Source organism: Podarcis gaigeae, assembly GCF_964106915.1.
Source record: "Podarcis gaigeae genome assembly, chromosome: 4".
NCBI classification, from domain to species: domain Eukaryota; kingdom Metazoa; phylum Chordata; class Lepidosauria; order Squamata; family Lacertidae; genus Podarcis; species Podarcis gaigeae.
The window spans coordinates 57,343,493-57,487,671 of record NC_139677.1 but is presented as its reverse complement, the minus strand read 5'-3'; the positions used below and the strand labels follow the sequence as shown (position 1 = coordinate 57,487,671).

The window sequence follows — 144,179 nt, the reverse complement described above, 5'->3', positions numbered from 1 at the left end:
CCACAAAATATGTATTTTCTGCGCAGTGTTTTGTGATGAAAGCTGCATTGCAAAATCTAGAGGAGCGATCTGTTTGGGAGCTGTGTTCCATCCCACAAACAAACTTAGGACTGTTGAATTGGGTTTAGTATGTTGCAAAGTGGACCAAATAAATCCTTCATCCTTAGGAGAGAGACAATGTGTGTGCAAGGGAGAGTAATAAACAAGAGAAAAAGTGCCTCCTCCTAGAAGCAAGAAGGGTCCATGAAAGAGCAAAAGAGGAAGAGGAATAAGAATGATGCAGGAATAAAATGATAAGAATAGGAATAATGCAGGGATCACAGTGATATCTGTTTTTTTTATTCACAATGTTATGCACATAGAAAGGAAGGCATAGGGATAATACTTAGAAGCTTAGAGAAGAGCAGAAAATGACAGATTCTCGAATCTAGCAATGTATCTTGATGGAAGGAACATGTAACCCAAAAGTAGTTCAGGTCAAATAGGCAACTCAAATAGGTCGCGTAAGCCAAATCTTTGCAGCTTCTCAGTAAAGTGTCAGCAGCTGCTGACTCCTGTGCCCAACAGTGCCTGTAGCTTCTCAGTGAAGAACCGTTAGGACTGAAGCCACATTCACTTCATACATTTAAAGCCCTATGACACCGTTACATGAATGGTGATGATCTGCCTCAAGTAGTGCATTTAGTGGCATATATACAGTGATAGTCTCAGAAGGAAAACTGTGATCAGCTGCCAATGTACATGTACTTCATCTTCACACTTTCCAAATGCCTCCAACAGGGAAACACCCAAGTGAGGGAAATGAATCATAGTTTGAAGGGATCCTCGAGGGTCATCTACTCCACCCCCCTGCAATGCAGAAATCTCATCAAGCGGTCTCCCATCCAATTTGAAACCTTACTGGACCCTGTTTAGCTTTGCAAAATGTGTTGGCAGTTTTATTGCTGCACTACATGGTGTTACATAGTTCTGTGTTCCTATGTTGTAACCCAGGGGTCAGCAAACTTTTTCAGCAGGGGGACAGTCCACTGTCCCTCAGACCTTGTGGGGGGGGGCCGGACTATATTTTGGGAGGAAAAATATATATGAATGAATTCTTGTGCCCCACAAATAACCCAGAGATGCATTTTAAATAAAAGCACACATTCTACTCATGTAGAAACACACTGATTCCTGGACTGTCTGCGGGCCGGATTTAGAAGGCAATTGGGCCGGATCCAGCCCCTGGGCATTAGTTTGCCTACCCATGTTGTAACCCTTCCTGTGATCCTTGGATGATGGACAGTATAGAAATTTAATAAATAAAATAAATGAATGAAATAGCTTCAGCCCGTTTAGAAGTAATTGTCTTGCCCTTTGGAATGCTTGAGCAGTACAAGTAGAAGTGACTGACTGCAGTATTGTATCCATGATCTTTTGACTTTTTTTGTGTTTTTAACTCATTTGGTTCTCAGGATGGTAAGCTTGGACAACCTTGCTGATTTAAATTCTAATATACCTAAGAACCAGTGCATAACTACTGTAGATTCAGACCTCAGCAGAAAAAGTGCTGTTGGTAATTTACTTTGGTACTCTGCAGACCAGAGTGCCCTTGAGTTTAGCTTGTGAAGCTAAAGCGCGCAGTGCAGTCAGCTATTCCACAATAATGTCTGTGTCATCAGGTTTTTACCATTCAGTTGCCACCATCTGTCGCCACACACCATCAAGACGCCCAGCCTGTCTCACATGAGTAATCAGAGGCTGATGGCACATCATTCCCATAAATCAGAGTGAGTCAGGAGGAAGAAACTGTTCTGCTCACCAATAGCTAAGCTACTGTTGGGGTTTATGGTGCTGGGAGACAAGCTGAAGAGTGAAAATGTATTACAAGTTGCCATGGCCTAACAAACATACACACACACACACACACACACACACACAAACACACACCTCTTTCAAAGTTTTTGGTCTGTCAACTTTTTAAAGATTCTGTAGTAAATTTCTGTCTGATTTCTAACTACTCAGCTTTCCTCTAAACAAATACTGCAGAAATCCAGGAAAAATCTCCACACATCCCTTTTGGCCAGCAGATGGAGAGAACTCTAGAAGTATAATACAGGGAAACAGAAATCTACCACATGAAATTGCTCTTTAGCCAGCCACACTAGATCAGGGTTGATGTCAGTCTCCATTTATGCATCAAATGTTTTCAAACTTATTTATGAAAATTTGAAGCCACACTTGGCCATGTGAAGCCACACACCTTGCTGACAAAGGTCTCTATAGTTAAAGCTATGGTTTTCTCAGTAGTGATGTATGGAAGTGAGAGCTGGACCATAAAGAAGGCTGATTGCTGAAGAATTGATGCTTTTGAATTATGGTGCTGGAGGAGACTCTTGAGAGTCCCATGGACTGCAAGAAGATCAAACCTATCCATTCTGAAGGAAATCAGCCCTGAGTGCTCACTGGAAGGACAGATCGTAAAGCTGAGGCTCCAATACTTTGGCCGCCTCATGAGAAGACTCCCTGGAAAAGACCCTGATGTTGGGAAAGATTGAGGGCATAAGGAGAAGGGGATGACAGAGGACGAGATGGTTGGACAGTTACCAACATGAGTTTGACCAAACTGCAGGAGGCAGTGGAAGACAGGAGTGCTTGGCATGCTCTGGTCCATGGGGTCACAACTAAACGACTAAACAACAACAACAAATGTTTGGGATTTTATGGTGTGTGTGTTTCTGTCAAAAACTGCATTTCCTCAGGATTAATCTGTCCAGGGTGAAACTGGGAATGGGTGAAGCCAAAGTAGCTGGAGGACGCCTTTTCTCTGGCTTTGTACACATTACTGGCTTAAAGCGCAGCTAGGCCATTCTGGTTTGGGGAAACCTGAACCAAAACACAGTGTTTCCTTAAAAACAACAGGAATAGATACAGGAAAGATTGTTGTGTTCACGCCGCTTCCCAAACTACCTGGGTGAGTGAACTGGATGCACAGTAAATGAGAGTGTGTGTATAGCCTCCATTTGGAACTCAAAATATATAACGTGACCTATATATATATAAGGGGCAGGGAACCCACAAACTAAATGCAACTCTCAGCCTGCCAGACCCTGGGAAATGCCTCTCCTTTGCCCCACTGCCCAGCTGATCAGCCATCAGCTGGGTGGCAGGGGAAAGATTGCTGCTTTTGGGGAAGCAGTTTTGTGTGGATCAGGGATGCTGTGGAAGAGCCTTCAATCTCTCTCCTGTCTCCTAGTGTAAACAACAATTGCTGCCTCCATGCTCCATTAAAATTGTGCCCCCACCTTCCATCTGCCCTCCATCCAAATAACAGCAGACATTTCACTGCAGCAGCATTTATAAATGCTTCCAGTGCAAATAAATGCCAGCACATGTTAGATGCATGCTAATAATGGATGCTAGCATACAGTAAGGCAAAATGCAAATCCAACGGGGAAGTTCAGATTGCAGAAGGTATTGGCCCAGTGTGGTCCTTACACTGCCTTTGACACCATGTTTGTCAGGATTTGTTGTCAGTCTGGCTAGAGACTCCTTTAAAAACAAGCAAAACACGCAAACTAGAAACTATTTTCTTTTCATTCCTTATTCTTGCTTTCAGGGAAAATAAAATTGTGAAATGTTCTCCATCTTGATACTTGAAACGAACCCACCCTACATTCTTTTTCCAGCCCCTAGCTATAAAGTGATTTTTCCTTTTAAGTTTTTATTTGTGTAAAAGCCATTTTTAAAAAATGGGGATTGGATCCACATGAGAAGTTAGCTGAACTAGGCCCCTGCTGAAAATCAAACTTAGTCATGACTAACTTTTCCTGTTGATATTGATGGGGTCTAAGTTCAACTAAATTCCCATCTGGATCCAGCCCTAGGTGTTTTGCTTTAGCATTTTACAAAGACCCCTCTTAAAATTTACTGTTGGTTTTGGGCAGGCAGACTTTTGATGTCCTCTGTTGGCTTTCAAACCTTGCAGAAAAGACCATAAACATTGGAACGGGAGGAGGAGAGCTTTATGGTTCTTTCTAAGAATTTCTAACATAAACTGACCATTGTGATAAAAGCAAAATTCCTTCTGTTTGATTTCTAGAGAGGTCACTGTGTGCAAAAACCAAGACTGCTGAGCCGGACTATTCACTGGACAATAAATTGTTCTACAAACCTGTCACCTTTTGTGCTGAAAGATGAGATTTACTATCTTTGCTTTTTAAATGCATTTGCAGAATCAGTACAAAAAGAAAGTAGGTGATGCAAAACTCTGCGAGATGGGAAATTTAAGAGTTTGTGCAAAGTGTAACAAAGTTGGGTTTTTGTTTCACAAGGCACATCAAAAGGTATGAATGGCTTTCTGTTCTGTGATTCTGCTCGGGATAAGCAGGGATGATTTGTTATTGCTGTGCTAAAGAGTGAGAGCTGTGAATCAGGCAAACCCTGATCAAAATTTTAAAAAATTGTGGATTAGCTCAGCATCAAGCTTTTCAGAAAATCTATCTATCCCTACTGAGAGGAAAGGCCCTTTACAAATATAACTTACAACCAACACATATGCTGAGCATCCAAAGCATGCTAACTTGTAAGTTAATGCCAAAATAAATAGGATTTACTTCAGAGGCAGTGTGGAGAAGGAGAGAATGTTCAGGATAGGAGAACAAATGTGAAATATACCTTTATTTCCTCTTTAGAAATCTTAACATGAGGGACAACGCTTTCCCTTTGAAATGTCATCTGACCCTCTTCTTCCCCCTTCCATTTCCTAATGGTGACATTGAATTTTCTCCTGAGTAAATGTGCATAGGATTTTTCCTTGTGTGGGAAAGAGATCTGCTTTTGGATTAGGGCACTGGACTTTTATAAGCAGGTGCCGTCAATGAAGTGGCAAGAGTGAGCATGTGGGGTGGGCTCGTTCATTTTTGAGTGGATGGTTTTGAGTGGTTTTTATATCCTGTTCATTAAAATAATGAACATAAGAAAATCCTACTAAATCAGGCCAATAGCCCATCTTGCCGTTCTCACATGCCCTCCATAATTTCTCCAATGAAAATAGGGACGTCCCATTCCATAATGATAATTTCACTATTTATACTCCACACATCTTGCTGGGTTGCCCCAGCCACTCTAGGTAGCTTCCAACATATATAAAAACATAATTAAACATTTAAAAACTTCCCTATACAGGATTGCCTTCAGACAGCTTTGGGGTCGGAAAACTCCATACCCTCCAACATTTCTCCAATGAAAATAGGGATGTCCTGAGGTAAAGTGGGACATTCCAGGATCAAATCAGAAACTGGGACAGATTCTCTAAATCAGGGGCATCCCTGGAAAATAAGGACACTTGGAGGGTCTGTTCTCACAGAGGCCAACTAGAGGCCTTGCAATAGCAAGACCCAAGTGCAAGGGAACTCTCCCCTCCTGCAGTTTCCATAAGAAGAATATTAACTCTGGAGGCAGAGCAAAGCCATCGTGGTTTGTAGCTATTGAGAGATGGATCCTCCATGAATTTAAAGTAAACAGCTTGACACAGGGTTTGAGGCAAGGGTACAAGCTCCGTGGTAGAGTATTTGTTGTGTATGCAGAAGACCTGAGGTTCAATCTGCCTTCCTTTTTTTGAGGTTCAGGTGATGTGAAAGGCATTGGCCTGGAGCAACGTGCTCTAAGGAGCACTATGAAAGCAATAGATGGGGATAGGTATTGGTGTCTGAATGGTGCCAAAAAAACACTTGTCCTAGCCATGAAGGGGTCTTTCACTTTAGGCAACATATTGTCTTGGCCTAGCATTGGCTGCTGCTTGTTTGGTAGCTCAGTTGTGGGTCCCAGGTTCTCTAGTCCTGCACTAGACACTAGTAGGCTAGATGAACCAAGGTCACATCCATACTATTTGCATTTAAAGCACTGGTCTACCACTTTAACAGCATGGCTTCCCCCAGAGAATCCTAGGAGCTGTCATTGGTCAAGGAAGCTGGGAATTGTAGCTCTGGGACAGGTTTCCTAACATCTCTCGGCACCAAAGAGGTCTAAGAGTGCTTTACATGCTTGGTGTGGATGGAACCCAAGAGTCTGACTTGGTATAAGGCTCCTTCCTAGGCATCAAAGATTACTTTACAGCTCCCAGTGTCTAGTTACTGTTCTGTATTTGAAATTTGGTTTGGATGCTTTAAAAAGCACAGTGGCCGATTTGCACACCTTGAAATGAGCTTTTTAAAAAGGGCTTCCTTCAAAAATGTGATGCTTCAAGGCAAATCCCATGATGCATAAAGAGGTATTCTGAGTAGAAAAGCCACATTCTGTTCAAAGACGGAAACACAAATTCCCATTTTGTGATGTGGTTCAAGAGTTATTAACCACTTTCTCTGATTAATCTGGCAAGGCTGCTATCAAAATTAATGATGGGCATATAAGTGCCATTTATTCTTCTGAAACATTCATGTAAATCTGGAAGTGCTGAAGTGAGGGTTATGTTTTTTTGTGGCAGGTGGAAGTTTAAATGCAGTCTAAAAAGCAGTAGACATGATTTAATTCCAAGGATCTTGTTTCACACCATGTGTAGTTGTGGCACTGTCGTGTCTGCTGCACAGCTGTGAAGACAGCATTTCTGCTGTTCCTCAGCCTAAGTGAACACTGGTGAAAGGCTGTAGGTCACTGGTAGAGAATCTACCTTACATTCAGAACGTCCCAGTTTTAATTTCTGGCATTTACAGGTAGGGCTAGGAGATGCTCCCATCTGAAATTCTGGAAAGCCAGTCAGTGTAACCAATACTTAGTAGACAAACCAATGGTCTGACAGTAGAAGATAGCTTCCAATGTTCTTAGCTGCAATTCCATCATCTCTCCCGCCCCCCAGTAAATATACCCACTTCATTTTCACTTCCCCTCTGTGGTCAGTGAGAATAACTTTACCCTTCATTGATCTTTAAAGTGTATTCCCATTTGCACAATCAGCTGCTGTTAATAATGGTGCCAGGACTTTGGTACTTATTTTAGTTAAAGCCTCTGTTCCTAGGTGCAATGTAGTTCAGATTTTCTATTGATAGGCAAGCAATATTGAACGTAATATACATATATTCCCCTACATAAATGCACTTATAGCCATCTTACCTGCCACCACATAATCAGCAAAAAGAACTATTGTTATTTATTCCTTTTGTTACTTGCCTTATACAGGACAGTTTCCAGGCAATTTAACCAACTGAAGAACATAAAAACATAGCAACCATTAGTAATTCAAGACTGCATGAAGCCAACCTCTTCTCTACCCTTTACATGCCTCTTCTGGTTCTGGGAGACAAGTGTGGAGGGGGTTAAACTTGTCACAGCAGGAGGGGGAGACGCTTCAGCAGCCTGACTCATCTACCTCCTGGTCTTCCTCCTTCCACTTCAGCTTCTGCCTCTGATTCTGGGCTTCTCTCTGCCACAGACTCTCCTAGCTCACTAAGCCCTGTCACCTCTCCAGCTTCCAGCACCTCCTCTTCCCAGTCTTCTTCCTCCTCTCCCTCATTCCACCACTACTCCCTGGGCTCTGAACCTTTCTTCCTCAGCTGGTTCCTCCCGTCATTCCTTTGTGTCTTACCAGTCCCTGACAACAAGTGTCCAGATTTCAGAATTGTTGCTTTGGGCACACACAATAGTCACATTTGTAAAGATTTCCTCTGTGGCTACATGAGCTAGAGATATGTTTTTCTAACAAAGCTGAGCTGTTCCAATCCAAATACATTTTTTCTTTTCAGTCCCCAATGTAAAACCTCCATGCAGCTGGGGTTTTTGTATGCCTGTATAAATGAGCACTGCTAACATTATTATTAATGTACTTTCTTCGATTTTTTTTTCAACTTGCAGGAAATAGTAACACAGTCGTTGTTTTACAGAGCTTTGTGTACATCAGGGCACAGTAAACTAGTAAGGCTTTCACAGTCTTGAAAGAGTACTAAGAATCATTCTGAGTTGGGGACGTATTATGGACCTTCTGTGTGTTCCTAGTGCTCTTCATCCCCTCAATATTTAACAACCATCAATCTTCACTAAAGTTAATCCAAATACCAGTCAGACCACTGCTGTTGATTTAATTCCCCGCTCTTTCTACTTACAAATGTGTTATACAGCTCTGATGACACAAACAGAGAAATGATTCTGCTCTCCTCCACAAAGAATCAGATCAGCCTTTCAGAAAGGCTGCATGAGGCAGCCCTGGAAAGACTGCACCATCTAAGCATTCACATGTGGCAGATTTCCTGCCTGAATTCACATTAATCTTGTTCCCATGAGGGGTGGTTGCATGTTCTATTGAGAAGTGAACAATCTGTATACCTGGCTACGTAAAGAGTTGAGCTGTACATAAGTAAAATAATTCATGTGTAAATATTCAGTGAGTGTGCCATCGACGTACAGAACAGTACAAATCAGCAAATGTACACTCCTTCACACAAAACTTGTATATGTGTAGAGACAGCTTGTACCTGTGCTCAGTGTAATATACGAACAAGCCTTCTCCCTCCATGCATTCACCGAAAGAGTGGAGAGAGTAGCAGGGTTGTATCCAACGTCTCTGCAACCACCCAATCCCAATGTGATTAGCAAAAATCCTGAACAAAGGTCAAATTCACACAAAAAACACTACACAGAATCAAACCACTTCATGCATTCTGGGAGCTGCAGTTTGTTAACAGGGCTGAGTGCTGTTAGGAGACCCCTATTCTCCTCTCATTCGTTTAACAAGCAATCCCTTTACACAAGGAACTGTGGGAATTGTAGCTCAGGGAGGCGAATAATTTTGGATTGGGATGCATTCAAAGAGTAGTGGACAGCATGATGGGATGGCTGTGCTCACCTGACCTGATAGCTGAGTAATTGCTGCTTACTGAGAGGCATAGGGCCAGGGCCAAGGTGCTGGGGAAGTCAGTGCAGTGCAAACATACCGGCAAAGTCAATCTGGTGCCCCTGCTGGTGTGTTTGCACTGTGCCAACTCTGCCTCCTCCTCTTCTTCCTTGTAAGCAGCAGTGACTCAGCTGTCAGGGGGGTTGATGCTGCCCCATCATACCTTCTGCTACTGCATTTGAAAATATCCACCCTCATATTCTTTTTCTTGATGAAAGTTCCACCTCCTCCTCTTCTTCAGGAGGCAAAGCTTTAAAAACCTGGAGGATTTAGTCTTGCAAAACCCCTTCCCATCTGAAATGAAAATTTCAAAATATTTGCAAAATCTACAAAACAGTCCATGTCAGTCTTCTAGTTGGTTGTATGTTTCAGCTTTGAAATGAAGGGTCATGAAGTCACATTCACACTCCTTAGATGCTAAGTTATTTCTACACTGTGAAGCCTCTTTTTTTTGTAATATACAGTACTGTATGTTTTATGCCTTGCTCTATTCAGAGGTTAATTAGCCAGCATATCCATAACTAATTACAGCAGCTGTGGTAAGATGCTAGGGCAGTATTTATTCCTGTGCAATCTTTTTGTTCCATCTCCCAGAAATGGATTAATAATTACTTTGATATTGTTCTCACATCTCCTTGTCGGCCTACATTTTCACCGTAAGCCTTTAAAAACAAGGCCTATCAGGACAATCAAATGAATCTTAGCTTGCCAACTGTAGTGTTAGTGACAAACTTTTTTAAAAAAGTACGTTCAGTAAAACCTTGAACAAGCTTTGCGTCTCCATTGCATTCCCTAATTTCCTGTCAAACCCCAGAACTCATGTTTCACTTATGAATAGGAGAGGAGGGGTGTATTCTTGTTTCCCAGCTGAAGTTCCACATTTATTCTTGTTTTCTAATTTCCTAATGACATTCAAGTCAATATGAGACAGGGACTCTGGAAATGGGCAATCCAATCTATTAATCCAGATTCCTCTCTGCTCTGCCAATGTGGAGAATATTTTGAAAGTATCTATTTCCTCATAATGAATAACATATGTTTAGATTAGATGACTGACATAGTTCACTCCTTTTGTCCCACAAAATGAGTGAACTATGCTCACTCCTATACAAGCTCACTCCTTTTGTCCCACAGAATGACTGCAACTGCAGTAATTGTCTCTTATCTTAGCCATCAGCAGGGCTGCTGGACCTCAAGCTTTGACCTGAAATCTCCAAGCTTTCCTGGCTCCCGGGTGGCAGGTGGTGAGCTTGAATCTCCAGGTGGGCAAGAGTGCCTTAAAAAAAAATTAGTAGGAAGACTGTGTATGCAGTTTGCAAACTCCAGCCCAGTAAGAGCTGGTTGCAACTTATAGCACAGATATTTTGTAGGGGTCTGCCCTTCTCGTCTCTCTCAATTTACTTCCGTCTCGAGGTTCTGGTTGCATGGCATCACCAGGGCTGCCACCAGGTCTTAAGTTTGGCCCTTGAAATCACAAGTCTGGCATGTTCCTGACCTGGCAACCCTAACCAGAAGTAGAATTAACCTGAATGCTACTATAGGGTGAGCTCCAGATCCATGAAATACTCTATGTTCTCTTCTTATCCAGCATTGCTTAGGATTTCTAAGAAACTAAAAAATCGGTGCCATTTTGAAAAGTTCAGTCCACCACGATGATTCAAAAGAGTCTATCATTGAAACCAAACATAGATGAAAAACTGCTCCTTAATCGCAGGAACTATCATACAAAATTTGATAATGCAGTTTTAAGAGATTTACAAAAGACTTTCCAAAATATGTAGCGATGGGCATGATTTAGCTAAAGGTAACCATATTTAAGTTTCATTGATTTGATGGGAAAAGTTGAATGAGTGGTTAGGTCCATTGCACTGAGATCAGATACAGGAGGTGTCTAATACTGGAGCCCCCAATGTCAGAGGTGGATTTAGGGCAGCACAACCAGTTCTGCCACACTGGGCGCTGAGCCTAGGGGTGCCACAGGGCATCACAACTATGATGTACTGAATTGAGCAGAATGGATGGTGAGAGGTAGGGGGTGCCAAATTTTGGGCTCACACGGGGTGCAGTTGAATGTTGAAAGACCAAAGTGTGCCTTTGCTTTGAGGTTGCCTGTTTTATTTTTAGCCTGTGGTTACAGTATTTGCAAAAGTATTTTATCTGCTTTTTATTTTAGGGGGGCCCTGAGCTTAACTACTTAAATGGGTATTTTGTGGTTTCCATGACAGTTTCTTAGATTTCCAAATGTGCCTCTGGGCCCAGAAAAGTTAGAGTCCCCTTTACTAACTTGACTATTGGTTATACAAAGCACTGTTTTTCTTTATTAATTTTTTTTTTTATACTCTGCTTTCACACAGCTGTAGTCTTTGCGCTACATGCAGAACCAAACACTCTGTATGTTGTGCCAGCTAATAAATGCTTGGACTGGGGAGAAGTGGCCTCTGAATCAATTCATGTCACAAGGCAAGTTCTTTCAAGTGCTGAGGCAGATATAATCAAGGTGCAAATGTACTGCATTAGTTGCTTTTGCTAGTAATGGCTGAAGACTCCCCCTGTTCGCTGCTTCCATCACAAATACAGGGTCTTCTGTCCAGGGTGATCCTTTCCCACATACAACATTCCTGTTTTTTGACTGCAAGCCTCTCCCTGCTTAAATCTTGTATTATTTTTTTAATGGCAAATATATCATTAGACATTATTTACTAGTCAGGCTGTGTACCAGTAAGCATTATAAGCTCAGTAGTTATTTGACATTTACTGGTGATATTTAATGCTCTATCGATTACTAATAGAGTAACAAATCTCATTTTAAGTTTGTACATCCAGGGATTCATTCAAGTTTGAATATTCTGACCTTCATATGGAAACCGATTCCTCATTTTCCACATGAATTAGGTATGAGCACTGCTCAATAGTACAGCAGGATGAATAAACCTAGGAAAGGGTATGCCACTCTGAAGGGACCTTCTGGACAATAAGAAATCTTGGGTTTCACCCTTTATAGATATGATACAGTGGTACCTCAGGTTAAGTATTTAATTCATTCCAGAGGTCTGTACTTAACCTGAAACTGTTCTTAACCTGAAGCACCACTTTAGCTAATAGGGTTTCCTGCTGCTGCCGTGCTGCAGGAGCATGATTTATGTTCTCATCCTGAAGCAAAGTTCTTAAACCGAGGTACTATTTCTGGGTTAGTGGAGTCTGTAACCTGAAGCGTATGTAACCTGAAGCGTATGTAACCCGAGGTACCACTGTATATGCATTGTATTGTATTGTGTTCTCCTTTTTTGGTGCTCACCAAAACTTAAAGAGAAAACTTGGCTTGAACGTCAAAGATTGAGATGTTTTCCTGAAGCTACCCCAGCCTAGTCCCTGATTTTCAGGAGTTGTTTTTTTAAAGGGCATATGATGTTTTGGTATGAAAGAGGCGGATTGGTCCTCAGAAACTCTGATGGGTGTGCAGAAGTGTGCATCGCTTTTAATCACACATTCAGTGTTTCGAAACTAGCTTCAAAATACTGCAGCAAAATGAGTTTGAAAACATGCTCTACCACACACACAATTATTACAGTCAAGGGTCAGCCTTCCTCTGAGACGTTTCCTAATGAGCGCTTCTTTCCCAGGAAAATTGTATGTGACAATAAGCACTCCAGACAGATTGGAGAGCCTGGTGACTCTGAGCTGGGGGTGGGCAGCTCCTCGGTAGCAGCTGGGTGCAGGCTGTAGTGTGATTGCAATCATCTCATCTGCTCACCAATCAGAATGTGGCCTTCCTTTGCCACACTAAATTTCCTCCTGATCACTCCTCACACTTCTTGCCATGTCACAGCGACAGCAATGGGATACTTGTCCAGAAACTGCTCTAGTGTCAGCTACTGAAATCATGTTTGTAACACAAAACTAATATTATTTAGTCATCTGCCTCTTGAGAATCCCATGGACTGCAAGAAGATCAAACCTATCCATTCTGAAGGAAATCAGCCCAGAGTGCTCACTGGAAGGACAGATCCTGAAGCTGAAGCTCCAATACTTTGGCCACCTCATGAGAAGAGAAGACTCCCTGGAAAAGACCCTGATGTTGGGAAAGATTGAGGGCACAAGGAGAAGGAGACAACAGAGGATGTGATGGTTGGACAGTGTTCTCGAAGCTACTAACATGAGTTTGACCAAACTGCAGGAGGCAGTGGAAGACAGGAGTGCCTGGTGTGCTCTGGTCCATGGGGTCATGAAGAGTCAGACACAACTAAATGACTGAACAACAACAAAGGCCAACCAGAAAAAGAAACTTACACCCACAGAAGGCACTGAGGGCCACCGACTCGGATGGCTGTAAAATAGGATTGGGCAAATTCATGGAGGACAAGTCTATGTTCTGATTGTATGGTCAGAGGCAGTAATGTGTCTGAATACCAGTTGCTGGAAACCACAGAAGAGTGCTCTTGTCCTGCTTACAGGTTTCCCATAGGCATCTGGTTGGCCAACAGGATAATGGTCTAGTTGGGCATTGGCCTGATCCAGCATGCTCTTCTCGTGTAAACAACACAATATTGGAAGCCTTGTTTTCAATGCTATCAATGGATGTTTATATAAGAGCCTCATGTACTGGAAAATACAGTCCTTTTAATATTGCACAAGCCTGAAAGGGCCAGGTTGAGCATCACATGCAAATACATATTACAAAATTCCAATTTCTCTCTCACCTAAAGATAAAAAATAAAATAAAATCACTCAGGGAGATTATTTTTGCAGAAAAGGGAAAGATACAAAGGACCACAGTTCAACTGAAACTCTGCATGTGCCCTAAGACTGTGTTTATTTTTACTTTGCTTTGAGCAGCTAGTGCGAGGAATCACAGAAAATTACGGTAGCCCAAACAACATATCCTCCCACCATGGGGAGTCCTAATGGCTCCTGCCAAATATCCTCTCCTTGGTAGCTGCTGCCTAGGGAGATTTCGCCACAATAACCAAGATGCATAATGGAGCATGTAACCCTAATGAATTGGACACGGCTTCGTAAGCCTGCTCCTTTGGGTAAGCCTTGTCAGAGGAAAGCGGAAGGCTGGTTGGATTGCCCTGGAGGAAGCAGACACAGATTAATTAGCTCTGCTTTAACTGCCAAGGGTGCCCCCATCAAAATAAACAATATGGCCTCTATGAGGAACCTTGAGCCTAGCTATGACTGTGCACCTACAGATCACAATGAAATTCAAGAGACCTGCTTCTCTTTACACCACTTCCGTGAGGACAGATAATTATTAACATCTCACCTCTCATTCCTTGCTCTACCTTTCTCATTTCCCTAATCTCACTGTTTCAGAACTCTTGTGATGGTGCAACCCTGCCTCATTTGTATTCCAGCTTTTCTGCTGTGCATTTAGGCCTCTGCTGCTGTTCTGAATGGTTTCCTAGTACCTGCCTTCATTCTATGTAAGAGTATCTTTTTGCCTGTCTGTATTTCTGTACAAACTGTTTAAATTTATGGTCAGGAAATGTAGGTTTGACTAGCAATTTCTCTGAATATAATGGACTTTGTATGTTACTTTCATTAACACATTCATTTTTATCCACATTTTCTCCTGGCAGATAAATTGTTGTAAACATCATTTGGTTCGAGAACTGCATTGCAAAAATCCGAATATGTGCGAATTTCAAATGGTATCCATGCTTTGGTTCCCAGAGTGTTTCAGGAAGTGTGAATATGATAGATTTGCCTTTAAAGGTAAACTGAATCAAGTTTCTCCCCCATCCACACTTGTAACGATTAACCATATATTTTTACTCACAGTCTGCCTTGAGTAACTAAACTACTGTGTGTAAATAAACGTTTATATCACATTGGTGGGCTGATGAAAAAGTTGCCATCCGATATAAGCAGTCCTTCTGTCAATCTGCAGAATTCTCTGGTTACTAACCATTAGCTTGCATTCTGGATTTTAGAAGCATGTGGAATGCAACTCCTATTTGACAAATGAAATGTGATTTAAAATTAAGTTTTTAGAGTGTAACACTAGTCTTCAAATTCACACTAATATATAACACATATTATACTCCATAAAGGTGCCACTGCTAAGAGTAATCATTTCCAGTAACTGATTTAGGGACATGAATCTGAGTATAGAATGCCACCTAACGGAGATGAGTGGCAGTGCAGATTTTAATAATTTAGTTATAGTTAAGACCATTTCACAAAGCCTGCATACTGTAAAAGTTGCTTCCCATTGTCACACAATATATAATCTCTATGCTACCAGTATTTTGGCTGTCAGATATCCTACTCTGCCTTCAAAACACACACACACACATTTTTCTTACTGCTCTTCATAGTTGTTGAAACTATATCAAGTATCTTCAACCTTTTCAGACCCAGTACCCACTTTTAACCTAAACATGTATTTGGGGACCCATTTCTTAGTCATTTAGCATATATTTTCATGGTGGTACCATTCCATTTGCAACTCAGCTTGCATCAGCCTGCAACTCACTAGAGGGTCCTCACCCAGCAGTTGAAGGCTCGTGAACTATACATCTTAGCCTTGCCATGGTTTCTTCATAGAGTGAAACAGCATATAAGTAAATATATACAAATGCAAAACTTGGTACCCCATATCAGCACATACATAGATATAATAGTCAAACAACAGGGACATTGGTGGCACTGTCGTGTAAACCACTGAGCCTCTGGGGCTTGCCGATCAGAAGGTTGGCGGTTCGAATCCCTGCGATGTAGTGAGCTCCCATTTCTCTGTCCCAGCTCCTGCCAACCTAGCAGTTCGAAAGCACACCAGTGCAAGTAGATAAATAGCTACCTCTGTGGTGGGAAGGTAAACGGCGTTTCTGTGTGCTCTGGCTTCCATCATGGTGTTCTGTTGCACCAGAAGCGGTTTAGTCATGCTGGCCTCATGACTCGGAATGATGTCTGTGGACAAACACTGGCTCCCTTGGCCTGAAAGCGAGACGAGTGCAGCAACCCATAGTCATCTTTGACTGGACTTAACTGTCCAGGGGTCCTTTACCTTTACCTAATCAAAAAAAATGTCAGATAAGTTTATTCTGGATCCTGGAAGGATGTGGCTAATCACTAAAATCTATCTTTATTTAGCAGATCTGGCCACATGACCCAGAAAAACTGTCTGCAGACAAATGTCGGCTCCCTTGGCCAGTAAAGCAAGATTAGCGCCGCAACCCCAGAGTTGTTCGCAACTGGACTTAACTGTCAAAGGTCCTTTACCTTTACCTTTTTACCCTGTTATGGTATTCTACCATCCTCAAAATCTACACAGATTACTAGTGAGAGCTGTACTTAAACCAGCAATCTACAATTCAGGATCACATCCTTGTGAATCCAAATGTTCTATCACCTGTATTTATCTCTGGGGGACAGTTACTTCAAAATCACTGCAACCATGAGAACGGATCATTTACAGCTAAGTAACTTACATCAACAAGCGCAAACACCCAGGTTGTCATGCTTTATACATGGGTAAAACCACAACATGGTCTACAAACACATTTCAGAAACCATACATCCTCAATCTGCTTGAAAAATTGGAACAAGCAGGTGAGAAGAACTGTAATTCAGACAATCACAGCCTTTCTATTTATTGCAGCAGGGGTGCCATTTGACCAAGATAATTGGAAACAATAGGAAACTTGGGTAAATATATACTTGGGAGGAAATCAGATATGTAGACTTCTATCCTTAACAAAACATGGCGTCAATTCAGAACACACCTACCATATTTACAGCAAATGTGACATTCTGAATAGTCCATCCTCTGTATTCTGTAACTGTCACCTTGGGTACCTTACACTTCGATTCACATCAGAGCAGCTGAAAAAGTTTGAAGTTAATATCTGTTGATTTAGTGACTAAAAATACAGCTATTTTCATGAATCAGACAGCCATTGAAAGAACATAACTCCTTATTTGGGTCTGGCAACTCCATTTGGGATCTTGGAGAATGCTTACACATCCTAAATGATTATCTAAACTAGATAGTGAACCAGTCTAACTATTACAGTACAATAGGACCCGAACATCTGCCTTACTTATCATGTGCTTTATATTCATAAAGAGTCTTTGTCATGATCAACTGTTCAGATGCATAATGAGAGGAATTTCAATAAAGAACAATGTGCTTTTTCAAGTATTCCTCCAGCTCATCCATCCAACAGCTTCTTCATTGTGTTGTATTGTACCCTTCATGTATCAGTCACCATTATCTAAAGGCCTCCCATGAGCCCCATTTTTTGGAGACATAAGGTGACAATTGTGATAAGAATAGATCTTGTTTTAAACCAATGTGACAAGAGGCAGTTTAAATACCTCCACTGCAGCCTACAAATAAGGAATTGAATCAAAAATGTTTGAGTACTGAGGCTGGGATCTAGGACTGACTTTGGGAATATTGATATTCCAGATTAAATTTTAAAATGATCCCACCATCCATTAGAGCTTGAATCCTTGGATTTATTGTCCAGCTCCTCTAATGCCTGGAGCTTCTTTATAACACCTTGGTCCTTGCTTTGCCTCTGGGATTTCAGACTTGAGGATCATGCATGGTGCTTCCATTTGCTGAAGCAGCAAAAGTGCTTCCTGTGATTAAATAATTTTAAAAAATGTATGCGAGATCATTGCAGAAGATTGCCCCCTGGAAGTGCATGGAATTTCAGTGATGTGTTTTCAGAAACTGAGCCATCTCTTAATTTTACAGGCTATTATTTAACCATCTTATACAGTGGTACCTCAGGTTACATATGCTTCAGGTTACATACGCTTCAGGTTACAGACTCCGCTAACCCAGAAATAGTGCTTCAGGTTAAGAACTTTGCTTCAGGGTGAGAACAGAAATCGTGCTCCTGTGGCGCGGCGGCAGCAGAAGGCCCCATTAGCTAAAGTGGTGCTTCAGGTTAAGAACAGTTTCAGGTTAAGAACAGACCTCCGGAACGAATTAAGTACTTAACCTGAGGTACCACTGTACATATGTGGCATTTTCTTAAGATGCCAAAGAAAAGAATGAAAGACTGTGCCCTACCCCTTACTTCCTATGCCTGAAAAAGCAAACCCAAGAAAATATACGTATAACCTAGGTTGTCCTGCAGTCAAAACAATGACCAGAGAGGGCATTTCTCAGAGTGGCATCTTGTTTGTGGAGCTGCCTTTCCAGGGAAGTCCAAGCTGGAGCCTTCTTTACTACCATGTAGGCATCAGGTTAAGACTTTTCTTAACAAAGTCTTTTAGGTATGGCAGCTAAGTGAAGTTATCTGTCTTGGTCCAGTTTATTGGAATTAGATGGAGTGTTCCTATGGAGGTTTGAAGAGGGTGGTGGGAAGAGTTGCAGGCCAAGAAGCTGCCACAACTTAAGCCTTGCTGAGATCATTCTGGTCAGGGCAGAAGGTGAGAGGGAATGGCTTTCCCCCTCTTTGGAGGTGGAGAAAGTTTTATTCATTTTCATTCCATTGATCTCAGTGAGTGGAAATTAACTATGCCAGCTCCAGGGCTGGCATATTTATGTGGCCCTTTTTTGGGGGGGGGCATGACTCAGAACCATCCTTTCTCTGTCACAACACTCCTCTGAACTGAGCTCTTCTGAAATGTCACTTGTCAGAGGGAAATGGGGTGAAACAGACACCTGCCAGACTATGCCCACTAGCCCCCAACTCCTCAACACAGAAAAGGGGATGGTGCTTGTATGCATGCCACACAAATTCTGGATCTTTCACAAAAGTTTGATTTGTTTTTCCTGGTAGGAGGAAAAGTGGAGATTTGAGTATGTTATTCTGGAATCCAAGCTGAATAATGACCATCTCATGTGGTTGCAATGCAAAGAGAGAGTGAGAGAGTAGGGGGGATCCATCAACTCTATCACTATATAAATGCAGGAAATACAGGAAGGCTCTTAGCTGGATGCAACCCAATGCTTTTTTTTCCAGGGGGTACTCAAGGGAATGTGGTACGGGCACCTTTTTGCTGTTAAAAAGTGTGGCACTTACTGTAACAATTTTATGGTGAGTATCGGCACCTATTTTTATAGTGAAAAAGCACTGAAGCAACCCATAGTGTGTCTACATCTGTCAGTCTACATCTCTCTAAAGTTATGTATTTGCATCCACAAAATTTTGCATGACAGAACCTCCTTTGCTGTCTCATCCTGCTCCCCCTGTGAGACATAATAATCTGCTCAGCTACAAAACCTTGGCTTGACCTTTCCCTTGTGGTAGAAATGTGCGCTATGCTTGCATCTCTCTTGCAGTAGGCAGTGAGCCACTTGTTCTCTGGCGGTCTTAGGGCTTCTTTGGTCATTTGAGGTTAGGAATTTCAGAAGAAACAGTGTGAAGGCCTTTGGGGCAAAGGACAAGACTAAGATCACAGAAGGGAAAAGTAATGAGTCATAGCTTTATGAATGCCAGGTGCTTATTCTGCTGCCATGCCAGGCTCTTAATAAATCAGGGTATATTGAAATGGTGGTCATAGCCAAAGCTGAACCAGCTGGAAGAGTGCAATCAGAGAGTATATCTGCTCCAAAAAAGAAAATTCCAAAGATGCTTCCTGTTGAAAAAAAGATGTTTTGCAGCATCAGTAGTTGGCCTTGAGAAAAGGCAGACACCTGTTGAGAAAAGACAGGTAATGATAGGATCCTGCAGCATGGGAGAGTGGGGAGCAGGGAGCTGGTGGTTTGTATGCAGCTTTGATGGATTTAAAAAGAAAAGAAAATAGACAAGGTCTCGCTCATCTCCTTCATTGACCTCCTTAGGTAAATGTTTGGCAAGCATATCTGCAAAACTGCAGTGATAAAATGAAGGCCAGCAGCTTGCACTCAGAGAATGCCTGCTTTACTTCTGAAATCACATCTTCTTTCTGTAAAACAACAGAAACACCTCATCTTTCACTGCCTAGGAAGTGAGACCTGGTCCACTTGTATTATATAAGCAGTGACTCAGCAGCCAGACAGCTCTTTAGCCAGCTCTCCTCCCCGGTATGTAAGAAGTCTGGGTTTGTGGACACAGAGAGCTATGTTAGTTACTGGTGTAAGGTAATTGGCATCCAGTGGTGAGCAAACAAGGCAAGAAAGAAGGCAAAAAAGGTTTCAGTGGTGGTATCTGCCAGGAGCTTGTCTACACTCGAGTAGGACCCTGGCAAAGACACATGCCCAACTGGCATGTTCTCTCCCTCCTGGTTGATTGTTTGGGAGCTTCAAAAGCTTTCTTCTGCCCGAACATCATAGCGACTGATGCCAACAGACATTGGCACACTTAAGGATCCACAGAGTTTGCGCAGCTTGTGTAACAGACCTCAGCAACTCAGCATTTTGGCTAATCTACTTTATTTACATATCAACACACATGGAGCACTGCAACATGGCTCCCTCTCTATCTAGCATCAGACAACAAAGAGAGAAAGAACAAAGGACAATAGTCCCACTTCACAGAACACAGTAACACAAACATCCGGTTTCCGTCACTTCCCACTTTGTGGAGTTAAAATACACACCGTCATGTGATAGACAAAAATCCCATGACTGCAATCACAGAGCAGGCATTCTAACAGTATCAACCACACCAGCATCCCTGTGTGGTAAACCAACAGCTGACAATATCTACAGCATTTTGTCAGGAAAGGTGCCAACTACATTGACCCTTCTGCATCATTGGCAATAAGTGCCTCTTTTTCAGTACATCATAGGAATCAACATTAACACTCTCATGATGTCACTGAGAGCAGCAGTAGTGGCCAGTGTGGTGGAGACAAAACTGTGGAGCTGTTTTCCCAGCACTTCTTCAACTTAGCTGGATGTAAAGGGAACAGGGTGGCAGCAAGATTGTGGCTACATGGATGCCCCAAACGAGTGCCAGATTGGCTCTGCTAGCATGTCTGTGCAGTACCAATCTCACTGCCACCCTGTTCCAGCCAGGTGTGTAGCAGTGACACAGGTGTCAGGAAGGTGGCTCTGCCCCACCACACTGGCCACTACTGGTCACCAGTACATTACATGACCAATGTCGTTGCTGGCAACTATGGGTGGTAGCCAACTAACTCTTGTTCAGAGCAGACCCATTGAAATCAATGGACCTTAGTCATGCTCATTGATTTCTATTGGTCTGAGTAACACTTAGCTTACTCTCTCCAAAAGTGGAAGAAACCTTCGCTCAGTGATCGAACATATGTTTTATATGCAGAAAGGTCCCAGGTTCAGTTCTTGACACCTCTGATTAAAAGAATAGGGGGGGGGGGGTTCAGCTAAGACCTTGGACAGCTGCTGCTATGGAAACAATGCATAGCACTGAGCTGGGCTGATTCATTGCAGGGATGGAAGAATCTGCCACTTTTGGATTCCCTCCATTTTTCCGCTTGTAACTTCAGTTCTTCACATTTCCAGTTTCCAAATTGTCAGCACACATTTTGCACAATCACTACCCCACCCCAGCAATCTTCAATAATATAGTGCATTTCTATATGTCATTGTCACAGATATATGTCTTTTATGCAAAGTTCCCCCCTTTAATATATGCATTTTTGTATGCATTGTTGGTTGGAGAACTGTAATGCGACATTTGGAGAAGTGTAATTTCCATTTGAGGAAATGACATTTGGTGCACAGATGACTGTAGGTCAACGAAACCTGCACATGTCATGCAGTAACATTGTTCATGTGACTTTCAGTATGCAGGGAGCATGCACAGCAGGTGTTGGGAGTCAGACTGTAGTGCCAGTTCCCAGGCCTGACCTACACATGTTCAGTTGGACATGTGAACATGCTTTTCATGTGTGCAAACAGTGCACTCTGTATTGTAGCCAGGAAGCCTGCAAAAAAGCAGGGCGTGGATCATCGGAACAATCCTACATGCATGCACACATGCATGCTGTTCACATGACCAACCTGCTCTGCATGTAGGTCAGGGATGCTCTTGCCCTTGAAATCCCACTTCCCTCCCTGTTCACATTCATACACCAGAGTATGCACTGATTGTCTCTTGGACAGGTCTAAGAACACATAGGTTCCACAATGTACTCTCCTATTTTTTCGCTGAGTATATCTTATGTGTATATAAAGTAAGCTGAAACTAAAAGCAGAGAGTTCAGGGGTGCCAACTTGAATGAAATACTGGGGGGGGGGTAGGCCTCACTCTACACAATTTATCACAATACACAACAGACACACACCCCATCAGAATGGCAATGCCCCTCGAATATTTTATTGGAGGCATCAAAGGAACCTCGGCCCCTTGGATTTGACTCCGATGGTTGTGTAGCATAATATTTTATAGATAGGGAAATGAGGCAGAGGTAGCAACTTGCTCAAGGACACATGGGAAGTCCTGGAAATGCCTGGTCTCCTAGTCCTACCTATTAGATTACATCCAGACTCTGAAATGAACTGTACACAATTGGAAAAATGTTATTTCTGTAATACTATTTCAGCTGAGGTTGATCGTTTGGAGTCGTCTTCCCCCTGCTTGCCTTATGTTCTTACTTAAGGTTATTATGGGAGCATTTGAAAAAACAAAGAATGTTTTAGTGCTATCTTCTTGGCCATCTTAACCACTTCCTAAAACTTCAGATGATAATACTTTCCAGGAATAGCTGGCAAAGCTATTAATAGCCATGTGGCCATTTATGAAAATGAAGCAACCAGCCTTTTAGGGTCTCCCCAGGTCATTCTCTTAGCCCCCTTGTGCTCTTGCAATTCAAGGAGTTCAGATGCAGAATCAAAGGTCGTGGGATCAAAGGTCATCCTTAAATCTTGACCTCTCTCACAATGGTGTTCGAGCAGCTTGGCCAATTTCCTCTGGGTTTTATTTGGCAGGCATGAGGCCAGCTTGGGAAGCAGCCTTTCCCACAGATGTTGAATATAAAAGAAGCTATGTATGAGTGGAAGTTATGCATGCAGATTGCAATCAGAATAGGGCAGGTTTGTTTTTTCAGCATATAACACAGGAATTGTTGTTCTGCTAAAGCACCAAATTCCGATCGCTGAACTCAAAGATATGTTTATATCCAGAGATTACATTCTTTGGTTTCACCTGGCAGTGTTATGTGTGCTCAGAAGCTCAGGCCTCATCTGTGATTCATAGTGTTTGGACAGACTCCAGCTGAGAGACTCCTAGCGTCTCTGTTCTCCAAACGACTAGCCGTCTGGTTAATAGGCAAATGCTAGTTACGATTTATGGCTTTTCTGTTTAACATGTTCACATTTATGAAAATGGTTGCTATCGTTGCCTCTTGCAATCTTCTTACCTAACAGCTGTTTTCCCTTTGATCCTATTTTCTAACATTGCAATTTCATGATTAGATCATGTCCTTCCTCCCATCAAGGCCAATTCACATCTTACATTGTCTGATTCAGGAAATCAATCCTGCGTATCATCCAAGAGTTTGGTTGCCCTCTTGAGCAGGGATGGGCAAACTGTGGCCCTTCATATTATTGGCCCTCCTGGCTAGGACTGATGAGAGTTAGGAATCCAAGAACATCTGGAGGGCCACAGGATAAAATACTTTTATGATAGTGTATAGGAGAGAACCATGCTGTGTTTTGGGGTGATCCAATGGTTATTTGTTGAGGGGCAGTATCCCGATCTCTTATTTGCTTTGTAATTTTAATGTGAAGGACAGGGTCTGCCCATATGGCAATAAATTGTGCACAAATGGACTTTGGGGTTGGACAGCAGCATACATCAGCTTGTAGATCATTTTTGTTTTGCTTACTACAGCAGGCTTTTAAACTGAACTCTGATTTTATAGTTTTAACTCATTCCTATTCCTATTGCATTGGGTCTCTTGTACACTACTTCAGTGGTATACGAATTGTAGAAATAATAAAACAAATACCAGAGGCTAATCTCAGTCATGTGCAGACATTATCTGCAGTAGTCCAAAGCCTATTTCAATGTTCAGCCATAAAATCCATGTCCTCTTTTGGGAAACAGGAGCTGCAAAACAGTGAACTGGAAGCCATTTCTAGCCTCAAAGGATCCCAGTTGACTCTCCTTGGTCAGTATAGGACTTGACCGAAATGTTTTGAATCTCTATGTTTGAATCTCTGCTTTCTCCTTTGCTGCTTTCATCAGGCTCTCCACATAATAGGAGTGATCTACTCTAAATTGAGAGTCATCAAATGGAGGCTGTTTCAGCCAGCCTCCACACAGTAGTGATAAGAGGTGAACTAAAATTGGAGATAAGAAACTTGTGGCTCTCCTTATGTTTTTGGACTTCAACGGACATCAGCCCCAAGCAGCATGGTCACAGATGGTCCAGCAACATCTGGAGAGACAAAGATCCCCCATCTTTAACTTAACTGGAAGATCGCCACCTCCATGCTCACAGCATCAATCAGCTGTTTTCATGAGTTAACTAAGTCATATAAAATGTTTCTTTCCTCTCTAATTTAATGTTCCTGTGAGTCCTCACTTCCTGATTTTACTAAGATCAGAAACAGATGTATCAAACTACAGGAAGCAGGGTAGAGAGAAGGAATATTTTTGTGATATTTCTAACTTGGCCGTATCCATGAAGTACTGTGCAAGAGACCAGCTCTGCCGTCGTACCCCAGCTCCTAATCTGGAAAATTACATGGGCTTCCAAACTTTTAAAAACCTGACCTCAAACAAACCTTGGAAGGGTTTACATTTACACATCACAGTTCAATAGATCCTTCTTTAGCAGGGAGTATCTCCTGCATCCAGAAACACCAGCTCCCCGTTAATAATTGCATTGCATTTCCATTACCTGCATTGATCCACAGGGATTTCTACCCTTTTTAATAGTCTTGTTTATAACACCATGTGCTGAGCTCATGTTTGACACACACCATATTTAAAGAAGCAACAAATGAAATAGGTGGAGCTCAAAGTACTAACTTCATTCCAGACTTTCAGCATACTGAATGTAAAGGTGATTTAGCCTAAAGCTGGGCTGAGTATCCCCCCCCCTCACTTTCACAGGGCTAATTGTGCCCTGCAAAAGTGGTTGTGGCTGCCATTCAACTGGTCCCTTTCTGAAAGAGTAGGTAAATTCTATGACTCTTCAGTGGTGGCTGCACTTCTAAAGGGGGGGGGGGCGATCTTTTTCAGCCTGAAGGGCACATTCCCTTCTGGGCAACTTTACTAGAGACAAAAGTGGGCAGAAAACGAATGTGGATTTTACCTTTGTACCATAGACTAGTTTCTACACCTGCTTGTACATCCCTCTATTTCACTGAAATGCAAGAAAAACAAGGATGCATTCCAGGCAGGCAAAAATAATCAAGGAGGGGATAAAGCAGGACTGTTAAAAGGTGTGGCCTGCAGAGGGTGCCTATGGCTGGGATTAGACTGAGGTTCCTAAATAGAAGCTTTTCTGTTTGTCTTTTTAGACCACTGCTCTAAGTGACAGCTGCATTGTAGGGCTACCATCCACATGGAGTTTCCTGGACATCACTGGAATATGGCAGTCACCAACAGTGTCCAGGTTCAACAACTTTGCCATAAAAAGCTCAACAACTTTTGTGTCTGAATTTTCACTTTTTGAAATATGGCAACCCTATTCTTGGGAGCTTTCCCAAAAGCATTCTTGAGGTATAAAGATGTCTGTTCCTTCTGGCCATTTATGCATTAACTAAATCCAAGCACTCACTTTTAAACTAACAGGTTTTCAACTTCATTCAGTGCTATTGCAAGTTGTAGGCACTTTGCACCTTCTTGACTTCATCATTAGAATAGGGCACCATGCTCAGATTGTCTTGTGTGTAAAGTGACTCAGGGCAGTCCTAGGCACACCCAAGACCTTAACACCAGATATGGTCTTCTGCTAATTTCCATTGCCATGTGTTTGCTCTGGGTTGGAAATTGGAGCTGATGGTCTGGCTCAGGGAATGTCCCGTGTGTCTTGATTCTAATTTCGCTGTGCTAGGATTGGGTCTTTCCAGTGTTTTCTGCCATGCTTAATTAATTAATGTATTCAGTACTAAGAGTAGCACTATTTCACATATTGGCAATATTTACATTTCTATATTATAATAATATATCCGCCATACTACAGAATTATAGCCAAAAAGGTTTGACACAATTTCAGGTTTGACACAGGCCAGTGCTTTTCTGTACTGGCTGCTTTCAGATTTATTTATGCAAAGACTGTGGGTGTCCTGAACCCCTGGCCTACCTGGCAGTGAGTCAGTGCATCAAGTTCAAGGTCTGGGGGTCAATCCATGCAAGCAAAGTCCAGAGGTCAGGAAACACAGTCCAGGGTCAGTCCAAGCAAGCCAAGTCTGAAGTCCAGCTGTCAGGATACAGTCCAGAGTCAAACATGAAGCACGGTCCCATAGAGTCCAGAAGCAGCCAAGCCATGGTCCATCACCATGGGCAGTTGAGTAAACACAGCATCTCTGCTCTGCTCCCCTTTCACACTTTGCATGCTGATTGCAGCATCTGGACTTGATGAGGCACGTGACCCTCACCTGTTCCAAGTCTACTCCAGCTGAGGAATCACCTGAGCCCCACCTGGCCAGCTATGGAGCTGGGCTGTGGGAAACTTGAGCATTCATCCTTATTTGTTTGTGGGGAAGTTATCTGATGTTGTGTGAAGCAATTGTTATCCCATTCTGTCCAGTGCATTTTCCTGTCACTCTTTGTCACAAAATGTCTGATGGGAGAGGAGAATGGGTTTCCAGTGCAACAGCACTGAGCAACTTGAATTGTGCAACTTGAATTTGTTGGCATGGGATTGAATCCCATCCCAAAATAGCAATGGTCTGGAGGTGTCCATTGTACCAGCCTTTCATGATGTAAAGAAAATACATATGGCACATTGATACATCAGCAATATTCCATATTTAATCAGTGCTGGTGCCTTCTGTTGTACTTTGGCTTCTGTATTAAACCACTTTACTCTAGCCAACAAGTGAACTTCAATATCTTTACTTTCACATAGCCATTTATATAATAGGAAACAGCAATGAGCAGAGGGATAAGGCATTCATAAAACTTGATGTCATAAATCCAGAAAAAAATGTATCTACTACGTAATGACCACTTAACAAGAGATTACACTTTCTGCCCCATCTACGTAATAAAACATGAGAAGTGTCTTTTCATTATGGTAGCAGGACTTTATAATTAATTGTAGCAAAGTTGGATTAATTGCTGCCTTTCTATCTTTGCCTTGCAATATATCTGAAAGACATTGGAAGTTGTGTTTGTGGCTTTGTATGGCTCTCTGCAATTTACAGCTTGACTAATAGGCATCACCACATTTTCAATAGCTTTTATTATTAGAACATCCAGGATGCTTCTTGAATCTAGGAAGTCCATCATTGATTTAAATTAATTAACTTCCTCAGTGGGTTTTATCTCCAATTTAAAGAATGCTAATGATGAAAAATGAAAAATTAATTGGAATGTGCGTGTTTTTTTCCAGTTGCCACAACCTTTTTATCCCTGACATCTTCAGTCGAAGTTACATTCTATGGTTGCTGCTTGTTATTGCTGAGGTTCACCATCACACAGATGGTGAGCTGCAAGCCGCAACCCATTTACATTGTTAATATTTGTGGTATTGCCCTTTAGATGGTGGGTAGCCATAGGCTGTAAGCCTTAAACCACTTACTCTGCCACATCCCAGCTGAGGTTGGGAGTTGCATCTGAGACTAAACTGGTTTTACTTCTCCCAGACATTGGTATCAATAGAGAGACAAGATTAGAAAATGGGCATGGGGGCAGAATTCTGATTTTGTTGTTGTTGTTACTAAGAAGAGCTGCAGGCCACAAAACTGATCAGGGTCACCAAGTGATGTTGTAACACAGTGTGCATTACAACATGAAATAGTAGTTTTTACTTTCTACAGCTCAAGCTATGATGGCTGAAGGGCATCCCCAAACTGTAGCTTAGGGTGACTGTGCAGTAAGTTAAGACTGTGCAGGAATTAAGCAATCAGTGGCCCATTATGCTACTGCCATTGTAGGGTAAGTCCATTTGTGAGTGTGAAGGGGAGGTTGCTGGTTGCTCCACCCCCTCACACAAGTGACTTTCCCTGAAGGCAGCTGTGTCGTAATCTGCTGTGTTAGGTAAGTCCACTTGCATATAAGGGAGAGGCCAAGACTGGCAGCTGAAGGAGCACCCCAGAGGGTAGGCATTAGAGGGAATCAAGGACAGCATCGGCAGGGCTCTCCCCCAAATTCTGGAGATGGCCCTGAAGGAGCCAGTGAACATTAGGACATTAAGACCATAGAAAGTTCCTTCAGTCCAGAAAGTTGGCAAATTCAGATATCTCAGACAAGAAGCGGGACTGAACAAATGGTTCAAGAGTCAGGTGCCCAGAATGGAAGGCAAGGTAGAAGGATCCTAGACTAATCACAAGGGAATGTCGTGCCGGCCTCCAAAGGAAGTACATGGAGGAGTTGCTCCAGCACTGCTCAAGCTGGATTAGCTTTGGGATAATGCTTCAGGAAAGTGCATTGCTCAATCACTCTTGGAAAAGTCAGTGCAGGATCCAGAAAATGTTGCTCTAGCCCTCCCTGATCTGCACAGTCTGGCAGTGTTGGCAAGGTTCTTGGACATCCATTGCATCTTCTAGGTGGTGGTGAAGGCTGCAAGATGGAGTTTGCCAAAGAGGAATCACTTGAATGTAAGGGTGCTGGAACAGAGGCATGCTGGAAATGTAAACGGAGCCATAATGAAAATGTACTAATTTGACTGGCTGATGATGGTGTAGGCTTCCCATTTGAGCACATGGCAAAGCTTGACTGGGTCATTTGTATTGCATTTATTGTTCTACAGCTAGCTCTGAACATACTGTCTATGGCAGTGTTTCTAAAACTTGGGTCCCCGGCGATTGGTGGACTGCAACTCCCACCATCCCCAGCCACTGATCCTGCTAGCTAGGGATGATGGGAGTCCAACAATAAATGCAATACAAATGACCCAGTCAAGCTTTAAGACATTAAGACCATAGAAAGTTCCTTCAGTCCAGAATGTTGGCAAATTCGGATATCTCAGACAAGAAGCGGGACTGAACAAATGGTTCAAGAGTCTATGGTTGCCCTTGCTCTCTGCTTCTGGTGCACTGAAGTCAAAATATTAATTTCTAATGGATTTTGCTGCCTGGTGTGGCACACCCTCAATATGGCACACCCTCCTCATTCCATAGGCAGAAGCCAACTAGACTGGTGGCTGAAAGGGGATTATCCTTCTCCATGGCACCTGAAGTAGCAGGCTGCTTTAGGTGGTCAGGACAAGCTGTCTAGCCAAAACAGCTCTGCTCTCCAACAGAAGGAAATGGCTGGGGGGCTTCGGAGAAGCAGCTGCCCTCCTAGCTAACTTAGATGGTCCCAGCTAACTTAGACAAGTCAACTTACTTTATGAAATAGTAGGGCTAGCCTTGGCTGATGCCTTCATACTGGGCATGGGATCCACTGCTCCCTGAGAATGCAGTACGGTAGAAAACAGACACAGAGGGAGATTCACAAGGGGTCTTCCACATCACATCTAGTTTAGCTCTAAATCTGTGGAAATGATGATTCCCCTCTTCTCATTTTATTCAATTGAATAAAACTTTAATAAATAAATGTGGCAGCCCTGGACTTTAGTAATCTTTTCCGCTGATTCTAAGAATTGTTTTACTATACTGCAAAGTAACAGCACTTAATTGAAACTGAATGCACTGGCAACCTAGGGAATGCAGAGTGTGACAAAAATAACTAAAATTTCTTACAGGCATTGGCAAAGGGGAAATTGTGTAACTGCCCTGATGCAAACACTTGCAATTGTAAATTCTGATACCTTTTAAGGAGGGGAAAGAAAGTGAATCTCAACAGATTTTATAAGATCAGTTTAATAGGCTTTTTTAAAAAAACAACAACACACACAGAAAGCATAACACTTTATACACATCTGTCTTTGTTTGCTTTGTGCATGGTGCAGAATTCTTATTGTATAACAGCAGTTATAGAGCTATGAAAAGAAATTACTTAAATCAAGGAAATATGTTTATAAGATTGTCCGAGACCATAAACCATTATATGTAAATAGATTTTTATGGGGTGGGGCCTTATCAACAGGTGGAAACAATGAATGGAACCAAAGGACAGCCTAAATTCAGCGTGTTCTGGAGTAGAGCAACTGTAGCCAGCACCAGACAATTCCAAGAAGCAGCCATGCCCTTGATAGCAAAACTATGACTCAAAGCTAGTGTTATAGAACCTTTGTCTTAAGGGCTGCATGCAGCCCACCGAAACTCTCCATCTCGGCCGCAAGACCAGTGATGGCTGACGCCCATTGCAGCTGGTAGAATGGAAGGCAGGGGGACCAACTGTAGGTTGGAGACAGAGCTTATGAGAGCTACGGCCAACTCATTCTAGTCTTCTCCCCATCCTCTTCTCTATGCCGTTCTACGAGGGCAGCACTGAGATCAGGGAGGAGAAAGCTGACAGACAGTGGCACTCGTTGGACTGGTAAGAAGGCAGACAGGTGGGGGATATCTGAGGGCAGACTGAGATTGGTGGGCAGTGCCCCAGGCACCCAGAGAGGGCAACAATGGAGTGCCCTGGCCATGCCCCTTCTCAGTGCCACTCCTTGCCTTCCCTGTCACTGCTCTAAACCTTATAGGGCACATGTAATAGACAAAGAAGTTGAGGGGCCATATTTGAAAGGATGGTTCCTTATTTATGAACCTTATTCATTTATGAGATGCAGCATGATAGCAGGTTATTAAAAGGACCACATATTCTTGTTCTGACACACACAAATATGTCCTTTTCTTACCTTCTCACAATGTGTTCTTACTTTAAAACTCTTCAGGCAACCAAGGAATGTGTTGTGGAAAGAGGCAGCAAGGAGTGTTGGACAAAAGGGGAAAGGTTAAAGAGAAAGACCCAGGCAGCCCAAGAGGGACTGAACAGAAGAGAAATGGGAAAGAGGAAGTGGTTGATACCAAATCCCCTCTTTGTACATTGGTGAGGCAGATGGGGACATTATAAAACACACACACACACACACACACACACACACACACACACACACTCAATAAGTGTAATTTAACCTTGGGATGTGGAATTTGTGGCTCTCTCTATATTGTTGGACTCCAAGTCCCATCAGCCCAAGCCAGCATGACCAGTAGTCAGGGTTGATAGAGTTGTAGTCCAACAACATCTGGAGGGTATCTGGTTCTCCATCCCTCATCACCTTCCTGCAAAATCATAACACAGGAAATGCTGTGCATATATATGTAAATCGATAACTTTCAAATAGCAAAGTGTATGGAAGGAAATGCTTTTCTCAGAAGTACCCTCTTGTCTTTGAGGACGTACTCTGAATTCTCTGATCTTTGGAAATGAAACTGGTGTCTACATAGAACCGGGATATTTTGTGGGTGGTGATCCGCAATTTCTGGTATTTTCTACCAAGGAACTCTACCAGGCATTCTTGCTTAACCCTTTTAGGGCTGGAAGACAATCCTACTTCAGTGATTGCCAAAAAGAGAATATCTACTTTTGTTCTGCTTTTTTAAAAAATAATAATAATCTCGCTTCCCTTGAGATGTTGAATAGTTTGTTTTAAACAGAATTCATATTGAAATCTATCTTGAGTGTCCTGGGTAGGCCATAAGGCAGCATCTAAATGGGGAGGAATAAATAATTCTATCTTGTATGAATACAAAGTATGGCATGAGTACTTTTTCTGCCACAAATACGTGGTACAGATGGAAAAGCATGTGCATTTCCCCTATGTAGGACAAACGCAACATATGAAGCGACTCTTAACCATACTTGTTGCTTAATCTTCCTTCGTAGCAAAAGCATTCTTCTTTTTTTACTTCCCCAGACAACTTGAAATGATTTAGAAGATGCCAGGCCAACATTGCTAAGTTCTTTGTATGCAAACATCGGAGCATTAGAGGGGGAAACAGGAAATGGAGTGGAGACTTTGAAAAGAAACTGTCTGGAGAAGATGGAACCAATATGCTTTTATTTTGTGTAAATACACAGTTCTTCGTCAAAAGAGAGCAATCATGCAAAGGCAGAACCGTTGTGTCAAATGGTGGTGAGTTTCTTTTTTAACAGATAAAGGGCACCTCTCCCGACTCAGATTTACATCTACAAATGTTGAATGGATACACACACACACACACACACACTTTTATCTTTTCTTGATTTTTTTTGTTCCTGTCCTAAAACTTTAGCAGTTAGCAAATATTATCTGAAGAACAGAGAGCAAAATATAAGGTCTCACATCAGGTTCAGGGCCCAGCATCCATAGATTTTGACAGTAATTCTTTTCTGAACAAAGATAATAATAGTGAGATTATGAAGCTATCTGAATATCATGCAGTACCATCCTATCTGTGTCTTTCTAGATGGGTCTATCTGTAAGGGTCTACCCATGGTGGGGGGCAGCTGGATACACTTGCTCCTTGTCTCGGAGGTCTAAGCCAGCTGGGGGGGCCCACTAGGGACTGGCTTTTGTTTGAGTTTATACCTTTATTCTAACAAGACTTTCACAGCAGGAAAAGTTTCAACAAGCAGTATACTGTACTATTCTGTGTCTTGTTCCAGCCCCAGTCCTTTTTTTCTGACTTCAATGTCTTCTACCTATCTTACCAATGAGTGAAGCCATATGCACAGATATTAGTAAAGACCGTAGGCTAAGGGAGCCTTTGATGACCGTCCTGCTTTATTTCTGTATATGCAGCTAGAAATAGAAAGTTTCTAGGAAGATGTGGGAGCAGGGGATACTATTGAGCTGTGCCTTGAAAAATTGAATTAGTTATACATGAAAGGTTACTTTACAATTCAACTTAATAAGAGCTACTGGTGTGAGCAGCTCTTTTGATGAAAATGCCCCTTGCTGTATAGAGCCTCAGGTCAAATCATACTTCCTGAGTCAGCTCTTTTGTACCACTCTTGCCAAGCAAAGAATAAGTAAGTTGATGGATTTGGTTCCCTTACTATTTATTTCTAACATGTATGACAGTGACCCCGGAAGCATTTAGAAACCAAACCAGGAACATATAGTACAGGGTACCTAAAAGGTGCTGCCCAGATGTTGCTGAACTGCAGCTGCCATCATTCCTGGCCATGCTCTGGGAGCTGGAGTCCACCTGAAAGGCCACAAGTTCCCCATCCCTGCCTAAGGCCTTGTTTGCTGTCTAGCCTCCCTCCTCTGGGATGTCTAATAACTAGTTAGACATGCCTCACATGAGGGTAAATGGGCAAGTCATGCTTATGACCTTACTATGAAAGCATTCAGTCACTGTATTGGGGGCCAGGGAGGAATTGTCCACCCTTTTCTGTGACTAATGGGCCTGTCTTCTGTGGGTTTTCGCCTATCTTGTAGCAATTGTCAAAACTAACTTGGCAGTTAAGGACTTGGGTTGGATCCTTAGTCTAAATGGTGGGAGATTGGGAGCCCCACTTCCTGACCCAGGGGATCAGGGTGCCCAGTTAAAGGGGTCCCAGGGTAGTGTTCTGTCCAGATGCCCAGATAGGGCAGATGGGCCATTGCATCGCCCCTCACAATGGTGAGCATATGGGGTTGCCCGACTTGATATCTGTCATAGGGTGTCAGGGGCTGGACTGAGGAGGAATGCGACGGGCCACCCCCCCTTCTCCTGAACCTTCCCAAGGGCAGGAGCAGTGCTGGATTTGTGTATAAGCTAAACAAGCTATAGCTTAGGGCCCTATGCTCTTGGCCCCACCACAAAAATATACTTCTTCATGATTGTATTTCAGTTCAACAGTTACTTTGATAAAGTACATATTTTGTTAAGTGCAAATGGCTTTAGGTCCATAAATTACCATATAACATATATTCAACACAAAAAACAGTGACAATTTGTTGTTGACAAAGGATAGCTGGAAATATTATAAAGGGCCCCATTACCTTCAGTAGCTTAGGGTTTCATCAAACCTGGGCAGGAGGTCAGTATAGATTTAGAACAGTGGTTTGCAGAGGGGCATAGTCCAGAAGGGAAAAGATGGGAAACACTGGGTGAGGAACAGGTAGAAGAGGAAACACCAGGAAAGAGACATTTGGCAGATTCAGTGTCCTTGGACAGCATTCCTGACCCCCCTTTGCCTGACTAGACGGGCTTTGATTGAACAGAGATCTTAGCGGCAACAAGCTCAGATTATCTGACGTAGGAATGATGTAGATTAATAGGGACGGTGGGGGTGAACCTTTACTGGAAGCAACACAATTTCTAGAGAGAGATACATTCCTTTGTCTCTCACTGTGATTATTAAAGAAACTAAGTGGTAAGAATGCTGCTTTCGTTTGATCTACTTATTTACTGTCACTGGCAGAGGGATCTGATTCCCTGAAACCTGACATAGGGTGATCCTTAATCTTGGATCAACCCTGCCAATCAATCATTCAGCAGTTGTGTGGGCTATTTCTGGATACACTCCCAATGCCTACACCACAACCTACTGGTAGCTGTAATTAATAAAGCTGTGGGCTGTTTTATCCCAAAAACTTTGTCCCGTGGTTATGTCATCTTTCATGTTTTGGCAGTCCCCAACACGCCTGGCTAGTGACAGGCTTACCACAAGTAGTTGCACCCTGTGTGCAAGAAACAGCAAAGCAAACCTTGCTGGGAAAAGCATCAACCATCTAGTAAATCATTTTTTTAGCTGGCATTGGGACATTTTGGGATTTTTTATTTTATTTTATTTATTATTATTATTATTATTATTATTATTATTATTATTATTATTACAGTGGTACCTCGGGTTACAGATGCTTCAGGTTACAGACTCTTCAGGTTACAAACTCCACTAACCCAGAAATAGTGCCTCGGGTTAAGAACTTTGCTTCAGGATGAGAACTGAAATTGCACGGTGGTGGCATGGCAGCAGCAGGAGGCCCCATTAGCTAAAGTGGTACCTCAGGTTAAGAACAGTTTCAGGTTAAGAATGGACCTGCAGAACGAATTAAGTTCTTAACCCAAGGTACCACTGTATTAACATTTGTATACTGTCCCATACCTGCAGGTCTCAGGGCGGTTCGCAGGATAAAATCACAATATAAAAACACAGAATACATAATCAAAATAAAAAACAACACCCCTTCCCTATCACATTTTAAAAGGGCATTGAATGTCAGCCAGCTAAAGGCCTGGTAAAAGAGGAACGTTTTTGCCTGGCGCCTCAAGGTGTATAATGAAGGCACCAGGTGAACCTCCCTGGGAAGAGCATTCCACAAACGGGGAGCCACTGCAGAAAAGGCCCGTTCTCATGTTGCTACCCTCTGGTCCTCTCATGGAGGAGGCACACAAAGAAGGGATGCAGGGGTGAGTGGGAATTCATATATTCCTGAGCTCCATAGGGGAAGAGTTAATTCAAAATGTAATCAATGAAAGGCCTTTGGACAAGGATTATCCTCATTAAACTAAGTTGGGATGTTTGCCAAGGTAGCCTTCTTTCTATGCCCGCTAAAGAACGATGTAGATAACTACAGCAGCATCAGACTGTCTTATGAAACCGTCTTTTAGAAGGCAGCCCTGTTTAGGGAAGCTTTTAATGTTTAATAGATTATTGTATTTTAATATTCTGTTGGAAGCTGCTCGGAGTGGCTGGGGAAACCCAGCCAGATGGTATAAATAAATTATTATTATTATTATTATTTATTATTATTATTATTATTATTATTATTATTATTTAAACTTCTTCTTCATGCAATCCCATAGAGCAGAGCTTTCCTAACTTTTCATGTTGGTGATACACTTTTTATACATGCCTCATTTTGCGATGCTGTCATTCAGTTTTACGTCGGGACGTGAACGGGATCTGTTCCAGAGCCCCATTCGCATCCTGAACGGAATGCAAAAGTGATGGTAGGTCCGCGCGTGCGCGTGATGTCATTTTGAGTGTCTGCGCATGCACAAGTGGCGAAACCCGGAAGTAAAATGCTCCATTACTTCCGGGTTGCCACGGAGCGCAACCCGAAGCACATTCAACTCGAGGTATGACTGTACTAGCAAACTGGAGGTTAAACTAAACCCTTATAAGACACTAACATGTCGCGACACACAGTTTGGAAAGCTCCACCATAGAGTTCTCTTTCCTCTCCCTCCCCTTTGAGAGGTTGCATTCTGAGAAATGCGGGCACAGCCATGAAGCAAAATCTACACATTTAGAGCAGTATGATACCACTTTAAACGTGGCTTCCCCAAGGAATCCTGGGAACTGTAATTTGTTAGAAGAACAAGATCTCCTTTCCCCTCACAGAGCTACAATTCCCAGAGTTACTGGGGAAGAGGGATTGCTTATTAAACTACGGTACTTAGAGAACTGAAGCTCTGTAAGGGAAACTGGAACCTTGTAACAACTCTTAGCACTCTTAAACTACAGCTCCCAGAATTCTTTGGGGGAAGCCATGACTGTTTAAAGTGGTATGATATTGCTTTCAATGTACAGTGCAGACGGGGTCATAGTCTGTGTATCAGACAGTAGGGCATTAAGTTAAAGTGAGGGGAGATGCCAGTAATTGGTACTTTTGCAAAAACAAGATATTTCTTCCCGTTTGTTTCCCAATAGATTTTAATTTAATATTGCCTGAAGCAGCACAGAACAGTTCATTATCTTCAACAACAAAAAATACTGCTGCCCTTTTAAAATACAGCGCTGCTGAGTGAGCTGAATGCTTCTTATTTAAACTTCATCAGCCTTTCCATCATAAATTCTGTTGTGAAGGAAAGGGGAGGGTGTTGAATTTATGACTTCAGCCGACCGAGTCGCATGCAGCAGTTTGGGAAAAGTTTTATTTTTTTTGTTTTGTTTTGTTTTGTTCTCGTATATGGCTCTTTATCTAGAGAGTTATACAAAAGAATAATCCACACAAAACTGTCTTCCCATATGCAAGGTACTGAGGCAATATTACAATTGCCTCTCTCCCATCTCCGAACTGGCTTAAAAACAGGATTGGCCATCATGCAGGGTACAAGGCTATCAGTAACCAGTAGTCATGATGGCTGTATGTATTGGAAGATGCATGCCTCTGGACACAAGTTGTTGGGGAGAATGAGACTGATGTTGTGCTTGTTTCCTATAGGTATCTAGCTGGATACTGGATGAAAAGGATGCTGAACTCGATAGATGTATGGCATGATCTAACAGGGCTCTTCTAGTGTTCTTAACTAAAATAGTTTTCCATTTCTTTCTTTCAGTGTGAACAAGGATGATCTAGATGTGATACTGGCCGCATGTCATGTTTATTATTTATTCCCCGCCCATCTGATTGGGTTGCCACAGCCACTCTGGGCGGCTTACAACATATAAAAAACACACACAATACAGTGGTACCTCAGGTTACAGGCGCTTCAGGTTACAGATGCTTCAGGTTACAGACTCCACTAACACAAAAATAGTACCTCGGGTTAAGAACTTTGCTTCAGGATGAGAACAGAAATCGCGCGGCGATTAGCTAAAGTGGTACCTCAGGTTAGCTAAAGTGGTACCTCAGGTTAAGAACAGTTTCAGGTTAAAAATGGACCTCCAGAACGAATAAAGTTCTTAACCCGAGGTACCACTGTAAAACATTAACATTTTTTAAATAAAAAACTTCACTATACGGCTGCCTTCAGGTGTCTTCTAAAGGTTGCATAGGTACTTGGCTTGGGGGTCACATAACTCCATACAGTGGCGTAGCGTGGGGGGTGCAGGGGGGCCCGGCCGCACCGGGCGCAACATCTGGGGTTAGGGGGCGCAAATCCACGGGTTAGGGGGCGCAAATCCACGGGTTAGGGGGCACAAATTACTTGCCTTGCCCCGGGTGCTGACAACCCACACTACGCTACTGACTCCATACGCTCCAATAAAAATAGGGACATCCTACGGAAAAGCGGGACATTCCAGGATCACATCAGAAACCAGGTTGGCTTCTGTAAATCTGGGGTTGTCCCTGAAAAATAGGAACACTTGGAGGGTCTGTGTATGGGTGAAATACATTCAGCAACGATGTCTGTGGTACAGGCTCACAGTTAATAGAAATGATATATTATTCTAAGAAGGGAGCACCAAAGGAGTGGAATACAAGTGCTGCCACAGAAAGTGTAAACAACAGACTTCAGTAACCTTAATACTTGTCCTTATGTGGCACCAGAGCTGGGCAGTTGCTGACACAGGCTATACAAAATACAGCCTCATTAAGAAACCACACACACACACAGGTTTGGAATTGTAAAGTGCATGACCTTGACAGGCTTGAATTCCACAATATTTTATGCAGGTTTTTTCGTGCCTACCTTCTTTCTTGCCAAGTAGTGACTGAGAATCTTTTCTTGGATGAGGCTCAGCTGGAGTTATGGGCAAACAATACTGCAAGGACGTTCCTTCCTGCTGACACAAAGTATTACGCTGATTCTTATTACAAATAAATAAAACTGTGCATTAAAAGCCTGAGAGTAAACCTGTGTAGAGATCAGCTGTAAAGGTCCCTCTTGTGTCTTAATGCAGAGTGTTGCTCACTACCCTAAGGAAGGAAACAATCAAAGCATCCATAGACAGCAAAATACATCAAAATACAACATGTTTACATATATTATCATTTTTAAAAAAAATCTCATAAATATTGCAATGCAAAACTTCTGCTATCTCCTGAACAGTCCAGGAGGATTTTATGCCTTGAACAAACTGGCCTCATAGCAACAATATTTCCTAGTTTGCTGAGTGCCCTACACTATCCTAGTGTGTTTTTGGCATGTGGGAGTGAGGGGGGTGCTCATGTTGTAAGACCACCCAAGTGAAGTGCAAGATCCCTTATGAACTTCCTGCGTACATTTATTGAGGTTGTCAGGTGGCAGTGTGCCAGCTTACTCTTCCAATCAAGGCCATACATTGCCAGCATCTGGGATCAATGCAGGAAGCAATTCTTTATTTTTCTTCATTCGATCATGCAGAACTATTGCCATCACGTAAGAGCAGAAAGTGAGTGACCCTTTTTAGACCAGTGACGTAGCGTGGGGGGTGCAGGGAGGCCGGCCGCACCGGGCGCAACATCTGGGGGTTAGGGTTAGGGGGCGCAAATCCACGGGTTAGGGGGCGTAAATTACCTGCCTTGCCCCAGGTGCTGACAACCCATGCTACGCCACTGTTTTAGACTGAGGGGTGCATTCCCCCATGTGGGCAGAGCAATGGATCCGACTCCAACCTCTATACAGTGGTACCTCTGGATGCGAACAAGATCCGTTCCAGAGCCCTGTTTGCATCCTGAGCAGAACACAACCCATGTCTGCGCATCTGCGTGTGCGCGGGTTGCAATTCGCCACTTCTGCGCATGCACGTGATATCATTTTGAGTGTCTACGCATGCGCGAGCGGCGAAACCCAGAAGTAACCTGTTCCATTACTTCTGGGTCACCTCGGAACGCAACCTGAAAACACTCAACCTGAAGCATATTTAACCCGAGGTATGACTGCATATTGGATAGTATTCTCAAAGCTACCAGCATGAATTTGACCAAACTACGGGAGGCAGTGGAAGACAGAAGTGCCTGGTGTACTCTGGTCCATGGGGTCACGAAGAGTCAGACACGACTAAACAACTAAACAACAACAATGACTGTATAGTAGATTACAATCCAGTCGTGTAAAAGCCAAATGTATTTACACACCAGAGGCATTGGAGGGAGTGGGGCCATGTTGTGTGTGACATCATGCATGTGATGTCCCAACATCATATCAGGATGTCAGAGGAACCAGGGGGCAGAGCCAAACACAGCAGCAGTGAGGCTTCAATGATCAGTAGCCCCTCCTGCTGCCACTACTGGCTGGGAGCTGCTTACCCCTCCTTCCCCTCCGCAGCAGCAGAAGCAGCAGCAGCAGAAGAAGAAACCAGCCACTGAAGCCACGTTGCAGTTGCCCCTGATATTCTGAACATTGGGAGGACCCAAAAGAGTTGGGGCCCCAGGCATTGGCACCCCTGCTACACACACATCCAACAGTCCCCTGTCCATGCAACCAAGAAGCATTATCACGTTTCATTGACACAAAAGCACTTGAGGAGGGTGTGAAACCGAGGGAGAGTCCCAAGATCTGGGCATTTGACCCTGAGCCCCTGCATTCCTGACACATTGCTATGCACTAACGCATTTGGAATGAAATCCCACTGATACTATGGAAATAAGCTCCAAGTAAATATGGTTAGGATTGGGGAGCCGGCATGCTCAGGATCACGGAACACTGATTACCTATGAAAAATTAGGCATATTGTTTTTCCACAGGACAGGGGGCACACAATCACATTTGCACTATTATGTTCAAGAGAGTGTCTGTGTCCTGCTCCCATTCTCATTGTAATCTTAAATATACTCATTTGAAAGACACTTGCACTGGACAGTTTGACCAGCTTCTACAAAAGCAAGATCAGGTTATGAAGTAGAGGGTATGTGCTGGTAAGTACATTTACAAGTACAACTATTTCCCCCTGACAAAAGACTCTTAAGTGTTTTTAGCTGGGATGGAGATGGCAGGAAGGAAAGGGCAAAACACCCCACACTGGGTAGCATAGTTGGCACAGCGGTCCAATTAACACAACCCAGTGGGAAGTTCTCTTGTGTAAATATTAAAACTGCTCTGCTCTAGCACAGCTCTCATTTACTTAAATGGGAAGTACACAAAAAGGATTTCTGACATTTCTTATGTACTACAATGCTCTCATCTTTATGGCTCCTAAAGCCTAGAATTTGCTATCCCCCTCTTTCTTTAATACCATTGGCATATGTAAGCCAGTTTGGATGAATCATTGTTTATCAACTAGAAGCCTGGGTCAAATCTGTTATTAAATCTGTTTCTACAAGAGCTATGTAAACCAAACCTCACAATGAACACGTTCTCTGAAGTTTGCACAAATACCCCTCCCCGTGTGTTTGTTTGTTTTTGTATGTGCATATTGAATGTGTGAGACAAAGAACACAAATGTGAAATAATTGTAATATGAATTGATCTTTTAATTTTGTAAACCGATTCCTCTTGCAGTGTGTGAGGGGGAAAACATTGATCTTTGTTCCCACAGAAACATCTATCAGGGAAGTCTGCTTGCAGCTGCTATTTTTGAACAGCAGCACAATGGCAGATGGAAATGCAACTGTGCAGAGGCAGCATTTTACAGGAAGTCATTCCAACGAAGTAGTTCATGCAGATGCAATGGTTTTCACTATGGTTTGCACTATACTGCAAGACTTTCAGATTGCAGTGGTGCAGTGAAAGCAGATGGATTCATGTCCCAAGCTGCCTTACCTGAATAATCTTGTTGCGCGCAGTGACATTTCAGGTGGTTAAAGCATCACTGTTTCCATGTATGAACCAGGCCTAACACCTATATGCAATGAAAGGAGCATAAATGCGATTAGGACTGTGTTGAGCTAAGCTTGTGTATCTCTACACTCAGGTAAGAACTAAGGTGGGATTGTGATAAGAATCATAGCTCTTCCTCTCCCAGTTGCAAACAAGGTGAAGTGGAGCATGCATGTTAAGGGCGTTGGAGGGCAAACAGGCTGTTATCTGCATAGAACATAATGCATGCGCTAGGCTGTATTGTGTCTTGCAATGTCCTTCATTAACCTTCACAACAGCTATTCTTTTGAACATAGTAATGTGAACATCAGTGAAATAAAAACCCTCACACAGTTTCCAAAATTCATAGTGTTTATTATCTCTAGTATCATATTATATTGCATAAATACTCTATCCTTGTTATATGTCTTTTTCTTTTTTTAAAAAAGTGATAACTTAGGAGATCATATTAGCCAAGAAATATAAAAATAAATAGGTTCATTATATGCATTTTATTACCAATTATAACCCTTCTCAGAAGGGAAAGAATATAAATACTTATAAAGTACGCATCCTCTATAGCAATATATTTTACTATATACATATGGAGAGCCATATTCTCTCATAGTCTATGAACTAGCACATCCTTTTTAAATATGCAGGGACTGGCATACTGCTGTGGATGGACCTGCTATCCCGCAGCAATCTTCCCTGCCGTACAAGTGATTCAAACAATGCAAATTTATGGGGTGCCATGTATTAAGCGATTTTCTATCCATAAAATTCCATTAACTCTTTGTAGAAAACATAAGAATATTACTTTTGACGAGGTGGAGAGCTGTATCTGAACAAAATGGTGGCTGTTAGATAACTGAAATGGTAACAATGTAGGAATATGTTTTCATGGTGGAATCAGGCACATGCATATGCTCCAAAGCTAAATTTGGGTTTTGCTGGAGTCCTGTGGAACAATTGTGGGCATGAAGAACAGACACACACACAAGGGAGCAATCAATCCAGGGCAGTGAGAACAGTGTGCAGTTCTCAAACTGCTACCATTCTAACTCTGCAGGTTGAGCATACCAGCTACAATGAAGAAAAGGGATCTCATCAAATCAAAAGGTTTTAAGAGCACTACATTCTAGTTATCAGGAGATTTTACAAGCAAACAACATTGTAATTGTTTGCTTCCTGGTGGAGAATATCACTCTACTGTTATATAAAACTATTGATAGCAGCCATGAACAATATAGTTTCCCCCCCAAAATACTGTTATGTTTTTTGCTTTTGTGAGGTAGGCAAGAGCTGACCAATAATTAAGCTTAGAGGAAAATGGTCTTCCCTCTCCAACTTTGATTAAGAGAGGGATTTTATCAGTACCACAAAACAAACTCCATCAGTTTTAACAAAAAACCCAACTCTCACTAAAACATTGAAATGTTTGTTTAAACTTCTTTGGCCACTGCCTATGTTTTGTTTAATTTGTAACAGACGTAAAAGAGGAAATTGTAATGCCTCAGGACTTTTACCTGCTGAAGATGAAACAGCTAGCAACTAAGATTGTTTTTTATCAGATTTTCAGTTGACGTGGTTTTTTGTTTTGTTTTGTTTTACATTTCAGTATACTATCTAACGTTATTTGCACTGTTCGATCTCAGTGGATTCCCTGTGAATTTTCCATGCGAATTACAATTGCTACCTCTCAATAGTTCATTTTCAGTGCTTTGGTCTGAAGGGGAAAAGAAAACAACCAACTTTAGCTTCCCCAACCTGTTACGGTTTAGCTGCAGTTTGTAACATTACAGAAGTCTATTAAATGTTTAGGTTTCTTTGAAATGTCACAGCTTTCGTTGGACAATGTGGCACCATCAAAGGACATGCATCTTAACAATCTCTTCTTGAAGCCTTTCCCGCATGTCTTAGAGCATGGTGACCAGTCTCCCAGCTGCCACTGTGGGCATGGTGTGTCTGCACACGGCCGGACATCGCTTGGCTTGAGTTCTTTTGCACAGTCTGTGGCAGGCTGTCCATTAAGGTCTCTGCACTCTACAGATCTCCTCTGCCAACCAGTACCACAGGACTTAGAACATTCTCCCCATTCTTCAAAAATCCATTCAGATAAGATCGTCTCCTGAATTGCATTGAAAGAATCAGTCTTTTTGCTGGGAGGTTTCTCGGAACCTGCTTTCTTCACAAAATAGCTGTATTTGATCTTAAGTCGAAACGAATCACCCACGGTAAGGACCTGTATTGTTAAAGGTTCCTTCAGTGGGCTGAAGCTGCGGATTCTTTCCAGAGGAGCTGAGGAGCCACTGTATGTCAACACACTGCCTTTATGGGTGATGTCTTGCTCCACAGTTGATAGTGTATAGTCACCATTGAGAATGTAGGTGCCGTCTGCAGCTTTAATAGCAAGGAAGCTGCCGTCCTGCCTGATACCTCTGTGATTCCGCTGTTTAACTTCTATGTTCGTTGCCCCAGCAGGGATCACAACAACATCATGATAACCAGGTCTAGAGGTAAGAAAAAGAGGACAACAGTTGAGTCTCCAGTATATCCTTATTTACTCAAGGATCACGTTAAGTACAGAAACTTATGATTGACTAGATCTTTGCAGCTTCAAAAGTTGAAATTCCTGTACATTAACACAAGCTTTAAGTAAGCTTTTGATTTTAAAAGATGAAAGTTTGGTCCCTCAGCTGAACAATATAACTGCTCTACAATCCTAGTGGATAAGACATATCTGTAAGCTATTAGGAACAGTTAAGGATAAAACCCCACATACCTGGAACTAGAAAGTGTTCCAGACACTTTCTTGCAAGTAGATCCATTTCCTCCACAGACACCACATTTATCAAACTTCTTACTGGAGCCTATGATGCGATCACAGCCAGCTTTTACACATTGCCCCTGGACACAGACTGAAGTGGACTCTGGGCTACACAAGGTTCCATCCACCACCTTTAAAGAAAGCAAAGAAGCCATGATTAGAAGGGCACACATGTGTTCGTACTAACACTAAACATTTTTGGCACCAGGTACAATCCATCCAGAGTTAAACGCTTTTTAATCACAATAATTTCAACGGAGGAGATATTCAATGGTCCCAACTGAAAATCAACAGTGGGCGTCATAATAAAACTATAATTTTATTGTCCTTGTTCAGTGAGTGTGATGCATGTGTAGAAGTGGGTTTCCATAAACACATGACTGGCTGGATTCTGGACTTACATGCATAGAAAGGTACTGCATAACTGCTTCCTGGATTTCTATATCCAGCACTTGGGGTTGTGCGCATAGTTTGTGATCATTAGGAACTGTGTTGGTATAAAAGTGAACAGAAGTCCAGCTCTGTAAGCTAAGCATCTGTGAGGATTTTGGGGGTTGGTAGGGAATGTAGCAGAGTACAGTCTCCTCTTCCCTCTCAGAATTTAAGCCTCCCCAAATCTCTCACATTGGTGTTCAGAACTGACAACACTAAGTCCTTTCTTGGGCAGTTGCTCATGCATAGCATCACAAAGACAGCTCACTGCTACTTCCCTGTCTCTCTAGATCAAAAGTTATAAATTTATATTCTGTAACAGCAACAAACAGACTTTGATCTTCCAGCACTTGTGTCAGCAGGAGCCTAATTAATTTCTTCAAGGATCAGGAAGTCAGCATATAGCCAAGTAATATTTCATTATGAAGAATATGACTATACCTTACTTTAAGCTTTGGGGGATGAGTTTTTCTGACTAATAGCTCCAAAATTGAAACTAAATAGAATAAAAAGCATTTTATTACTTTTTAGAAGTTAGATGTTTAGTAATTAGGCATTGCTATGGTGTAGAGGGAGAATGAAGGAACCTGCTGGATCTTAGAAAATGAATAAATTCAGATACCATGTAAAATATTTTCAAAGGTATTTTAAAAATAAGATATAGAAACAGAATGACTATGCGCGCAAATCAGTTTGCAGTGGGAAGTCTGGACTGCAGTGAAGCAAGGGGAGTGAAGCTATTTGAATAAAGTGTTAGTTTCCATATAAGGGTGTGCCTCTCTAAGCAATTGTTAGGAGCAATAAAATTTAATGGCACATATAAAACGTTGCCTATAAGTAATATGCACTGACACTGACACCCACACCCACCTTAGGCTGAAGGACAAAGAAATAGCCAGTGCCTTTTGCAAGGCAGGTAAGCTTGCATCTGTCTTTGGGAGTAACTCCAGCAAACTTGGGTGTCCATTCCACTACAGGTCCAGTTCCAAAAGGAGACTTGGAAATGTCATTGTGAGTCTCACACTGTTCCTCCCTGAAGGTTTTGCCTGTTTACAGAAAATACATTTATTAGGCATTCTGAAGATATCACAACTACGGTACATTTCTTTTCTGTTTAAAAAACCAACCTGATTGTAACTTACCATTGTTGTCTGGACAGTCTTCAATGTTGCACGACCTGTACTGCACCCGCTTTCCCTCACAGTATTTCCCGCCGTTCTTGGGAACTGGGTTGTCACACTCTCGCAGAGAGTACTGCACTCCACCACCGCACGTCCTGGAACACTCTCCCCAGGAACTCCATGATCCCCAGGCACCATGAATAGGGGTCTACATTTCAAGAAACAAAAATAAGCCCACATGTGAAATGCTTTTGGGGAAAGCATCCATCATTAGAAACATTTTAGGCTGCAACTCTATGCCCACTTTCTAGTGACTGAGGCTGCGACCCTATGCATGCTTACCTGGGAGTAAGTCCTACTCAAGTAAGTCCCACTTATTTCTGAGTAGACATGCATAGGATTGCACTGGCACCGGGTCTGCTCGGTCCTGACCTGGCTATACTACCAGGTCATGTGACAGCAGCAGGGCAATTTGTTATACCAGCCTGGCAGCTAGCCTAATGGAGTGTCATTTTCCTCTGCTGCCCCTGCCCTAGTTGGCATGAGTGGCGTGACTGTGGTAGGGGCTATGCTGCCCCATTAGGTCATACTGCTGCCAGTTGGATGCTTGGACTGCCCCCTTACTTCTGAGTTAACACACACAGGATCACTATACTAAGCTAAAATATTTAGATTTATTGGAACTAAAAACTTGAGTGGCCCAGTGTATTCCTAATTTGTTTAGCCACGTCTTCATGATGCATTTTAAATTGTTGTGCATAGGATCTTGAGGTGAAGGGCAGGTAGCAAATCAAATCATCATCATCATTATTACTATTATTATTATTTATATTCCACCATTTTCCCATTCTGGGACTCAAGGCAGCTAATAATAATTACACTGCACATCATCACTTGATTAGATCTATATTTTCAGTTTTGTTTTTTAAAAAAAATAACCATAGGTAAAGGTAAAGGTACCCCTGCCCGTACGGGCCAGTCTTGACAGACTCTGGGGTTGTGCGCCCATCTCACTTAAGAGGCCAGGGGCCAGCGCTGTCCGGAGACACTTCCGGGTCACGTGGCCAGCGTGACAAAGCTGCATCTGGTGAGCCAGAGCTGCACACGGAAACGCCGTTTACCTTCCCGCTGGTAAGTGGTCCCTATTTATCTACTTGCACCCGGAGGTGCTTTTGAACTGCTAGGTTGGCAGGCGCTGGGACCGAGCAGCGGGAGCGCACCCCGCCGCAGGGATTCGAACCGCCGACCTTTCAATCGGCAAGTCCTAGGCGCTGAGGCTTTAACCCACAGCGCCACCTGCGTCCTGAAAAAAATAACCATACTTACATCATAATGCTTCCTGTCTGTCTTCTCAATGCACTTGCCATTCATGCACCACTTTTCCTCTCCACAAGTGGTGCCGTCTGCCCAAGGGAAATGCTTGGTTTGGCACACGAGCAATCCACCAGACATGCCAGTACACCACAAAGTTGTACATGTGCTGGCTGCATCAGGACAGTGTTTGGAATCTTCTCCAAATGTGAACTGGCACTGCCTATTCACATCATACTGTGTTCCAGGCAGATCAGAAGGGAGTTGGATAGGCTTGTGAGGCTTGTCCAGCAAACACTCGCCTGGAGAAAGGGGGGGGAAAGAGTGACGGAAACCTTTTGTTAAAAAAAGTTGGGTTGCTTTTCCTGTAAATAGAATAGTATCAGAAAGAGATTTGAGATGATCTGTTCTGAGACATGCACTCACTAGGATATTTTTTTATTTAACAAAATGTACTGCAACAAAATACGTCTAAGCAGGTGCAACAGAGATCTGTTGAACGATTGCATGAAAGTGATCAAAATAATGATTCAAAAGCACTGAAGATCATAGGTAGCAGTCTTAAGGCCACTGGGCCCACGCAGCTTAGTAGCCATGCTTACTAGGGCTGATGGCATTTGGAGTCCAACACCATCTGCTGGATGGCAGGTTCCCCATCCCTGGTATAAATGGATTGGCAGTGGCTCACTGGGGTTTCAGACATGATGGCCTTTTCCTTGCCCTACCTAGAGATGCTGGCGATTGAGCCTGGACCTTTCTGCTGGCAAAATGTGCCCATCTTTGCACACTACAAATGCTATAAAAATGACTGAAAAAAGGAATGCTTTAGACTATTGAAGTGAAGCTGTCAATATTTGACAACATATTTTCAACCATAAAATGGAAGTTGCCTGTTGAACTTAAGATCACTCCTATAATCTGGCTAGTATAGCATTCTGTTTCCAGTAACAACCAAGCAGAGGCCTCTAGGAAATGTGTGTTGAGATTTCAAAAGCACCAGTCCTGCTCTATATGCCCTCTCTCCCTAATACTCTGGAGCATGCTGGACACAAGCACGGGGACTGCACTTGTGTTACTATGTCTAATAGCTGTCTGATACAGCTGAAGAGCAAGTAAAATATGTTCTTGACATTGTCACAACAGTATCAATTTAGCTTTCACGCAAGCATTTCCTGTTTGGCTTAGAAAACCCACCCACATGGCTGAATGAGCCAATTGTGTGGGGTTTTCTCATGCAGTCAGCACCCAACCTTTCTGGAATGGTGCAACTTCTGTGGGAAAGACCATCCTTTAAATAATTTCCCAGGGGTGTGTAAGTGGTCTATAGGGCAAGTAACAGCAGACTTATATTAGAAAGCAGCATAATGAAGTGCAGAATTGTTTCAGTAAGCTGGAAATTAAAGTGTTAAATGTAAGCAGTATATGAACCCTAGCATTACAGAGATAAATTGAAACCACGACTTACCATGGCCATTATCCAAAAACGTAGTAATCATATAAGCACTGCACGGAGACCACGGCTGGCTTCGATCCAAGTTGGAAAGCATAGATGCCATCATATGGGAGTCCCTGCTTATACCATTAATACCAGCACATTGCTTTGCATCATCATGGGGCATACTGAACACATGGCCTGAAAAAAAAGGTAGCATCATAAAATCTGCTATATACATTATGACTCTTTAAAATTACCTTCTGTTACACTAAGTATTAAACATCTGCATGGATGTAATTTTGATGTGTACTACTGGAGGAAAGAAGTCACAGTTTAGGAGTCCCAAGGACAAAATGATAACAGAGCAAGTTTTGTGTCAGGGTTGCGAGGCCATCTGCCAGGGTTGCAAGCAGCCAAAAGCTGCAATTCACAGTATAAGTAAACTTTGAACAGAAGACCCTCTCTTACTTCCTTTGGTAATTCACATTACCATTCACATTTGGCCAATGGACCCACAGTAATGCCCCCATGGAATAAGGCTGCATAATGCAGCATTGGAGAATTTTGAAAATAGTGCAGATTGGACTGCTCAAGCAGTTCTGTCACTGTTTTTCATGGCAACAAAACTTTTTTTGACATGTGTGAATGCTTCTCTAGGGAGGCGGGGAAATCAGAGAGAAGGGTTCTGACCTATCCTCCTTAAGATCTAGTTTTCTGTGTAAATTGATATTTTGTTGTTGTGGGATGAACACTCAATAATGCACACACCCCCACACCTGTAGTCTGAAGAGGAACAACCCAGGCAAAGGTTTACCACCTCATTGAGAACTAGACCACAGCAACAGAGAATCATGCTGATTTAATAGCTTAAATGCAGACTAAAATGCATAATATATGTTTTAAAATAAATCAAGGCTGCCACAGATCTCAATTACCTAATTCATGAGTGGCGGTAAAAGCGGCTTGCAAGCCATCATCTTCTATGACAGAGCAACTGCGGTTTGGATCACAAGCTGTTCCCACATCAGCCATCCCAAGTGTATCACATGTCTTGGCACCACAGAGATCCTATATAAGGAGAAGAAGAGCCAGTTTCATTATTAATTAGGTCAGGAGCTTAACCTTGGCATGAAGAGTCTTACTTTGGCAGTTTGCCTTTCCTTCTGGAAAGAGCATTAATACTCAGAATTTCAACAGGTATAAAGATAATTCTCTCTTGGAAGGACTTGTACAAAACTTTGCTATGCTAATTGTGGTAGTCATGCTGCAAAGAAATATATTTTAAGTCAATAGTGTAAGTTTCCTAAGGAGGTTTTTTAAAATAAACTGTTTGGGTAATTATCCCACAGTATAATGTATGAGTTTTCCCCACCTACTTTATGCAGTTGTGTGGCAATGGAAATTTACCTAAAACTTCTTGTGAATGAGTTCCAGGTGGATTTGCCGTTCAAGCAGGAGCCAACAAATCTCACAAATCAAATTCTCAGCAGTATGCATGCTGAACTACTTACTTTCTGTAGTTTCCAAATGGGTGAAATTACAAAAAGTATAGCAAGTAAAACTGGTGCATTAACATATTTCTTCACTGACTGGATCTTTGGAACAATATTTCTAAAAAAATCAAATGAAACGTTTCTGGATACATTGGTTCCAAAGCCTTATGATAAATAAGTAAATAAATGTATTATTATTTTTTTAATTTTTAAATCCTGCCTTTCCCCATCATGGAACCCAAACTGGGTCCCATCCAAACACTAACCAGGCTCAGACCTGCTTAGCCTCAGCTTAGCCTATGTACTTCCAGACCATACTTGGAAATCTGCCAAACAAACACATTCCTTTTTCATTCTTTTCTCCTTACCTGTCTAGTGAAAAGAATTGCAGTGTCATAATGCTCAGGATGCCGGTCACTAGGAGGATTGTGTTGCTTTTGCCAGTTGCAGAAATTTTTTAAGGTAAGCGCAGCATTTGAGGACACATCAGGCCCCTTCTGCTCATCATAGATGACCATTATTTTCACTACCACCAGACTGACAGAGTTCCGGATGCTGGGATGTTTATACAATTTGGCAGCCACAGACAGGAGTGTCAGAAGATAATGTTTCAGCCCATTGCCATGGAACTCTGCCATAGATTGGTCAGCTACAAGCAAGGTTTCCACATAGCGATGGCTTGACACAAATCTTTTCTTCCTTGTACTTCTATGCCCTGTATTTTAGAAAAGAAAAATACTTATAAATAGCTGACTGAGGACTTGTTTTATACCTAGAGCTTGAACAGTAAACATTTCCAACAGTGTTTAAAGTAGCAAAGATGCAACTTATCATTATTATTAAAAGCAAATTCTGTAATTCTTTTTCAATCCAGGCAATATTTCCATCACAGGTAAAAGTATAAATCTCCCTTGCTGCTGTGAATCATTCTTCACAAGCAACCTAGGCCAGGATTCAGAATCTAGAAATAAGAGGCTGACTCAGGATCAGGTCCATGGATCCATGCATGTTACACGTGCCCAAGTTTCTGAGCTTGGCATAATACTAGGAGTGCGGTTTCCCCAATTTTCTTGGAAATGGCACACCTCCATGCTGATGACAGCTGCTTTCTTGGTTTGGAAGCAAAATTCCTTGCCTGCCTGTAGGAGGAGTTATTCCTCTAAGAAAGGGAAATTGTTCCCCTATTACTGCCAGTAGAGAAGCAAGGGATCATATTCCCTCTGCAAAAGGGTAATGTCTCATGTCTCCATTGAGCTCCCTGCTGCTATAGTCAGGCAGAAAGATGCCCCACCGTCCTACTGCTGTAAGTTAAGTGTGCTACAGACACACAATTTCTGAGCCTCCTAAACAGAATAGAAGTTTGTCATCTTGTTGATCAAATGGTAGGCTACAGTATGTGGAAGCCCAGCTCACATCAGCTAATGAAAAGCTTTATCCTTTTTGCATTGCCCGTTCAGCCCTCAGTTTGAAACTGGAGTGTGATTTCCATGTGGAACAGCTGTAATTCTATTAAAAATAAAATTTGTACTTAAATAAAAGCAAAGGGTATTTATGGAACCAGGAATGAGCATACAATTAATTTGCTGTAGGATTAACACGACTGGAAGCATGCTTGGAAGAAGTGCCCTCCCCCCTTTCCGGTAATAAAACCTTAGGATTATGTCATGCTGGCACTGGAAATCAAAAGCCTTGACTAAGATTGTGGGGCTCCACGTGGAAAGCAGAGTGCAGGAATAAAAGTTTGTGCCAAGCAGCCAATTGCTACTGTGACCCAGTTCTTGTGACCTCACTGCATCACTTTCTATGCTCCAGACACTGTGCCCTTGTCTTACTCCTAGTGCCTTTTCCTCTACTTTCTCATTGGCTGCATGAGTCATATTAAATGGTCTTCATTCACAAGCCCTTATTGGGCTGGAACTTCCCCTTTGCTACACCTGTGTCCAAAGGCATGGTTGTGAATGATCATACTGTACAGCAATTACCACAATTTTAGGATACTTTTGTGTCAATAAAGACCTGCCTTCTCTCCCCCCCCCCCATGAGCATATACTTGAGGATACAGTGAGCTCAATTCACTATTCATTCCTTCCCCTTGCCCCTTGTAATTTGCAGTGGAAATTTCCTAATCATAAAGGCCATGTAAATGAGTGGAAGCATCAACAGTTTTAAGTTGTTCATTTAGCTACGGGGGCTTCCCTTTCCTGCCCATGGAGCTAAAAGCAGCTTTGGAAAGGAGTGACTGATTTAAGATGAGGAAAGGTACAAGGTAGGAAAATATATTCAACAAGCATTTACTGCTGGAATTGTTGCTCAAGCTTCAGAAAACCAAAGAGTGTCCTGTGTCTGTGTCATCCATAAAGATCCAGTGATGTAGATGGAAATTATACCTGAACTACCTCCTCTCATTCATATTTTGGGACTAGCAATGGTTGTTAGATTACTTATTTCAGAATAATTCTGCATAGGTTAAGGCTGCATTCCTATGCACACTTACTTGGGATTAGCTGCTATGTCTCTGGGATTTGCAAACTGAGGAACCTAGGATCAGAGTGCAATCTCTAATTTCAGTAGAGCGTATGTTTTATTGTTCAGAGAGCACAGATTTACATATTTAGGACTCAAGAGTACTATCAATGTAATTTGATGTAGATATGTTTATTTATGAGTTACAATGTAATTTTCTGGATAATTGTTTCTTAGCCAATATATACAGGATTGCAGCACCACTGCTAATTGCACGATTCTGCCTTGTTTTAACTGAAGGGAAAACAAATCACATTGCACTTAGGGTATGTTCAATGCAGTCCAGTTTACTTAGTAATTGTGTTTGGGACTGTAACCCAGGCTCCAATGAATCGTATTTCGACCCTTAGCCTGAACATTGTACACAAGCACTCCTACACATGCTCGATGGACAGGTTGACCCTATTTAACTCAGTAGAATTTATTTCCAAGCAACATAGGATCAGGTTGTGTGTTCATTAATTTCAATTCATATTCTGCTAAAGTCTCCTCAAACTAGTAAATGCCACAGTATTGCCCCTGACTCCTATGAGATTATGCCAAAATAAGGTTTGCAGATTATGATGGACCTGCCCTTTTCATTTATTTTGGACCCCCTTACAATGATCTTTTTAAAAGGTTAGGGTCAGCTTTCCTCATTATATGAACTGCAGGCTATTTACTTTTTAGAAGCTTCTAATTTTAAATGGTAGAGGGGCAGGGAATATAGTAAGTACTTTTGGGGGTATTATTCTAGAGTAGGTGGGCACAACTTGGCACCTGGCATTCTGTAATGTCTAATATTGGAATAATGGATCCACACCAAATTTACTCCAGAGCAGTCCCAAATAAAGACCTCCATGTGGACAACCAATGTAATTCATTATTGGACAATGCAATCCTGTGCGTTTGTCGGGAAGCCAGCCCACTGCGTCCAACAGGACTCACTCCACTTGCATAGGATTTAAACTGCTTGGAAATGGTGCCTGTTGCAATCAATGGAACTTCCAAACAAATATTCTTAGGATCTAAAATAAGGACATTTCTGAAGAGCTTATTCAGTCATACAATCGTTGCAAGCATTCTTAAGTGCGACGGAATGCAAACTCTGGAAACTACACTTATTTCCCTAAGCACAAGTTAGCTTTGTTATAAATCTCTCTCTCTCTCTCTCTCTCTCTCTCTCTCTCTCTCTCTCTTTGCACCCACCCCCATTTTTTAGAGTGGCCAATCGGAGGAAGTCGACTGCAGCCTTTGGACCACTCCGGGAGCTTTGGCAAAAAAGTGCGGCCGCCGGGGCGCATGCGTGCCACGCCGCATCCCGCTGACGTTCCTACAGAGCCTGAACTCCCTTGGCTTGGAAGTTCCGCGGCTTCCCCGCCAAGGACAGCCAAGTGCAGGGAGGTTAATACCTGCGCGAGCCGCGTGCTCCGGTGCTGCTGCTCCTGCTGCTGCAGCCGCCGCCTCCTTCCCTTCATGCAGCTGCGGCCGCCCTTCCGCAGCCGTAGAGGGGAAATCGGAGTCCGTCACTCCGCACTTCGCTCCGCCGTCTTGCCGGGGGCTCCTCCGCAGCCGGCGCCGCAGGACGTGCAGCCGAAGCGGCTCGTCTCCTCCTGGCGGGAGGGAGGCGTTGGCCGGTTGAATGAGGTACTCGACGCCGCGCAGGTAGAAAGCCCCGCGGAGCCCTCCGCACAGGCTGAGGGCGGCGGCGGAGTGCGCGTCGCCGTTGACCGTGCCGGAGTAGAAGCAGCCGGCCAAGGCGCCCGGCTGCTCGGAAGCCTCTTCCTCTTCGCTCCGGGGTCGGCTGCCCACGTACTGCAGCGTCAGGTCCGGCGCCAAAAAGCTGCTGTCGGGCTGCAGCTCCAAGCTGAGGCGCTCGCCAAAGGCGTCCAGGCGGTAGAGCCGCTGCTGCTGCCGCCCGGCGGAATCCAGCCTCACGGGCACCACCAGCGCCTTCTCCTCCTCGTCGGGCTGCCGCGGGCTGCCCCGAGCGGCCAGGCAGAGCAACAGCGCGCTCAGCGCCAGGCGTGCTGCCGCCCTCTCCATGCTGTGCTGAGGTAACTTGTGGAGGAGAGAAGGGACCGAGGGCAGGGCAAGCGAAGACGCCCCGAAGGCGGGCGTGGGCTCGGGCAGTCCAAGCGAAGCCCCGGCGCTCCTCTCGGGACGACTCTTGAGGCGGGAAGGGGCACCGCCGCTGCCGTGCTCGCCTCGTTAAGTGAACTCTCGGGAGTCCGCTGAGGGAAGCGAGCGAGGCGGGTGCCGGCTTCGCGAGCGCCTCGGCTGTTCGCCTTGAATGCGAGCGCCGAGGCAGCCCGCCCTGCCCTTTATGGGATGCGCTCGGGGGAGCCCCCCTCCCCCTACCCGAGGAGGCGGGACCCCCGTAGACAAGCTTTGAGCTCACTGCGTGCGTAACTCGTGGCTGCTGCTGCTGCTGCTCCTCGCTGGCGCTGGACGCCTGCCTCCAGCCCTGGCCGGCCGCCACACCCTCCGCGAGGAGGAGGAAGAGGGCGGCGGCGGGGAAGGGAGACGGGCCGGGGCCGAGGGGGAGATACCTGCTCCAAGCACGGCGGCTCCCCCCGCTCAAGCCGCCTGGCCGAGCAACGCAGCCCCGAGGCCGCGCGCCCTTCCTCTCCCCTCCCCGCCGCCGCTGCCAGCAGCTCAGGTTTTCCACGTAGGAGGCGCCTGCTGCGGTCGCTCGGTGTTCCAGGGAAGGGAGAGTTGGAGGGGGAGGACGCCGAGGGCAGAGGTTTCCTCGAATCTCCTCCACCCAAGAAGATCTCCGACGACCCTGCCAGATCTTTGGGCTTCCCACTCGCTCGCTCTCGTTTGCCAAGGCAATTTTAGGAGGACAGAGAGAGCACACGTCGTTTTAGCACACGAGGCAGTGTGTAAGATTCTAGCAGGCGTCTTGTTTGATCCAAGGTACGGATCATTTCTCCAAAGGCGTCTGCCACTCACCTGCTGTGAGATCCTTTCTAAAGCGGGGTGACAGTGGCCCACGCTAGCCAACATCTGTCCAGTCCAGCTTGGAACAGGTTAATTTGTGGGCGCTGGATGTGTAAAACGCCGTTTAATCAACATGTTGCATTTTTGCTAGCTTTTTTATTGTACAACTCTCACTTTTTGCAGCACTGTTGACCAAACCAGAGGAGAAAGGGTTAGGTGAACAAAATACACTAGAGCTAAATCATCTGTTTCCCCTCCTTGAAATGGACAGTGGTGTGTGTTGTTCATTTGACCCTGATAAATTTATTTTCTTACTCTCAGATCAGGGCTCCTTTGGAAAAGGAGAACTAAGGGTATGATGAAAAAGTCTCCAATTACAGGGCAAGAACAGCATGTCCTAAAACAGAGCCTCACGAATGTAATGGTTGTGAGAGCGATGATTTTACCTATAGCTTCCTGTTCTTGCACAGCTCTCATGACAGCTCCACTCTGTTGTACACCTGTACTTCTGGGAAATTTGTATTATTTTAAAAACCACTTGAACAGGCACATTGCGTATGTGCAGCAGCCAATAAACTTATCTTGAAATCCCAGCTAAACTCTAGGAGTACAGCTAATCCACTTAATTATTTATATACAACATGCTTGAGATGTCCAGTATTTTGACTGCTTTTTTCCTCCCCCCAGTTAAGGGAGGCCTCTTCTTAAGACCCCAGGGCAAAGAACAATCAGGCACATATCTGAAACATAGCTGTCAACTTTTCCCTTTTCTTGCAAGGAATCCTATTTGGAATAAGGGAATTTCCCTTAAAAAAAGGGAAACGTTGACAGCTATGGTCTGAAATGAACAAAACTAGTGTGGTTATTGCTTAGCTGCTAATAGTTCTGAATCCAAAGTTCTCCATTGCATCACATGCACACTACACATTAGGTTAAACTTCAGAGAGTTTCCTTCCTTCAGTTGGCCTTTGCACAATGACATTTCAGCACAGTCATTCTAAATCAAGGGCTTTGCTCCCTAGATCCAAATGGAAGACTTTGCTCAGCAAAGTATATCAGGACACGTGAGTTGCATATTCATTATGTAGGATACATGGTAACCTACATGTATATGTGTATTCATACCATTGTGCTGCTTCAGGTAGAGCTTTACAACTTTCAAGGTTTGTTTCAGATGTGTATTTTACAACATATCAAGTTAATTATGGTAAAATAAGCTTTTGTCCAACTGCTATATTTTCACTCAGATAATCCATACCCCTTGGCACCTTTCTAGGGGCAAGTATAACTTTTTCAGCATACCCCTAGAACGCCACTATCTTTACACTGAGCCAAGGGACATTACTAGATTAGAATTATTTCAAAACCAGATGAACCTGAATCATGGTAGAAATGTAGAAGACCTTCCAAATGGAAGACACTGGTACAATGGGTGTATGTGGAAATTCCCCTCTGGAATCCCCTAGTATATATTGGGAAAGTGAAACAGCAAGTTTATTTCAAAATGAGCATTGTGCTTTCAATAAAACCGGCTGCTGGTTGTGCATATGCTTTCTGTGCATTACATCATTTAAAATGTTGTGTCTCTTTTACTTGGAAGTAAGTCCTTGTAAGTTTGATAAGATTTATGCCCAAACAAGTATATATTGAAGCCTTTGATTGCTGATGTAATCATACTTACTGGGAAACAAGTGTCTTCAAGTTTAGATTCTAAGGAAGTGCTATTCTAAGAAATGTACTTCCTTCTGTTAAAGTAGAACAATGAATTACATCATGTAAAAGACAGCATTATATATACTTTTAGAATTATTAGATTGCTGTTGTAACCAATTAGCTGCAGCTGCAAGTATTTTTAAGTTGTAATGGTAATTTAAGCCCTTCTGTATGCAAATACACCCCTCCACTGGTTAAGCTTAATTTACATAGGTCACAACACAGTTTTAATGCTATCTTGTATAACTTCAACACTACTTGTCTGTTTGTGTGCACATGCGTGTGTGTGTGTGTTTGTGTGTTGGAGGCTGGTGTGAAAGATACAGACCACCTTAAACTTTTTGACATTAAAAAGCTATCAGTTTCTCCACCAGGTGGCACTCTGCTATCAAAGATTACTTTCTAATAGTGTTTGCTGCAATAGATGCTGAACTGAAGTTAGTGCAAGCATTAACATTTTGCTCTATGGACTCAGTATTTTATTACAATAGTTTGTTTAACACTGTCACACTGTTTGTATAGTATCCGATGAATAATTTTAGCAATGTAGACACACTTAAGAGGCAGTTTTCTTTTTCTGCTTGGTATTTTAAGGCTGAGTAGCAAATTGAAATCCCATTGAAATCGATGGGTACTTCTGAGAAGACATGCATAGGATTGTGCTGTAAATTAGAGAAAAACATGCCATTGGGACATGCAGTACAAAACCTTGCATTTTGTTAGTTAAGCAATTGGGTAAAGTTCATACTAGCAGACAAGTGTTTTACCTGTCTAATAAAGCAGATGGTTGTTATAAGAAGACCTCAGGGTTATATCTCACTTTAAAATGTACTATTGGAATTTAGGGCTCATTTACACTTTTGCTTGTGTCATGCCAAAAATTACGGGTCCAAGTGGTTTTCAGCTTGACTCACACTTTCTCAGCATGGGTCCTAGAGGGGACAAGAGGAAGATCAGCCTTTAGTCCCACTGCTACCAAAGGAGTGTTCTTTCAGGTCCTTTACATGTGTAATCTGAAGAAATTCCCACTGCATTCAGTGGGGGTTTCTCCAAAGTAAGTGAGCACGGGATTCCATCTTTAGGTTGAAATTCTGTAGCCACTTGGGAGTCAATCCATTCATCCCAGTGGGATATTCAAGTAGACATACATGGGCCTGCACTGTTAATATGGCTTTAGTCCCCTTGATGGTGGGAACTAAGTTCAACTAATTTAGTCTGGATCAGGCAGAACAGTCCTCCTTCTCTGCCCCTTTGCACCTGGCTGGGAGTGGGGTTGACTTTCAGTCCTGCTAGTGAGATCCCTGCCAGCAGGAGTTAATAGAACACTCCACAGTGGGGCTTCTTGGGCTCTGGGATGGACTGCTTCTGATCTTGTCATGGGACAGCTTTGAGTTCAATTGCTGCATCAGCTCCAGGCTCATGCAGTGATCATCCTGCCTCCCTCCTTAGTCAGTGTGTGCAGCCCAGCTGCGGATGTGGCTGATGGCCCTACTGCTCAGCAAATCTTTGCTGCAGCGGGGCAGGGGGGGGCAGCTCCCTAATTCACTTAATGGAATCTTGAGGCAGGGGATTAAAGGATGGACCAGCTGACTTTGGATGGGATACAGAATAATTAAAATAATCAGCTAAAATAAAAATAAAAAATGGAATGATTTTGGAAGGATTAAGGATGGGAATAGAGCGACTTGGGTAAAAATAAAGTTTGAAGGGGGCTAATGGACTAATCATTAATGGACCAATGAAGGAAGAGGGTGAACTGAGGGCGTAAGTTAATGTATGCATTCAGCATTTAATTAAAATGGTATTCATTTTCTGCTTCATGCCAATTTTTTCACTTCGGCTAGGCTTTCTTTCTTTTCTTTCTTTCTTTTTTGCCATGGGGCTTTTGGAGGGTTGGTCATGGCTCAATATAGTCTTTTGCCTGAAATAGTTTAGCTAACCCAAATCTCCCCATATGAACCAGCCTGCGATCTTATGCAGAAACCCTTCTGCACACCCAAGGAAGGTGTGGAGGGCAAGCACAAGAGAACAGGCCTTCTCAGTAGTGTCCCCCCCCCCCCACTTTGAGGAATGCCTGGTGCCATCATTATCATTTTTTCAGGTGTCATGCCAGGGCATTTTTATTCACTGAGCTGGCATCTTTTATGAGACTATTTTGCTCCATCCAAAATTTCTCTGATACTGTCATATGGATAGTGAGTGCTAGTTTTTCCTACCTCAAAAATGGTTTTATAAACCAAATTTCTATCTGTGCAGTTTGTGGAGTTGCTTGGTGTAAGCAGAATGTAAGATCTCACAAGACATTCAGGTGTCAAGTTGAGCTTAGTACATTTTCTGTGTGGAATTATTGCATGTCCAAAGTGTTTGAGTCTGAAACCACAGTGGACAAATGTGTAGGCAATTGTGACTAAAGTGGTGGTTGTGGCATTCTATTTACTAGATGCATACCCATTTAGAAATGTGTCTACCCATTTAGCTTATTTTTGAAAAGAAGAAAAGAGAATATAAATAAGAATACACACCACCAGATGGCTCACTTAGATCAGGCAACTGCTCGTTTTGATGAGGAAATATTCCAAAACATTTGAGTAGATTTACCAGTTCTGTAGATGTGGCTATTTGCCATTCATGCATGCCCATGGGTTTGAAAATAGGGATGTGCATTTTGATAGGGTATTAGCTTTGTTGAATGTTAATGTTGGTTTAATGCTTTGGAAGTTAGGTAGTAGTTGAAAATTCAGCTGCAAGTGTTGCATTAGGGAACAATGTTGCATTAGGTGTTGCATTAGTTGAACATTAAGTGTTGCATTAGGGAACAAATAGGAAACAATGTTATGTTAAGCATGCTAAATCTCGGTCATGTTCATTTTCAAGACAAAGCAGCTGTGCAGGGGTCCAATCCAGTTCATGAGCACATTACGTGGATAGGAGAGGCTTAATATTTTCCCTCTCCTGCCAATTTTAGCTATAAATTGTCCCTCTGGCTACTACTGTTCATTTGAGGTAAGAGTTTTCATCAGATAGGTGAAGTCATTCATTTAGTTTATTGCCTCATTATAAGATATCTTATATTCTGATTCTTCAGTTTAGCAGAGAGCAGAAAGTCCCAGGTTCAGTCCCTAACATCTCCAGGTGGAGCTGCGAGAGACCCAGGTCTGAAATCCTGGAGGATTCAGCTAGATGAGCCAATAGAGTGATCTAGTATCAGGTAGCTATCTATTTTCCTAAAACCAATACCCTATTTTTCTCTGATAAACTTTGCAGGATGCACACGCTAGTAGGTAGCCAACTAGCCTTAATTAATCAACTTTAATTTCAGTTTGTCTTTCAGCTTTAGAATGATCCTGTTATAAATTCTATCAGCGTAAGCATTTTTCAAAGCGTATAATCATGCAACACTCTACCTTATCTCTACCTCTTTTCTTAGATCATAGATGCTTGGAAAAAAAATAATGTCTGCTTGACACTAACAGTTGCTTTGACTAGTCCTGTGGACCCAGGTCAGCTGTCCTTCATCTATTTACACAGTGACTCTGATCCATCAATAGAGATTGTTCTGCTAACAGATACTATAATGTTGATGTATTTCCCCCTTTGATGAGCCTCCAGCTTGCATTCTTAGCTGTAGCATTTGTCTGAAGATTAATGTCTGGTAATATGAGAGTTCTCATTTTGTCATGTGGACCTTCCTTCCTTCAGGCATGCTTAATATTTTGACTATCAGGAATATGTTCACACTAGGACTGAATGAACTTCAGATTTCAGTCCTTGTTTAAAGTGATTTTTAATCAGTGACATTAATCTATAGATGGTTTGGGTACAGCAGGGCAGCCTCCCTCCCTGGTCTTTGTGTGCATATGGTATGTGGAGGGCTCCACTATGTGTTCTAAATTGCTTTATACTACAGCCTATGTACCACAGACAAAACAGTTGGGTAGTGTACTAAGATGTGAAGAGGGCTTGTGAGATGGATGTTAATCAGCAGCAACTGGAAAGCCCAAACAGACTGTTCCTGGAACTTGTCCTGTACCCTTTTGGTGGATAATGGATCTAACAGCCTTTAGAGATGATGTGTGTATGTTTGTGATTGTAAGACACCTGTTGTACCTTGAAATCTCGTGTTTACTCAGAAGTAGGTTCCGCTGCCGAGACGCGGGTGGCACTGTGGGTTAAACCACAGAGCCTAGGACTTGTCGATCAGAAGGTCAGCGGTTTGAATCCCTGCAACGGGGTGAGCTCCCGTTGCTCGGTCCCAGCTCCTGCCAACCTAGCAGTTCGAAAGCACATCAAAGTGCAAGTAGATAAATAGGTACCGCTCCGGCGGGAAGGTAAACGGCGTTTCCGTGCACTGCTCTGGTTCACCAGTAGCGGCTTAGTCATGCTGGCCACATGACCCAGAAGCTGTACGCCAGCTCCCTCGGCCAATAAAGTGAGATGAGCACTGCAACCCCAGAGTCGGTCACAACTGGACTTAATGGTCAGGAGTCCTTTTACCTTTACCTTTACCTAGGGTCCGCTGCAGTTGATGGGGTTCTCTCAAGTGACTTCTCAGTGGGGTGAGGATTGCAACCACAGCTGTTCTTTTGCACTTGGGTCAGGGATCTAGAAGTCCTTGTTTTCAGTTATGTGCTTCTGCTTGAGGATTGTCACATTTTCATTGCACTCCAGCTGCAGGTTTTGTTGCTTGGAAAACACTATTTGTTTTGGCTCTCCTAGAAGGGTCTAAAATGGCCTGGCTTTCAGTAGAGGTAGGGTTGCCATACAGTGGTATCTCAGGTTACAGATGCTTCAGGTTACAGACGCTTCAGGTTACAGACTCCGCTAACCCAGAAATAGTACCTCGGGTTAAGAACTTTGCTTCATGATGAGAACAGAAATCGTGTGGCAGCGGCGCAGTGGCAGTGGGAGGCCCCATCAGCTAAAGTGGTATCTCAGGTTAAGAACAGTTTCAGGTTAAGAACCGACCTCCGGAACGAATTAAGTTCTTAACCAGAGGTACCACTATATTTCAAAAAGTAAAATTCCTGACACCCACAAAATAGTGATTTTATGATTTTTGAGCTGTTTCTGCTGCTTTTTCCACTGTGTTGCCATACATTCGGGTTTCCCCTGACATTTTGTAGATTCGGCAAAATTCCTCCCTGGTGCCATTTTTACACCTGAAATTTCATACTCAAGAATTTTCCTGATGTATGGCAAGCCTAAGTAGAGGGTAAGGTATCAGTTACCTGTCATTTCTCCATTCTGAGCTTCTTGAGCAAATGAGACAATTTTTAGATCTGTTGGAAAGTCCAGCTTAGAATTAAACGTTCTAATCATAGTCTCAGCTGTCAGGTAGTAAACCAATACAATTTAAACAGTCCTCTTGGAAAATGACAGGTTTGGAAATGCGTGTGCTACTTTTCTAGGAGTGAATATCTTGATGAACCTTAGACTCTCCCACTAATTTCAGTAAGGGAAATAGCTTCTATTTTCCTTTTATCCTTTCCCATAACAAGAATTGCATGCATTTGCTCATGTAGTCCTTTGCAATAGGTCTAATATAGAAGTAATTGATACTCTAAAGAATAACTACATTGTGGGAGAACAAAATGAACTATATTTTCAATGAATATAAGAAATCTAAATTTACCTCTATATATCTTAGCTTACATCATCAGCTTTTCTTCAGGCAACTTGGAGAGAGAGAAAATACAAAACAATTGTTAGTGTGCCTCAATGCTTGGATTGACTCTCTTCCATGTGTTGATGGCTACAACCTGCAACACAATGTAGTATGATATAGTTGATTCTGAAGTAACATCTCCAGATTGGTGTAATGCTATGAATATGCAGCTACATCAGCAACGAGAGTGTTGAACTCACTCCTATGCATTGCTTTAAACTACTACCTTGAAATGAGCCATTTATCCTCCTCTTAGTTTATTCATTCATTTGGGTTACCCATTATTCATTAAAATCAATCTAACAGTGGGGTACAACATAAAATATATAATGCATAATAACTTTATCTTTGAAATTGTTTTCAAACATTAACTAATTTTGAATTTTCAGTGATCTGCTATGGCAATGTGTGCAGGCATCTATCCTACAGATATGCACAACCACTAGCATTATCTTGTGTGTATCGTAAATATCTCCAGTCCATCATTCTGTGCTGCCTTTGCAGTCCTTTGAAAAGACTTATTGGGAAGACTAAATATAAAATGTCTAGATTTATATCAACACAACTGGATTTGTGGTTGTCCTGAACAGTAGTTTTGTTAAGTGCCATTACACCACATCTGAAAAGGTAACTAATGTTTCTGCAGCATTGGTATGGCACTGTTTCACGGTAGTGCTAGAGCCCTGTTCACCTAAGATGGCTTTCACATTGCAAAGAGAGGGATCCTAGGGTGTTTGATCCCTAGGGTGAGGGATCCTAAGGTGCCCCAGGGTTCCGTCCTCTCCCCCATGCTTTTTGATATCTATATGAAGCTGCAGGGAGAGATCATCAGGGGGTTTGGGCTGGGTATTCAGTATACAGATGACACCCAGCTCTACCTCTCTTTTAAATCAGAACCAGTGAAGGTGGTGAATGTCCTGTGTGAGTGCCTGGAGGCGGTTGGAGGATGGATGGCGGCTAACAGATTGAGGTTGAATCCTGACAAGACAGAAGGCCGGTGTGGGGGACTCCCTGTTCCTGAATGGGGTAACTGTGCCCCTGAAGGACCAGGTGTGCAGCCTGGGAGTCATTTTGGGCTCACAGCTGTCCATGGAGGTGCAGGTTAATTCTGTGTCCAGGGCGGCTGTCTACCAGCTCCATCTGGTACACAGGCTGAGACACTACCTGTCCGCGGACTGCCTCACCAGAGTGGTGCATGCTCTAGTTGTCTCCCGCTTGGACTACTGCAATGCGCTCTACATGGGGCTACCTTTGAAAGTGGCTCGGAAACTGCAATTAATCCAGAATGCAGCAGCTAGACTGGTGACTGGGAGTGGCTGCCAGGACCACGTAACACCAGTCCTGAGAAACCTGCATTGGCTCCCAGTATATTTCCGAGCACAATTCAAAGTGTTGATGCTGACCTTTAAAGCCCTAAATGGCCTCGGTCCTGTATACCTGAAGGAGCATCTCCACCCCCACCGTTCAGCCCAGACACTGAGATCCAGCACCAAGGGCCTTCTGGCGGTTCCCTTATTGCAAGAAGTGAGGTTATAGGGAACCAGACAGAGGGCCTTCTTGGTAGTGGCGCCCGCTCTGTGGAATGCCCTCCCATCAGATGTCAAGGAAATAAGCAACTATCCTATTTTTAAAAGACATTAGGGAAGTTTTAAATATTTAATCCTATATTGCTTTTAACACTCGATTGGGAGCCACCCAGAGTGGCTGGGGAAACTCAGCCAGATGGGCGGGTATAAAGAATAAATGATGATGATGATGATGATGATGATGATGATGATGATGATGATACATGGCTTATGATAAGCTGGAATTAAAATAAAATGACACCTAGCAAGTTGCTGTGGTTCCATTTGCCACACTAAAGTGTGTTTGCTGAGGAAGGAGGTGTCTTTTATTTTAAAAGGAGAAAAGAAATCGTTGTAGTCTTAAACAATTTCTGCAGTAGGAACATCCAGCTATTTTCAGACACTACGGACTTTGCTTTGCCTCCTGTATTATATTTCTGCAGCTCTTAGAATCCTATAGGCTTTGGTATATAAAATGCAGAGTGGGCATTTGCCCTTCTTGCTTTAGGGGGCAATCTAAATCCCTGGCACTGACCAGCAGGGCTTTATGGGGTGGCAGAACAACTGCTGCATCCATAGTCCTGTGGCTGGGGTAGAAGGTGTGGGAGATGGGCAGGATGATCACTGCAACAGCCTGGAGCTGGCATAGTGATCAGGTCCAGATTGAAATCCATCGGATGCCCTGCTGACTCAGCCTCTCACTGTCTCCTTATCGTCCTGTTTTGGGGCCTTACACTGCCAGCTGTGTTGAAAAGACAGAAGAGGCAATTCTACACTGGTGGAGTAATGCTTGCATTAGGACGAAATGAGAAGCCAGGAGGAGGCTGGCTAAGTTGCCAGAACTGGTCCAAAAAGGTTTGGATTGCCCTGCTACTGTTGTAGTCAGCATGTGCAGATTCTAATCAGATGCGCTAAACATTTTGAACAGAAACATCCAAAGGCGTTTAACAAAAATCTACTTTACAAATGTACATACTTTTTTACCTTTCATGTTGATGTCAGATGAATAAACAGATGTGCTAAAATAGCCTGACCTGAAAAGTATAAACAAGTTCTTTTTTTTGTAAAAAAAAGAGACAAAAGTTGGTCTGGCTATATATTTAACTAAGAGGGCCCTCCCAATTTTATTAATGTACTTTTTCATGACTTTCCAGAAACAATGTTTTTATTGTATGCTTTGAGGCAAATGCAAAATAAAACAGGATCATGGAGAGCAGATTTTAAAATAGTAAAAACAGTGGCTTAGTGCATGAAATATAATTGTAGAAAACTATTCTGCTTTTACTGGTGTACACCATAAGTTTAATATAAACATGGTGTCCACCAAAGAATCTTGGGAACTGTAGCTTGCTCCCCATCGAGTAACAATTCCCAGCGCCATTAACAAACTGCAGTTCCAGGGTACTTTGGGGAAATGGATCAGCTGTATGCATGTCCCCATACTGCACAGTTCAGTTAAAGAGGAAATAACTTTATTTGTCTAATTAAGTTCGGCTTTGATCCCTATAGTGTTGAAAGCTTGACATTTATACAAATATGAAAAGTGTTACTGCCTTCTTGAGAAATTTGTTTAACTACTAGGACTGCTAGTTCAAATCAGCCTGTTTTGCAACAAGTTGCCTTGGCTGATATCTGGATATGTAACCGGACAGTAATTCCAAATAGTAATGATATTTGGGTTGGGTGATAAAACTGGAATAGCTGCAGCTACTGTTATTGTTAAATAAAATATTTCAGACTTGCCCAGTCCTGTGAGCCACAGCCTTGGAAAAGCCACAAGGCATACACAAACCTGGCCCTTGAAAATGTGGGTGGGGAAAATGTGGGTCCTTTCTAGCTGGGGGTAAAAGTATCTGAGGATGTTGCCCAAAAGGCATTTTGAAGTGGAGTGTATGTGGTTTGTCCTATGATTTTGTTTTTGGATTAGCAGACAACTTGGAAAGAGCGTTCTGAGGGAGATGAGCTCTCATTGGGGAGAATGCACTGGAGTTAACAGAATGAGGAAGCTGTTAATAAATAGGGATGCTGGCGTAAGTTGATGAGGTGAATGTTTCTAAATAGTGACAGGAAAACCTTTTGCTACTTAGTATTTGAATGTGTGTATATTAAGAGTGCTCTAAAGGAAAATTCCTAAGTTTCATGAAAACATTCCAGCCAATTAGTGGTTGAAAGTAGGTCGTCATGTGATTTGAGTTATTCAGCCATTTTGCTTCCATTTGATGTGTCTCGGGAATTAGATCTGCTGCATATTGTTGCAGGTCAAGAAATCAAATCGTAGTGCTATTTTATGTGCACATCAGCACATAACTGTTTATTTGAAGGGGCAAAAATGATGATGATGCAGAGATAACAAACTGTACTGCATGTGACAACAGAACACCCACATTCAGGAGTTTGGCCAAAAAGATGAGCAGGCAGGCATACAGCTGTACAGGTATATGCAGCAAGTTAAGTGACTATATTCCAAGAAAGTAGGGCCAAACCATTTCAGTTCAGGACAAATCCTTGCCTTTGTTATTTAATGTTGTCTTCTACTAAAGTTAGTATGCTTAGAGCCAGCGTTACATATCTTCAGGCACCAGGCAGAAACATTCATCTCCCAGGCCTTTGGGTAATTAAACCATCTATTGCCTTTTAAAGTGTGTGGGGGGTGGTTATTGCTTTTGTTTGTTACTATGGTTATTTTTGTGGTTTTATAATGTAAACCATCCTGTGATCCTCAGATGAAGGGTGATATAGAAATTTAGTAAATAATAAACACACTAGGGTCTCAGTATTGCATCTTGTATTTTTATTGCATTATCTTTTAACATTGTCCAGCACTTTGTGGGTCTTTCTTAAATGAAAAAGTGGTTTGTAAATAAAGGACAACGATTTGCATGATCAGCTGGGTGAATCCATACTCTGGAAGCCATTACTTCTAATCTTGTCTTTAATGTGAGCAGAACTGGTAGCAGCAGCTATCCATTAGGTTGTTGGAGGAGAGGGATGACAAAGGTGTAGAAGCAGAAGCAGAATTCCCCAAAGGACTTTGTTTCCATGTCCACAGCCCTTTTGACAGTTCTCTAAAATAATGTATATATTTTGTAGGTGGTGTTATTACATTGGCAATACTGCATTGCAATTTATTTGTTATTAGAGATGTGACGGCCTGGACAAAAACTAGACAAATTCAGAAAAAAGGGGTTCCAACCCAAGCCTTTTAAAAAACCCTTTCCCCATCAACATCAAACCACCCCACCCACCCCACATTCTAGAAACACACATGTATCCTTTTCACTAATGTTTAGAAACAGGAGTGTGTATGAGAGGGAGGAGGGATGTCTTTGTGGGTGAGATTTGACATGCAGGAAGGATTAAATACCTCCTTTCCTTTCCTTCTTAATTTTTTCCATCCCAAAACAGCTACCCACCTGTCTTTTAAAAGAACACCACTGGGGTATTGTTAAAGACATTTGCTTTAACTTTCAGTTACGTTTGGGGCAAACATTAGGTATAGAAAATGAACTAACTCCAAAAGTATTTAGTATTTCAAGGGAAAGAAAAACCCACACTGACATCTGACTACTGATTTCAAGAGACTGAGGTTTACAAAAAAATAATAATATAAAAATGAAAAACACCACCCACGATTTCCCTTTTTTTTCTGTTGAAGAGGGGAAGCCAGATTTATAGCTCTGTGTATTGGAATGCAATGTCCTCCTGGTATTTTCTCTCAAAATCTTTTCATAGCTTAGATTCCTATCAAAGGAAACTGTATCCACAGGTATAGATAATATGTGGCGATTGCAACAAGACCCTAGGCAGCTGTTCTTCTTTCCATTTTCCCCTTATTATAAGGAATGAACAGGGCTGTAACTAAAAAGGACAACACCGACTTCAAATGAGATGCTGGCTTGAAAGCAACTGGATGGGTAGCAGTTCTCAATTTGCCACATAAATAGAACTGGGACTTGGGAAAGAATTTTTACTCAGCCCACATTGCATAGGTGTAACCCTGTTATTTTTGGAAAAAATATTGCAGCACAGTAAAATATTCTCTATGGACTACTTTCCTGGGCAAATCAAAGCTTTCAGTGCTGTGTGGAAGAAAATCATTGTTTGGTAGACTATCTGTGTCTCTCTCTTGTGTCATCATGCTATAGCTCAAAGTAGCTGCATATGGACAGCTGTATTAAAAACTATGTGGGCTGATCCGGGGGGGGGGGGGCATTAACTTTGCTATTTTCTGACTATATATATGAAATCTGTTGAAGAACAACACAACATTCCAGAATGGAGAGAGAGCAATTGGGAGGGGGGATAAAATTTTGCCCTTTCTCATATTCATTGAATTTGTAATCTTCTCATCTAGATATCAGCTAAAAACCTTTTGAAGAATAACATCATTCTGAATTCAGGGGTGGTGAGTGAAGATTTCAAATATTTTTGAGTTTCCTTACCCCCTTTACTACTACTACTACTACTACTACTACTACTACTACTACTAATAATTTATTATTTATACCCTGGCCATCTGGCTGAGCTTCCCCAGCCACTCTGGGCGGCTTCCAAAAGAATATTAAAATACATCAAACATTAAAAGCTTCCCTAAACAGGGCTGCCTTCAGATGTCTTCTAAAAGCCTGGTAGTTGTTGTTCTCTTTGACATCTGGTGGGAGGGTGTTCCACAGGGAAGGCGCCACTACTGAGAAGGCCCTCTGCCTGGTTCCCTGTAACTTGGCTTCTCGCAGTGAGGGAACCGCCAGAAGGCCCTCGGTGCTGGACCTCAGTGTCCGGGTAGAATGATGGGGGTGGAAACGCTCCTTCAGATATACTGGACCAAGGCCGTTTAGGGCTTTAAAGGTCAGACCAACACTTTGAATTGTGCTTGGAAACGTACTGGGAGCCAATGTAGGTCTTTCAAGACCGGTGTTATGTGGTCTCTGCGGCCGCTCCCAGTCACCAGTCTAGCTGCCGCGTTCTGGATTAGTTGTAGTTTCCGGGTCACCTTCAAAGGTAGCCCCACGTAGAGGGCATTGCAGTAATCCAAGCAGGAGATAACCAGAGCATGCACCACTCTGGTGAGGCAGTCTGCAGGCAGATAGGGTCTCAGCCTGCGTACCAGATGGAGCTGGTAAACAGCCGCCCTGAACACAGATTTGACCTGTGCCTCCATGGACAGCTGTGAGTCCAAAATGACTCTGAGGCTGCGCACCTGGTCCTTCAGGGGCACAGTTACCCCATTCAGGACCAGGGAATCCTCTACACCTGCCCGCCTCCTGTCCCCAAAAAACAGTACTTCTGTCTTGTCAGGATTCAACCTCAATCTGTTAACCGCCATCAAGCCTCCAACCGCCTCCAGGCACTCACACAAGACCTAAGGAATGTTATACTGATAAACCATTTGCACTGGGTGGAACTTAGGTGCACCTCCCTCCACTCCTTCGATAAGTAAAAAGCAGCTGTTTTTTAATGCACATCTATTTATGTACATGAACAGCCACCTCACTGAACCTTGCAGAAAAGAAACAACCCAGTCTCTGGTTAAGGCTGCTGGTTGGAGGAATGGAAAGACAAAATCTACAGGAACTAGTCAAGCCCATGACACAGTTTATTACTTCAACTGAAGCCACAAAATCAGTTAAGATCACAACTGGTCTCTTATACATTGGTCATCATAGTTGTATAGCTTCAAGGCGCTGGCCTTTAATGTTTCATAATACAGTACAAATCTTGTACAATGGCTGACACTGTAGTGTTCTCCAGTGTTAATTCACTATGGTAAGGCATTTTTCCAACAAAAGACAAAAAGCTGGCAACACACACATCAGTTTCCTAAGGTGTACTTACATTACCAATAAATGTCTAAAACATCTAGTGCAAGGTATTACAGAACACAACGGCCACACTAACATTCAATAATGAGGTGTTTACTATAAGGCCAGGAAATGCAAAAAAATAAAAATCTATTTGGTTGGCATTAACAGCAGATTCATACCCAGGAGTTTATAGCACCATTATAGTTAGCAGTATTGGTTCTCAGCTGGAGTTACTGTCCAGCTTTGGTCACTGCACTGTCAAAAGACATGTTTAGCATACAGAAAACACTGCAGGGAGGCAAGGGTAAAGAGAAATCAGTATGCAACAAGGTTTTATAAGTAAAGGACAGTTGGCCTGTGGAATTCATTGCTCAGAGCAGTTGTGGAGTTTTCCTTCATCCTTTAAAGGAAAAAAAAAAAAGCTGTGGTGGTTTAGTGCCATGATGGCCAACTTTCATGGTATGTGTGCCAGAAATTGTGTCAAGCAGGGCCATGGAGCACACAGGCCATAGACTGGCTGCCTGTATTTTAGTGCAATGTGTCCTGTTGGTACAGCCAGACCGAACCCACTGGCTTTTAAGTCATCTTCCAACAGCAAGATCTCTGTTAGTTTTTTTTTATTATTATTCTATGGAGTCCTAGTTTAGCCCAGCCTTTTCTCTCTTACATATTTGTTCACTCCCCCACCCCAAAGTTTATTTATCTGTAGCAAGGTTAAAATTGATTGAACCAACATTTCTCTGGTGCACGGATGTTTAGTATAGCATTCGATGGGGCAGTTTGCCATGTGTTTTGAATGGGTTTTGCTGTGAAGTGCCATTATGTTTTATAGTATAATATATCAAATTTGGTGTATTTTGTGTTAAATCCACATATATAATTATGTAAATTGTTAACTCTGGTGAAGTTATTCTGGCTATAGACTGATGTAGTGGAAGTAATAAATGCACACTATGTACCCAATAATTAAACAGGCCAGCCTTTGGCAACTTGGTGCCTTTCAGATATTTTGGACTACAACTCCCATCCCATTGGCTGGGATGGCTAGGACTGATGGGAGCTGTAGTTGAAAACAGGTAGAGGGTTCCAAGCTGGTGAAGGCTGATTTTGATCTCCTTGATCATCCATATACAGCACGTATTTTATACAGATACATGAATCTGCACACACACACACACACCTAATTATTTAGTTGTACATAAATGTCTTCAGCTGGCATGAAAACACATTTTCCGGCATTTGTTTGTTACATCTCAGCTTTGAATTAAGAGTTCAGGGAGCAGGAGCATTAGGCTAAGTGATTTCTGACTACAAGTTACTAGTAATATATCTGGTATTTTGGGGGTGTTAATCTGTAACAGTCACCTGTTACAATAGACACCACACCTGCTTAGATTGCTTCACTGAATCCAGTGTAACAGACATGAACATTTATTTCCCAATTTGTTATTGAGTTAGAAGTACTGAGAATTGAGAGTGCCTGCCCTGAATGTTTTTCACATTCTAAAGCAACTGAGTTTACACATTCAAGGATAAAAGTAATCAATAGGCCAGTACTGCGGCGAAACCTGAACATCAGAAGTCATTCGCTAGGGCTAAAACAACTGAATTGTGAAACTGACTGAGTAGCAGTTGGAAAACAACATAAAATGGTACATAGAAGGGAAAGCTAATAAAAGACACACACTTTCTTAACTTGTATGCTACATACTGAAAAATGTTTTGTAACTAGATTGAAATTTTGGTATTGCGCTCTTTCTCTCTCTATATAGCTGTGCAGGGTGGTTGCTAGAATTCCTGAACTACTAGAAAAAAGTTCTCATAAATAGATGGCATTACATATTTCTACCATGAATTATTCATTGTATTAAACAAGTGCCTGAACTTTTCTGTTGTGCATCTAGTGAAGCCATCTGGTTTCTTCAGCTACTTCACAAAATGCACCTGTTGTTATATATGTGCAATAATGGCAGCTCCTAGGACTTTTGGCCATTAAAAATGTTTCAGATGTTGTAGCTGGATGCACCAGTAATATGTTATAACCATCTGTTACTAGTTGGCAAAAGACAATGGCTTCCAACCTGAAGAGTTTAAATACGTTTCAGAATCACTAATATGGTTGGTGTAATTTTTGTTTTGTGTTTCTGATATGCACCACTGAAGGGGCCTTTAAACAAGTAAGGTGGTTCTAAGATTAATCCGGACTGACAGTGTAATCTATACATTCCTACTTGGAAGTCCCATTGAGTTAAATAGGATTTACTCCCAGGTAAATAGGCTTAGGACTGCAGGATTTACAGTATGGTTTATGAAAAGTTGGTTTCATAAGCCAGTTGCCTCAGTAATATTGATTTAATTGCTTTTGCATTCTCAATGCATTGGTACTTTCACATCCAGAAATATGACGCAGTATGTTTTCTTCATCCTCAGGCTTCTGCTTCCACTGAGGACATGCCAAAGCTAGTACTTGCTTCTCTGGGGCTGAGCTAATTATGTTTTCCCCAATCTTCAGGTTACCTGAAACTCTTTGCAGGAAGAAAGAGAAACAGCTCTTGTATAAACTGCTTCACTAGAAGCAATGGGAAAGTGGATGGATGAGAGAATGGTAGTTGCAAGGAAAACCCATTTGGTTCAGGGTTTTGGTACTGTGGAGTCTCCAGAAAACCTCAGGTGCCCCATCATACCTTTGTACACTAGATTATGAACCATGTATTTTAGGATATATGCGTGTTCAGCTCAAAATGCAAAGAACATTGAATCAGATGCCTGGCTGTGCACATGAAGTGCATTTTAGAACCACCAGCTATTTACTACAGCCTTATTCAAGTCCCACTGAAATAAACATGTATTACAATGATGGATATATGCTTAGGCCCTATTGATTTTGAGGCTCTTGGCTGTCCGTAACATGAGAGATCAAATGAATGAGACCAGTTGCCATCTCTGTGGTAACTATGCTTTTTCTCTGGCAGCCTTCTACCCATGGAAAATGGTTTGTGTGATTAGTTTGTCATACCACTAGTGCAAACAGATCAAAGTGAGCTTGCAAGACAAACCCAGGCGTTATTTTTGCAGCACAATTACAAATTAAATTGGGAACTGCCTAGATACCAGCTACATGGGAGGCCATTTATGGTAAGGGGCCCACTAATGTCAAAACACCAAAACCCATCATTTTCAAAGAAGCTGCAGGTATGGTTAAAGGGGAACCACAAGAGAGTTACTTTGCACAAACAGCTTCCCCATGACATCCCAAAGGAAGCTATAGAGGAAGCTGCAGAAATAATGTTTGAAAGCAGGCCATGGGTAGATGGAGGTACAAGAATGAGGTGACGGGAGAAGTTTCTTATACAATGCTTAAACCTGTGACTGCACCCTGTAACTACAAGCTTTGAAAATAATGCAATGCAAGGTACGGTAGTTGCAAGGAAAAGAAAAGCCGTGGTTACAAAATATATCAGTATACATATACAGACACATATCTGTATGGATGCATGTGCATTCTGTATGTTTATATATGTGATAACACCCTCACAGCCATTCACCCAAGTATATTTATTTGTACTATTAACCATACTCTCACATGCATGCACCACATTCACATACACACGCGTTCCAGATAAATCAAAGAAAAACAATATAAAAGCAACCAGTGCTGCGTGCCGATAAATTCACATAGTACTTTCCATTCAAATATAAGGCATAAATTAAAGGGAAAAAAGAGGGAAAGACAGACAAAGAAGTGATAGCAAAACAATTTAAATATAAAGAATTTTCACAATTGGCATTTCATGTTAAATAAGAATAAATAAATTCATTACATCCATTCACATACCAATTTGTAAAAACAATAAATTATTTATTTTTCAGTGCTATGTTGCTTTTTTACTTTTTTGTTTTTTTAATTTTTAATTTTCTTTTTTTCTTTTTACATCTGTGATCATTTACCAACATCTTTCCCCACCCCTTCCCCATAGGATAAACTATTTCCATGGAAAAGTTACTCCATTCAGCCTTATTCAATCTTTAAACCACCCAATAGGTTTCATACAGTGACAGCATGTGGTTTGAGGATTACAGCTTTCTAGTGTAGAGGATTATTTGGAAAGTTAGCCTTCACTGTGCAGATATGCACTGAATCATGGCACCAGTTGTGATTTTAGCAGTGGATACGCTCCAATTCAAGCTAGTAGAATTCTCAGAGAAAATCTGAATAACCAAACAGTACATCAGCTGGTGACTAGATTAGAGTCTCTGGCACTGACCTGCTTCAAACATAGTCAGAAACTATAAAGTGACACAATTGGCACCAGTTTCACATTTATGAGTGCAGAAAGCAATGTGAAAGAGAGCAAGAGAGGTAGGGAGGGGGCAGGAAAAGGGCAAACACACAGTTCTCCTTAATTTTGCCTTTTTTATTTCTTGCCAAAGTGTACTGTGCTTACCATATGTCACACATGTCCTAGGATCATGCTATAATAAGGAAACTAAAATTCAGTTTCTTTCCATGCTTTTACCTGAGTTTGAGTAACTTACATGTGCCCATGTAACTTAGACCATGATGGCAGTGATCCTAAACACGCTTACTAGGAAGTTGGCTTCATGGAACTCAATCGCACACACTTCTACATGTATAGGATTACACTGTATGTACACCATCTCTGCATTTAGCTTACTGGATTCAGTTGCTTCTTTTGAGTTTTCCCTTTCCTGCTCTTGAAGGGACTACTTTCAGTTAAAAGTTTCCTATACTATTGCTTGGGAAAACTAGAGTGTAAGGCAGGGATGGGGAAGCTGTGGCCCTACACATGTTGTTGGGCTATCACTTCCTTCATCCCTGACCATCGGCCATGCTAATTGGGGCTGATGGGATCTGAAGTCCAGCAACATCTGGATGGCTACAGGTTCATCAACCCTAGAATATAGGAGCATTGATTCACTGATCTAACCAGTTCTTTTTTTCTAGAAAAAGAGATGCTGGAACTCACCAAGAGACCTCCCTTGTTGCCTTAGAATGGCAATGGCACCCACTTGAAAGGAGCCAGAACTGAGTTCCAGCAAGTTCCAGCTGGAAAAAAGCCCTGGATATAACCCATAATGTTCAAGCACCTCAGGCCTCTGCTCATAAAGAATTTAGGCAAGTACTGAAAGGTGATCCTGGACATGGTGCCAAATATGATTGATTCTTCAGTTAATATAAAAAGATTAAATATTGAAGATTGGCACCAGCTTGAAGTTCATTTCCTGGGTTTTAAAAAAAATCTCTGCACTGCCCTTTCTTTCAGTTAAAAAAACACCCGATCACATCCCAAGATCACTGAAGAAAGAGCTACATCTTTTATAGATAGAAAGCTCTATCTCCTTGATTATGCACATAAGATCAGAATTTGTTTAATGGCATGAGAACTGTTTAAAGTCAGGGGACCTCTATAATTTAGAACAGAAAGTGGATCAAAGAATGTACTAAACTGATATCTCTCCTAGTCCTATAGTCACAGGTGGAAGCATTCTGCAAAAGTGTATTTCATATGTGTCACTCTTTCTCTGGACAGAAATCACAGGTATAAAAAGGAGGCGTGCATTTGAATGTGGATGTTGCTAATTCACCTTGCAATGCTACAGATGGGATGCACTTTTTGATCTACATCTGGATGCACAACCCTATTCATATTCTGCCACAACTAGCTATGCGTAATTACATATGCTAGAACAGTGCTGGAGAACAGCTGTTTTAATCGATCAATGTGTTTTCTGGAAACGCCTGTTTGTTTGGATCAACATATTATGTACCTAGTAAATGCACCTACATTCTTCAAACCCATATCTGTTCGGCTGGTCTTTTAGGGCAATTAGGACAATGCCTGCCTTCCTACAATCAGTCCAGCGGGTGCTGCTGCTGTCAGCTTCCTCCTTGTTAGTCTTGGTGTTGCCATTTTATAATGCAACAGAGAAGAGACTAGAGACATACTGAGAATTCATTGGCTCCACCAGTCATTGGCTCTGGTTCTGGCTCATGTTGGCTCTGTCACTGTCTACTGCCTTCTGCGCTACCAGTCCTAATGGGCATCAGTCTGACCTGGATGTGAAAGTGCAGTTGTCAATCATCATTGATGATAATGTCTTATCAAGTCAGGCTATTACTTATAAATGGGAGTACTACTGTACTCCAATGAAATAGCTGTAAACAGGACTTGTATCAGGTGTTGGCAACCTATAGCCCTCCTGATGTTGTTGGACACCAAACCTGACCAGCCCTAGTTCATATGTCCAATGATCAGGGATGGTGAAAGATGTCTGAAATGCAACAGGTTCTGGAGTGCCAACAGGAATGCAAACACATAGTTTTCTAGAGGGCCACAGGGTTTCCTACTCCTGGCCTATATAAATGGGAGTGGTTTAACAATCTATTCACCCTAAAACATCCTACATTAGAAAATAAATGCTTGGAATGGTGCATTCTAACCACTGTTCCAGAACAACATCAGAACTGGTGCTGGAGTGCAAATACTTTAGATCAAAATTAAACTTGGGTACTTTCAGATATAGTCCTGACTCCCCTGAAATCTAAAACTAAATTGCAATGGAAAATCAAGAATTGTCCATACTTGCAATATTTGTGGAAGGCACTAGGAGCAGAGGGGCAATCTTCTTTTACTGAGATTTTATACCCATATATATATATTCCATATTATATAAACATCATCCAAAATTCAATTAATTTCATCACATTTCAGATCGAGGTATTTATGTTACCTTTCTAAAATGGAAAATTTATTTGCCTATGCCCTGGAAATAAATTGCACCCTTTTATTGGTGGAAATACTCTTCAGAATATTGACTATAGCCAGTGCTCCCCCCCCCTAAAATAAATGTTTAGGGATACTCTCATTTTCCTACTCATATTGAAATACTGCCCCTCAATGAGGCTAAACATATATTCACAAAATGTTTAGGGGTATGTGTACCCCTGTGTCCCCCCAAAAAAGCACTGACTATAGCTATTACTTCTTGTGGCCCTTGTACATATTTTCTCAGAAGCTAGTCCCGTTATACTCAATGGGGCTTACTCCCAAGTAAGTGGGTATAGGATTGCAGCCTTAATCTACAAAAATATGCAATGTCACAAAAAATAAATATATTTTATAGTTTTGTTTTTTTTGTTTTAAAATTAACTAATTAAAACAAATTGTGCATGGGCACCCCCAATTGTATGGGAGTTTTGAGGTGCACCTGAAAGAATTCAATGGAGTAGCCCAAGCCACATGTGCAGAAGATTGCACATACTCCATCGCAACAATGGGACAGTTTGTGCACAATATATCTTGGTTCATAATTGAGCCTGTGCATTGGGATTGGTGTTGTCCGAGTGGTAAAAATGCATCCCAAAATTAGAAGTATTAGACAATACATTGCTACATGCAAGAAACCTATGCTATGTATTTTGATTTCTTCATAGCTTCTTCAGTAGATAACAAATTCACTACATTGTTAGATTTCCAGTAGAAGCCACTGTGAAACTAATAAAAGAAAGATGTGAATAGGTATCAGAATATTTGAGATAGAAGACACTGAAGGCATGATCCAGTGCCTCACCAAACTCTCTTATATGTGCTGCTCCCACATGTAGAATTCCTTCACACTGTCTCCCTGCACGTGGAAGGATGCACATATGGGACTGGATCATGACCCTCTCACTTGCTAAAACAGAATTAAGTATGCCCCCCTTTTACATTTTCAAGATACATACTAGCAGCTCTCTCTCTCTCTTTTTGCTGCAGAGGTCCACTTGTATGAGAATATCTGGTTAGAAAGGCAGAACTAAAGTCTTGTCAGGAAATTCCTAGGATGGAAATGCATTTCCTTTTGTCAAGAATTAAATCTTTTTTTTTTTTTAAATAAAGCAGCAAGCTCTTTAACTTTCCAGTAAAATATCCGCAGCCATTTTTGAAAAGGTTTAGTCCTCAATGGCTGCAGACATACTTTGGTCAATCACTTGTGTTGTATAGAAAGGCCTTTGTTCTTCCACAAGATGATCAAGTGATTATAAAGTGACATACCAAAGCAGAGATATTTACAAATAGTATAAAAAAGCTATTGTGGTATCGTGGGTAAGTATGACAAGTTGTCTAAGGACATACTGTGTTAGAGGTAGGTGAGATAAGGGAGATGATTCACTGGTTTATCCTCTTCTTATTTGCAGATACAAAGGGCTTGTAGCGACTAATGTTTAGTGCCTTTGACATATCAAGATCACCTCACTGTCACTCAGAGCAGTGCATATCTTCATTTGGTCCAAATAGGCAGATTCTGCCCATAATTTGAGACAACATGAAAGCATATTGAAGTGTTGGCTTTTCTCTGTGCCGGGGTAGACCTTATGTCAACATGTCAACTACGACTTAATGAGGCTCCTTTTTAAGAAGCCGACGGAACCACAGGTTAACATTTTTTGAGCAAGCATTGCTTGAATGCTGAAGGTCTTTGAGACAGAAGACACCCTTTAGCTAATTTTTCATTTCTGTCTTTGCACTGGACAGTTCTTGTCTGCCAGCCTGTGTCACATGTTCGAGAGCAAGAAAGCCACGGTCCAGTCACCCACTGGGGTTGGGTGAGTGGCGTTGCCAGTTTGTTACTGCTGCTGTTGCTGGTGACAGAGTTTGTCATTTGGGTTGGCTTCTTTGGCACATAAAAACTGTAACGGACGTCCAATGGTTTAGTTGGGTCAGTTGCAAGAATCTGTACAATCAGGATCTCCTTCGTGCCTGTATGTCCCATTGCATGCAAGAAATCGTCCTTGTGACTCCAGCCACTATAGTTCATGACAGTTCCGTTGAGGTCAATGATGGTTTCTGAGGTTGAGATCATGTACTTCCCATTGACAAGGTACTCACCATTTTTCTTTTTCAGGGCCAAGTAAGCTGTGAATCTACTCTGGTCTTTTGCTTTGAACTGTCGGATTTTGATGTGTGTTGCTCCCTCTGGTATTTTCACAATATCTGTGTAGCCCTTACTGAAATGTAAGAAAAGTACATGTTAGTGAGGAAGAAATGGATAGTCTTTCGAAACCTATTGAAGCCATTGATAGTAGTTCTTATCTGACAATGAACTGGGTCTAGCGTTAAATGTATCTGTCTTTTCTAATTTCCAATAGAAGATAAGCTAATTCAAATTCTGCTGAAGCCAATGAAAGCATCCCACTTTATCAGCACTTGTTGAAATACGATATCACAAACGTGATGATGAGAAATAAGGTGATAGTCAACTAAACTTTACTCATAGACCCATTGAACACAGCTAAGTGGTTCATTAAGTTTTGTAGGTCTAAGTAAAACTTAATTGAAAACTATTTGAGGCTTCAGAAAGAATTTTTTGGGCTTAATTAAACTAAGTTAAATTACTTCCAAGAAGAGGTAAAGGTTACACCCTCTAGAACCACCTCCTGTCTTCTTAATTTCTCCCTATTACATGTCATGAAACAATGACACTAATAGAGCAAGCTTGTATGGGGACAGGTAAAAGATGTGGGGTTTATTTGGAAAATATACCCAAATTCTCCCCCTGCTTTTTAAAGAAATGAAAAAATACAATTGAATGAAAATTAAAATTAAGCGTACACATGCACACACACAAAAGTAATAATAGTAATACTAATTTGGATTATTTCATTCATAATCCCTGTGAAAAATAATTATTGGAGACTAGTATCTTTTTGTATTAGTATTAATTTCTGATTAGTATTAATTTCTGAGTTAATCCAAAAGCCACTTTGGAAAGCTCACCTATCTCTAGTGGTAACATTTAACTAATACATTTTACACAGTATAATTTCTATTGCTTTTGGAAGAATTATTACTCTCATGTGTCAGTAGACTTATATATGAGTGAATTTCATAACAGGAAACCTGACATTAAGTGAGGTCTTATATATTTAAAATGTGAAATTTGAAATATAGTTGAAATGCTTAGTCTGGTCAGGAACAAAAAAAGCATGAAGTATCCACACAAAAAACAGTAATGATGAGGATTGTCACATTACTGCAGTGTCAGAGTGCTTATCTGCAGCAGGGCATTCAGGTGACTTGCTTAGCACATTAACACTGAGATGATAATATGATAATGTATAATATACAGAGTTTGACAGCAGTGGTAACTTGGTTGTGCGAGATAGTTACCACCAATCAGTTATTAGAAATATTATTAGAAAGCTAGAAATATCTAGCAAACAAGCCAACATAATCAAGTGGCATACTTACTTGGCGATAACAAATGCCTTCGTTGTAGGTATATAGCAGCCTTTAGAAAACTTGGAGTGAAAACAACATCTCTATTTTGTTAATAGTGTGTGTGTTAAGTTGGTGGAAAGCAGCTTAGTGGTGGAAGCTCTGCTCTCTGCTATATGTGAATTCTATTACACGTCTACAACACACCCTATGTTTGAATGAGTAGCAGCACCTGTGAGACTTTTCCAGTGGAAGATGAGGTACTCTACGCTGTATTTTTGCCATCCAAATTTGCTATTCAACACTGTATTTCACTGAACCCTATGTAATTAGCTTTCACCATTGCAACAAACAATTCGGCTTGCAAAACAATAGCTGTGATCAGAATTCTTACCTTTTTTTATTAAAGGTTCCCATAATTTTTGTGCAGCTGGAATTGTCTCCGCCACAGATTCCACATTTATCATACTGCAGCTTCGAGCCAATAATGCCATCACATCCTGTTCTCACGCATTTGCCGCGGACACAGACAGAATTACTGTATGGCCTGCATTCCGTTCCATCAGTCACCTGTTAGATGAAGTCACCACTGGTTAAAACTAAGATTCATTTCTGGATGATTTCTTAGTGAACGTTCTTAACTTTTTGGGAAGCTCAAGAGCAGGGAGGGAAGGAATTCAATTCAGTATGCATTTAAAGCTAAATCTGTCAAATTCATATTTTCCAAAACAGTATCAAGAAAGAAGCACAGCTGTGTTTTCAAATTCACGGTCATCTGAATTTTGTGATGCAGTTCGCCAACCAAACAATGTTAACAAAAAAGCATGGTTGGAGGAAAAATGACATGGTGGACTATGTCATTTGTTGTATTTATCTAATTTTAAGACCTGCTAAGGAACAGATGATTGTTATTATGTCCTGACATGGGTGGTGCTGTGGGTTAAATCACAGAGGCTAGGACTTGCTGATCAGAAGGTCGGCGGTTCAAATCCCTGCAACGGGGTGAGCTCCTGTTGCTCGGTCCCGGCTCCTGCCAACCTAGCAGTTCGAAAGCACATCAAAGTGCAAGTAGATAAATAGGTACCGCTCCAGCAGGAAGGTAAACAGCGTTTCTGTGCGCTGCTCTGGTTCGCCAGAAGTGGCTTAGTCATGGTGGCCACATGACCCGGAAGCTGTCTGATGACAAACGCCGGCTCCCTCAGCCAATAAAGCGAGATGAGCGCCGCAACCCCAGAGTCGGTCACGACTGGACCTAATGGTCAGGGGTCCCTTTACCTATACCTATGTAAATCACAGAATTTAAAGAAGGTCTTTTACCCATGTATATAGTCTGATTTCCACAGCATACTAAACCAAAGATTGGCTTAGTAAAACTGTGTGAGCATGCAGGTTCACAAATAACAGCTAGTATCCATCTTACTCTTCCCTGGTTCTTTTTGCTACAGCACCATGCTTAGTTAAAACAAGGTTTGGCTTAGCATATTATCTGGGGCTTGCCAGATCTGTCAGTGGGGAGAGAGAGAGAGAGAGAGAGAGAGAGAGAGAGAGAAGAAGCAACAGCCTGGCCAGGGGCTGTTGAATATTTGGATATATAAAAGCTTTCAGCTTAAACAGACCTTGGCCACCCCTGCTATTCATAACACAAATATTTTGATATCTTAGAGAGAAGCAGTTATTGAAACTACATTTACCTTTTGAGAGAAAACTACATAGTAGCCAGTTCCTTTGGCTCGACAAGTGAGCTTGCAAACATCTCCTGGCAGCACTCCTGCATATTTGGGGACCCATTCTACAAAGGTTTTGACACCTTTTGCATCGGATTGGTAACCGTTTCTTGCTTCACATTGTTCCTGGCGAAAAGCTTTAGCTGGAGAAGGATGATCATTCATTACTATTTGTGTACATATATTCTCCCAATGCTAGCATACACACAAGGTGTGCATCATTTCAAACACAAATTCACAACACTGGAAGACCCAGAATCCATCTTATCAAGAGACAGCCAATGCAAAGCTTATGGATCAAATCCAACAAAACAAAACATCATAGCAAACAGTATGCCACACTGTTACCAGATGGTAATTCACCTGTGGAACAGCTGTCATAGCATAAAGTAGGTAGGAAAAAGCCTTGATATACTGTATATGGCCTGTAGGTCTAATGTGCAACTAACACTCATCTAGTGAAGCCCTAACACATCCTTGCAAAATCTGTCAGGGCAACTCTTCATTTATTGGACTTCTCTTCTTCAACCCACTAGATCAGATAACCACTTGCAATTGCATAAAGTGAATGTAGTCAATGTACTCAACCCAGAGCAGTAGTGAATGCAGAAATGTCTATTATTATTTAAACCTAGAGTCTCTGCAGAAAGAGTCAAGAGTCTTTAACCATGTCACTACTGCTCTGGGTACAGTAAGAAACAACATTTGCACAATATTGAAGAAGTACCACAGTCTCTGACATTGTTATTGACTTTGATTTGTGGAAAACATACCATTGGCAGGACACGGCAGGACATTACAGGAGCGATAGATTGCCCGCTTTCCTGTGCAATACCGGCCATTGTTTCTAGGTGCAGGGTTATTGCAGTGACGATATGCAAACTGAACACCTCCACCACATGTGCGAGAGCACTGTCCCCATGGTCCCCAGGAACCCCAGTTCCCATGGTTTGAAGCCTGAAAATATAAAGGATAAAGGTTAACAAAGCTCATCAGCCAAACTTGGAGAAGAAACACAACTTCCAAATTCACTGGCATTTGTGTCCCTGTTTTCTAATTGCATTTGTTTCTTTCTCTGCGTCTTTTGCTCTTTTACTGAAACTAGAAATCTTGATGTCGGTATTCAGTGTCCAGGTTCAGAGGCAGCATGCCACTGATCACCAACAGCTGGTATTCAACAAAAGGACAGAGCTGTTGCCTTCCTGACCTGCTTCTTGGCTTCTCTTGAGGCATCTGATTGGCCACTGTGTGGTATAGGATGCTAACTGGATGGAACATTGATCAGATCTGGCAGGGCATTTCTTGTGTTCTCCTGCCCTTAGCAGGAGAACTCCTGCCCTCCAAAGGAGTTTGTGTTTCTAAAACCAAGGACTACAAGGTATGGAAGAACTCAGAGTTAACACCCCATTTGATCCTGGGGCAGCCATTTTACCAGCAACTATGTCAGGTGCTCCTACTCTGGTGCAGATAGAATCACTTGGCTGTGCATTAACAGCCCATAATCAATCAACCAGGCAATGTCATGGCTAATGTATCCAGAAACTGTTCCAATTCCAGTAAGTTTGGTTCCAGTGAAGGCAGGAGCTCCTATCATGTGTTGTTAAAATGCTAGACTACAGGACCAGCAGAAGTCATGTTCTGTGGCTGTTGGAGAGCTCGATAATTCTTTTTAATCCAGGTGAGCAGGCAAGAGGTCCAGTATCAACTGTATCCTAACAAAGAAAAGTGGGATGCCTAGATTAATACCTTGTTCTGTTGATGATTAATTTCCCTTGAATTCTCACTCAAAACAGGCCACAGCATGATTGGGCCTTGTACACTTTCATATGGTTTGATCATTAAAGTAGCAACATACCGAGTAATATTTTTTCTTCGTTTTATCAACACATTTCCCCTGAAGGCAGATCCTTCCTTTTCCGCATGGCGTCCCCTCCACAGCAGGGAGTTTTTTGGTCAAACACACCATCTGACCTTGGCGAACAACCGCACACCACAGACGAGAGCACACATCCATTCCAGGACACACTGTGTATTCAGACCCAAATGCCAGCTTGCATTGACGAATGGCATCATATGTTTGTCCTGGAAGCTCCTCAGGGCCCAAGATCTGTTTTCGTGGTTGATCCAGTAAACAGTTACCTGAAAGGACAACCCAGTTTATAATTTGCTTCCTCTCTATGATGCTTGCCATACCTCTGAAGCTTCCAAACTAGATAAAGTGATCAAGAGTTTGTTCCAAATCCATTCAGTTCTCCGTTGGGCTCTTGTATATCATGTGGAAACATCTAACTGTAACCTGCTTGTGGCTATATATCCTCTGCTTTTACAATAACCTTTATTTCACAGGCTGCAATTCATAACCCATTTATTTTATTTTCTAGTAGTCCCACCAGAGTAAGTTGGCCTTTAAATTACAGATATAGAAAAAGTATTTCCCCTACTATTAAAAAAAGAAAAGATTGCTCTGGCTTGCATGTCAGTTTATAATTGGTACTATCAGCTTCAAAACCGGGCATAGGGGTTTTCGTTTCTTTTTAATTTCTGTGTACTCAAACCCACTCTGTGAGTGAGGTCTTCCATATATATCAATGGGACCTAGAGACATTTCAAAATAAACAAAGCTGTCATTTGAACATGCTGTTGAAAAGCTAAGCCTTCTTAATAAGGAAAGCCAGAAAAAGCATGACACACAGCTGTAGCCAAGGGAAACTTGTAAGAAGGGATGAGGATTCATTAAATCAAAAACCAAATCTGCACAGGAAAGGCAATATTGGTGGCAAGTGCTCATTGGGACCCCCTAAAACCAAGGAGAACCACAAGACCAAAGAACAAACAATTCATGTCTATACAAATGGGAAAGAACATGGTATAAGGCATAATTATGTTATCTGTGATGTCAAGCACTGACCTGGCACTATCTCTGGGAAAAAAAGCCAAAACAACATCAAGTAGTTGTCCTGGAAATTCAATTTTAGTGGATTTTTCTTTCTCATAGAAGTAACCGGCTCTTATGCTAATACAGGGAATTACAGCCAATCTGAAGAGCTTTCTGTCTTGTTTATAACCCTTGTAAGAGTCCTGTGTGGGTGCCTGTGGTTCAGCGAAGCTTCATTTCTCTTGAGCCAAAATAGATTACCACAACCTGTCTCTCGCTGCAAGCAGTGCCAACTTCCACTTGATGATGGATGAAAGCATGCAGAATATAAATACCTCCCAACTTCAGGGACTTTGAAAACATAATTGGGATAAAGGTCTATATTTCAGAACATTTCTTTTTAATAAAATCAATGATACCTCACTGCCATAAACAGAACTCAACCACCATGATTATTTGCCCCCCCCCATGATTCAATTTTAGTTAAAACACCCTTCTGCATCATCACTTATTTCTCTCCTCAAGTTTATAATTTTATCAGCTCTCTGATGACCCTGAGCCAGCATGCAGGATATAACTTTTACCTCAGGCATATTTCACTGCATTTTAAAAATAAAATAATGTGTCCTTGCTACTTGATGATACATTGTTGTGAAATAAAACACCCCTGGGTTATCTTGTGCATGCTGAACTGTGCTTGGAGAATGAATAGGATAAGGAGACCAAACAACTTATCATCTATATATTTGGGAAAGTTGCTTGTTCGCTATGAATTTGGACACATCTTAAGATAAAACAAAATTTTGCATTATGGTTCCTGACATCAAGGAGCAGGGTTTTTTTGTTTGGTCTCTATTTGGATACAATTGGGCATCATTTTGAATCAAGACAGTGGAATAAATATTTCAAAACCACCGATTCTAATCACAAATTTAAAAATGGCCCTGTTTTTTGGCTTCTTAGAATTCTTGAGCAATGCTAGATTCAAGGCTACTAGTCTATGAAAAACATTTACAACATATACAGTTGCTACCTTTATATAGTCCACTGTATATGGTCCACAATATACAGCATGGCTAACACTGGAGTAATGTTGTGATTCTATACTATGCTAGCAGCAAAGTCAACAGCACAATCATCTCAGTAGTTGTTTCTAATATGGAAATCCACACACAGCTAACAGCATCCTTCAAACAAGCATACTTTTGCCTGGGAAAATGCCAGAACTGCACAGCAAAAGAAAATCTGCCATTCCTATAATATAAGCCAAGTCCATAGCCCTGTGGTTGGGAGAAGACACGTAGGCAGACCCACCCCACCTCAGAAGAAATGCTGGAATCCTGTGTCCCTTGGGCCAAAGCTGGTCAACCACCCACTCCTGTCTTAACCACACTGTACTCTTCATATTACTGTAGTCTCAAAGCAGCCTAACATACAACACATATGTCTGCCTCCCTTTTCTCACAGCCATGCACATGGCAAAGCAAACCAAACCATGTAATCTGGCACTGTGGGGCCATAGGTCTGTGGAAAAGTAATGACTTAGTACACAAGAAGTCCCTAGGTACAATATCCTATGAGACAGGTCAGGGAAAAACCACATACATTTACTGCAGTGCATCAAAAAGAGCCAATTACAGTAATTGGTCCAACAGTATTATTCAGGTCTATCTTAACTATGGCCCAGGAGGCAGTGAAGATTTCTAAATTTTGTCTTGCTATTAATCTGTCCAGGGTTTTTAACCTTCTGTCTTGGCTCTGTAATATTGTAAACTGACCTGCTTACAGCTGTGGGTGCTAAAGCCCCACAAGATTCCCATTTATAGCTTCAGTATTAAAAATAAATCTGAGGACTTTACTCAAAGCTTCCATTTGTATCTGAAGGTTCCTCCCCCTGGTCTTTGTGTTTTCTAGAAGTGCACCAAGTGAACTTTCTGGATAATAGATAAGGGGTGCAAAATGCCCAGAAACTTAACATTGGGGGCCTCTGTCAAATAAGGATTAAATGCAAGGATTAAACTGTTCCTTTTCTCAAAAACATTCTGTCTCAGTTCTTGGATAAACACATTTAGACACTACAAACAAGCTTCTTCATTGCTTTAAATGTTCCAATTAATGAGTTAAAACAGTATTTTTGGTAGCTCAGCATGTGACCCTCAATATTTATTCACCACATTGTTTATTCTAACAATAAACAGAAAAATAAGTCAGCTACTTTGCAAGTTTGCTATGTGTGTGGATTGAGAAATGCCAATGGTGGTCTATGATGAGGCAGCTGCTCAGAAGCCAGCTGGTGGCTACAAGTAACCATGAAGGCTGTGCTTGAGAAACACTCTATTAACCACACATAGAACTACTCAAGATTAAGTCCATGGCACTACTGCAGAAAGAGATAGTGGAAAGTTCTAGTTAGGCTTATGTGCTCTCCCAGGAACAATATCCAAAACACAATAACAACAATACGGGCTGGGGGGAGGAGCTAACAAGACATCCATCCACAAAGTCCACAGCAGCTATACTGACATATGGGAATCATGATGACACTTGCCAACAGTGTCTCCTATTAGGTATACATGGAAGGCATAAATTGCACATAGTCTGCCGTGCATTGACAACAGTGCCTGATCTATTAGGCCATGCTGTGGCCAATGGTGAGGAGGCTAGGCTGTAGGACCCATATAGATTTCTGGGGCAGGAGATGGGGATCTTGAAGTTCTGCTGCATCCTTCTATGCAGACAATGTGTGTAGGAGTGAACGTCACACATCTCCCATAATGGAAGAGTTGCTTGAGCACCTCAGTTGCTTTGGTTGCCCTTTCCTGCACATTTTCCAGCTCTGCAGCATTCATTTTGAGAAGCAGCAACCAGCAATGTATGTCGTATTCTAAGGGTGATTGCACCACAGATTTATATGAAGGCACTGGTCACTTTATTTTTAGTCCCATTTCTAATAATCCCTAACACGGAATTTGTCTTTCCCACCACTGCCACACACTGGGTCATGTTTTCATGGGCCAGTTCTCCACAACCTAAAGATCTCGTCCCTGGCGAGTCTTTGTGTCTCACTGCCTCCACATGCTTCTTTTGGGGAGCTCAAAAACAACAATATTGTGTTTCGGAGGTGGGGGGAAGGGAGAGACAACAGAAGGCAGGGTTGGTGTGCAGGAATCCTACTCTCAACACACACATGTAAGAGCAGAAAGGAGTCACATTATAGGATTTTTGTTATCCTGGGAGTGAACCCTGTAACACACATCTTCCCCAAGTATCATGTTGATTGTGCGAACTGTGCCTTTAACTGAATATTCCTCCATCACAGTTCCTACTTGCATTCTCATGTTTCATAGATGCAGCAGAAGCAGCTGGCCAGGTGGGGGAAGAGCTGTTATGCTAGCTTCCTAGTAGGTAGGTCGCTGTTGCTTTCTGGGAGGGAGGGGAGAAAGTGACAGGGAGGTAAAGGTGGTGCAAATGCATGGGTAGAGCCAATCTGGCACTCCTGCCAACGTGTCTGCACTCTGCTGACCTCCCCAGTGCTTCCTTCTCCTGCCACCTGCCACCTCACAAGTTGCTTCTTTGGGACATCCACACATCTTAATGTATGAGTGTGGCTCATGGACTCTTGATGGTGTGCTATGATTGGCTTCTGCATCACCAACCATTAGTGATAGTGGGAAGAGGGTATGGAGGAGGGGGAGGAGTTCTCCTGAGCTCTCCACCACCTCTTGTGAGTGCTTATTTTCATATAACAGTTATTTTGTTGATGCCAACAGGGGAGTTGGGGCCTAGCCTAGGGGAGAATAAGAATCAGACTAAGCCACCCATTCGTCTCAGATTGAGACCCCTATCCATTGCTTCTCCTTATGCCATTCTAATTATATTTGCACAAAACATACACTGACTTTAACCTAATGTTAAATCTTGTGACCATACCATCACAACTTACCAAGCTGGTGTGATTTGGAGCTACACTAGCGAATGGACCTTTGCTGCAATCCCATCCTTGTCCAGCTAATGTTAACTTGAATAAGACTGCAGTGCAATGTGTTTAAGACAACACTAGAGGAGTGTAGATATACTATGGGAAATACAACTGTAGATCTTTAATAAATGTCTTATAAAATTGCAGAAAGGTAATAATACTACTACTGCTAATAAAACTAATAACCCATTTGGCTGTGTTAGAGGCAGTTATCGACAAATGATAACGGGATGAAACATACCATTGCACACAGCACTCAAAACCATCCTACACAATGTTGCCTTTTACAAGTGCTGCATGCACATAGTATGTTTTTCATCCATAAGGATTTCAGTTTCCATAACAACTAGATCCATTCGTTCAGTTAGGTCATTTTTATCTAAGCATTCTGGAATTTGAAAAGGTTGTTTAAGAGCTCCAGTTGCATTAGCAGCACAGTGAAGGATTTTAAGAGCATTTTGTTGTTGTTAAGGAGAAGCTGGGAAAGAACACTGAAATACTAATATTAGCTAAATAAATCAAACTGTCAGCTTTTGAAGCAGGGCTGTCTTCTGAAAAGACGTGGAAACCTGAGTTGAAATCTCTATTTAGCCCCTGATGCCTTGGGCAAGTCACTTTGCTCAATTTTAGTTCTCCACCTGCCAACTGGTGATAAAAGTGGCCTACAGTGGTACCTCAGGTTACATACACTTCAGGTTACATATGCTTCAGGTTACAGACTCCGCTAACCCAGAAATAGTACCTCAGGTTAAGAACTTTGCTTCAGGATGAGAACAGAAATCGTGCTCCGGTGGTGCAGCGGCGGCAGCGGGAGGCCCCATTAGCTAAAGTGGTGCTTCAGGTTAAGAACATTTTCAGATTAAGAACAGACTTCCAGAATTAATTAAGTACTTAACCTGAGGTACCACTGTACTTCACACTGTTGTAAATAATCTACCTATTTGCAATCCTTTTGGTATTTGCTATTACTACTTATTTTTATCTACCAGTATTACTAATACAACATCTCACTGCTGTTTACTATTCCTACTACAGCTTTTTCTCCTCATTTAGGTAGCGGTAGCAGAGTGTCAGGGGCTGTACTTCATTGCATTTAGGAGTCAGATAGCAATATAGCAATTATTGTAATAGCATGAAGAATGTTAAAGAAAAGTGAAAGTAACTTCAGTTCTAATTAGAATAACAAACACATATTTTATAATTTAGAGTTAAAATGTTTTTTTTTTAAAAAAAAAAAAATAAAGTTCCTAGCGGCACATAATGTCCAGCATGATATAGGACACTAAGATATCCATACATACCATGGCCATCATCCAGAAATTCTGTTATTGTTGCTGAAGTGCATTTGGACCAGGGTTTAGAAGCATCAATGCTTGTTAAGATGGAAGACATAAGCCTCTTATCTTCCATGGAACCAAAGTTCTCCTCACAGAATTTGGAGTCGTCATGGGAAAGTCCAAGGAGATGTCCTGAAGGAAGGAAACAGAACAGCATCTCAGTCTTAATACTCCTTTTAAATTAAAATATCCACCCAACTATTGATTCATTAGTCATTTATTTAAGAATGAGGGGACAAAAAAAGCAGCTTGTCGAATAAACCTGCCACTATGTTATTTCGGATTATACTTGCAAAGCTTTATGAATGTGATGGGGACTATAAAGTTGGATATAAATATTCTAAATGAACTGAGTAATAGAATTGTAGAGTTGGAAGGGACCGCGAGGGTCCAAGCTCCTGCAATGCAGAAATCTTTTTGCCCAACTTGAGGCTTAAACCCATAACCCTCATGTCTCATGCTCTACTGACTGAGCTATCCTCAAAATCAGTATTTTGTTTATTTAGTCATTTAAAATATTTCTTAATCACCCTCAAGCAGGAGATTCCTGGGCAGTGTACAAAAGTGTGATGAAAACTATCCACATATCCAACAAAAACAAAAGATAACTCAACAAAAAACACAAAAAAGGTAGTAGAGCAAACACATAAAACCAAGGACCAAAGAAAGCAGTTCCAGTTAAAATAATCTAATCTAGGGAAATAGGAAAGTCCTAATCTGGCATCAAAAAGATTGCAATGTCAATGTGAGGCATTTTTCCTTGAGAAGGCCATTCTGAACCAGCACCACAGAAATGACCACAACTATTTAGATCGTTATACACAGTGTGATATTAACATAGAGAACCAGTAAGTTTTATTCTAGATATAAAACTATAGATATTTATAGCTTAGTGTTTGTATAGTGCTTGTACCTCCCCTGCCAGGTACAAGCAACTCCCCATTTACACAGGGGTTGCGTTCCAAGACACATAAGCTCTGCACAGTATAATGTGAGACCAAGGTCTACTGCTCAATACTGCTGCATACTGCTGCAGATGATCCTGGATATAATGTGCTATAGAGGAGAAGATGAAGTGCAAGCAAGATGCTTCATGCCAGGGATGCTTGCTACACAAATCTGATAATGCAAGCTAGTGAAAGAACTCACACACCACAAAGGAATATGTGCTGCCCCCGCTTCCAAGCTGCTAGCAGTAGGAACTGTGCACATATCTCTCCTGAGACTTCAGCAATGGGCATATAGATTTTAACACATCTCATTCTAAAGAAGGACTTCGTCCCACAGTTGACAGAAGAAGTAGCATTACTGTATTACTGGCCTACAAATGACACATCCTTGCAGCTTCAACTGCAACTCACTGGGAAACACTAGATGGTGTGGGAGATTGTTTCTAAGATCTAGAGTGGGGTGGCAAACGAAAAGGTGCATCACACACACAAAAATGGTTTCCCCTTAGTTGCTGTCCACGGGATGCGGGTGGCGCTGTGGGTTAAACCACAGAGCCTAGGACTTGCCAGTCAGAAGGTCAGTTCGAATCCCCGCGACGGGGTGAGCTCACATTGCTCGGTCCCTGCTCCTGCCAACATAGCAGTTCAAAAGCACGTCAAAGTGCAAGTAGATCAATAGGTACCGCTCTGGCAGGAAGGTAAACGGCGTTTCCGTGTGCTGCTCTGGTTCACCAGAAGTGGCTTAGTCATGCTGGCCACATGACCTGGAAGCTGTACACCAGCTCCCTTGGCCAGTAAAGCGAGATGAGCGCTGCAACCCCAGAGTCGGTCACGGCTGGACCTAAAGGTCAGGGGTCCCTTTACCTTTACCTAGTTGCTGTCATTCCATGCTACCACATTGCTTAATCTCACTTCTCTCAACTCCTCCCTTATTTATCCCTGAGGGAGCATCCGGGGGAAATTTCCCCTTTCAAATCACTGCCATTTCAGAGATAATGCTCTGAAATCACCAGAAAACTTTCCGCACAGTACTCAGCATGTACTATGCTTCTGTATACTATGGACTCCTGAAACAAACAACAACAAAAAGGGCCTGACATGTAACCATGGGCCAGACTGCACACTTTATCAAGTTGTGGATTCGTATACTTCCAACAGATTTGATTTTTTTTTTTAAGACAGAGGCTCTGTATAGTCTTCTTTCTCTGTCAGTGCCAAAAAATCTTGAAAGGCCATCCTGAAACAAAGGATGCCTTTAAGAAACATGAAGACAGTGCTGGCTTTGCTGTCTCCATGGCTGATGTTATCACAGAGAGTGCATCAAACTCATGGAATGAGTGGCACCAGGATGCTCTACTCACTGTCTTAAAGGCACTGCAGGCAGGCGGCACTCAACACTTCAATGAATTCTGAGGTAACTGAGCTCTTATTATAGTCATTTGCAACTGAAATCAAGCTTGTTCTGAAAAAGCCAATGATATGTTAATGAGCTGGTTTTAGTAAAACCTGGGAATGCGGTGTCCCGAGAAAAAGGCGTGTCTGCACTGGAAGCGCCAAGCTCTGTCAGGCATGTTGGTAGGCAGAGGAATCGCTTACCTGGAAGCATCCTATATATGTATACTGTGGAAAGATGCCCATGACATTTGGACATTTAACAGATTCTGAAACATTTCTTATAAAGGAAAACACAACAAAGTAATTAAAATAAATGAAATTAGATTGGGCTTATATATTATAGAAAACTAGTATGAAAACAGCTAAGATATATTTGGGATGGGTAATTCACCTTGATAAGTGGAATTGGATTTGGCAAACAGTCCTTCAGGGAAGTTTTTACATGTTTCCATTCCATTGGCACGTAACTCTACTACATCCTTATCGGATAAATAGAACCGGCTGTTGGTGGTGCAAAGATGCAAGTGCTGGGATGCAGATTTTTTTTTAAAAAAGTGTCCTAAAATAAGAAAATTCTGGGGGATAAAACCAGGGGAGTGATCCTATCTAACAGTTATGCTTGAGGAGTGCAACAGGATCACTACTACATTCATTTGCACTGATGCAACAATATACGGACAGAGTGAAATCTATGCCAGTGAGCAGTATCACTGTGCCTGTGGGATCCTGTCACAAAGAAAAGTAGGCCCACTCACAGGTCACTCCCATCTTCTGTGCCAGAATAATGGTATGCTAACAAAATAGATGGTTTAAGTAAAACCATTTCCATTGGGGAGACATACTGGTACATGGTAGATTTGGACACCTATCCAAACCTCCTTCAGTTGGCCCATGTGTTCTCTTTGACTGGCTAAAATACTGTACTATCTCAGGTGTGTGTCTGTGCGTATGGCAATTCCCCTGGAATTTGGGACGTGTTTTACACTAAAGGTGTTCTGTCCTATTAAGTTTCAGCACCAAACACAGTCCCATGAGCGCTGGTCTACACAGCTAGGCACCCTCAGTTGCATGGGAGAAGGTTAAAATGAGTAACAAATTTGAGCATGTTGTATTTGTTCAAAACAGACTTGAATTCTACATGTTTTAGCTCTGTGCTAAATATTTCTACTTCAGTGTCTAGAAATGTGCCAAGATTATTATGAAAAGCATGATTGTAACATTACACAGCTGACACCTAACAGAACAGTGGTTACATGACCAACTTTTAGGGTATGTGCGTCCATATTTATAGAAGTTGTGAAGTTCATGTTGATTTTCCATTAGCTAAATCAAAGCTATACATTAAGGACTTACTCCACTACAACTTGCAGCATTATTTGGGTTTATTTCTCTTACCTCCCCCAACCCCCTTGCAATTGAAGCAATGCCCTTCAGTTGTACAAGCAGCTCTGTGATTACCGTATTTTTCGCCCCATAAGACGCACTTTTTCCCCTCCAAAAATGAAGGGGAAATCTGGGTGCGTCCTATGGGGCGAATGCAGGCTTTCGCTGAAGCTTGGAGAGCGAGAGGGGTGGGTGCGCACCGACCCCTCTCGCTCTCCAGGCTTCAGGAAGACATCCGCAGCCTGGGCAGCCCTGCAGGAGGTCAGGCAGGGTTGTCTAGGCTGCGGATAGCAGCATGCTTCCTGGAGCGTCGGGCGCCCTGAAAGCAGAGCGCCCGGCGCTTCGGGAGCACATCCGCAGCCTGGGCAGCCCTGCAGGAGGTCCGGCAGGGATGTCTAGGCTGCGGATAGCAGCCTGCTTCCTGGAGCGTCGGGCGCCCTGAAAGCAGAGCGCCCGGCGCTTCGGGGCGCATCCGCAGCCCGGGCAGCCCTGCAGGAGGTCCGGCAGGGATGTCTAGGCTGCGGATAGCAGCCTGCTTCCTGGAGCGTCGGGCGCCCTGAAAGCAGAGTGCCCGGCGCTTCGGGAGCGCATCCGCAGCCCGGGCAGCCCTGCAGGAGGTCCAGCAGGGCTGTCTAGGCTGCGGATAGCAGCCTGCTTCCCGGAGCGTCGGGTGCCCTGAAGCAGAGCGCCCCGCGCGCCGGACAGACATCCGCAGCGTGGGGAGCCCTGCAGGGGTTCCCCGCAGGGCTCCCCACGCTGCGGATAGCAGCCTGCCACCCGGCGGGCGGGGCGCCCTGAAGCAGAGCGCCCCGCCCGCCGGACTGACATCTGCAGCGTGGGGAGCCCTGCAGGGGTTCCCCACAGGGCTCCCCACGCTGCAGATAGCAGCCTGCCTCCCGGCGGGTGGGGCGCCCTGAAGCAGAGCGCCCCGCGCACCGGGGGGAGTCCTGCAGGGGTTCCCCGCAGGGTTCCCCACGCTGCAGATAGCAGCCTGCCTCCCGGCGGGTGGGGCGCCCTGAAACAGAGCGCCCCGCGCGCCGGACAGACATCCGCAGCGTGGGGAGTCCTGCAGGGGTTCCCCGCAGGGCTCCCCACGCTGCGGATAGCAGCCTGCCACCGGGCGGGCGAAGCGCCCTGAAGCAGAGCGCGCCAGACAGACATCCGCAGCGTGGGGAGTCCTGCAGGGGTTCCCCGCAGGGTTCCCCACGCTGCGGATAGCAGCCTGCCACCCGGCGGGCGGGGCGCCCTGAAGCAGAGTGCCCCGCCCGCCGGACTGACATCTGCAGCGTGGGGAGTCCTGCAGGGGTTCCCCGCAGGGCTCCCCATGCTGCAGATAGCAGCCTGCCTCCCGGCGGGTGGGGCGCCCTGAAGCAGAGCGCCCTGCGCGCCGGACAGACATCCACGCTGCGGATAGCAGCCTGCCGCCTGAGGCAGACATCAGCCAGCCCCACAAGCTCAGGGAGGTGCAGCGCCCTTCCTCGACCTGGTTTGGTTTCCCCGACCTGCTTTTGGGGGGAAAATAAAGGAAAATTTTTTTCCCTTTATTTCCCCCCCAAAAAACTAGGTGCGTCCTATGGGACGGAGCGTCCTATGGGACGAAAAATACGGTAGATATTCTCTCTGCTCAGTTACTTTAGGAACTGATTGCAGCAACCAAATATTTTCACTTAAGAGGTTGAAAACATCATAGCACAATTGAAGGGGCCTCACCAAAAATATTTGGGTTGGAATTTTTGATGCTGCAATTGCATGCTTAGAGAACCCTGGATTGTATCTGATGCTTTTTTCTTTTCTTTTTAAAGGGAAGGTGGTTGTAGTGGTAACAAGAGGCAAGAGAATATTCCTGGTGCTTAAATTTGCTGACAGATTTTAGAGCTTGATTTGTTGGCTCATGGATATTTTGCCTTGTTGTATTTAGCCCTTTTTTCATTCTGAAGTTTGTTTTAAGATATTATGCTTGCAACTTAGATACCATACGTTTCAGTATAATCTCATAGATTTCAATTCTACTTCAATGAATCTTACATATGTAGCATATGGTTAAGGGAAAGAGGTGTGTGGAAAAAAGAAGTCAGGACAGTTCTTTGTTGAAAATAATTGTGTTGAACAGTTGCACATATGAATGACTGCATACATACATACATAAATGTAAGGGAAACAAATGAAATGCATATATACAGGCATTCTGGTGACATGCACTGCCCATTCATCAAAGGACCATGACAATTCCAAAACGCATGTTCTAAATCAGTGGTCCTTAATCTAATTTTCCTTTAACCACTTGAAAATGGCTGGGGGTCTTGGCAGACCATTTAACAACCTTTTAAATAAGCTTAATAAACTCTAATAAACTATTTTGTTCTCCAAATCAAAGCACATACATTACTTGTTTTTAATAACTTTTCCCCCCAGTGCTGGCATCACCAGCAAAACCAGCACCATAGTATAAAGATCAGGGGCCTTCGGCCAGAACCTTGTTAGTTACTCAATAATTTCCTATCAAAATGGCCTTGGTCACTGTCAGAAAGAAAACATTCTCGACTGTTCTGCAGCCTTTTCATGAGCCATTTGAATCAACCTTGAAGACCATGGTTTAAGTACTTCTGCTCTAAATAATGTAGGAATTTTGTTTTGTTTCTTAATACATGGAATTCAAAAGCAAATCTAAAACTGCTTGAGTTTTTGTTTCCCTGTACCTTGACCTGCAAACAGAGAAGCACTGCAATTCCATAGTGAAATACAAGATATAGGCATGAAAATGAAGTTAAACAGAAGTGTTTGGAAAAGAATCATTACTACGCACAGGTGTACTACTTTTTATTCCACCAGAGCATTGCTGTCACTATGTTTACACTGGACAAAAGCAGTGACATAGCTTGCTAAGAATGCCACACGTCTTACAATATATTTACTCAGGAAATCACAGCTCGCATGAGACATCTGTTTCTCAGTGTGGCCATGACTTTTACCTAACTTACCAGCTGGCATAACTGAGGCAGCAGGATGTCAAGCTACTTGCCCAGGTTGAGTCAGCCACAAAGACTATGCAGTAACTTGTTTATTTGTACATACACAGCAATGTGCTGATTTGAAAAGCAGTGCGTTAGGCATGCTCCTTGCAAGCTACACACCAAGAAGTGATGCTTGTTACAGGCTGCAGTCTTCTAACCTTTTGGGTAACCAGGGTTGGCTACAGCATCAGACATCTTTAAACTCCACTGAAACCTACTCTGGGCCCCCTTTAAGAAAATTTCCTGGCCTGGTGCTATGAGCAACACCTGGCAGCTGGATCTAACTGGCATGTCATTTAACATGGCAGTGGAGCAAAGCGGGAAATTAAAATGGGATCGTCCAGTTACACCTTTATGAATTGGTTCACTGCTGCTACTTGCCACCATGGCCAGGCAAGACTGCCAGAGCCCATCAAGGGAGACAGGCAGCCAATCAGAGGGCACATTGCCCCCTCAAATCTGGCATCAGCCTTCACCTGAGGCTAATGATTTGCAGATAAGGATTTTTTAATGTTAAGGTATTAAAACAGTAAAGCTTTAGTGCTAAACACACATGGTATGATCCTGAATACCAGTCAGCTGCTAAGATGCTTGTCTTATTAGAAAACTCTCTCCCCGTCCCTGTTATATTTTGCCACACACAGAGGTCATATTTCTTCAAAGTCAAATTTCAACATCAAGATGCTAACATTTAATGGGAGTCTAATATCATATTGTTTACTAATGCCACTGTTTGCTTTACAGTAAAAATATAATAGATACTGACATCCATGCTTATCATACATTCATCCCCCCCCCCTCAAACATAGATTCCAAGAGCTGAGGTCAATCTCGGTTTCCTGCTGCTTTCCTGAGGGCAGGGATACTGAGATTTGGCTCTGGATATCTGGCTGAGGTTTCGAGCTCTGCTGTGTAACTTTTGAAAACATGACCTCTCTTAATCTAATCATCCACAGAGGGTACATTCACACAGAGATCAGCACAAACTTTAACCACAGCCAAACTCAAGTGGAGATGCTGTTGTGTCTGAAGTACTTCCATGGTCTTGGCTAGAATTGTTCCCTTTGATTTTCACATGCCCGAGTTCCCATTAAAAATCACTTCACAGCCTCTGTAACTGCAAGACTGGATTCTGCTTTTAAAAACACTCAAGAATATCAGCAGTAGAAAAAGTATTGAAGAGCCCCATTCTTCTGAAGCAATGGAGTTTCCTTCTCGTCTGACATGCCAATTACAGAACAGAACAGCCTTCATTGAAAGGGGAAATTTCATGCCACCATGTCCGTACAGCAGGTGGGACAATTATTGCCCTTACAAGTTAATGAAAACAGACCTGGGCAAGCTAAGAATTTGTAGTCAAAGTTTAAACTGGCATTAATCAGCAACCTTTTGCAAAGGTCATGCCCAAGGCTGAAAGCAACAGTTGAAGTCTCTGCCCTATCGCTCACCTCTCACCAAGGCTTAATGCTGAGTGCTCGTCTTTTCTCTTTGCCCGAGTAAGCATGTTTATGGGGGCTTAGCCCAAATGCTTTGCTCGCACCAGAAGCTTAAATGGGGAACTTTTCAAAGAAGTAACAATGCGAATGCATTAAATATTTTCTTCCCACAGATGTCAGCAGAGCAGCTGTGGGTTAATTATAGTCTCTGGGTTTTTAGAAAAGCCACAGAGCCTGATTCAGACACCTGGATATTTGCCCAAACTTTATCTCTCCCAGGGGAAGGCCAAGATGAAAGCTAGACATCCTTCACAATTGTTTCTTTTGCCCATAAGGACTCCAAAAGATTTGCTCCTGTCTAGCCTAGGGCTTGCTCTTATCTAAGCTATCCTGACAAGCCTTCAACTCAAAAAGCTCCCTGTTCAGCACGGGCATTAAAAAAAGAAGAAGCAACAGTGGATTTTATGTTTTCGCATGCACTTTTCAAATAATAAACTACCCATACAGAAGACAGTGTTTGCTCAAAGCAGTGCATGCTGCTATTAGGTTAAGCATTGTGTATAAATTACTGAATCACAGATTTGAATGCACCTGTTACAGAGGATGTTGGCTACATTCTACACACACACACACACACACACACACACACACAAACTTACACAAATGCCATCAGGAAAAAGAAAGCTATTGACAGCAGACTGCCTTTGCTTTGCATTCTATCCTGTGATTCAGCAGGGCATCTTCCTATTTTCATCTCCCTTGATGTCTGGACCATCTCTACTGTTCCAGCCTTGCCATTTATCTCATACAGAGATCTACCTGTGATGCCTCTACTGAGTTGGGCCACTAGCTTGAACCATATCACACCAGTTATTAACTATATGCATTAGTTGGTGTTTTGTTTCTGGACTGAATTCTGATTTTTACAAATAACATATAAAGTCCTGAACAGTGTGGGGCCTAACTATTTGAGGGAGTACCTCTCTCTTTATGTTCTCGCCTATTAGTGGCATCTTCCAGCGAGACTCTCCTTACTGTCCTGCCACTGGAAAATTTGGAAACCAGCTGAAAGTGTTCAGACATTAGTGCCACTGTAATCTGAAATTCTTGAGCCCTAGAAGTGGAGAGAGAGAGCCTGAACTCCGCTGAAAAGGCCAAGTCTGTTACTTGGGGGTGCTCCTTGATACGGCTTTGTCACTTGAGGCCCAGATAGCCGCAGAGGCAAGGAGTGCCTATTTGCAACTATGGCAGGTTTGTGCAGAAAGCATTCTTTCTTTTTCAAGCATACTAGAACATAAAGCCGACACACAGAGATAACCTCATATTTTCTGCAGACACACAGCATCCCCAATCAGGAGTGGACTTTGGTCTTTCAAAGCCAAAATTTGTGCACCCTACCTTCCATTTTGCACATGCACAGCGCCATAGTTGTGGTACCCACCTCTTGGCTTTGCACTCAATGCGGGGGAACCAGTCACGCTGCCCTAAAGTTGCCTCTGACCCAACCTCATCACTCCTGCAATTGCTCCACTCACCTATATATTTTGTCCTGAGATAAGGTTCCAGGACTCCCCTCATCTATACTGACTAAGGCACAGATCTCAAGAAGTTTGACTGTTGTTGATTTCTGCAACTGTAACTCATTCCCCACACCCGTAGTCTTTAACTGTAACACAAAGGAAACCAGGCTGGTTTTAAAATATCAACTGGGGTTGAGCGCTGGGTGGTTGGAAATATCAAGGAAGAGAACGTGAGTAGAAACATTTGTTCCCATCTGATCTCTGTTGATGCCCAAGCTTTCCCCAAGCCAGTACAACCCTCTTTGCTTCTCTTCTATTGTCTTCTTCATTCCTCCCACACATACTTATACATAAAAGTCAACCGCATGCAAAACAGATGCATGCGGCTAGCTAGCCTTATGGAAGTTATTTTCCTGCATCCATGAGATTTGTCCCATGCCCATTCCATGACCACTTCCTGGAACATCTTAGACCATTGTCTGGTATACAGCCTTTCCCTTCTAGAAGTCTACTTCTATATTGTTCAGACCTCTGGATATAGCCGGGTTGACATCATCAGTAACAACAGTGATTTTTGCCAAGAGCAGGGGAAGAAAATATGTCTGAGTCTAGGGTCATGTAGCATATGGCATGCTTTTAAAAGACAGCTATTCATGGAAATATGTGTAAGATGGTGAAGCTAGTTCCATCTCTGGTAGTAGACTAACATGGCCACTCCACTGGACTTGGGTCTCCCGCTGTTTTGGTACTACAATTCCCATCATCCCTGACAAATGATCTTACTAGCTAGGGATTGTGGGAGTTGTAGTCCAAAAACAGATGGAGACTCACGTTGAACAGGTTGAGTTCCAATGAACTGGGGGGGGTGCCAGTAAAACTTCCCATCCAAGCAGGTCCCCAACAGGACAAAACATTTTAATATTTGAGAACTATGAGTTTAAGGGATTCTTATTGTTTAAAAAACTGATCTGATCTGTCCTATATTTGCAAACCACTACAGCTGTCTCCAACTTAGTGCCATCCAGATGCTTTTGGACAACAACTCCTATCACTCCTCACCATCGGCCATGATGGCTGGGGCTGATGGGAGTTGGAGTCCAACAGTGTCTGGAGGGCACCAGGTTGGGGAGGACTGAATCAGTAAAACTGGTAGTCCTGTTCGGGCACGCTGCTTGCATGTAAAAATATTTTTTAAAATGAATTTATTTTTAATCAAATGAAATACTGCCCCTTCCACTGTATGAAATTACATAGTGAGGGGGAGCACTTTTTTAAAATAAAACCCCACAAGATAAATAGGAGGAAATGAACAGGAAGTAAGGGGAGAAAAAAAAGAAGCCAAGATGCAAAAATGGACAGCTTCAGGAGGCACCAGGGGCCACAGTATATGAGTTTGGGGGCTGTATGTTGCTCATGCGCAACAAGTTGCCTACCTGTGGGCTAAACCACCTGGCAGCAGCTCTCCAGAATTCCCTTGCTTTACTTGGAGATAGCAAGAATTGAAGCCAGAATCTTCTGCATGCAAAATAGGTACTCTACCTTGGTACTGCTACAGCCCTTCCTCCAATCTCCAATTTGGCCAAGGTTAATAATTATAACGTAAACTAATTCATTTTCTAAGCAAGTCTCCTTGTATTAGTTAAGGAAATGCTTGGAGTTGATCAATCTGAATGGTTAATTTTCATGCTGCCCTCACACAGGCCATGACATGTGACTATGTCATTTCCATTTTTTAAAAAAGAGCACTTTTAACACTATTGCCGGGTGGTGAAAGCTGCTGCTGGTGAGTGAAAGTTGTTAAGACTAGTGGTGAAAGTAGCTAGGAAAAATAATTTTTCCCCTTGAAGGGGGGGGCGGGCACTGTCCAGACAAAGAGCTTATTCAGTTTGTACCCCCCAGAATGCTATCCAGACTGTAATGGATTTAGGAAAGGGCCTTCAGGCTGCTCACACCCGTCTGTACTTAGTCTGGTAGACAGAATGCAAGGGATACAGCCAAGAAATCCTGTGCTCAAATAAAGATGGGAGTTCCCTATCCAGTCAGCCTCTTCAACCTGCAAGGAGGAAAGTGAGCAAGGATTGAGAGGAGAAAGCTCACTCCTGATCTTAGCGTCTTCCTGCAACTTCCTCAAGTTGTTTCCTACATTCTTCAGAGCTCTGGGTGTGGCTAGGTTAACTTTTGTAACAGCAGCAGGACAGCAGCAGCGGTGTCTACTACCAAATGCTAATGTCATTTGTTTGAGTTTAAGGTACCATGAAACAATAAGACTTGGGTATTTTTTCTGCAAGAGACTAACACAGCCAGACCTCTGGAAACTGCTACTCTAATGTAAGGGTAGACAATGAGGTGCCCTTCAAATGGGATGAATCCCCGACTACTGGCCATGATGAGAGTTGCAGTCCAAGGACACCCAGACAGCACCATTCAGATTCCTTCCAATTTTTCAGTGTGGTCCTCCAGCCAAGCAATGTGTACAAAAGTGAATATACTACTGCCTGAAAAGGCATCTATTAGTAAAAATAACGTAGAGAAAAATGCATTATATTAGGAGATAGACTTGCACAAACGTGTACACAAATGTGTGATTTGGGAGAAATTCACACTAAAGTGATAATAATTTATCTGAACCTAAGATTGGAAGGCAGGGACGCGGGTGGCACTGTGTTCTAAACCACTGAGCCTCTTGGGCTTGCCGATCAGAAGGTTGGCAGTTCGAATCCCCTCAGCGGGGTGAGCTCCCATTGCTCTGTCCCTGCTCCTGCCCACCTAGCAGTTCAAAAGCATGTCAAAGTGCAAGTAGATAAATAGGTACCGCTCCGACAGGAAGGTAAACAGCGTTTCCGTGCACTGCTCTGGTTCTCCAGAAGCAGCTTAGTCATGCTGGCCACATGACCCGGAAGCTGTACACCGGCTCCATTGGCCAGTAAAGCAAGATGAGTGCCACAACCCCAGAGTCATCCATGAATGGACCTAATGGTCAGGGGTCCCTTTACCTTTAAGATTGGAAAAATGAGAAACTGAGAACAACAAGGTTCGCTCATCCCTATGTAGCACAGAGTAATGAGACTGTGCAGCTTTTGAAAGGGTTGGCTATGCAAGAATAACAGCAGCACAAACCTATTTGAGAGAAGCTATTCAACCAGGGACTCCAAAAGCAAATAAAATTTCTACAGAATGGATTCAGACATCCAATTAAAAAACCTCTTCACGTGGGAATAATTTCCCCTTCCCATTAACAGCCACTGAATTGCTTTATGACAAAACCTTCAAATAACCACCTTTTATGTGATATTTGCTGTTGTCACATGAGCAATCTGGCCGTTTGAATTATAGCTAAAGAGAAGGGTAGAAGCAAATATAGAATTAATTTAGCAGATTTCTATACCACCCTTGAAGAAATTTATATCCAGGGTGCTCTACACTATTACAATGTCACAAGAATAAAAACACATTATAAAGCCGCAGGCAGACAAGAAAGAAACACTGGCCATTTTTATAACTGTATGAAAGATAAAAGACTCAGAAAATATAGCAGGGGTTAGTTGGCCTCTTCAAGATAGTGCTGTTGGCTTCAAGTGAGCTTCCCTAGGAAGGGTGCACCATGAATGGGGAACCAGCAATGCAGTCTACTACTGCATTTCAAATTTTGAGAGCGTGCCGGAGGAACCATGCACAAAATGGCTTTCATGGAGGGGCTGTGGCATACCAGGAAATAGCCACCATGGGGAGTGTGTCATAACACAAAATTAGAGAGATGGCCACCCCTGACAGCCTTATGCTTGCCAGGGGGAGTCAGCTATGTTGGTTAGAGTGTAATGCTGATAATGCTAAGGTTGCAGGTTCGATGCCTGTAGGGGACAGCTGCCTATTCCTGCCTTGCAGGGGGTTGGACTAGATGATCCTCAGGGTCCCTTCCAAGTCTATGATTCTGTCTTGCTGGTCCTGATTATGGAGAAGATACACACATCCGGACACTGTTGCTGTAGGGAGCATTCCTCAGTCCCAGGAAAAATATCAAGGTACTGTACAGTCAAACCTCGGTTGTTGAATGCAATGCTTTCAGGAAGCCCGTCTGGCTTCCAAAATGTTCGACAACCACGGTGCGGATTCCGATTGGTTTTTCGACTTCATAAAATTTTTCGAAAACCGGAACACTTACTTTTGGGTTTTCGGTGTTCGGGAGCCAAAACGGAGGCATTTGAGAACTGAGGTTTGACTGTACTAACACCACTCACATTTCAGATAAATTGTTTAGGGGTACCTGCATGCTTTCCCCCATAACTTTATTTCTAGTAGCACTGGAGCATCTACCCAGGGGGTCAGTGGAAGCCTTCATGGGTGCCATGGCAGTCACAGGCACCAGGTTGGTGATCCCAGGTCTACTCTAGCTGGCAGCCACTCTCCAAAGTTTCAGGAAGAGGTCTCTTCTTGCCAAGTGATACTTTCTGTCATAAAGATACAGGTCCTTTCAGCTCTTAGTGACACTTGGCAGCCTCAAGCAGCTTGTTTCCTGAGGTAGAGAGCCTCAATAATATGCCACTGTTATGATCTATTTCCAAATGTTTCCAAACTAGAGCTCCTCCTTTGCTAAAGGGTGTCCGGTGTCAGTAGTTACATTAGCACTCCTAATAAAACCCATGATTTCAGATTTTGTGTGTTTCTTTATGTTAGGGTCAAATGATATTAAGCACAACACCCTTGCATCCTACCTGCTCGCTGTTTGAAAACTGAACTGGCACGGCAATACTCCCAAAGCAAACTTTACTTTGGTTTGGCACAAGTTACAAGGCAAAGCCGTAGTTGGCACTCTCTGAAAGTTCTCTTAGCCTTGTTATTTCCTTCCAAGAATGTAAAGGGGTGAGGGAGAACTGTTTTCCATTTTAAAATTTAGTGTTCACTCTGCACAGCTAATGTTCCTCATGGAAAACATCTCTAGCGATTGTGACTATGTTAGCATGCAAGGCAAATGTAGACCTGAAAAGCCTACTCTCTTGGTAAACAGGGACCCCGAGTTTCACCAAGGCTGTTACTTTAGGCAAGAAGCACCCTATATTCCATCTTACAGAATGTCTAGCTGGCACAGGAGATCCCCTGGTAAAAGGAGGGCTGATTTTGGAACAGCCTTCTCTTCCTGCTTCCTCCTGCGCTTAACAGCTCAGTGTAAAATAAAGGCTGTCGTTTAAATTTACAGCCAGCTGTTCTCTGGCTAAACTCTGGATGGATCATCTTCCTTACGTGAATTAAAGCTGAAAAAGCTGTGGGTTCTCTGGGCACTGGAAAAGGCAGCTGCTGTGTTTGTACATGTTCGTCGCTGAAACTGACCCACACTTTAGGAATGCAGGAAACTTCCTTGCGTTTAAGGGGGACCATTCCTCTCTATAGCTCAATAATATCTACAGAGACTGGCAAAGGCTCTCCAAGGTGTAAGAGACGAGTCCTTTCAAGCCCTGCCTGGAGATACCAGGAATTGAATCTGTGGTCTTCTACATGCAGAGCATATGTTCTGCCACTTAGTAATAACCCTTTCCTTAACATCCATGCTCCAAGCTACAAGTGATCTTCCCCTGGCAATGTTTTGAGAGTACGTGTAGTGCAGTGCACGCCTCAGCTTGGGTGCTGCACCTGAAACTTCACATCAGCCTACCGGCACCTGATCTGCCATGGGGTGCCTGAGCTGCCTGGATCATGTTCCTGCCACTCCAAATAACAACACTGGAAACAGACCTGATCTTGCCAAAGGTGCCAGTCAGTAGGGAAGGTTGACTTGGCTCAGGGAAGCAGGACTGCAAAGCACCTTGAGTGATTCTGGTGTGATAATCAGTGCTTGCTGGCTTTGAAAAGCTATTTTGCCACTTTCGAATTGTAGACATGGAATGGGTCCCCAAGGCTCATCTAGTCCAACCTCCTGAAGTGCAGGAATCTCAACTAGATCACACATGACAGGTAGCCATCCAACCTCTGCTTAAAAGTCTCCAAGGAAGGAGAGTCCACAACCTCCTGAGGGAGACCGTTCCAATACCGGACAGCTGTTACCATCAGTTCTTCCTGATGTTTAGTTGGAATCTCCTTCCTTGTAACATGAAGCCATTGGTTCAGGTTCCAGCATCTGGAGCAGGAGAAAACAAGCTTGCTCCATCCTCCATGTGACAGCACGGTCTGGACTAGATGGCCATTGGGATTCCCTCCAACTCTACAATTCTATCATTCTATGAAATTGCTGTTATGGATAATGTGATATTATTGTTCCCTGACTGCATGATGCATTGTTAGTATAATTGTATATGTTTTTAGTTGTGTGGCGGTTTCAGATATTCTAAGCTGCCTTGCGAGAATATTGTATTTTGAAAGGTGGTTAATTCACGTATAATTTTTTTTAGTAATATCTACATTAGAAAAGCCTTACATTATTTTTGCCATTCAAAAAAAGGAATGGGAAGTGAAACATGATACCAAAGCTTGCTGTTAATATCCAGTGCTATAATAGCTGGCAGCTAATATGACCATCCGGGGACGCAGGTGGCGCTGTGGGTTAAAGCCTCAGCGCCTAGGACTTGCCGATCGAAAGGTCGGCGGTTCGAATCCCTGCAGCGGGGTGCACTCCCGCTGCTCGGTCCCAGCGCCTGCCAACCTAGCAGTTTGAAAGCACCTCCGGGTGTAAGTAGATAAATAGGGACCGCTTACCAGCGGGAAGGTAAACAGCGTTTCCGTGTGCTGCTCTGGCTCGCCAGAGCAGCGATGTCACGCTGGCCACGTGACCCGGAAGTGTCTCCGGACAGCGCTGGCCCCTGGCCTCTTAAGTGAGATGGGCGCACAACCCCAGAGTCTGTCAAGACTGGCCCGTATGGGCAGGGGTACCTTTACCTTTAATATGACCATCCAGTCAAATATACTTTTAGTTAAATATACCCAGAAATACCTACTTGAAAAATGTTGCAGTAGTGTTCAAGCTACTGCTATTCTGCATAGGAATGAACTTGCAAATGCCAAAATTAGCTATTTGAAGAGGAAATGTTAAAAGAGAAAATGTTAATAACCCCCCCCCCAATAGATTATCTCTAGTTCATGAATACACTTGGGCAATGGCATAGAAAATCTGAACTTGCTTGTGAATGTTAATGTCAGCTCTTTTTTCCTGCCAAGAAAACATTCCAAAATAATCCTGGTGTCTGTTCCTGGGTCTATTTTGTAATTATTGTAGAATCCCCAATAGACGAGCCTTGATTATCAGAACCTCACTGCTATCTAAAGTTACACCCCTACAGTCACACCACTGCCTGAGATAAACAGTGCTCCCTTTCACCAGAATTTCCAATTACCCCATCATTTGAAACTTGCATCTTGCCATTCAGAGGAATGTGGTGGTACAATATAAACAGCAAGCCACTTAACCCAGTAGGCAGACATATATAGAAAGCTGTTTACCCGCCAAGTGAGCTCAAATTCTTCATCGATGGGAGGGACCGCTCTTTGAAAGGGACATGAATGGACAGTAGCAGCCCTCCAATTTCCATTCCGATCATTGCTTAAAAGTGACACTGTCAGAAAGGAAACACCTACTGTGTACCTCCACTTGCCTTCTGATCCCCTATTAGTTAACCCCAAAGTGCCTATGTACACAGCCTTAATCCCCAAGTGTATATGTGAACCAGGGGGAAATCTGGAATTACTTGTAAAGTATTTTGGTTACTAATGCAGCTGTTACAAGTGTTGTATTTGGCAAGGGAACAGAAAAGGCACTGCATACCAATTTCGTGAGCCACCGTAAAAGCCGCATGGAGGCCGTCATCTTCAATCACTGCACAGCTGCGCTCAGGAGAGCATATGGTTCCAACGTCAGCCATTCCCAGAGTATCACATGAATGGTGCCCACATAAATCCTGCCGAGGAAGGAAAGGGAAAAGAAAGCATTTGAAGTACAGTTTTGCACCCACAGGCAATGACAGCTCTGAGCTGAAGGCTCTTTGCAAGCAGCAAGACACGGCGGACGATAACAGCCGACACCAGGAGGGCAACGACAAAGTCAACATGAGCAACGCCGTGGGCTCTTCAGCATACTCGCTCAAAGCTCAAGCTGACAATTTGCTAAGATCAGTCGGAAACCGTTTCCATATATTGTAAAGAAAGCTGGGGGTGGGGGAGAGCTCTTGAGCTAACTCATATACTGTATACTGTTTGACTATTCAGAAACACCATTCTAAAAGTGTGAGGAAGATGTTCCTAAGGAGGTGAAGACACATGCTGGCTGTGGAGGGTTTGGTGTGGGCCAGTTCTCTGCGTATGCCTCGCTGGGCTGGGAGGTGGCGTTCCAATTCTCTTTTGCCAACTCAGGCTGACATGAGAATCTGCAGTGTGCTGATTATCAGTGATGAAGGCCGCTTTGGCAACTATTCCCATCTCTGAGCTTTTCAGTGCTTCCCAGGGACTTTCCCCCAGTTGCGGCATAATCTTCTTCCCCTTTCTTCTGACCTGCCAGGCCCGGGATGGTTGCCAAAATAATTTTGCTTTAAGGCAAGGGTTATTGTAGCTGAGAGGGCAAAACTCATCTGTTTCGGATCCTTACATGATCTATGGGGAAGTGCTTGGAGTATCAACTCCTGAGCCGACTTCAACTCCTATTGTTTTTAACGTGACCAGAAAGTAAATCTAACTTCTGAAAAAGAAATAACAAAACTTGGAAATGTCAGAGCATCCTGACTCTCTTTCCCTTCATTCTGTGATAAGTAACTTTGAAAGCAGAGTTATTTCTCATGGATGTGGCTCACAGCTCCATGGATCAAGAAAGGATTGCTACTGCTGATCCTTTACCACATAGCTGTCACTTTTAATTTTATATTCCTGCCTCAGGTTTCTTATTCCCTTAGAGACGTATACAGGTGCACAGGTAATTTTATTCATTACATTTCTATCCCACCTTACCTTCGATTTTATTTCATTTTTTAATTTATTGAATATCTACACCACCCTTCATCCAAGGATCACAGGGAAGTTTACAATATAGAAACACAAAAGTACATACCGTAATAGTAAACAAAAACAATACCCCACAGACAGTTTAAAAAGCCACATATAGTTTAATTAGGCAAAGGCCTGCTTGTAGAGGAATGTTTTTGCCTAGAACCTAAAAATATGTAATGAAGGTGCTAGATGAGCCTCCCTTTGGTAGAGCATTCCACAAATGGAAAGCTACCACAGAAAAGGCTCATCTTTGCTTTGCCACCCTCCAACCTCCTATGGGAGGCGGGCACACAAAGGGCCTCAGTTGGTGATGGCAGGGCCCAGGTTGGTTCACTTGAGGAGAGGCAATGCTTGGAACTCAAGATGGCAACACATCACTCTCCTCCTCCGCATTTTATCCTCCCAATGACCCTGAGAGGTACATTAGGCCAAGAAATACTGACTGACCTTGGGTCACCCAGTGAGCTTCATGGCTGAGTGGGAATTTGAACCCTAGCCTCCCAGGTCCTAGCCCAACACTCTGACCGCTACACCACACTGGCTCTAATGGGCAGCTAACGGTAAATCCTGGACATGCAATTTTATGCATTACAGTGTTGTTGCATTATTGAAGAACTGTTCAAATAATAAGGCCCTTGATATAGCTGTTTACTTCAAACCCTTGATAGGTATTGTCATTTTAAATCATGGGTAGGCAAAATAAGGCCCGGGGGCCAGATCCGGCCCAATCACATTCTAAATCCAGCCCACGGACGGTCCAAGAATCAGCTAATATACAGCTGATCCACACACACACACCCCCGGCACACATCCCACATGACGCTTTGGAGACCATTCAGCTTTATTTGATTGAGATAGTCCCTCTGCTCTTGCTTGCAGACAGTGTACACAGACAGAAACACAGGGTTTGAAACGTGACCAATCCTGTTCTAATTTCAGGAGTTGCTCATGAAAGTTTTCTGTAAGCACCATTTTAATTTGGGATTATGTGACATGACAAACAACACTTTGTATGTATTGTATGTTTTTCAATTCAGATCTAATACTAGCGTTTCTGGAGAACATGGCCATAGCTGTGATATCTGCCCCTCCCTTATCAGAAAGGAAACGATGGATTATCCCACTGACATAAGTGGGAATTTAAGTGTGACTAACAAAGTGTGGAGCCAATCCACTGAGTTGTTTGAACACATTAACAGCATAAATAATGTGGTTGAAATGCTCATCAACATAAAGGGAAATGTTTCTGCTTAAAGCTCCTCATTTTGTCCATTGCTCATTCTACAAAGTAATATTGAAACAAGTATGGATTCTGGTCAGGCTCACATGTTCTATGCCTGCAATTCTACAGCATGTGCAGCACATTTCTTGCAATGAATGAGTGAGTTTCTAATTATTCAGAGTTTGTGGTGTAGGTTATCCCATGTACAGATACCAAAACTGCTCAAAAAGGCCATAGGAAGGTAAATGTGGCAGACCCTTGATTAAAAGCAGCACCTGTGAAAACAATTCAGATGCTCCCTAGGAGTAATTCCAATCAGAGTAAGTGGCTTTCCATTATTATTTTTTACCTAAAATACAAAAAATAAAAATACTGCTGTTTTTACAAGAAACCATGCAAGAAACCTATCAGCACGATGCCTTATTTTTCCAAATCCACAATTTCCGTTTTATTCAAATATTCTTTTTACCACTTCCATGAAAATTATGCACACATACTATATTGTTACTATCCCATAGTGACTCTTAGCCGCAAGTTCTTAACCTCTCACTCTAATAATTCTGGCAACAGGGCATTGTAGACACCCTACTTTAACAACTGTTGCTTTATGGATGTGCGTGCATGTTTCTATACACCACTAAATTTGATAATTTGCACAATTCATGAAATGTGTAGAATATTGCCGAGTTCATAAAACATCCAAAATACTCTGCCTAGTTAAGGAATAAAACAAATCTAATTGAAGGCCCAGTAACTCACATCATTGGCTATGCTTCTGCCTAATTCACCAACTTGCAGGGATTTGGCAAACCATGCAAATTTAATGTTTTAAATGTAATTTATATAAAAGCTAGGCTACAGTCACATACATTACTTACTGGGCCTCCCGCTGAAATTTCTTTTCTTTTCTTTTGATAAAAGGTGCTTACTTTTCAGTAGGTGTGAAGAGGATTATGCTAGGAGGGATTTCATGAAAAGAAACAGGCTATTTCATGAAAGCTGGAACACTTTGCTAATTTCATGACCAATTTTTATGATTGGTAGTATGACCAAAATGGTCAGTATGGTGGCTGGCAACTAGATTGGCCAAAGACAGAGTGCAGCGGCAAAGGGATGGCTCCTACTGCAATGCCTCTCTCACTGAAGACCTCCAAAGGCTTCATACTGGAGTATCTCCTCCATTCATCTATTTGCAACTAAGAGCTGTCTGAGACAAAGGGCCAAATGAGAAAAGATGCCATTCATACAGTGAACAATCGTTGCATCTGCCACTAGGGCTGGGGCTGTGAGAGACATCAGAAGCAGCCACCAAGTGAGGAAGTCCTGGCCCTTGTGGGACTAACATCTAGATGCTTCAATTCTGGACCTGGAGACTCAGCTACAGACCGGCGATTTGTTGGAACATTGGAGAACAGGGGTGGGGTGGGGATGCTTGTGGAATTTGCAGATGGCACCAAACTGGGGTAGCCAATGCTGCAGAAGACTGAATCCCAATATGTCCTTAACTGATTAGAGAGCTGGGCCAAAACTAACAAAATAATTTCAAGAGAGACAAATATAAGGTTCAGAGACAAATATGCGGCAGCTAGACTGGTGACTGGGAGCGGCCGCCGAGACCATATAACACCGGTCTTGAAAGACCTACATTGGCTCCCAGTATGTTTCCGAGCACAATTCAAAGTGTTGGTGCTGACCTTTAAAGCCCTAAACGGCCTCGGTCCAGTATACCTGAAGGAGCGTCTCCACCCCCACCTTTATGCCCGGACGCTGAGGTCCAGCGCCGAGGGCCTTCTGGCGGTTCCCTCATTGCGAGAAGCAAAGCTACAGGGAACCAGGCAGAGGGCCTTCTCGGTAGTGGCACCCACCCTGTGGAACGCCCTTCCAGCAGATGTCAAAGTGATAAACAACTACCTGACATTCAGAAGACATCTTAAGGCAGCCCTGTTCAGGGAAGTTTTTAACGTGTGATATTTTACTGTATTTTTGGTTTTTATGGAAGCCGCCCAGAGTGGCTGGGGAGGCCCAGCCAGATGGGCGGGGTATAAATAATAGATTATTATTATTATATTATTATTCTACACTTAGGCAGATGGAGGACACCAGTAGTACATGTGAAAAGGATCGAGGGGTCTTAGTCAACAGTGTGATGCTCCAGCAAAGCAAGAAACAAACAAACAAACAAAACCTAATGCTTTTCTAGGCTGCATCAACAAAAGTATAGTGTCCCAATCAAGGGAAGCAATAGTACCACTCTATTCTGCCTTGGATCTGCAGTACTGTGTACAATTCTCGGTGGTAGAATTTAAGGAGAATATTGACAAGCCGGAATGTGAGCAGAAAGGGGCGACCAAGCCTTATGAGGAATAGTTGAGGGAGTTGGGTATGTTACCTAGGCCTCTTGACTAAACACCGCTGTACCACACATGCATTTTAAAAGAAAGATTCCAGCAGCTGGCCTCAACTTATCTGATATTCCTTCAAAGTAGCTGGATCAATACAAAGTCACAGCACAGGAAGCGTGCAATGTAGGGTTGCAATGTATAAGGAAACTTAAGGCTTGACACTATTGATTTAGGAAAAAATGAGCAGGACATCACAAATCTGTAACTCATTTGACAGTCTCTTAGAGGTCAGGATTTTGGGGGTGGGGCAGAGTTACATTTGGAAATTAAAGATAAGGGATTTTGTATTTTCCCATAACGAACTCATTTTCTGAGTCAACATGAGACTATCCACCTAGAAAAATGAGGCATCAACATACTCAGAGGAAGCCTGATGTTTGCAGAAGTAGGGAAAAAATAAAATAAAAAAGTGGGGACACAGGCACTAAGAGGGCAAAGAACCAAAGTCCAAATAGTCCAATGAAGTCTGAGCTTGCTCAGTGGGCACAGAACTAGCTGACTGTTAGAACACGGAAACTGAAAACTAGGGAGGAGGAAATGAAACCTGCTAGAATAGGGCATGGCTGATGGACTGAAACACTGAGCAGACTATGCCGCAACATTTTGTGCTAGGTACCGCATGCTTAGGGAACCACCACTAAGAGTTACCTGTCTGATTTGTATGTCTCTTCAGCCCTTTGTTTCTATGGTACAGTGGTCTCTGGAGGTACAGCTACTACTATTTGTCAATTCAAGAATCACACTGAATCATAGCACAAACCATGGTTTATAAATCCACTTTGAAGCATGGTTTGACAATTTGGATGCCATGCCTAACCATAGTTAATCTTCCTGTTGCCTTATTTGGCATGACATCTGTACTAAACCAGTGTTTTCAGTACACCATGTAATGCCTACAGTAACTTGAAGTGATGGAAGGAGAGTATTACAGTATATGTTTGTTCACATGTTGCACAACTAGATAATTTCTTTTAGAGATAATCCTATACCACCACAGTAGAATGACGTATTTTAAGCATGCTACCCTGCATTTACCTGAATGACAGTGGAGAAGTTTCTTTAGGAAGATCAAATGCAATTGTTTTAGCACAATCAGGATCTCAGTTAAAATTGACATTAAATACTTAGAACCCCTATGGCTATATTGCTGGCATTTGGTATTATAGCCTGTCCCCTGGAATACAAACACAGGATAGTGGTTTGTTAAGGAAAAGTCATGAGTGCCAAAGAAAACATGCATTTTGCTCAACATAATTAGCATTTATAGGACTTGGATAACTCAGCACTTGCTGTTAAGTTTCAGTACCACTTTCACTTTGATAATTAACCGGATCCCACATACAAGTGCTGCATGCAAAACGGCAAGGCAATGACCTCTGGCTGATATGTGGTTTTTCTTAATGAGACAGGCGTATTAACATTATTGTTGAATATACCACCCAGTTCTTGAACCACCCAGCTTTCAAGACTTGGCTACTTTTACGTCTTTTGTGAGAAACATCTCTTTCAGTTTTCACATGACGTGGGGAAGGGTGAGAGGGAAATAATATAAGTGGACTTAGTCCAAACTGCTTACTGTATTCTGTCTCCCAGAGCTTCTGCGCCAATTGATCTCAGGTGATGACGGAAATAGATTTGGTGGATTTTACAGAGCGACAATGAAACAGGCTCAAGTAATGAGAAGAATGGCGTTGGTTTAGACAGCTGGAACCCTCTTCCATCATGTGTTTGCCTTGTGACAGGCAGTCTGGAGAACATTGTTTGAGTCAATAAGCAGTGTTAACACAGCAAATAACTAGTTTCCAGAACCACCAAATTAGTCATGGGCAGACAGGACTGATGCTCAACATATTAGCTAATGTAAATGGACTTAACATGCAGAATGCCTTGGGCATGAACATTTGAAAATCTTACCCTTGGCAGGAGGTCTTAAACAGATCTGGCTTTTAACCAACTACATACCCACGCAATCCAAATAAATTACATGTCTCATCAATCTTCAGTCTTATAATACCAATTTGGAAGCAATCCCACTGAACTGAGTATGGTGCTCTTAACAACTCTACTTGGACCAATGTAGGCTACTAGGTTAAATTGTTGCCATATTCCATGAAGTGGCTTTTACATTGTGTGGAAGCTCAAATATAAAGCGGAAGTTAACAGGAAACATCAAGAAAACAGAACAAACAGGAGTGGGAAGGGGAATGAAAAATCTCACTGATAAATAGCAAGGCAGTTCAGAGTTCCTCTAACTTCCTTTGACTCTCACCTCAGGTCCCATTCCTACATCTTTTCCAACTGCAATACTGTTAACCTGTCTCAGGGTACTGAGAAAGAGGTTATCAATTGAAACATAAATTGAAATGCATGCAACAGAATTAGCTTCCTTCCCCCAAAACTTCACAAAGAACAACCAAATTCAATACTATATTGTGCAGGTATTTGTGCAAATAAAAGTTCCGTGTGGCTTATTGACTCACTCACTCCATCACAGAGACATAAATTGTTAGTTTACTTCTTCTACAATTATTAAGCTAAAACTTGGTATATATGTGGTCCAAGACCACAATCACTGCAATTCCTAGGGGGAAAGTCTAAAAATGGGACATTTTTACAGTTAGCGGTCAAAATTTGGTAAATCAATTTTTCTTCCAACACTACAATTCTATGAAACCCTCATAAATAAGCCAGCATTCCAGCAGAGACACAGATTAGCAAAATATGTGACTGAACGTTGGACTCTGAGTCCTCTACACACTTGTATCATCCTCAGAAACACTCTTCACATGTTACTCAACACAGATACTAAATAAATGCTAGAAAGCTGAGTTTTGGAGGTAGTAATAGTAGTTTTGTAGTCATTTTCAGTAGCGTTCAAAGCAATCCCCTTAACAGAATAAGCCTTTGTATGTTTACTCAGAAGGAAGCCTCACTGTGCTTGATGATGCTTACATCCTAATTAAGGATTGCAGCCTAAGTGTATCACGAGTCCCTTGATAAGAAGAATGGTAACAGCAGACAAGATTTCATGAAAGTCAGTATACCTACTATTTCAGATCTTTCCATGAAATACAGTCTTGGGAGCTTACAAGGTATGCTCTGGGCATGCATGCGCTGTTGTTACAGAGCAAGTGCAGAATCCCTCAAGTCTAGATGGCCAAGTGAGTGAAGAAAGCAGGGCATGATCCTCTGCAGTTCAAAGGCATCCATGTCAAGTCTGAAGCTAACTAAGCAAATTTGTTACAGAGCTAGTGGAACTTGGTGAAACAAACACACTGCACATCCCCCTTTAGGCTCAGTGAACTAGTTTCACCAGTTTGAGGGGGGATTCTGACCACTGCTTAAAAGTTCACCATGAAAAATTCCACAAGAAAAAGTGTTGCTACATAACAAGTAAATAAAACACATGTTTAACTAGTAACTCCATTTTAAAAACAGCCTGTATTCTGACAAATGTTACATGCTTTCAAAACAAGAATTTCTGAAGACTACAGATGGTTAACTTGTGGCCATCCAGATATGGTTGGACTTCCACTCCCGCCAGTCAACACAGCCCCAAAACCAGGAATTATGAAGGTTGTATTCCAGTGGCATCTGTTAGTCACTCGTGGTATAGACCATTGACAACACGAGAGCACATCCTATGGCAATCTGAATATTTAATGAATATAAAGTTAGGTAAAGGTAAAGGTAAAGGTACCCCTGCCCGTGCGGGCCAGTCTTGACAGACTCTGGGGTTGTGCGCCCATCTCACTCAAGAGGCCAGGGGCCAGCGCTGTCCGGAGACACTTCCGGGTCACGTGGCCAGCGTGACATCGCTGCTCTGGCGAGCCAGAGCCGCACACGGAAACGCCATTTACCTTCCCGCTGGTAAGCGGTCCCTATTTATCTACTTGCACCCGGAGGTGCTTTCGAACTGCTAGGTTGGCAGGCGCTGGGACTGAGCAGCGGGAGCGCACCCCGCCGCAGGGATTCGAACCGCCGACCTTTCGATCGGCAAGTCCTAGGCGCTGAGGCTTTAACCCACAGCGCCACCTGCGTCCCTACTATAAAGTTAGGCATGAAGAATTGTTTGCATAGTGTGTTTAGGGATGGAACGATCTGTCCGTTTAGGTTATCTTGGTTTCTCATTTTTCCAGTCTTAAATTCAGTTCTCCACATTTCTGGAGCAATTTGTGATTTTAAAAAAATCACTGTGAAAATTCATCAGCATTTTCATGACAATTTCTGCTAATAAGCTTACTGTTATATGCAGTTTTGACTGATTTCTGCAAACAATTTCCCCTATATTATTATTTCTATATTACCCATTTTCTGCACACTTTCCTCTAATATATGCATTTTCGTAAACATTGGTTGGAGAACTACAAATTCAGATACCCAGCACAAATTTCAAACAATGCCTGCTTTTCCATTTGATAGATTTGCCTTTAAACATGAATTGAATTGAATTGAATTGCTCCCTAATTCTAATTGTGGTGGGTTCATTTGATAGATGATATGCAAATATTAGTCTACTGAAGTTCAAAGTGGCCTTGAATAATAAACAGGAATGGAAAGTGTACCTCACACATTTGATCCACAACTGAAAAACAAGCAATTTAGAAGAAGGCATCTGGGTATACAAAAACTTAACAGAGCAGCATTCGGAGCCCATCAAAACATGGTACTGTGGCTAAGCGTCTAGTTGCTAAGCAACCGACTTCATACTTTCAAAACAGAGTTGTAAAAGCTGAACACTCATGCCAATTGCTGCTACTTCTCGTCTTGTTGAAAAAACAAAAATGGGTAAAAAAACCCTCCACAAAAAACACCAGTAGGCTTGAAAAAGCCCTGTGCCCTGTGAGATGTTTCTCCTCTGACACTTTTACCTTTTAACTCTTTTTCATGTTTACAGTCTGCAAATGTGAACAGTGAATCATTCACTTCAAATGCCATTAGATGAAGACCTATGTACATTTATTCATTCCTGGACACCTCTTTTTCTTTCCTAGATTGTTTTTTTAATTGAGGAAAATCAATTCAGATGTATCTCCAATGAACTGAAAGTGCCAGATTTAGACATCAGTTTATATAATCTGAGATAACAGAGCTGAAGATGTGACGGTTCTCGTGTTTCAGTTACTCCTTGCAAGGGCAGCATAGACAAGGAACACTATGTTTGGCCATTAACTTTGTTGCAAAATCTGCATCCCTTGTTAATGCTCAAAAGAAATGTCAATGGGACAAGGCAAAACTAACATGGGCAAAATGTATGGTTCTTGTTTCTTCTACATAATGTGCCTCTACATTGTTTTGATATACCTCCAACCTGCAACTTAACCATCTCATTCCAAAGTTTTCAAAATGATTTAGTGAGAGAATGAGTAAGGTTGAGTAATGGTTGAGCATCACAGTAGATACCCAATGAAAGGCCCACACAACTTCTTCAGTACAAGTTGGTGCATTACAACACAAATCAATAAGTCAGCAGTCCATTTCTACCCTTCTTCAAGGACTGAACAAAAAAAATGACAAACAACTTGTGTGGGTCAGCTAGCTTGTGCACCATGATCCATGTGATAATATCTGCACAAAACTTCCAGAAGAGTAGCTGTAAAGGTCTGTTGCAGTAAAAACCAAAAAGATTGCTGTGGCACCAAACACATTTATTACAATGTAAGATTTTATGGCCTAGAGTCCACTTCATCAGAAGAGAAAGTGGATTCTAGTCCAAGAAAGAAAGCTGATGGCATGTGTTAACCTTTAAGGTGCCACAACGCTCTTTGTTGATTTTATACACAAAGGATTTGTGCTCTAGATGGCAATTTCATATGACTATTCCACCATGTGCACATCCAGTTCATGTTCTGAAGGGATAATGGCTGTCTATCTATATGTCTATTTTAATTGGTTATATATCTGAAGTGGATCATCCCACTTTGGTAATACGGACTGCTCCTAAAAGCTACTGCTAAGTATCAGGAGGACACTACATTGGTCATACCTGATGTGCAGTAATTAAAAACTTGTCTTAAGAGTACTGAGTTGCCACCTTGTTAGATCCCTTTCCCTGGGAAACTCTAGTGCATGCATATGTGTGTGACTGTATTGAGAAAAATGCAAGCTGTCAAGCTCTGTTCTCTCCAAAGCAATTTTCTAAAATCAGGTGGACCATCAAACGCCTTGCTTATATAAACTGCAGAATCAGATTGAGGGAAGCTAGTCTCAAAGGAGCCTAGAAAAGCATGTCAGATTTTGTTTGTGTTGATAAAAATCTGGGTTGAACTCAGGAGACTCCTGAGTTCATGGTTGAAAACAAATGGCTTTGGACATCAACAGAGAGAACATACAGCACAAGTGCAGCACGACAGGAACACCATAATATTTCAAGTATTTGGAGGAATAAATAAACATACGAGGGCTTTTTCTGTCTCTCTCCTTACTCCTTCACTGGAGTAACTCATTCCACAAACTATCCTAAGCCTCTCTTTTTCCTGGCACTCTTGTGATGTAGCGGAGGAAGGGAACTCTAATGGAAAGTTATGTGTTTTTCTGAATTAAAGAAGGAAAAGCGGAAGAACATGCTGAAGGGGACATTCATGTTGAAAAGTTCTGCTGCATAAACAGTGTCACATGTTCCTCTGGAACCACTCCCCTTAACTGGTTCAGCCAATGCTGCTGGATTATCACTCAGCACTCATCCAGAAAGCTGTATGGAGAACCCTTGCCAGTTCAGAATTCTAACAGATTAGGAGACCAATTTCCACGCTGTGGATAATGAGGCATTAGAGCCCCACCCCTTGCCTACCTTGGTGCACCACTTTTCTGCAGTTATGTTTACATGTGGTTTGAATTTACGTTCCCCTCTCTTGAGCCACACATGTTGCGCCTCTCCGGTTTTATTGCTACTTTCTTTTCATGCTGGAAATGCCATGTTAAATTACCAGCAACTAAGCAAGGAAGTTGTGAGCTCCCTGAGGCCACCTCACACATTTTCCTTTCCCTCTAATCTCAACAGAGTCAGACTGGGATTTGAGCCAGAGGTGTTCATAGTTCTTCTTCTCATCTGGTAGATACACCGAAAGATTAGCAAGCCTACCAGTGTCTTATCTTATTACTTAAATGGGTTCATTTCCACCACCACCCAACAGAAAATTTAGGTGAGCTTCAGCACTGGGTATAAGTTTGGCTAGAACATGTGTTGCGTCATCTTAATAGAGGGATATACATTGCTGTTCAGGAGCAACATCAATAGAAAAAAACTTACTTTTATTTATTTCTTAAAATCCTAACAGCTTGCTCTCCTATAATAAGAACCACCTAATGGTTATTCTATGCAAATTATGGACACATCACAGCTTTATGAGAAAGTTAACAGGTTGTAGGTGGAATGAGGACATGAATCTTGGAAGACCTTGTTGAAAGATGAGCAATGCACATACTTTCTCTCTGCACTACCAGGTGTCAGGGATGTCTTTGGCACAGAAGAGGCAGAAGACAAGTTTCTGCTCACTGGACAGGATTTAAAGATCATAATTGCTGTGATAGGTCATAGCTCAGTCGTTAGAGCACAGGTTTTGCATGCAAATGGTCCCAGGTTCAATTCCCAGCACTTCCTCATTGGACTGGGAATTGACCCCTGTATGAAACCCTGAAGCTGCCAGTCAGTGTAGACAGTACTGACCAATGACCTGATAATTTCAAAAAACCTCTGGTTGGCAACTGTGTTTACAAACACCTGTTTAAGATCCTGCTTTTGCTACAACATAAATTGCATCAGTTCTTCACCATCAGCATACAGAGCTCCAACAGTTCTACTTCCAATCTGTGCACCAGATGGGAGAAACATCTCATGGTTAGTGCAATGAGTGCAGGAGGAGGATGCATCTCAAATGGACACATGACCCAATTGCTTGTTATTTTGTTTGGAAACAAGGGCGCTTCCACACAGCAGTTCATTGTGGACCCAGCGCTGCTCATGCATGCAACTTTTGCACATGTGATATTCTCATCAAATTGCCAACCTATCCTCCCCCTCCCCCACTGAATCCAGAGTGACTATTTCCAATGATTTTTTTAAAAAAAAACAACAACAAGCAAAACTTTAGTTTTCTGCAGGAACAGTAAACCCACAATAAATGGGAAAATAACAGGGGACTACCTTTTGATGAGGACATCACATGAATGCTGTGCAGAACTTGGGCACAGGAGCAACACTGAGTCGACAACAAGCTGCTGTGTGGAAGGACCCTGGGCTTCCCTATCCATATGTCTGTCTGTCTGTCTATCTATCATCTATCATCTCTCTCTCTCTGTCTCTCTCTCTCTCCTTTCACTCAGGCTCCCTAGCAGATGCTTGGAATTATTACTGGAACCTCAAGTATCTACTAAACCTGATGTGACACCACCTTAGCATTAGTGATATTGAACCCAATGGCAAATGGGTGTTTTCAGTAGCACTTTGGATTCTTAAGACAGCATCTACGAAACCTTTGGACATTTACAAACAGAGATGAAATTAAAAAGAAAGAAAGAAAAAGACAGCAGCAATACAATCACATACATTCATAAAGACCAAGAGAGGACCTCTTGGGTCATCAAGTCCAACACACCTGCGGTGAAGCAGAAGAATGAAGCTGAGGGTGATGAACCCAGCTCCGCAAGGCTGGCGGAGGCCTGAGCAGGATCCCTCAGCCACGGCCTCCTCCCAAACCTACCTCACGGGTGAAGAGGATGGCAGCGTCGTAATGTTCCTCATGCTGGTCGTCCAGTTGGTTGTGCTGGTGCTGCCACTTGCAGAAGTTCTTGAGGGTGGTGGCTGCGTTCTTGTTCACCTCCAAGCCCTTCTCCTTGTCCCCCAGCACCACCACCTTCACCACCGCCAGGCGGATGTGGTTCTCAATACTGGCGTGTCCATAGAGGCGAGAGGCAATGGTGGCCAAGGTTAGAAGGTAGTGATGGAGACCTTTGCCATACTTCTTGGCCATGGAGTCGTCGGCCACCACCAGCAGCTCCACCTGCCTGGCCCGCGAGATGGAGCGCCGCTTTCTGTTTCGGGGGCCGGCTGGCGGGGAGAAGTTTCCCGACAGCGCCGCCCTGGTGGTGAAATCCGTCTCCTCCTGCCGCAGGCCCAGCTTCTTCTGGTCCAGAAAGGGGAGCCTGGGCGAGCCGCGCGTCTCGCAGCTGGGCCGAGAAGGCACCGTGTGGAAGCTGAAGTGCTCCTTGGAGAAGAGGTGCGCCACCCGCGCGGACTCCCCGTCGTAGATGCGCTCCCGGGCGGGAACCTCCTCCTCCTCCTCCTCGGCCCCTTCCCCGCCGTCGTCTGCCAGACGCAGCGGCTTCACGGTGTAACGGGCGTGCTTGACCGCGAAGTAGCCGTCCAAGCCGCCGCAAAGGTCGAAGACGGCCAAGGACTGCGCGCTGCCGTCCACGGTTCCGCGGTAGTAGCAGCGCCCCTTGCCCTGGAGCAGCTGCTCCGCGGAGCCCAGCAGCGCGTCCTTCTCCAGGTCCAACAGGAAGCGCTGCCCGCCGGCGTACAGGACGTAGCCCACCTTGCCGCCCCCCGAGTACGTCTGGTCCACGCGCTCCACGAGGCCGCTGGACCCGCGTGGCTGCTGCTGCTGCTGCTCCGGGACGAAGAAGGGGGGCGCAGCGCCCGGCGGCGGCGGCGCTGCTGCTGCTGCTGCTGCTGCTGCTTTGGAGAGCTGCACAGCTTTATCATAGGCAGGTGCTGAAGTTGCCGGGGAAACTCCGGCGGCCGAGACAGCCGCTTGCAAGCTTGCAAGCAGCAGCAGCGCCGGCAGCGGAGGGCAAGGCAACTTCAGCAGCATGGTGGGCTCCGCAGCAGCAGCAGACGGATAATCGATTGCCGGGTCGGCGATCCGGGCGGGAGATCGGGCAGATCGGGGCGCGAACGGGACAGGCTGGTGGAAAACAAAAGGCTGGAGAAGTCTTCGCCGGACGAGTCAAGAGCGCATCGGGGGGAGGGAGACGCGGCTCTCGCAGCGGCCAGGAGGCATCGGCGAAGTTGGGACTTGGCGCCTCGCTCTCTCTCGCTCGCTCTCTCGGCCACCGAGTCATCCGACGGGAGCGAGGTCGGCTCTGGCACAGCTCCGAGGGTCTCGCCGGCTTCCTCCGTCCCCTTGTTTTTGGGGTTGATGAGTTGGTTTGGAGAGGCGGACGGCAGAAAGAGTGAGTGAGTGAATGAGTGTGTGTGTGTGTGTGTGTGTGTGTGTGTGTGTGTGAGAGAGAGAGAGAGAGAGAGAGAGAGAGAGAGAGGGGAGAAAACAAGCCCTCCCTTGCCGGCCAGGGGGTGGGAGAAAGGTCCCAGATTCTCAAGGTTCCCCCTCCTCCCTCTCCGAGTTTAATGGGTGTTTGGTGGCGGCGGCGGCGGCGGCGTTATCCCCAGTCCGCCGATGTGAACAAGAGGAGAAGAGCTAGAGCTGTGAAGATGAGAGGAGGTGGAACAATGAATTTATAGTGGAATGCCATCCTGCAATGGCAATTTCAACAATTCGTCATTGCAGGCTGCCTCTTAAAGGGAGAGCTTCGCAGCCTCCACTCCCACACTTCCTTCTCGTTTAATCAGACACCGGAGCGCGGGGGGGGGGGGGCGGAGAGGGGGAGGAAGAAAGAGGGACGGGGCGGGGGAGGTTCGCGGAGGTGAGAAAGCGAGCGAGGCAACGGTGCAGGGAGGGGACGTTTGTTCAAGCGGGGCGGGGGAGGAAACCCACCCGATCGCCTCTCGGAATCGTTTAAAGCCACAGCGTCCCCTGGTAAAAGGTTGAGATTTCTCCACCAGTCCTGTTTACTTGCTACAACCTTTCGCTTTCTTCCCTCGGTGTCCTGCCAGGTTGGCCCCTGATCCTGTTATGGCACTTAGGTCTTTATTGGGCGGGTGATGAGACAACTTTATAGGGACAGGAAAAGGCTGGATCTTCCTGAAACTTTTTCTTTCTTTCTTCTGCCGCCGTCTCGGCAGATGCCCGGTAGGGAAGAAGACAACAACACACGTGCGGCACTTTCCTGGCGTGCTGCAAGCAGGGCGAGGAGGGAATGGTTAGCGCGCCAGAAGAGGCAGCAGCCGCTGCGACGGCACCAAGGAAGGCTGAGGCGCTGCTCTGTCCTGCAGCTCCTGCCCAGGGCAGCAGCTGCCACTTCTCTGCAAACAGGAGAAAAAGCCGAGGCCTTTCCCCTTCCTTTTATCTTTATCGCTTGGATTCTCACGGCAAGCCTGCCTGTCATTATCCCAAGCCAACTGTCACTTAGTCTCCAAGGCCTGTAATTTCCTTCCACGCCCAAGAGAAGGGCAAAAAAGGTTAGGAAGAGTTAACTCTTACCACAGTCTTGGGAAGGAAAACGCATTCCCACCTTCTGTCCAGCCTAACCCATGTCCCCCTGCCCTGGTGATCCGACAGGTGGACACATAGTCTCAGCTGACTGCCAATTTCATTATTCCACCCAGATTGGCTCTCTGCAGCCCCAAAGGAAGAAGCCAAGGTTGAACTGCCTCTTTACAGAAGTGGATGTGACAAGTGAAAAGGGAACCAGGCCATCATTCCTGCTAATCTGGTCAAATGAGGTACCAAAGTGGACAAGTTTCACAGGAGTAAACAAGGAGTGCTATTCGTGGTTGTGTGTGTTTGCTGTGCTTGTTGGATCTCTGCAGCTTCAGAGGTTAAGTAAAGAACGGGACTCGATCACCTATGTAGAAAAGAATTCTGTCTGGGAAGGCTAATGACCTTATTTTTATTCACAGAATCATAGAATTGCAAAGGACCACAAGGATAATCTAGTTCAAGCACCTCCAATGCAGGAATCTTTTTTGCCCGATGTGGGGCAACCCTGACATTAAGTGTCATGAGCTCTATCAACCAAACCGTATACAAAGTATACAGTATTGTGGCTTCTATCAACCAAACTGTATACAAAGTATACAATATTGTGGCCCGTAAAACATAAATGTGACAATGTCTTGGCTAAGATAATCAATGTTTCGATTCTATTTTACTTTTAGAAAGGACCAACTAGAAAGGACTCTAACCCCAACTCTTTGCACTTCTTCAAAGTCCCTCACATTTGCTTCCTAACAAATTAATGGATGGTTCATGACTGGCATTCTGAATTAGCAGTCCCAACCTCAAGTCACTTAAAAAAAAAGGAAAAGGGTACCTTGGCCTGTTGACAGTGAAGCTGTGCATATGCGTGTCTACTCATAAGTAAGTCCTCCGGTTGAATTCAGTAAGGCCATAAGGGCTTAATCTCAGGCAAAGTGTGCATTGGATTGCAGCCTAAGGCTACTCTGCCACTATCCCATCACAGACCACACTGGGCTACAAGCAGGGAACTTGTTGAAAGGTGCAAACAGAACAAATAGCTCCACATGACTGCAGCAAAGAAACCAAGGTCCAGTGTACAGACTCTGAGTAGTCCTGATGGACCTGGGCTGTGATCATAGGACAGGCAATTGGGAACATTACACTTGGCCTTCTCTATTATTCTGGAGTCTCTAGTGCAACAAGAAAGGATTCAGCATTTCCCCTGTATTCATTTTGGATTGTCCATATATACATATAAGTTTCCTAGCTGAACAGGAGCTCCTGGCTTAGTGTCAAACCCTGTCTTGGAGTCATGCGAATGAGTGTTGGTTGAGGCTTAAGCTTCATGCTTCTTACTCCCACTCCCTCCTATTCTCCCATACTGTGATCACTTCCCTACCTTCCTGCTTCCTGCTGTCTATATCTGAACTGCCAAGCTGTAGTTTATGCTTTCCCTGCAAGCCCTGGATTGCAGTACAAACTATAATACACCCAACTGGGCTGTAACAGCAAACCATAGACTTCTTTAGACACAGAAGAGCAAACTGTGGGAGGCAGGTGTCTGCCTCCACACCCTACACTTCCCAGTCTCCAGCTAAATGTGCTTGGAAGCTCCCTTCAAAATTTTGAAATAAACCGAAAGATAGGAGGGGAGGGGAGCACACATGGAATGCTTGAGTGAATCCAAGCCCCTACATCCTTGTTATTGTTGCATGTTTAAACACCTGAAGTGGGCCATGGTTCACCAGGAAGGGAATCAGTAGCTTGAGTTTCCCAGCAAGATTTTATTCTAGCTGTATGATTCTAGAAGTCTTTTTTTTAACAAAGAAAAGACAAAGGATTAAGTCTGATTGCTTGATTTTTAGCTTGCCAGAGTGGTTCCCAGCAGTTAAAACCCAATGTAAATTACCATTAAAATGCTGCTGCAGAAGGGGAGGTGGTTGTAGCTGGGTCTGAACTCAGAACTGATAGATTCTAACCTTAACAGAAATTCTTTGGCAAGACCCATACATGGTTATATAGATTTATGTTCAGAACAACACTAAGGAAGCTACCTCAATTACATGCCATGGGCATTAACAAAGATCCTTTTATTGAGAGATTAGGAGGCTTCAAGAGGCCAAACACTTTGTAGCAAATATGGCATTTACTATCATGACCGACCCCACAGAAACTTTGTAGCAAAACCTGTACATGATTATATAGATCGCTGTTCAAAACAACAGTATTTCAGCACTATGGAGACTACCTCAGTAATATGCCTTGTCATAAAGAATAGCTTTTGGTGGAGAGATTTGTCAAGGCCCACTATAATACATCATTATATAATAGTTTCTTTTCAGTTCTTGTCCTTCTTGCCCTCTTTATTCTTAACAGCATTCCCTTGTTAACATTACTCAGGTTACCACACCACCAAATCCTTGTCAGATAGTTCTGACCTGGAAATCACAGGGCTGACCTTTCCCAGCTCAAAGGTACAAAGCCCCAAATCCTTGAATAGCTTGAAATTGCATGAGTTACATTAAAAAAAAATAAAAAATCAAGTGGGGCCTTGGTGGAACTACATGTACTTTTGACAGGATATAAGTTATTCTTTGTTATTAGATAACCACACTGGTTAGAATCAACACTGGGACAGTAACATAGGAACAAATATAGATATATTTTTTCTTTTGTTTAGATTCTTGCAAAACAGGCCTTATTCTACTTAACATGAATAAAAAATTTTTTTTTGCATTGTATTCTGCTCTAACCAAGCAGCCTAGGTTTTGCAAAGCTGTCACTGCCATAAGGTGCAGGAGAGCTGACAATGTGCTTTGCTTTGATATATCACTCTCAGTCTTTTCAGAAGTTGCATTGTCTTATGGGATAGTTTGACTAGGACACCACAATGAAGAAATGTGACCAGAACAAAAGGCCAATCAAGCAAACTCAGAAAAGGTGCCTTACATACCAGCCTGTCTTACAAATCAGCTGTAAAACAGTGTTAATAACTAGAAGGTAAAAGGTAAAGGACCCTTGGGCGGTTAGGTCCAGTCAAAGACAATTAGGGGTTGCAGTGATCATCTCACTTTCAGGCCGAGGGAGCCGGCGTTTGTTCCCAGACAGCTTTCCGGGTCATGTGGCCAGCATGACTAAACCACTTCTGGCGCAACGGAACACTGTGACAGAAACCAGAGCGCACAGAAAACCATTTGCCTTCCCACCACAGCAGTACCTATTTATCTACTTGTGCTGGTGTGCTTTCAAACTGCTAGGTTGGCAGGAGCTGGGACAGACCAACGGGAGCTCATCCCATCACAGGGATTCAAACGGCCAACCTTCTGATCAGCAAGCCCCAGAGACTCAGTGGTTTAGACCACAGCACCACCCCACTAGAATGCTACAGTGACAATGCTGCAGAACAATTTTAATTCTGTTCGGGGGGAGAGACAGAGGTATTGCCATATCTGAAGCCCTGCTGACCCCTGTCAGTCAAGGCAGATGGGCAAGCCTAGACTTCATTGACCCTTGGCCAGGCATGCTCTGCCCTGCACATGAAGCACCACATTTGAGGGGCATGTGCTCTCTGCTGCCAACAGGAATACCACCAGCGATAGCTCCAGAACAGCTCACACCTTCAGCAGGCACAGTAGGGGCTTCTACAGCAGACTCCCCCCTCCCCCTCCACCACATCCAAGCACACACATACCACAGCATGGCTGAGGAAAGTTTCCAAAATGTAGTTTTCCCATCTAAAAATATTCATTTATAATTAATGCAGTGAATTGCTTTTGCTTCATGTTAAAGAGGATTTTCCTTTTGCCCTGCATGGAGCACTGCAGCTTTAAGAAGCAAAGTTTTGCTTTTCTTTGTGATATCTTCCTGAAGGAGAACAGCGTGGGAAGTAAAGGAAACGCCTTTGGCTTAGCCGTTGTGTTTTTGTAAGTGGTTTGTGTGTGTGTGTGTGTGTGTGTGTGTGTAACGTATGGCTAACGGTTTCAGCAGGCTGAAAACCTACATGAGCTTCATATGTCCTCTTAAGGCAAGTAGCTGTATGTGGGTCAGTGTGGAAGCTGGGTTATAAAAAAGGCAATTGGTTTTACTCGTGTGTTATATCAGGAAGAGCCTGTCCATGAAATTGTGGGTACAAAGAAAAAAAAAAGATGGTTGAATATCCAAGCACTCTAACGTGTTTCTGCTTTGCTTCAGAAATCAGCAGCAATGGGAAATACTGAAATTTTATGGCACAAATATCCCCAGTATAATAGTTTAATTGATACGCCTTCCAAAGAAGATAGTTTTTTTAAAAAAAAAAATCCACAAGCCTCTGTGTGTGTGTGTGTGTGTGTGTGTGTAGAGTGCATGAAGTCTTGGGTATTTTATAGAGGCCTCACATCACACCATTTTCTAGGTTTAATGCAACTGCTGAACTCACATAAATCACAGTGCAAAATAAATGGGTAATTTTTGACCACTGAACCTAATATGAAACGTGTTTAAAACACATGTTGGGTGGAGACATCTGACTACAGGAAGTATCGGATGCTTTTGGGCCCTTACCCTCTCTTCCAAAAACCACAGCAAGAATATCAAGGGAAGGGTAAAATGTTAACTGTTCCCTTTTAAAAAAATATGAAACTTCTTGTAAAAATATGTTTTAAAACAAGATATCTATAGATATATCTCTATATAGAGATATAGATAATGTAGTTTCCAGCTGTTGCTTCACAAAAATGCAGAGGTCAAAAACTTTAGAAGACTTTGCTCTGGGAGAAGCAAAGGTTTCCTTAATTTCTCTCCTGCCATTTAAAAGCCACCTCTGCAATGGTTAATGTAACTGTAGCAAGGCAGGACAAATGTAACTAGGCCCAAGTGCAGTTCAGATAGTGGCCCTTTCAAGAGGGCCATGACAGCAAGGGTTAAGCCTTAACCCTTAAAAGTGGAATGACTCCTGGTGCTGACTGATCACGTTTATGTGCAAATAGGTGTGAAGTGGGATTGCGCCTGTGGCCACATCTCCTCCATGTGCATTCAGCATAACTTCCAGACACAGCCTACATGAATATATGAAGTTGCCCTGTACCAAAGCAGGCTGTTGGTCCTTCTTGCTCAGCATTTTCTAGAGCTGAGCAAAAATTTCTCTGTGAAAATTTCTGGAGATTTTTCTTCTCCCTTCACTCTTAGCCTTTCTGTTCCACATAGCCTGTTGACTCCAATCTTCTGTTTCCCCCACAGTACCATTTGCCTGATCTTTTCTCTTTTCTCCATCCACTTTTCTCTCTTAACATCTTTTCTCTCTTAAGTTCCTCTTTGTAGGAAGTCTTTCCCTCTACCACCATTTTCTATCCTCTTCTCTATGAGCTATACTTTGGAGCTCATTTCAGAGCATGTGAAAGAAACACAAAGATAATGGTGATGCCCATATGAAGCTTCGGAAATATCCTGAAATAGACCACCAACGATCTAGCCCAATATTTGTCTACTCGGACTGGCATGGACTCAGGTGGAGGCATTTTCCAGCCCCTCTTGAGATCCATTTAATTCAAGATGTCAGAGGTTAAGCAGGATATTCTGCATGCAACGTATATTTATGAGCTATCCATCTCCCAATGGCAATGAGATCAGTTTTCATGGTTCCTCCAATTCACCCTACACAAATATACAATACCTTTTGTGAAAAACAGAGTCTACTGCAATTTCTCTTCACTCTCCCTGTGTCTCTTGATAGGAGTTTCATCTACTAGGTATGGGGGATACTGTTCCAATAGATCAGAATAGAAGGTTCGCTGATAATTGTGCTTTGAGCTTTTGAAGGGTACAAGTGTCAGACATGGCTTTCAAATACTAGAGTTCTACATCCATATATCCTCACAGCTGTAATATTCATTTTGGAAAGCAATCCCATTCAAGGCAAGCAGCCTAATGATTATACATTATTACAGCAGCTGGCCACTGAGCAAAGTTTGCTTTATCCTTAATATTTGCCTAAAATAATAGTATAAAAAGAAGGGATATTCAATCTTTTATTATTATTTTAAGCCTGCCAAGAAATTTTAACCTGGGGGAACAAAACATGGATGCTTCCATCCTGCGGTGACGTTTTCAATACATCCTTTATAGGAGTCTCCAGACTGATATAACTTGAGATTCTCACTAGCTTCCCTTAGGATCAGGTGTTGCACTGTGCATAATATTCCATTCTGTGTCTCCATATGAATGGCTGGAACAGAGGAAACCTTGTGTATTCATGCACTTCTTCCAGTTCATTTCCTCTATTGTCCTGTGCAGTTCATTTTCTCATCTAACCTGAAAGCCCTGTCTTAAAGAGAAAGAGAGAGAGAGAGAGAGAGAGAAATTGTATCCTTCTGCCCCTGATAAATTATCATTGAAAAGTAACATAAGACAATAGCAGCACTTACTCTCAAAGGACATTACGGTGTAAGACATTTAAGATGGACTAAGGAACCTTAAATTGTTTTGCAGTTTCCTGCAGGAAGATAGCAATTCTGTTCAGTTACAGCCAGTAAATAATAAATGGTGAACCAAGCACTTTCTAGCACACAAAGATCTATTTCACTGGCCTGCCCCTGATGACCTAGCATTGGCAAAACTTCTATGTTGCACTGTGTAAGAATGGGGAAGGTACTCAACAAAGTTGTACTCAGAGGTGACCTACTGAAATTAATAAACATGACTAAGTTAGGTCCATTAACTTCTCTGTGTAAAACTTATTTGAATACTACTCAATATATTTCCAAGTAGCACAGTCTTGAGGTTAGATCCAAACGTTGTTTCCTTAAACTAGTCAATAAAGCATTGTTTTATGAATAAGGGAGAAACAATTGGGGTATAATATTTCTCTACTAAAAGGCCATATTTTCATGTAATGCTAATTGTGCCAGTTCTGAAGAAATGAATGACAACAGGTGATTTGCAAATAGATTGCAGGCATAATTGACATCAGCAACAGAAAGGCAGCTAGTTGTCAGCTTTCAACATGCAATGTGAACTCCTATTTCTGAGTCAGTTTTGCTGTGCTAACAGCACTGCTTGGGAGTAAGTATTGGCATTACATGTGCAAACCTTTAAGCATGTGCTTTACTGACAATTATTCAATGGTCATCCATTCCCACCCAGCTAATCTCCTCTACCCACTACACTGTTCCCTCTTCTGTCCTCCCACCCAGTTCCAACATTTGTTCCATGCTCCCTTCAGCTCCCCCATCCTCCTTACATTAATATTTTATACTCCATGTGATCTCCTCTCCTCTGCTGTCCAGACACAACCTCTAGATTTGGTACATTCCATCTGGACTTATTCCCTGGACATGGCAGTGGTACAATTAATAAGTTGATGGGTGGATGAAATATATGCTTTGCCAAGCCTAGGTTACAACGATGGTATACTGTGCCCAGTGGTGCTGATCTGGCTACCCTTCTATAGTAGGCCACAGTCAGCTGTGAAAAGGGCCCCATCTGCATTATACATTTTTTTTATTGGGTTTTATAAACAAGAACAATGTTATACAAATACATTTAAAGCAGTAACACAACAATTCAAATAGTCATGGCTTCTCCCAAAGAATCATGGGGAGTGTGGTTGGTTTTTTTTAAAGGGTGCTAAGAATTGTTAGGAGACCCCTACCCCACTCACAGAACTACAACTCTCAGAGTGCTTTTACAATCTTTGATCAAGTCCTCTTCCCAGGCCAGTTGTTTTGAGAATCCCTTTATAATCCCTTTTAGTTGTTCAAATGTTGAACAACTAACCAGTTTTAATCATTGGAGTACTTTTCCTATATTAATCAATATAAGTGAAAGTGCAAAACTAGGGGGGACTTTATATTTTACCATTATTGTGTATTATGCCTTGATATGCCAAAGCTGTTTGGGGCTTTTCCCTTGCAAAATATGTTAAAATGCAGAATTCAATTTTCAAAGGATCAATATGTAAGCATTCTGTTTTTCAGGAACGGATAAGAACTTACAAGCTAATGTTCTCCTCTAATTGGACACACTCCAGCAAAGCTCCCAAATATAACATGTTTATGTTATTTGCAGTAAAACCCACATTTTTATGCATTTTTATTGTACATGCTACTTGATTGGAGAACTCCATTGCAAAATTTGAAGAAGTGCAATTTTTAAGGATGGCTATGTTTTGGTTTGTGTATTGTTTCAGAAAGTATGAATTGTGCAGATTTGCATTAACATACGATCTGAATCAAATTTCTCCCCCATCCTTTGTTTTTAAAGTCAAGCAGATTATGGGAGAATAAGCATGGACAAACCAAAGTATATGATCTCTCACTGAGGTGGTAAATCTCTTCCTGAACCATATCACTTCAGAGTCTCTCTTGGGAGGGAGGTGAAGCTCAGATTATTAGATGATCCTTCAGACAAAATAAGCCAAGGAATCTTCAATGCCAGAGAAAAAGTTTCTACTCTATCTAGCCTTGACATTTTGCTTTCTATGTACAGCAGTACAGCACATGCGTAGCTTCACCCCTTCAAATAAGAACTACTTCATCCGACCCTTTCCCCTATTCCCCATAAGGGCACTGCTATGTTGCACCATTTGCCACAGTGTGGTGAATTCTTACAGATTCGTTCTGCACATTGATTCCTTATCCTGGCCCCTCCATGCCTTGTGTCAGTAGTTGCGCTTGTTGGTGAGAGATGTGCTATGGCAGAATCAGCCCTTATGTGTTTGTGCTTGTGTAATGCAGCAGTGGTGAGCCTGTGACCCTCAAGGTATTTTTGGACTATGGCTACAATTCCCATCAACCCTTGAACCATGTTGGCTTGCAGCTATTGGGAGTTGAAGTCCAACAGCATCTGCATGCTCAACAGCCTTTGTGTCACACATACTCTGGTGACTCAGTTATACATAGCTTTTAAATAAGATAATCAGTTATATGTAAAGCAGACAAGGACCCATCCTCTTAGTACATTATCTGTAGATATTTGAAGAACGGAAATAAATGCATTGCTTAAGATATATCTGCTCTAAAACTCTTCTTTGAAATACTGTATCAATATTTCTCCTGAAATGTGACTTATATTGGGACACAGGCAAGATTCCAGAACAAATTTAAATAGGCACCGCTGGGGTAGTAAAAGCCACAGAAAGTTGGCAGTCTAATGGTATTACATATGGAAGTAGTGTGAGCACCTACCATGTGTTTGCTCTGATAAAACCCAATGGGGCCTGTCATTATTTTTGAAATGTGTTTCTCTTACCGCAGGTAAAATTGCATTGTGTGCAAGCCTCATTTGGTGGGACTACAGGGTTTTTGTTCAGTTCAAATGGCTGAAATCTCTTTTGCTTGCCAGCCGTGGGTGTCTGAGCTTTGCTGGATTGCAGAGTAATCAGGAGGAAACGATAGACCACAGGATGCATACAGCAGTTGGAGTTATAAACATTTACCAGAACTCTGCTTTCAGAAAGAAACTCAAGCTGCTGCATTGGCACTCTTTCAAGTAGAGGTCTTTTGGATCCATCCCACTGACTTGGGAAATTCCAAAATGGTGGTTTTCAAAATAAATTTCCAAATCTAGCCACATCTGAAGCAACTCAGAAAATGCTGCTTTGGAGGCTAGGATTAACACATTTCCCACACTCAACAACAAAAACTGTATTTTGGTATATCATTTTCTTCCTTCTTTGCTATACTACTACCACAACTCTTCTTCTTCTTCTTCTTCTTCTTCTTCTTCTTCTTCTTCTTCTTCTTCTTCTTCTTCTTCTTCTTCTTCTTCTTCTCCTCCTCCTCCTCCTCCTCCTCCTCCTCCTCCTCCTCCTTCTCCTTCTCCTTCCTCCTCCTCCTCCTCCTCCTCCTCCTCTTCGTCTTCTTTCCTCAAAATTTCCAAACATTCAGCTGTCAGTAATAAGTGGTGGCTATTAAAACAGGCAACCAATTCAATTATCACAGGTAAAATATGAGGCCTACTGACTGTGCTGATCAACAGTAATTGTTGCATTTTGCACTACTTGCAGCTTCTGAAATGTGTCTCAGGGAAACCCCACATAGTGTGAATTTCAGTAACACAGTCTGGAGGTTACTAGAGAATAGATCACTTTTTACACAGGAGTACTACCCCATCTAAAGACAGGCTGTATCATCACTTTCTGGACTCATAAACCCAGAACACATAATACTTTCATTTTGTGTAGATTCAGTTTCTTTTTCTTTTCTTTTTTTGGCCTTCATCTCACCCATTGCCACCTCCAGGCACTTGTCCAGAACTTCAGTGGCATCTCCTGATTCAGTTGGAATGGAAAGAGAGAGCGGAGTCTTATCAGCACACTGATGGCACCTCACTCCAAATAGGAAGGCATCCCTATAAACCATATATACCGAGGGCTTCAGCTGTTCCCCTGCTCAGCTCTGCTATTGGCAGGGAATAATCCAAACTAAAGTTGGCTGACTGTACATGTGGTAGGATTTCTTGTGTCATAAAGGAAGGGCTATCTTCTTGTTCGAAGGTTAAGTCTCCCAATTTTGTTTGCATAATTCAGTGCCAGATGAGAGTTCAGATAGCTACAAAGGGGACATATTGGTAGAGATAAACATCCAGAAGAATTTAGAAAACACATATAACAGAGGCTACCTCTGACATTGTATATATCTTGTGTCTATATTCAAGGGAAGCTTACATTTTGTTAAAGAACCACGGCATAATAAATCATAAGAGCAAACAAATAATGCATCAGAGTAAAACAGCATATAATGGAGAGTTTCAGGGACCAGATTGTTTAAAAGGGTTGTTCAGAGATTCCATCCATGGTTAACAACACTGTGCAAGCAAGAAGAGCAAGAAGTGGGTCTGCATGAAACAGTTTCTTCCCCTGGAATCTGCAGGTAGAATACAAATATTGAAAGGAAGGGCACCCTTAATGAGATTCAAAATATTTTAATACTTCTGTTTAAAGCTATGCTTCTCTTACTGACATTTTATTAAAATGTAAGCATGCTTTTTTAAAGATAAAGTTTTGTTTCTTTCATAATATAAAACAAATATGCAGTTCAGAACTTTGTAAAGGTGGCAATTAAGGATGTGCTCACAACGTATCCATTTTCCGTGACACAATTTTATTTTTATCATTCTAGCAAACTTAACATGAGTAATGTTTCCTTCACTCATGTTAGTTGAGCAAATATTTACTGACTTGTCTAAAATGTTTAAACTGAATTAGATAATTTACATGGATGTAAGTCTCATCAAACACAATGGAACTTTCTTCTGAGTAGACATATATTGTGCTGTTAAAAATGCTATTGATCACAAAAATTTGTGCACATTCAATTTTTAGAAGATAAGTCTTATTCACAGGAGAGGTGATTTATTGTAGCTGTTCAGCTATGGACAATGGGAAACATGAGAATCATGTTGTCTTGGCTGTGGGAAGTAACAGATTCGGTTTAGGAAACTGGTTCAAATAAGCGCATATTTAGTTACAGAGTGGCTCTTGGCAAGCCACTGACTTCAAACTTTACATTTTTCACATACGGTGGTCATGTGTGCATTAATGGGGGGGGGGAGCAAATGCATCAACAAAACAGGGGACAAAAGAAGACATTGATTTGCAAAAAATAATTTATATGCATAGCTGCTGATGAGCAACTTCAAAGCCCCTGCTCTCATAACTGTTTATCTTTAAACAGGGCAGGCCTTCAAACAGAGGGCTATTCTCTGTCATTCAAATAAACTAGGACCCATGTCCAACCTATCTTCACAGTGATGGGTCAGGCTAAAATGCTGCACACCAAGCTCTTGGCATGAAAGGTAGGATATAAATGCTAGACACAGCCTCCATTCCAGGGAATTTCCTATTCCTGATATTCATTCTATTCTATCCTTGATTAAATTATTATTATTATTTATTGAATTTATATACCACCCTATACCCAGAGGTCTCAGGGCAGTTCACAGAAATATCAACATAAAAACCACTATATATATATATTCAAAATAAAAACAACAACCCAATAACCCCCCCCCCAAAAGAGCCACATTTTAAAAGGGCATAGAAGGTAGAAAATTCAGTGCTTGGGCTTGATCCAGGGCATGGTGAAGTCAATGGCCTATCTCTTTTTGACATCAAAAGTCCATGAGCCAAGCATCACTCTCTCACACACAACACACAGTGTAAGTTGCAATGTGTGGGTGGTTATAGATCAAATGGCTCCTTTGCTTTGACAGAAAATACATTTTGTTTTCAAAATGTGTGTTTCTAGGGGGATTCAGGTTTCTGCTAAAGCCTGAAGTGTGATTAGTGCTTCCGTTCTTCTACTTAGGTATCAGCATGGGGTGACTTGGCCAAGTCAAAACCAAGGAGGCTGGTTAAAAATTCTTCCAAATAATATTTTCCAAAAGAAATCAGCTTGATGGTAGTAGATGAAAGGCTGTCAGCTTCCCTTCATTAGCTTTTTCATGCATGCAGAACTAAACATGTCATTTTGGTACGTGTGGCTTACTATTTCAAAGAAAATGGAAGCTTCTTGGCTTCTGCCATTTCACCAGAGATGTGTGTGCCACCTTCCCACCCACCACTTTCCTCTCCAGCAGGAAGGCAAAAAGTGCAAAGAATAAAAATATATTTTTTGCTAAATGTATATTATAGATTATATGCCCTGTTTCTGAGTTGTTATTGGAATGACAAATATTTACCAGATACCTAGATGGCTAAGAGCCTAATACATGCAGAGAAATCTTTGTTGCGGTGAAATGTTCCTGGAAATATACTTTAGAGCATGCATGCAAAAGTCAGAGACAAAGATTCTAGCCCAGCATGTCCCCTAGAAAGGAACTGCATGGTGAATATAATGGCTCCCACTTCATGAATCCCTTAATCGGACTGGGAGCAACAAACCACATTTGAACCAGTAGTCATGATTTGTTTTCCTCGGACAGACCATGACTGGGAAAACAAAGAATAAACTTTGGCTGATCATCTTGATTTGTCGGGCGCAAAGCAAACCATGATCCCTGGTTCAGATATAATGCTCAGCCAAGGATGATGGCTGGTTGCTCCCACTCCAGCCGAGGGAGAAGCAAAGCTGGTGCCATTATGTTCACAGGTGATTCCTTTCCTGGGGACAGTCTGGGCCAGGAAAGGAGCAAAGAAGGAATCATCTCTGTGTTTATGACAAACTATTAACTATAGCTTACTGTTATGTGTAAACACTACCAATGTGTGACCCAGGAAAACCAGGGTTCTACTGCTGCTTTGTGACATGAACTGCACTGAGCCTTTGGACTGGGTGGAATAAAAGTCTAGATAGATAAAATAAATATGGAAAAAGCCTATAATACATCATGAGGGCTTTTAGAAAGTTAGGACAGACTTTCACAGATAGGTTTGGCCATTGCTTTCTTGAAACATCCTTTTGCTGCTTTGATATAGACTGAACAAATTAAAAATTAGTGGAAATATGCTTATTGTAATGAAGAATCAATTTCTAAGGTAATTTATTCAAACTAAACAGCTCTGCTTTTCACAAGGACTTTTAATTGGGCAGTAGAACTTCCTGCCCCCCTTCTCTCCGTGTTCCTCTGAGCAGCCCATAAATCTGTAATTATGTTTCCACAACTCTCCAGAATAGATTTAGGGGTTGGGGGGCAGGGAGAGGAGAGGGTGGGGAAATTTCATTGTGCAACTAAAAGTTCTTGAACTAGTGTGATTGGATATCACCCTAAGTGAGGTGTTCACCAATTATTTATAGCTGGGTTGGGGGGTTGGGGAAAGAACTTCACTCATGAAATATTGTAGTAGCATGGGTCAGACAGATCTAAATTGAGTCAGTTTGTTGTTGTTTTTTTTAAAAAATATTGACTAACATTTTAAAATATGATTAAGGATTAAGAATTAAGCATTAATATTTGATGGACAGGCAGGTATGCAATTATAATGAAGGTATCTAAGTATACAGGGACGCGGGTGGCGCTGTGCCTAGGACTTGCCGATCACATGGTCGGCGGTTCGAATCCCCATGGCGGGTGTGCTCCCGCCGTTCGGTCCCAGCGCCTGCCAACCTAGCAGCTCGAAAGCACCTCTGGGTGCAAGTAGATAAATAGGGACCACTTACTGGCGGGATGGTAAACAGTGTTCCGTGTGCTGCTCTGGTGCCGGTTCGCCGGAGCAGCTTGGTCATGCTGGCCACGTGACCCGGAAGTGTCTGTGGACAGCGCTGGCTCCCGGCCTCTAGAGTTAGATGAGCGCACAACCCTAGAGTCTGGCAAGACTGGCCCGAACGGGCAGGGGTACCTTTACCTTTTTATCTAAGTATAATTTAATGTACAGCAATTTATTTCATTAAAAATACAAATGGGTTTTTAAAAAATGCCCTCAGAGTTCACATTTCACCCTGAGAATTCCAAAATGTGCCCCACCCTAAGTTTGTTTCAATGTCTGGTTCTTTATTTTACATGCTAACACGGGTGGAGAGTACAAGAGATAACAAATCAAAAACATTAAATATTAAATGAGACCATCACATATTTTTTCTCTCTGTGGAAAATATTTGAATATATAAATCTTTGTTTCTAGTCTGAGGTCATACTTCCAAGTAGTTAATCATTGGAATGAGTTTATGGAGGTGCACCCAGTTTTCCAAACTAACTTGCGCAACTTGTTACTCCCGTTAATGTACCGTAATATATATTCACACTCCCACGATAGTTTATTACCCTTCAGAGGAAGTATGGGCATAAGAAGACTGAAGCTGGGAAGTTTCTCAATGTTTTAATTAACTTGCATTCCGGTCCTTAAGTGCCTGAGGCAGTGTGAGTCCTTTGGAAATGGATGGGGCTGGCACGGAGAGGATTTTTGAGGAGAGGTGTGTTTAAAATAACATATTCCTGGCAGGACAAGACATTCATGACACTCTTTCGCTTTGCAGAGAGTGTCACTATTAGCCAAATGTTGCTGCTTAATTTCTCCAGAGCCCCCAAAGGGAGGAATATTCTGCTTAGATGAGGTGGAGCCCTTATAACTCACAGAATTCAAGAGCCTGTGGGTACTAACATTCTTCGAAACGTCTGCTTTTAATTATACTCATATTTGCTCTGCCAGATAGCAGGTGGAATGACTTTTGAGTGAGCAGGAGTATCTTATATAAGATCCGCTCAGCAATTCTCTTTAAGGGATTCTCTTTCAAGATTACCTGCATTGGCTTGAGATGATTCTCAGTGAACTCTAGTGAACCCTCTAAATTCTGGAGCAGCCAGCCAGTCATAAAATGAGGCATTTGCTTCTGTACTAAAGAGATGGCAATACAAACCTGCCTTAGCTATTTTTGCTGTTCTTCGGTCACATGATTTTTACAGTCACCCCCAAGGTCAAGGCCAGCAGAAGACATTTTACTGCCTGAGAAGGACAAGGAGATGGCATTCCACATATGGAGGCTAATGACTTTACTTCAACACTAGAAAGGGGATAACGTTTGTGAGTGGCAGGGCAGCTCAGGCGGTGAAGACATGGCTCAGTCTCCTGCTGCGCCATTGCTGCTTACTCATGGCTTTGCTTGACCCATTTTGCCACTCAGACAAATACTGCAATACAACAGTGGTGGTGCAAGCCCATGTCACAGGAACAGACCAACATATGTACATTTGCGATACCTGCTGGAGTGGGTAGCTTTGACTGCCTGCATCTCTGCTTGCTCAGGCAGGGGTCTCTCCCAACAGCACTGTATATGATGTGTTGGTTATTTGCAACCCCCTTAGCTCAGAAAACCACAGGTGTTTCACATTGTAATTTCAAGTGGCGAAATTTGGGGCTTACCATTCTTTCCCATCCTTTAAAACTTAGCAGAGTGCGTTGCTCAAAAAGCCACAGTTCTATAACAGAACAGGTAGCGCAGTGTCAAAGGAAGTTTAGAAACAGGGACAGAAGTGTCAGCTCTATAATCTGGAACACTAATGCAGTGATCCCCGCATCTGAATGCATCCTAAATCCTGGTGGGCAAGGGTTGAGAGAGCATATTGTGGGCCAAAGAAGAAGAAGAAGAAGAAGAAGAAGAAGAAGAAGAAGAAGAAGAAGAAGAAGAAGAAAGTAACTGATCCCACAAAATAAAACAAGATCCTGCAGATCCAATGCATCCACTAGGATTGTCCCCAACATACTCTGTTTTTGAGCTCACCAGCTGACGATCAGTGTCAGTGGAAAAATGACAGTTGCCACACTGGAGAAGCCTCCACCCACAGACTCTCGTCTCTGCATGTTGATTGGGAGATGCACAGTATGTGAAGTGGGGCTCTGCTCTGCCCCCCTGGCTGCCATGATGCTGGCACTTGCTGGGACCAGTATGGGGCAGAGCAGAGTGGTGGCAAGAGTGGCAAAAACACTGTGTGAGTGGTGGCACAGGGCACATCAGCCCAGTGGTGTAGTGTGGGTTGTCAGCACCCGGGGCAAGTCAAGTAATTTGCACCCCTTAACTCGTGGATTTGCGCCCCCTAACCCATGGATTTGCGCACCCTAACCCTAACCCCCAGATGTTGCGCCCGGTGCAGCTGCCCCCCCTGCACCCCCCACTCTATGCCACTGCATCAGCCACCCTCTCAGGCAGTTTTTATTGTGCAGTTTGCTATAACTGTTTTTGTTTTGTTTTGTGTTTTTTCCAGTTTAATACTATGCAAATAAAACAAATACTACTAAGTCAGCATATGAACATCTAATATTGTTTTGCTTTTGTGTTAAATTGAACAGTCATTTTGCCTTAGATAAAACTTCATAAAACTTTTCACAGGACATTGGATCAAGTAAAAACGTTCTGGAGCAATGGAAAAAACTGCACTTCACTTTTCACCTGTCTTTTCCAAAACGTGCTGCCAGAAATGTAAGACGTTTGACAGAGTTTCAGTGGAATGCTTTTCTTCTCAAAGAAACAAAGGCTTTATTTTCAGACTCTTCAAATCCGTATCTAAAAAGAGACATTTGCTTTGTGGTCTAGGGACTGAGACGTCTGTGTTTGAAATAATTTAGTTAACACGTGCTATTCCTTTTATATGCCTTTGTTAGAACTTATTTTTATTTCTGTTATGACCTTAAGACTCCCTTCTGCAATCTGGTGGGTATATCCACATTTCCAAGGGAAAGAGATGGAAATTATGCAACTCAGTAATCTGGATCGTGTTTCAGAATTAAGCTTTAAGGATTCATCCTAAATGCTATTTAGTACTCCCAATCCTGGTGATGGAATGGAAGAAACTGATCAGTGGCTTCAACACCTGCCAAGACCGAGCTGCCTATATTAGGGCATTTGTGCATAATTTGAGGGAAATGATCCTGTGACCACAGAATGCCTCACTCAGCTTAACCTACATTTACTGCTTCATAGCCCAATTCACTTCTAGCAGCTTAGCAATGGAGTGATAAATGTAGAATGAACTGTGAGGAGGGAGCATGAGGAACCAGTCACCCAAGTGTTTTGCCGTACACTGAACTCTGCATGGATCTACTCAACCTACTGTCACTATATGCAAATTCAGTGGTGTAGATTAATTAAGTCGTTGAGCACTTGAATTTCAAGACAAATGTTCACTTTTCAGTTATCACAGCCCCTTCACTACCATAGGTTTGAATGAGGCAGGTGTTACTCTGAGTCCCAGTGGAGGCTAGTCCATTAGGGCAAATATGGTATTGTCCCCATAATCTTCAGTCTTGATTCCTCCAAGCCCTCCTGTCCAGAAGGTAGCTTTGGCATGGTTTCAGTGTCGACCTTGTAGAATTCAGCAGAAAGGAAGACAGGAACAAAAAGAACTAGTTGGTTAGAGTTCGATGGTTCTGCCTGCCATTGGCTCTTGCGCCGCCTAATTTCAATCTCCCTGTCTTCTGCCCTACCAGCCTCAATGTGCCTCAGCCACTACTTCTAAGCCCTGTAATGCAGGAATGGTTAACCTTTCCTAGTCAAGTCAAAAATGTCTTGCTTATTGCCCAGTAATATGAAGATAAGCTACTTGAGAAGTCTTGCTTTTATTTCCCATATTTCACTCACTACTGTTCCAAATTTCCAGGGCCAGCCCTACCATTGGGCACATTTAAAGATGCAAGAAGGTATGGAAGGTAATGGTGGCAGCCAGTAGAGGTCAGTGGGGCAGTGTGGATGGGGAGGTTTGGCTCACCTGGCTTCCTAATGCTGAATGTTGCTGCTGTTTGTCAAGAGGGGATGGGCAAACTTGCAGGGAGCTCAACATGGTGTGGGTATGACAGGGGAGCCCATCCAATGCTCCCACCACTGTGGTTGCACAACAAAACTCCTCTTCCTCCCACTCCTGCTCCTCTTGACAAACAGCATCTATGCTCCATGTGGGGAAACCAGGTGAGCAATATTACATCACTGATCACTACCGGCAGCACTACCAGTGGCTGCTCTCTTCTGTTGGAAGACAGAATTGTGTGTGCCATGTGGCCTGTCTTTCACTGCCCAGGCTAGCCTGGTACCTTCAAGTTCAGTAGAGAATCCTATCACCAGTGTTGAAGTATGATTCAACTGTCTGCCTGGTTAGCTGCTGTACATGGAATATGGCTTAGGGCACTATTGGTCCTGTGCCTCAGGTGGCAAAATGCCTTAGGCCAGTGCTAAAAAGGCATCACATGTCATGTTTTACTAATCCATTTATTCTTCTCTTTGAACCATGTTATATTTCCCCTACCTCCTAAAATGGAATTACTTCATCCAACAGCACTTCCATGTAATTGTAGCCCTCTGTAGCTAATGGAAAGTAGTCATTGACCCAGCAATGTTTACTAGCTTCGTAGGACAAGGCTATAAAGACTTATTGCTTCCAAGATTCCCACCTACCCACACAAGTTTTTGCTTTTTGAGCCTGGAGAATTAAACATCCAGAGCATCTGGACCAGCCACATAATTGTGAATTATGCAATTATGTAGGAGTGTGTGGATTACTGAACAATTCCCTGGCATGTTTGGTCACTGTGATGTTCCATGTTCCTGCCTTTTGTGCACAACAAAAATGTTTTGAAATATGTCAGAGCAATTGGCTGGCTGTTCATTTTTAAAGCCAGATGAGCTGTGTTTTGCCTGTTATTCCTTAAAGGAGTGGAGATAAAGTTAAGCATCATCAACTGTTTCCTTTTTGTCAGCAACATCCTTGCGTGTCCTTAACAACCTCTGCAAATACAAATGGAGCTGCTAGTGGGGAGATCATATTTTATCTTTATTTTCTCCATCTCCATATATGCCACTGCAAATTAGCTGGTAGCAGTACTGCATTAGCTTCAATAGACCACAAACTCATTATTGTATTATAGCCCATCACCTTCCAACATGGAGACAACAGTGCTGTGATCCATGTACGCCACAAAGTGGACATAACACTAGACCAGCTCAATGTTTTGGATGGGGTTGCATTCCCCTTGAAAAATTAGATGGGCAGTTGCTGAATTCTGCCTTGTTCCTGGATTCCTAGCTAGTAGGTGTGTCCAGGAATGCTTTTGCCAAGGTTAAGTATATACACCTGCTGTGCCTGCTTCTGAGAATAGAGATGTTCCATGCCTAAGTTACATCAACATTTTACTTACTCTAATATGTTCTATATGGGGTTGCATTTGAAGAACATCCAGACACACAATGGCAAATCTCTTGACTGACAGATTATTTTTATTGTACACTATATACTATTCTGACCTCCTTAAGGAGGAAAAGCAAGATATAAATGATTTTAATCATGTACAGACATTTATATACATGCATCCATTTGCACATGCAAACAAGATGTGATCAATAAAGGATTTGTGGCAACTCTGATCTCCCTCCACACACCAACTGTATCCACAGTCGATGAAGAACATTCGCTGTTGTGATTCTATCCCACAATAATTTCATTACTGATTTTAACTGTTTTTTTCTGTGCTCCAGAGGAGAAAAGTTATGATAAAAAGAAAAGTGAATCATTGTTTAATTGTGCTATTGTAATGCAAGATTATTCAGAAGTAAGCCACAGTGAGTTCAATGGAATTGTCACTGGGAGGTATATATAAAATTGCAGACTTAGTCTTTTTCTGGTTTCTCTGGTCACACCCAGATGATACATTTAAAGTGCACAGCTGCACCCAAAGAATCATGGGAATTTTAGTTGGTTAAGGGTGCTGGGAATCATAGCTCTGTGAGGGGTAGATTAACCTTCCAAGGGTTCATTGGGGGAAGCAAAGAGTGTGGTATAAAGGTTAGTGCAACCCAAATCTCTTGCAGTTACCCGTAATTCATATTTAGTTTGCTTTACCATCACTCATTTGCTGCAACATGGATTCAGCGGCCCTTTGATGTTTATTTGTTAATAAAGGGATTCTCTATTTGCCGGCACTTTTGTAACAAGGGAAGTTCATTTCAAGTCTTTTAAGCTTTGGAAACTGTTCTTTGATCAGATCCTGGCTTAATGCTGTTTGGATGGGGAGAAAAGACCAAAATTGCTGTCTGCAATGCCAAAATGATTTAAAGGCTGCTTAGCTTAATGACAATTGTAAATGGGTAGTCAGAAGGTCCTAGTGACTCCCTTGGTTTATAGCCCTAGCTACCAGAACCTTCTTCTTCTTCTTTTGTTAGACAGATGG

The 144,179-nt window shown here is 42.7% G+C and overlaps 2 protein-coding genes across 2 annotated transcripts; both read right to left on the bottom strand.

Annotated features, from left to right (window-relative positions):
- Nucleotides 1-41,450: 41,450 nt before the first annotated feature.
- On the bottom strand, nucleotides 41,451-58,518 carry ADAMTS1 (ADAM metallopeptidase with thrombospondin type 1 motif 1). Its single transcript, XM_083736330.1, has 9 exons — nucleotides 53,633-58,518; nucleotides 50,087-50,433; nucleotides 49,161-49,293; nucleotides 48,256-48,423; nucleotides 46,806-47,092; nucleotides 45,501-45,687; nucleotides 45,229-45,404; nucleotides 43,882-44,057; nucleotides 41,451-43,609 (listed from the first exon to the last, which is right to left on the bottom strand). The coding sequence occupies exons 1-9, from the start codon at nucleotides 54,264-54,266 to the stop codon at nucleotides 42,877-42,879; spliced, it is 2,841 nt and encodes a 946-aa protein (XP_083592456.1). The 5' UTR covers nucleotides 54,267-58,518; the 3' UTR covers nucleotides 41,451-42,876.
- Nucleotides 58,519-69,684: 11,166 nt separating this feature from the next.
- Nucleotides 69,685-122,587, bottom strand: ADAMTS5 (ADAM metallopeptidase with thrombospondin type 1 motif 5). Its single transcript, XM_083736344.1, has 8 exons — nucleotides 121,019-122,587; nucleotides 107,485-107,617; nucleotides 90,010-90,177; nucleotides 83,710-83,993; nucleotides 82,628-82,811; nucleotides 81,822-81,997; nucleotides 80,525-80,700; nucleotides 69,685-78,920 (listed from the first exon to the last, which is right to left on the bottom strand). The coding sequence occupies exons 1-8, from the start codon at nucleotides 122,129-122,131 to the stop codon at nucleotides 78,350-78,352; spliced, it is 2,805 nt and encodes a 934-aa protein (XP_083592470.1). The 5' UTR covers nucleotides 122,132-122,587; the 3' UTR covers nucleotides 69,685-78,349.
- Nucleotides 122,588-144,179: the final 21,592 nt, after the last annotated feature.

What these genes read in the sequence shown, in the direction of transcription:
- ADAMTS5 (XM_083736344.1), bottom strand. Translation starts at nt 122,131, where the DNA reads ATGCTGCTGAAGTTGCCTTGCCCTCCGCTGCCGGCGCTGCTGCTGCTT. An exon ending in CCATCCTCTTCACCCGTGAG is followed by an intron (nt 107,618 to 121,018) that starts GTAGGTTTGGGA and finishes CTTCCTCGGCAG; the next exon opens with GATTTATGTGGGCACCATTC. An exon ending in CCTGCCGTGTCCTGCCAATG is followed by an intron (nt 81,998 to 82,627) that starts GTATGTTTTCCA and finishes ATCCTTCTCCAG; the next exon opens with CTAAAGCTTTTCGCCAGGAA.
- ADAMTS1 (XM_083736330.1), bottom strand. Translation starts at nt 54,266, where the DNA reads ATGGAGAGGGCGGCAGCACGCCTGGCGCTGAGCGCGCTGTTGCTCTGC. An exon ending in CAATTCTTTTCACTAGACAG is followed by an intron (nt 49,294 to 50,086) that starts GTAAGGAGAAAA and finishes CTCCTTATATAG; the next exon opens with GATCTCTGTGGTGCCAAGAC. An exon ending in GGAACACTTTCTAGTTCCAG is followed by an intron (nt 43,610 to 43,881) that starts GTATGTGGGGTT and finishes TCTTACCTCTAG; the next exon opens with ACCTGGTTATCATGATGTTG.